Genomic DNA, 113446 nt, shown 5'->3' with positions numbered 1-113446 from the left:
CTTGCGTATGAATCTTGTGACATAAATACTTCGCAAAACAATAACAATGGCTACGTCAGACGACGATTTTGACATGACAGAACAGGATCTTTTGGGCCCGTTGATACCAAATTTCCACTTGGAAACAAATGTTTTGGATGGGTTAGAATCAGCCGATCTAACTGTACCCGAAGAAACAACAGGGGATTTACAAGAAGCCGATCAACATGAACCTACGACAGTGACAGCAGACGACGTAGACGCAAGTGGTGTTTTGGGTGATAACCCTACTGATGGAGTTGCTTGTAGGTTTCAAATTAACAATTTCTAAGCAGATTTTAATCTGCACAGCTTATACCTTGACCCTTTTATACTTTTCTATCATCATTTCTTCCTAGACTAGAGCATGTCAAACATTTTAACACCCTACATGTACATCCCGTAACAATAAACGGGAACAGGTCAGGCTTTCTTTAATTTTGCACTTCATAATTCACTTTCCTTTTAAAATCCATGTTCTAATAATGATCACTGTTAGTTGTTTCAAACTTTTTATTCCTTTCTCTGTGTTTGGTTTTGGGAAAAAGAGGGTTTTCTGTCAAATCAAATTCAGGGGGAAAATGCTGGAGGTGCTAAAGGGGTCATTGAGGATACACGTATAACGCAAAGTTTCTAAAAGATTACTGTATTGTATTTGAAGCTTTGTAGACGTCCATCGGTAGTTTTACTGTTGCAAATTGTGTTTACCTGGCGACGCAGGTAAATCTAATGCAAATCAAACTCAATATAAATTTTTCAATCATGATTTCAGTGTAATATTATCATTAAAAAATTCTGCAAAAAGATGCTACTTTCTTTGATCCCAAATTATAAACTACAGTGGTAGATCGAGAAATTTAAAGGGGACCCACTGACTGTATTAGAGGGGTCCCGCTGTGGTTATGCTTCAGTGATTCTCTATATATATTGTAAGCAACCAAATTTTTCAAGGAAAAAGGGGGGGGCTCTAAACACAGTGAACGAGGCAATTATGGCTTCTTCAATAAAAAAAAATGTTAGACTTTTTAAAAAATTGACACATCAAGTGACAAAAGCAGAATGTACTATAAATACAATGTACATTAATTATTGTGATAACAGTGACAGCCCTGGTCATAATCACTAAAAAAATAAAACTTGCTTTTTTTTTTTATATGAATCAAATTAAACAGGATTTTTCTTAATATTGCAAAAATTTAAAACGCCTCATGTATAAAATTACAAGATCGCACTAATTAATAATTTCTGAATTTACAGTAAAAAGCCAGTTCATAATTTGACCTGTCATATTTATTACAGTGGAACTGGTGAATGATCCGGAAAAAAACCTGAGCAAATCTACTAAGAAGCAAACTAAATATGGAGTAAAGATATTTAGGCGTATGTGTTAAAATTAAAATAAATTGATGTATATAATAAAGATTTGCATGTATTCGGAATTCCTTTTCCTTTTAAAAAAAAACAACATAAAAAATGTAATTGTAATCATTAACAAAATCAATCTACATGTAGCTTATATTAGTTTCCGCAATCACTGCTAACTGTCCATTTTGGCCATGGTATACTGTCCATAAAACTAAACGTTATACATTGCAAACGCTAAATTCGTGCAAATGCAACTGTTCATTGTACAATTTTACATTATGTTTTCGTCTTATATTTCTGCATGCATAAGATTGGAATTTCTGGTTCAATTTAATATTATTTCCTATTAATGGTATTACACAAGATACCTTGAAATCCAAAATCAATTCAACAAGCAATTATAAAACTTCCTCAAATTCTTCATGGCAATTAGCATTCATATACATCATGCATATGTTTCATAACACTATATATTGATCAACTGGTCCTTTCTATTTATAGATTTTAATGTTTTCTTCCATCACATCTTCCAAGATTGCCTTTTATATGAATTTTTCATATCCAATTTGATTATGTGTTGCACTTCTATGTACATCATTCGCATGCTGCTTAGTTTCACACAGTTTACGAGACTTCCATTTTTATCTACATGTAGCACCTGCAAAATATATATTCTAGTCATTGTTTTAATGCTAAATTAAAAAAAAAGAAAGGTAAATTAGACTACACAATGTTTAATTGTTCAACAATTTACACGCTATATCATACAATGTCAAATAAATGTCATAAAAAAATTTCCCTTGTTTATGACTACATGTCATGCTTGTACATAAGCTAAGTGTTTTCTTGCTTTAAGAACGCATGAAAAACACTGACAAAACGAACATTTTTCGTAAAAAGTGCAAGTTTTTAGATGAGTATTGAAAAAATAAATTGATGAGATACATATGTTAGTGTATTTGAAGCTTTTGGACATCCATCGGTAGTTTTACTGTTGATTTTTTGCCACATGCATACATTGCATAAATAAAGTATAATAATTTCAATACATGTATCATAATTCTAAATTTCAGAGTGGTTGACGGATAGAGAGAAAGATGCAACCTTTGAAAATTATACAATTGAACAATTGAATGATGCCTTGACAGAATTATATGCTGAGGTTCGAAATACAGACGGAGAATACTATGCCAAGAGTACTTTAGTTGGGATCCGGGCATCTATAAATAGACACCTTAGGGCACCGCCTTTTAGTAAAACGTATTCCATCATGTCTGATGATTCAGCTTTCCTTAAATCAAATAAAATGTTTTTGGCCATGATAAAGAAGGTTCAGAGGGAAGGAATGGACAGGACCAAACATCATTCATCCATTTCAGAAGGTGATTTACATAAACTGAGGTCATCGGATGCCTTATCAACTCAAAACCCTAAGACTCTTCAAAGAAAAATTTGGTTTTACCTAGTTTTGAGTTTTGGAAGGAGGGGCCGGGAAAACCAAAGGTTTTTCACTGACAAAACATTTGTTGTTAAATCAGATGATTGTGGTCGTCGTTATGTAGATATGGCAGTGAGTGAGACGACAAAGAATCATAAAGGGGGACTATATGACAATCAAAACATTATAAAACCTAGGATGTACGAAACAAAAACGCCAGACTGTCCTGTTGCTGCCTTGACGAAATATCTTTCTAAAAGGAAGCCTACATCCAATATATATTCTTTCAACAACACAGAGCCAAAGTAAATTATGAGGATGAGATGTGGTACACATCAAGGCCTATAGGGGAAAGACTGTTGAACAACATGATGGTCGACATATCTAAAAGTGCTGGACTTAGTCAGATATACACAAACCATTGTGTGAGGGCTACAACTGTAACTGTTTTGGCACAATCAGGTGTGCCAAAAACAGACATAATGAAGACAACAGGACACAAATCAGAGGCCAGTTTGGAATCCTACTATTCTGCTATTCTGCTTGGCAATACTGAAAATGGAAGTGATAAATCGGGTTCAACCGCATCAGTGCCAATTTGTACACAGCCAAATGCAATGCCGTTGCCGCCAAATCCATCTACTTCCTTCAACACTCACTGTTTGAATTTGACAAACACACAAATTAACAATCAAATTTCATTACCTGTTTTGTATAACAAACAGTTTGAAGTCCATAATTCAACTGTCCAACTCTTTAACTACAATATAACAGGGAACGCTGCACAGCGGTAGATTTTGTTGTTTATCTTCATCGCACAACTCGTGATCGGCCATGACTGTTGACAATGTTGATAAAACTGGCCGAGAGGACTTGGAATTTACGTTATTATTTCTTGTTTAATAAATTGTGAATTTTCTTAAAAGTATAGTTTTTCACCTCTTATTACTATGACATAAAAATTTATTCACACAAGCTTAATTTTGACTTCAGATAAAGGAACTATTTCTTGGCGGATGGATAACGTAAATAGCCATGAAACGTACATCGTAAACATTCAAATTGGATCAATAAAACTAGGTTAAGCTAGGTTAGGAGAACTTGAATTAGAATAGAGATAACTGTATTGTATTTGAAGCTTTGCGGACGTCCATCGGTAGTTTTAATGTCGCAAATATCCGTTTACCTGTCTCCGCTCCGCGTTTATGTTTGCGATTTTTTTTTTAAATGAAAAAAAAATGCGATATTGACTATTTATGTTATTGCGATTTCTGTAAAACCTGCATACAGATATATCTTTCAAATATCTGAATGCAGGTTCTTATTATTGCAATTATTACCTAGTCGCATTATTGCGATTTTTTTAAGTGAACAAAAATGCAGGATTAATTATTGCAATTTCTGGAAAAGCTGCATACAGATATTTATGTCACAGAATGCGGGTTCTGATGACTGCAATTCTAAGCCAGTTGCATTATTCGCGTTAATAAAAACCTTGCAATTATTTCTTAATTACAGATGAGATAAGTATACAAGAAACCGGACGAAATCTAACATTAGATGGATCATTGTATAGCATAGTATGTCTTTAAAATTAACACACGACCCAAAAAGTCACATAAAAGTGAGGTAGACGTATTCAAGAGAGAACCGTGTATTTATCCCGGAGAGTCACATACTTCAAACACATGTATGAAAGTGTTTGATCTTGAAATTTATAAGCAAAAGAAAGCTTGTTTTAATTGTCTTTGCAACCCCCTCCCCCCAACTTTCTGAATGTATGGCCATGGGTCATGTAAACAGTGTGGACGTAAACACCATTCCACTTTCATTTCATGAAATAAACAGACTTCGGTTTCTGGTACTTTTAACTATGATCCTAATAATATAAAACCTACCTCATTAAATTATCACCATCAATGCATCGCCCAAAATAAACAAAAGCAGCTATAACGACCGCGATATCTACGGTGCATTCAAACGCACAAATGAGTATTGATACAAAGAAACACTTCGATGAAGGGATTGAGCTCTCGTCTTTTACAGAAGATTCAGCAGAGAAAGAGAAACTGGAATTGAAAACACAATAATCAGAAGTCATATCCATTTCTTGACTTAGAGGAGGCAATAAGTCAAATCGCAATTTGTAAAACGCTAAAATATTTGTACACATGGATGTCGACAACTGCATATAGCTGAATGTGTTTTTCTGAAATAGCTTCATCAATACAGATATATACCACCGAGACGAGTACTATATATAACTTACCGTATTTGCGCTGATTTAAATTGGTGCACCCATCTTCTGGATATCATGATTACTCTGTGAATTCGTTGATAAGAGCTGATCATTATTGGGATTTCTTTGAGGATAAGACAAAACGAGGCAACGATCCATCTGTAAGAAAATGTTATTTGCTTTAAGGGTCCAATATCAAATTAGCCGAACAAGAAATTACGTCCTTGATGAACATGCTTATTTTAAACAAAGAAGAAAATTCTGACTGAGACCAATTCTGGGGAATTGAGTCCTTGGTACTTACACTTCATACATGTCATAAAAGGGAGAAAAGTAAAGACAGGTTATACGCATTTCATCCCTCAACATTCAGTTAAGAAACATTCAGAGATTACACCCAATCGTATTGTTTATGCTTTTTGTTTAAGTGACAATATCTCAGTCATATATTCGAATGAAGTGACAAAATTTATAGTAGAGACATTATTTTCAATGAAAAATTCCTTTCTTTTATCCATTTCAGGGAAAATCATATACAGTTTATTCGTTATATTAAGCCACTTTCTCCATCCTCGGAAAATGGTAAAAAACACATGAACTTCAACGTGACGTTGTGTGGACGTTGATGGAGATAATTAGGGGACTTATATTTAAACGTCATTCTTTGTGCTGTTGTACCGCAATGCGACTATCATGTCTCCAATTTCAACTATCATGTCTCCTTCAGATGTATCTTGAAAACTAAAATATTCGATAGGCATTAGAAAGAAAAAAATCAACAAACGTTTCAGCATACATATAGAAAAAATTACCTTTATAGTCAGTTTTATTATTTTTTGTGTTTGGGCAAAAAAAGATATGAAAAGAAACTATAAGCAGAAAAAATAGAAAAATACCAATAACACATGTTTAACAAAAAATGATTTTCGTCATGAATATTCTTCTAGTCTCTTATATTGGAGACTGTCTATTGATGAAAATGAACATACATCTTCTGATCAGTATAAGTTATTCAAGGGATCTAGTTATCGTTTTGAAGTTGATGGACACAAACGAAGTTTAAAACATCTTCAAACAAATGACACTTATTCCATTTACTCACTTTTGGATGAATATGAAAAGTCTGATAGCATTGCTAAAAGGCTGTAGATTAATACACTTTTACACTTAGAAACATCACTATAAATAAATGTCTGGTTATACAGATGTTCCCTTCGATAGATAAAGGGTTGACAGAATACAATACATTTTAAATGCTTCATCTACAAGAAGATATTTAACCGAGAGTTCCAAGTGGTGAAGTTGAAATCATTTCGTCGAAAAACAAATTAACGGACGCTATTAAAAGTTGGTTGGTCGTTAAGGATACCTGTTTTTATATTACGACAGATATAATCCAATATAATCCAATCATCGTAACTACAATCCCATCCACCTGTGCCCGATCGTGACCTTACTTTTTAAACAAACGCTAGGTTTTACTAATATGAGCAACACGAGGGATGTCACAAGTGAAGCACGTGAGATAACTTCCAGTTTTGGTTGGGTTCGTGTTGCTCAGTCATTGGTGTTCTATGAAGAGTTTGTATACTGTTGTTTTTCTTTTGGGTACTTTTTTTCTCTCTTTTTTTGCCATTGCATTGTCAGTTTATTTTAGACTTATTAATTTGACAGCCCTGTGGTATCTTCCGCCTCTCTTTTGCAGGATTAAATGTTTGAAAACGCCTGGCATTCTAATGAATGACAGGTTCAAACAATGATATAATCATGCCATGCACGCTTTGAATGCAATAAATAAAAAATTAACATAAATGGCATAATACGATATGACAATATCGAGCTCAACAATTCATTATTCGAAATGAACAAAACAGAAGCATAAGTAAGAAAATATGAATATATCTTATATTCCTCGAGAAAAGCAATAAAGCTGTTTTCTGTGCAATAATTCCTTACAATATATTCGAATTTTCTTGTCACGGTCATACGATTTTACTTGACAATAAACTCATCAGAGATACCAGGATTATACTTTTGTACATAACCCAAAGGAGTAAAAATGTTAAGGACGAATCCAACCTTATGCCACCAGATTAAATCGATGACAGTACTATTTTACCAATAAAGGCAAGTCCTCCTATCAGAGCAATATATTATATAAGACTGGGTAGTTTTTTCAGATTGAGAAGTAGTTAGCATCATGTATCTGTTATTAATGAAGTATTCAAGTACCAAATCGATACTGTGTATATGATGTCCGACATCATGCTTTTGTTGACGTCAGCATTTAACTGTTTGTTCAACAGCTGGCACCTTTATTTATTTCTATTTCTTCAGAATTAAATGGACATGTAGACGAATCCAGATCGTCAAATTTAGAGGCTTGGGACTATCACAGATATTGTATAAGGCGCCCATTTTCACACAATACTTGTATTTCTAATGCAATCTTTATGTAACACGCTTTCTCATTGGCTCTTGTCAAGCGTACAATTACAATGTACCCGTCGGAGCCGCTTCACAAAATTCCTTGCGTATGAATCTTGTGACATAAATACTTCGCAAAACAATAACAATGGCTACGTCAGACGACGATTTTGACATGACAGAACAGGATCTTTTGGGCCCGTTGATACCAAATTTCCACTTGGAAACAAATGTTTTGGATGGGTTAGAATCAGCCGATCTAACTGTACCCGAAGAAACAACAGGGGATTTACAAGAAGCCGATCAACATGAACCTACGACAGTGACAGCAGACGACGTAGACGCAAGTGGTGTTTTGGGTGATAACCCTACTGATGGAGTTGCTTGTAGGTTTCAAATTAACAATTTCTAAGCAGATTTTAATCTGCACAGCTTATACCTTGACCCTTTTATACTTTTCTATCATCATTTCTTCCTAGACTAGAGCATGTCAAACATTTTAACACCCTACATGTACATCCCGTAACAATAAACGGGAACAGGTCAGGCTTTCTTTAATTTTGCACTTCATAATTCACTTTCCTTTTAAAATCCATGTTCTAATAATGATCACTGTTAGTTGTTTCAAACTTTTTATTCCTTTCTCTGTGTTTGGTTTTGGGAAAAAGAGGGTTTTCTGTCAAATCAAATTCAGGGGGAAAATGCTGGAGGTGCTAAAGGGGTCATTGAGGATACACGTATAACGCAAAGTTTCTAAAAGATTACTGTATTGTATTTGAAGCTTTGTAGACGTCCATCGGTAGTTTTACTGTTGCAAATTGTGTTTACCTGGCGACGCAGGTAAATCTAATGCAAATCAAACTCAATATAAATTTTTCAATCATGATTTCAGTGTAATATTATCATTAAAAAATTCTGCAAAAAGATGCTACTTTCTTTGATCCCAAATTATAAACTACAGTGGTAGATCGAGAAATTTAAAGGGGACCCACTGACTGTATTAGAGGGGTCCCGCTGTGGTTATGCTTCAGTGATTCTCTATATATATTGTAAGCAACCAAATTTTTCAAGGAAAAAGGGGGGGGCTCTAAACACAGTGAACGAGGCAATTATGGCTTCTTCAATAAAAAAAAATGTTAGACTTTTTAAAAAATTGACACATCAAGTGACAAAAGCAGAATGTACTATAAATACAATGTACATTATTTATTGTGATAATAGTGACAGCCCTGGTCATAATCACTAAAAAAATAAAACTTGCTTTTTTTTTTTTATATGAATCAAATTAAACAGGATTTTTCTTAATATTGCAAAAATTTAAAACGCCTCATGTATAAAATTACAAGATCGCACTAATTAATAATTTCTGAATTTACAGTAAAAAGCCAGTTCATAATTTGACCTGTCATATTTATTACAGTGGAACTGGTGAATGATCCGGAAAAAAACCTGAGCAAATCTACTAAGAAGCAAACTAAATATGGAGTAAAGATATTTAGGCGTATGTGTTAAAATTAAAATAAATTGATGTATATAATAAAGATTTGCATGTATTCGGAATTCCTTTTCCTTTTAAAAAAAAACAACATAAAAAATGTAATTGTAATCATTAACAAAATCAATCTACATGTAGCTTATATTAGTTTCCGCAATCACTGCTAACTGTCCATTTTGGCCATGGTATACTGTCCATAAAACTAAACGTTATACATTGCAAACGCTAAATTCGTGCAAATGCAACTGTTCATTGTACAATTTTACATTATGTTTTCGTCTTATATTTCTGCATGCATAAGATTGGAATTTCTGGTTCAATTTAATATTATTTCCTATTAATGGTATTACACAAGATACCTTGAAATCCAAAATCAATTCAACAAGCAATTATAAAACTTCCTCAATTTCTTCATGGCAATTAGCATTCATATACATCATGCATATGTTTCATAACACTATATATTGATCAACTGGTCCTTTCTATTTATAGATTTTAATGTTTTCTTCCATCACATCTTCCAAGATTGCCTTTTATATGAATTTTTCATATCCAATTTGATTATGTGTTGCACTTCTATGTACATCATTCGCATGCTGCTTAGTTTCACACAGTTTACGAGACTTCCATTTTTATCTACATGTAGCACCTGCAAAATATATATTCTAGTCATTGTTTTAATGCTAAATTAAAAAAAAAAAAAGGTAAATTAGACTACACAATGTTTAATTGTTCAACAATTTACACGCTATATCATACAATGTCAAATAAATGTCATAAAAAAATTTCCCTTGTTTATGACTACATGTCATGCTTGTACATAAGCTAAGTGTTTTCTTGCTTTCAGAACGCATGAAAAACACTGACAAAACGAACATTTTTCGTAAAAAGTGCAAGTTTTTAGATGAGTATTGAAAAAATAAATTGATGAGATACATATGTTAGTGTATTTGAAGCTTTTGGACATCCATCGGTAGTTTTACTGTTGATTTTTTGCCACATGCATACATTGCATAAATAAAGTATAATAATTTCAATACATGTATCATAATTCTAAATTTCAGAGTGGTTGACGGATAGAGAGAAAGATGCAACCTTTGAAAATTATACAATTGAACAATTGAATGATGCCTTGACAGAATTATATGCTGAGGTTCGAAATACAGACGGAGAATACTATGCCAAGAGTACTTTAGTTGGGATCCGGGCATCTATAAATAGACACCTTAGGGCACCGCCTTTTAGTAAAACGTATTCCATCATGTCTGATGATTCAGCTTTCCTTAAATCAAATAACATGTTTTTGGCCATGATAAAGAAGGTTCAGAGGGAAGGAATGGACAGGACCAAACATCATTCATCCATTTCAGAAGGTGATTTACATAAACTGAGGTCATCGGATGCCTTATCAACTCAAAACCCTAAGACTCTTCAAAGAAAAATTTGGTTTTACCTAGTTTTGAGTTTTGGAAGGAGGGGCCGGGAAAACCAAAGGTTTTTCACTGACAAAACATTTGTTGTTAAATCAGATGATTGTGGTCGTCGTTATGTAGATATGGCAGTGAGTGAGACGACAAAGAATCATAAAGGGGGACTATATGACAATCAAAACATTATAAAACCTAGGATGTACGAAACAAAAACGCCAGACTGTCCTGTTGCTGCCTTGACGAAATATCTTTCTAAAAGGAAGCCTACATCCAATATATATTCTTTCAACAACACAGAGCCAAAGTAAATTATGAGGATGAGATGTGGTACACATCAAGGCCTATAGGGGAAAGACTGTTGAACAACATGATGGTCGACATATCTAAAAGTGCTGGACTTAGTCAGATATACACAAACCATTGTGTGAGGGCTACAACTGTAACTGTTTTGGCACAATCAGGTGTGCCAAAAACAGACATAATGAAGACAACAGGACACAAATCAGAGGCCAGTTTGGAATCCTACTATTCTGCTATTCTGCTTGGCAATACTGAAAATGGAAGTGATAAATCGGGTTCAACCGCATCAGTGCCAATTTGTACACAGCCAAATGCAATGCCGTTGCCGCCAAATCCATCTACTTCCTTCAACACTCACTGTTTGAATTTGACAAACACACAAATTAACAATCAAATTTCATTACCTGTTTTGTATAACAAACAGTTTGAAGTCCATAATTCAACTGTCCAACTCTTTAACTACAATATAACAGGGAACGCTGCACAGCCGTAGATTTTGTTGTTTATCTTCATCGCACAACTCGTGATCGGCCATGACTGTTGACAATGTTGATAAAACTGGCCGAGAGGACTTGGAATTTACGTTATTATTTCTTGTTTAATAAATTGTGAATTTTCTTAAAAGTATAGTTTTTCACCTCTTATTACTATGACATAAAAATTTATTCACACAAGCTTAATTTTGACTTCAGATAAAGGAACTATTTCTTGGCGGATGGATAACGTAAATAGCCATGAAACGTACATCGTAAACATTCAAATTGGATCAATAAAACTAGGTTAAGCTAGGTTAGGAGAACTTGAATTAGAATAGAGATAACTGTATTGTATTTGAAGCTTTGCGGACGTCCATCGGTAGTTTTAATGTCGCAAATATCCGTTTACCTGTCTCCGCTCCGCGTCGCCAGGTAAACTCAATTTGCGACATTAAAACTACCGATGGACGTCCGCAAAGCTTCAAATACAATACAGTTATCTCTTAAATAGTTGATATCAATTCCACAATACATAATACCTCTTAATTTTTGACATTTTTACATATTATGTCGGTTTGTTTTTCTCACACTTTGTTGTCAATATAATGACAATATATATAATTGTCAAACAGGTGAGAGAATAAGTTAGTTATGAACGAGGTTTAATCCACCATTTTCTACGAAAAGATACTGGTGCCATGTTAGGAATCTGACAGTTATTTTCCATTCGTTTGATGTGTTAGAGTTTTGATATTGTCATTTGTTAAAGGACTTTTCTTTTGAATTTTTCGTTGAGTTCGGTATGTTTGTTATTGGACTTTTTTTTTTAAGTCATCGGTGATAACGATTCAAAAACCATTATAATCCAAAAGCCTGTAAATATGTTTTTAAACAAATGTATGCATTAGATTACAATATAGCTTGCATAACTGTTCATCATCATCATCATTTTTACATTTACCCTGTTAAAAGCGTGTTTCTATTTATGGTGGTTTCTACGGACATGTTACACCATGAAAAAAGGACGACACAAATCCTTACCTTTTTCTAAACACAGGCACGTGCTGCCAACACAGGTAAGTGCCGTAGACACAGATAAGAGAGGCGATAGAACCCAGATGTATATTAAAACACATAAGTCAAAAAATAAACTGCCAACGCCATGGCTAATAAAGAAAAAGAACAACCGACTAACAATAGTACACGAAACACAACATAGAAAACTTAAGACTAAGCAACACTTACCCCACCAAAACTGGAGTGATCCCAGGTGCTCTGAAAGGGTCAGATCCTGCTTCACATGTGGCACCCGTTGTGTTGATCATGTTATGACAAACCCAGTAACAAGTCTTATTCAAGTACACATTGTTATATGCTGGTATGCATGCTTTTGAAAAAACACGAAATCAATCATCCACGTAAAGTCAATGTTTTAAAATTGAAAAACACGACAACAAATAAGTCAACAGTAATCAAAATATAAAAACTTTTGTTGATCATTTTTTAAAATTTATTTAATAAGTCAGCTTGGATATGACATATCATAGCAACCAGCCATTATAATTCCATATACAATGATATATCTGTCTGCCAGTCAAAATATTGCCATGTAAATACAATAAAGCATCAACATCATTATCTGCAAGCCGTAAGACTGCTGTATACTTATTTGTAGGGTGAAACCATAACATATAATGTATTATATAACTGCTATACCTTTATATAATGTCTAAAATATGGTGATTGTTTTTGGAATACGTTTGTAAAATTAATTAAAAAAAGACAAACAACTATCAAAAAGGTTGAATAAAAATGATTGAAGTATGAAGAGACAAAATCAGATTAGTATAATAAATGGAATTGAAACCTATAAATTACAGTGTAATAATTTGATAAAATTAACATCAAATAACCTTCAAATGGAACATGAAGTTATCATCGACAGAACAGAATTACGCTACCATTAAAATCGTGAAATAGAACAAATGAAGTATAAAGTAGTCGTTACTGTTACAGTTGAGTCAACAGTCAAAATATAAAAGTCTCGTCATGTAGCTGGCCTCTATAGTTTGGCATTTAAACAGGTATAGTTTGAAATAAAGGTAATGATAAAGAAGAAAAAGTTTATAAATTGGTCACTCTTTTATTTTTTTAAGACATATAAACGTTTTATTCCTAAATATTTCCTGTATACAATTACCTTAGTCGTCCAGTAACAGGCTAAGGGTCCCTGTTTACAAAATGAACCATCTATCCAGGGGAAATAGAAGGCAATAAAAATCTAGTCCACCTTTTACCTTGGATTTACAAATAGTGAAAAAATATAACCATATAATGTTAGAAGCATGTAACAGTTCTATAATTATTTTAAAGTAGTAAGTACATGAAACTAATAAGATAACCACACAAAAGATGTGCATTTACTACAATTAACATGATAGTTTAAATTTTTTATCATTTTTTTTTATATTTGTATAAATTGTTAACATCGATATTCTCATACGATAAACCATAAAAAAAAAATATGCACTTTGACTCAAGCTTATACTATAATTACTGTCTAAATTCTCATTATTGCCGACTCCAATTTTGTCTTATCAATTGATGTCAACGCCTTTAAAAAAAAGAAGAACACATTTTAGATTATTTTTCAAGTTTTGTTTCCAGATATTATTAATATCTTGCGGCGCTTAAGGCGTTTTGTTAAATTTTATTGAATTTCTAATTTTCCATAGTGTCCATTTAAAATATATGATAATTATGTTTTAAAAAATTATCATATTTTAGTTCTCCAGTGTTTTTACCTTACATAATGTCCTTTTCAACAAAAGAATAATTAATTCCTATGTTTGATTTGATAAGAGATTTTTTAAAATTAACTGAGATGTACTACAACTAAAAAAATAATTGTTGCAGGGTTTCTATATTACTTTTATTTTGACAAATGTGTCATTTTCCATTTGAAATCTTCATTTTCTTAATCTTTCGTTAGTATATAAAATATTGTGCATGGATCTTCATTCAAATTCTTTTACTTTATTTTCAATTTTCAAAAGTTTTAATCCCGACCACCTATGTTCCAAATATTTCCTCCCACTTAATTTGACATTTTGGAGAAACATCTTTATCTAAAACCGTACGAATATTTTTGAGTTTTAACATTGATGGTTTGGTTGTTTAAGTTAATGATCTCAAGGTCATGAAGGTCATTTGATATCTTTAATTTACTTTCATAATGTAAATTCTGGTTTTCGCAAGATTTCAATATTTGCACGAAATCTTTAGGAATTGCCTGTTAATTTTTGAAAATTTGGAAATAAAATTCTCCGATCAATTAGCTTCCTATAAATTTCTGTACAGCTAATAAAATCTGTAGTTTCTGAATTCCAAATGTCTTGGATAGTTGTGATATCGCTTTTCAAAAAAGAAGAGTAGAACAATGGTTTATTTTTGAAACGAATAGAAGAGTTTCCAAATATTATCGTATTAAAAAATAGCACTTTTTTTTAAAGGTGCATCAACATTTTGATTGAATACTGACCACGTATTTATTATTTTCTGATAAACTTGTGGCAGTTGGTTCATATCTAAACCATTTAAACTTGAACACTTACATACAAAAAAGGCATCATTATATTTTTCATCAAATTTCCGTCATATTATCATCATATTATCATTAAAAATTTCTTGTAATAAACTAAAGAAATCGTTTTGTATTATGTCCCAGTGTAAAACATAAAATTCTGATATTATACCATCTTCACCAGGTGATTTGTTCTGTTTAAGTAATTTTAGTACCTTTTCTATTTCACATATATTTATATCTCTATCTAACATTTCTTTATCTTCCTTACTTACCTTAAATTTGTCACTCTTGTATCATCATGCTTGATCAGACATGAATATAACATAAATTAAGTTGGTTTTTGGTTTGGTTTTATAATAGCTGCATACAACCTATCAAGACTTAGATTTGAACCGGATATCAAGGATATTATCTGCTTTGTTAAGAAAACAACTATACCCATTAAATGGTTTATCTAAAATGTTTAAAAAAATAATTAAAACACAACTATTTGTTTTTGTGTTTTTGTGTTTCTCAACCATGCTGCTTTCTTTAGTGTCTCACCCAATCAAGAATAACAAAATATGAAAAGAAATATATAAATTACAAAACAAAACAACAAAAAGATTAAAGTTCAAAGATTCTGTCGTTGATTTTCAAAAGGATGACGTATGTACAAAGATGATAAATTTACAAGAAGTTCTTCAATCTTGTGGTTTCCTTAATTTCTCACCCATCTCCATGCTAGGATGAATATGATACCAGAGAACATCCCTCCGAATCCACCCACAATGCATAACCAAAACGAGTAGTGAAAATTGGAAGCATCCAGCATGTGTCCACCTCTTGAAATTGTAGAGAAGACAATAACCCCGATCAAGGCAATTACTCCTGTAATAAAACAGTATAAATGTTAAACCTATTCATCAATCGATTTGATCAAAAGCATGATTGCTTATGAGAAGCGAGTTTGTCTCGTCGACAAACCAAAGGTTTTTCTGTTTTAAAATCAACGATGTAAGTACATTGTATATCATGAAAAACGTGTCTTCCACATGACTGTGAAGAATTTGTTGAGAAAAAGAAGGCGCTAGCTATGGTGTTCTAATACTATTTTTTTGCCAATTTTCCAAATTATTGTCATTTCAAAAGGCAAAGTTTCCTGCAAAAAACATTTAGCCGATATAAACCATTTAAAGCGAAACCATTATACGTCAATGACAAAATTATATGATTATATTTTTTTATTTGATCGATGCTGAAATAAGACTATATATTATAAATCAGTTTTAAAAAAAATTGTTTTCATTATGACTAAATACCAGAATATTATTTGTGTGAACTAATTAAAAGATCAAAGCCATTGTTACATTATAGTTCGTTTCTCTGTGTGTTACGTTTCGGTATTGTGTCGTAGTTCTCTTATATTTGATACGTTTCCCTCAGTTTTAGTTTGTAATCCGGATTTGTTTTTTTCTCTATCGATTTATGAATTTTGAACAGCGGTATACTACTGTTGCCTTTATTTTTCGCAGATTACCTGAAAATATGAAAGAGTTAAGTTTGCAATGAGACTAGTTTTCCAAAAGTTTCAAAGATTGAAAAATAAGTTTAAAAAATAGTTCATGGTGGCTTGATGTGATGTTACTATGTGTTGGCCCTGTATTTCAAATTTTTATCGGTATTAAGGTACAACAAGAGGTAAAATAAGTATATATCAAGATATTGCTAGTCTGATTGGGCAGATACGGTAACTATTTTGAAATGAAGCATTCCAGTCAAGGTAAATAGGGATAAGTCGGAATCAATGCAAAGTATTTCTACTATCACATTTACGACAGAAAATTATGTGTGTAAGTGTTTGTTAACAACTAACTACGATGTGTGTGTGTGTGTGTTAATTCGAACAATCAAAACTAATTCAACGCTGTTGGTCAGATTATTACTTATCATTTATTTTTGTTTACATCGGGTATTGACCCGAAGTATTTGAACAGTGTTATATAGGACCATTATAACGGATTTCATTTCAATACGAAAATCACTTCTGTATGTGTGTACCTGCTATCAAGTTGAGTAAGCCTGTAACCACAAACAGTATCCCTCTTTCCTTCAATACAAACATCTTGAGAAAAGCACATATTACCGCTGCTACAAAGGCTACTAGTGCAAGACATTCCAGAGCTTCAGTGGCTTTGAATTGGGCGAATTGTCCACCTGTAAATATGCATACATATACATGTAGTTGTTCCGGACCATATGAGTATTTGGACCATACGCGTATGGTCATGACCATATGCATATACTCATTTGGTCCGACCATACGCGTATGGTCCGACCATATGAGTATTATACTCGTTTGGTTAGTAACGGACCTGACCATATGAGTATTTGGACCATATAGGTAAAAAAAAATTTAAATTAAATTATACAAATTTCAATAATACAACAATTTTATATAAAAAACAATGATGGTTACATGACAATGTGATATTTCTATAATTCAAATACTACGTAAAATTTAAATGTTGATGCTATAGCTAGTTTTCATCGCTAATTCTTGCATGTAGGCTTGGGGTGACATTAACTTCCAGACGGTGTCATAGCTTTTTTGTATCTGCAAGTTTTGGTTGTGCACGATACTTTTCATTTACACCTTTTGTTTGCAAGTGAAAAGCTAGCCTTTTTGTTGCTGCGTACAGTGATACCGAGGTCTTGGGCCATTCCGATATGTCTACGGTGTTTTTAAGAAGCTCTAGATCTTAAATATCGTAACATGACTGCAATACACCATATTCACCAGACACCTTAAATAAACTTTGTTTCTTTCCAGTGACTTCTTGTGTCACAGTTCATTAAGAAATTTTTAAATTTCACTTTTATAAGTCGACATATTGCCAATCACTCGTTAAAACAAATCAGTAATGACCATCGGTAATGACCATCGGTATAACATGTGTTTCTTATAGTATTGACAAGTAAGTAAAATTAACCATGTGAAACTTCTAATTTTTATTTAGCTAACCTTTTTTATTATAATATCTATAATACTAAAATTACGAGGTCCAATTTGTCAGCCGTCATCACGTAAAAACGACGAATCACAGAATTCAACTTTATATATAACTAATATAGTACAAAGGTGTAGATTAAAAATTACACCACTCCAGGCCCTTTTGTTTTCCACGTAATTAATATTGCCAATAATTAAGAAGTTCCGGGTCGAGTCCGCTACCGATACCAATAGTATATTCACCTGTTACCTATTACCTTATCTGTACGTTCCGCATCTGACAGGCGCACCACCAAACGTTGTATTCAGGACTAATATGCTATATACACGGGTCATAACCACAGGGTTGACACTACTAAATTGTCAAATTGTTACCTATTGTAGTATTTTAATCAGTAAGACTTTCTAAGATAACAATACGAATACTAAAAATCTGGACTAAAAATAAGGCGTATACGGGTACAGTTTTCAATTTGTTAGTGGGCATGACGTAAAACAGCAAAGCAAAGAATTCAACTTTATTTATAACTTATATAGGACAATGCTGTTGATTAAAAAATACTCTATTCCAGGACCTTTTGTTTTTCCAAATAAGTTCCAGTTCATCGGGTTCAAACAGAAAGACTTGAAAGCAGAGAAAAACTGTGTATCTTATAATCGACATGACTTTATCAGATGACAATACTAATACTAAAATAAGGCTTGCGCAAAGTTGTATACTTTAATTCAGTCACGGACCCGTGATATCACGGGTGTGTTCTAGTAATAATAAAAATCACCTATATGATAGCGTCTTTTTAATGAACGATCATACAATGAAGAGTCTAGAAGTTTTAAAGTAAACTGTAACAGAGTGTTAATTACCCCGACCATACGCGTACGGTCGGACCATACGCGTATGGTTGGACCATATGAGTATATGCCCATATGGTCATGACCATACGCGTATGGTCCAAATATTCATATGGTCCGGAACATAGTCAATGGTAACTGATCGTTCATTTTTAATACCCTTAGTCATTCAAATACTCAAATATACAGACAGAAAATTAAATAATAGCGTTGAATCTATCATTTAATCTATATCGGGAAGGCTTTTGATTGTCATCATTATGACGTCAATGATGCCTTGTTAATTATATTCTTAAGAGAAATTTGAAGAAACAAAATTAACTGTTTTTTTTCTTCAAGAAAGAGTTAATACATTGTATTAAATAGAGTTGGCACAATGCATTTCGAAGGTGTTTTAATTGTAAACATTGACACAAGAGACAATGCAATGTATTCAAGCGAGTTGTTGCAAATTACTTCGGAGACATGTTTCATTTTAAGTTAATGACTTAATGCAACGATTGGCACATGTGACAAGATTTTACCTGCATGAGATATCTGACTTAGTGTCGTTGCTACACTAGGAAGTGGTAGTACATTCACATAGCCCGCACGTCTCAAAGGACGTTCATCTTTAGCGTGATTCAATTAACATTTTGGCTAAATTAGACGCTAACTGCCTGTGACAGTTTTAAAAAAGACGCCTAGTTAACGACTTAAATGCACCCTTCTAACATACGGCTATATTATATATAAGGGCAAAAGTAGTATACCGCTATTCAAAATTCATAAATCGGTTGAGAAAAAAAAACCAAATCCGGGTTACAAACTAAAACTGAGGGAAACACATCAAGTATTAGAAGAGTGCTTAATTATAATACTGGTCCCTTTGACCTTTTTATTTAATGTACTTTCGGTTTTGCCCGGTCGTAAGTAATTCGTACGGTGCAATTGTTGTTAAATCAAGGTCTGAGGTCAAAACAGAATATTCCTAAATTTTGCTAGAATAAAACAAAATGCCCTTTTCTGGTCCTTTAAAATATTTGTTTTCTAAAACTTATCTGAACCTTATAAAACAAAATAACATAAATCCAAAATCAAATGAGAACTTAAATGTTGATTGCGCAAAATTAACAGATAATTGAAAAAACTTCCAAAAATGATAAGATAACAATAAAAGCTGAATGTTTCCTTAGGTTAGAATAAATTATGTAAAAATCGAATTTATTTATCGTGTTTAGGCCTAGATTATTTTTTTAATATTTTAAACTGCAATTACTATGGTGAAGTTCATGATGCAGCCTTCTAATGACGCTTTTGTGGTTGCCCTAAAAAAACATCTGCAAAAAGGGATCGTTTTGCATTTTTTGGCTAGATTATATTGTCAATATCGGCAGAAAATGATTAACTATATTTGAAAAAGGGTAAAGAACAAAATATTTCGCATCTCCCATGACATTTAATATCAGTCGGAACAGAAAGTTGTATTTCAACTAACATCATTTGATATTGCATGCTATGAAACTTTTGCCTAAGCACACCTGGTTGACTTACTAGGAAAGCGATTGCGTGATGTTGACATATTCAACTATCTCAGTCACAATTACGTTCTATAATTCTGCATGTTACTTGTTTATTTAGGATTTTGTAAATATACTAGCTACCATGTGGTGAATGATTTAGAAAATTGAAAAATGTGGACATGTGATCTCAGTTAACCTCTATTCTTTTATTACTTTAGAATAATTTCATTCAGAATCTAGCAAAACTAATGTACATAGGTCATGTCACAATTTACACTGTGATTATATGCTATGTTTGTTTCCTTTGATCACGTCTGTGTTCTGACTTAATCAAGCAACGTACTAGGGTATTTTTAGAATGACATATGTGACAAGTTTAATTGCAATATAAACATTGAAATAAAATTGAATTATTTGCATGAACAAAATTAATGTCGAACATCGCCTACGTTTTGAATCAATTTGGTCGGCATTTTTTTTATCGGAACTTCGAATTTGATCAAATCAAACAAAATGTATCCACTCCCAAAAACATTTTATTCTATGCTACTACAAAATAATACAATGACTGAAAACGTATGCATTCAACAGTTATTTGATAACCATCATAAAAATCGTACAAAACATCTTTTCACAAGTCGAGCTAAGGCGTATAAATATTTATCGTGTGTGCGAGAGACAGTTTCTAAACTAATACAATTCTTAAAAACGCGAGGTTAGGCGGTAAAATACACAATGTAACAAAAATGTCATGATCGTTTAATCTATGTAGCCCGTTCATTTTCAGTAATAAACGTTTAGCCATTATTGCTATATATACTAAACTGTAAAAGTCACGTGATGCCCGCGATAGTTGGATATGGTTTGTAAGGTCACCAGGAGTCGTCAAAATATCCGCAGGGTGCCACTTTTACAAGACCTCTGGCAATAATTTATTTAGTCATGTCAATTATCAAATTATGGATGAACCCAGAATGAATAAAAGTTGTTTTTCCAAATATACATACATATGGCAATATGTATCGAGATGCTGTAAGAATTTGTCATGTCGATAATCGATAGTCGAATTTTAACATTTATTTTTATTACTTTTATATTTTACGTTAATATTTATGAATGTATGCATATTTCTTTGGAGTAAACATAATATATATTTTTATTCTTTTGCAAGTCAATTTTTTTGTGTCAAGTCTTGAGGTTTAAGAATGTATGTTGGTGATGGGAATCTTTGCATTTGTGGAAAGTTTACCCAAATGTTTGTTAATTAAAGTATCCCTTTAACATGTTTAAGAACAAACGAATGAATGTAAACGTGAGTGAACCTCAAATTCGTCGACAGTTTAAGTATTTTATTCTATCCATCTATGCATCTATGCAAAAACACATTTAGTATTAATCAGGAATTGAACAAAATCGAGCACACTCCTAACAGTAGAGAGTTCATATAGTGTGAAATATGCATGTGCAAAACATTCATTTGGGATAGATGTAAACGTAATACTATGGAACTGAGGGTAGTGAAATAGAAAGATGATAATTGGAAAGTTGAAAACCTCCCGAGTGTCATTGGTTATAGTTTGAAGTCGTCCGCCTGTTTCAATAGTACGGATAAAATCAAGTTATGATGGAGAAAATATAGCTACATTTATCTAATTGACTAGGATATATGTAATGCAAGCACACAATAAATTTACATTATCGAGTAACAAAACATCATCAATATCTCAAAGTGAAATAATGAAAATCGAGTCGATAATCTGTTTTCAAAGTCAAAGTGTGAAATACGTGTAGCTACGGTTCAGGAAAAGAGGAATTTTGTTAAAAAAAATAAAGGAAATACCTGTGATGTCAAAACATAGTTCCCTTCCATATGCTGGACCACATTCTTGCCATAGTCCAACATGACCAATTTTGACACCTACTACATTCTTTATTATGTACCAATATGTTGTTGAAAATCCTATAATATGAAAAATCAAGGATACAACACTTATTATACTCCCTCCAATTACCATAGGTGGAACTTCGGCTAAAGATACCGACATTTTGTCACGTTTTAATTTCCTGTAACGTTTCAAACGGAGTCTAAAATATAATGTGTATCAAATGATGTTTACAAAACTAAATAGTTACCTCAAGTAGAGGTCTTCATGCAGGAAGATTTAAATTCAACAGTCAATCGAAATTCAATTGTTTTATCATGTTTATATTATGTGAAGAATTTATCAAATCTTAATCACTAATGTTTTAAAATTTTGTTTAGGCAGAAAATGTTGATTTAGTTTATCTCAAACAAGGAAAATATTTTAGTGTTGATGGTTTTATATCGGCACTTTTTCAATTTGAAAAAAAACCTGTTTATTTGTTAAGTGTGGTGAAAATGAAATAATAATTCAACATATTTAATGATAGAATACCTTTTCGATGTTTCAAGTTTTTTATTTTAATCATAAAATAAAATTTGTTTTTCCTTTTGCAATCATCAATAATGTTATTTTATAATACATATGATTACTCGACGGATGCTGCATGTGGACCAGGATCGTTTATCCTTCCGGAGCAGATGAGATCATCCCCATTTTTGGAGGGGTTCGTGTTGCCTAGTCTTTAGTTTTCTATGTTGTGCTTTTTGTACTATTGTTTGTCCGTATGTCTTTTTCTGTTTCATGGCGTTTCCAGTATTATTTCGATTTATGAGTTGGAATGTTCCTCTGGTATCTTTCGATATAAGGTTCATATAGTGGAAGATATTAGCAAGCAAAATCGAGGGAATTGTGCAAATGATGATACAAGCATGAAAGTTACCACAAAGCATCATTATTATATACTTTTTAAGAAATAACTGCTGGCCATTAAAAAAATTAATTTTTTCAAGATGGCTACGGCCTTTTTCTAAAATGGCTGTTTTCTCCAGTTTAAATATACTGATTTTTCTGGAAAACTTTTCTTTGAACTTCTTTTAGTAAAAACCAATTTTCAGGTTTGGCGGCTACCTTCCTTAGATCACATTTTTATCAAAAATGAATATTTGACATATCCAGTATTTGTGCATGCGCGAAAATGTTACAAAATTCTTTCAAAAACATTTGAACTATTTACTATATTTTTAGTGTTTTTGGATTGCTAATGATATTATGAATTGGTTTAATAACATTTTTCAAGGTTATGACACTTTTGCGCATGTGCTAACTATTTATAGACATCAAGAGCGATATGTATGCACTACCAGGCAATTCACAGGTATTCGATGGATAAGGCTAAAATGTGGTGAATCCCATAGAAACATCAATTGTAACTGCAGATCAGCCACTTTTGGAAGTGCCTAGTGAACAAATTCACTGGTAATTGCCTGTGAGATTTTGTACTTTACAACAGTCCATATAAGCATGATAGCGTATTGTTTTAGGTCTTGATCGTGTAAATTATACTCGAGCGTTACCGACCCATCTCCAAGATATGACTTCCCTTCCCGAACATCATCCACAGGTGGCAATGGAATTTGAAAATGATAATTTCACTGTACGTAAGACCAGCAAATTTCTTTCTTATAGCACAATTGATCAGACACAAAAACAGAATAATGCAATTGTGAAGGGCGATGTTGGTGCCATAGGATTAACCGAAGATCCAATTTAGACAAATGGATGGTAACTGGACCAGGAGTCAGTATACCAGAAGATGAATTTGAAAGATCTCGTGGTTTGGGTCATTCTATAACAGATGAACGACCTAATGAAGACTCTACGAAAACACAAAAAGATGTCTTTAAACAGCTTTTAAGACTTTGTAAAGTGATGAACGAGTTAGGAAATAAATTTCTAGAAGAGTCGTCAGATTTGTAATAAAAATACTCCATTTAGGAAATTGTTGAACAAGTAAGATATGTAAATAAACTCCAAGATATTGGTCCAAACAATACGAAGATCGTTTGAAGCAAATGCAAAACGAAGGAGAACCTGCTTTTTATAACCAAATAAAAAATAACAACTTCTTTTTTTGGCCGTAAAATGAAACTGGAAACGTCTTTGTCAAAAACAAAGCTAGAAACCTTAAAAGTGATTGTGATATCTTTTCTAGACTTTTCATTTCTTGTCACAGTAGACAGTTTTACATGAAATATTTCTTTATCCATAAAAAACAAAACTTCTCCTCCGTCTTTGTCTCAAGATGTTTCTTGAAATAGTGGTATTAAATCGCTGTAAATGTGTTTACTTGAAACATTCTGCGATTTTCTGATCATAATTCGGACGCAGTTATCGTTGGTGGGGCAGCAATGGTTAATTCCAGGTCACAAAATTGGGCAAACATATTTGATGATTATGCAAATGATGTCATACTGCCTTGCATAAAATTTTGCATCGATTCAAGAGTAGACATTGTATTTGATGTTTACTAAATGAATAATTTAAAGGCTGTGACAAGACAAAGGCAACATTTTTGTGTCAGATGGACAGGTGTCGGTTCTGGTAGAACACCAAGGGTTTGGAGTAGTTTTCTCTTTGAAGATGACAACGAAATGAAATTGTTCAAGTTTCTAGCTGACAAAATTGCTTCTTAAGAGACTTATAAAAATGTGAATGTTACTCATGGTGAAAATATTCTTTGCAATAAGGATACTTCCTATCAACCCTTTGTTATCATGGGGAAGTTCATACACGAATGATTGTCCATGTTCGGCATGATTATGAAAAGTGTTGTAAAATGTAATTTTGTGTAGTACTGACACAGATGTAAAAAATGTAATAGTGAATTACAGCAATCGCAAAACTATATAGAATACATTGTGGATAGGTTATGGAAGGAATAAAGACTTTTGATGGCTTCCTGTACGTGAAATATCAAATGCGTTTGGTCCTTGTGTAGCTGCTCTTCCTTTCGTCCATGCATTCAGTGGATGTGAAACTTTGTCGTATTGTCGTAGGAAATGGAAGAGGTCAGATAGGCTAACAATGGAAGGTTTTTCAGATGTAAAGGACGTTTTTAGTTGGCTTAAGTAGGAAGCGAGGCACGATGTAAATTGTTTGCCAGGAAGCAGCGGCATTATGATGCAATTCCGCAAACAAGAGGTTCTTTTCCAGAACACATCAAAAGGAAAGTTGATCAAGGAGGAGTTGTTTAGGCTTAGTCTGATTCATGTATTCGACAGGTACATGTACCAAGACATGAACACTGGGGTTGGATGAAAGAAAGAATCAATGACAGTTGGAAACCGAAATGGACTTCTGTGACTGCCGTTGCATCCTCGTGTCAGGAACTTTTGAAATGCGGAGGCAAAACTCCAGCTGTGTTGGTAACTGTAAATGCTACCGTTCTGGCCTTCCATGTACGGGTTGTTGTATAGGCAACTGTCAGATAATTATAAGATAAGCAACCTGTCTTTCTAACCAAACTAGGCATTTAAACTTAACAAAGAGTGTTATCACTTGTTAAGTTGATGGAAATTATACAAATATTTTCTCCGTATCTCAGTGCCTCCATTTTGGAACCGGAAATCACTATGTTTCTTCATTTATGTGTTGTTTTGTCGTACTTAAGAATTGTTTTTAACGTTTTATTATAACTTACATTGGATTATACCTATAACATAGCTTGCAAGGATTTATATCCCATGTGAAGTTGCTAGAAAGTATAAAAAGTAAAGTTTTTGACTTTTTTGCCGGCATTTTGAAACCGGAAGTCACCTTTAGTTTCATTAATGTATTGTCTAGTCGTTATCAAATCTAACATTGAATTTTACATATAACACACCTTTCAACATGTTCAAAGGATTAACGAAGTATTGCCAATTTGTAATGACGCCATTTCCAAAATGTGTAGTGGCCATTTTGAAAAATTGAGTTTTTTTTCTGGCCAGCAGCGGATTCTTTATAAGTACCATTTAGTTAACCTTTATACCAAATTTCATGCTTGTATCACGATTTGTACAATTATGTCCATAATATCTCCCACTAATAGAAATTATGTGAAGGTTCCTAGACTAAATATAAAAAAGAAGATGTGGTATGATTGCCAATGAGACAACTATCCACAAAAGACCAGAATGACACAGACAATAACAACTATAGGTAACCGTACGTCCTTCAACAATGACCAAAGCCCATACCGCATAGTCAGCTATAAAAAGTCCCGATAAGACAATGTAAAACAATTCAAACGAGAAAACTAACGGCCTTATTTATGTAAAAAATGAACAAAAAACAAATGTGTAATACATGAACAAACGACAACCACTGAATTACAGGCTCCTGACTTGGGACAGGCACATACATAAATAATGTGGCGGGGTTAAACATACTAAATATAAACAAGAAGATGTGGTATGATTGCAAATGAGACAACTATCCACAAAATAAGATTGAGACAGTCATTTAAAGGGACTCAAGCTTATTCTGTATGACAGTAAATCCCAGTTCTAGATATATGATACATGATATATCTTTACTCCCCATAAGAATTAAAATAAAAGTAATGGACAGAAAAGTTTAGTGTTATGTAAAGAAAAACCTTTATTAACGAATGATTAATTGCTGACATCTTGATTTAAAAAATTGTCCGTTTATACATTTTGAAATTATAAAGAAACAAAGATTTTAACGCCGACAAGCAAAATTGACCTAAAATGGAATCGAATATTATCTTATATCCTTCTAGTCATATAACTCCTCAACTATAACGGTCCGTGTACATCCATGGCTTTCAAATATTTGGCTTTGAACGTTCCTGATGAAGGTAAATCCAGAAAAGCGCGTTGAATGAATGATATATGTGACATGTTGTTTTCATTTTTACAGCTCTGGGTCGATACCACTGGTAGTGGCCTATAATTTCTTGAGGGTAGTATCAGCTAAGTAGTTCGTACTTCGATCTTAACATAAAATATAACAAACCTTTCTAACATGTTTCCGTTTCTTAATTTCTTAATGATAAAGAATCTAAGGTTTCATATATAAGTCTTTGAGCGTTATTGACGGAGGTCAATCTATTAAAGCGTCTCAGATGCTTAAAATTCTAAACGTGTTGTTAACAAGTTTAAGCTAGTTTAACACAAGAAAAATGTGTTATTCAAATTAAAAACAAGAACAAAATATATTAAATCACCATCTATTTATTTTGACTTAACTTGCTCATCAGAACTCCGGTCAATTCAAAAAATTCAAATCGGAAGGAAATTACATAAAAAATGAGGGTTTTGTCGAGCTGATATTACATATAAGGTATTTGTTGTTTAAATAACTGTATTGTAATATGTGCATTAAACATGTAAAAATTGGTCATATTAATGCCCTAACGAAATTTGTTCATATTGACGTTTACTAAGAATATCGTCATGCAAGTTTGATATAGTACAATATCCAATATGTCTATATCATTTTAACAATGGAATAGATACATCCTAGATTTTTGGTTGGCATTTGGGATTAATGGCGGTATCTTCGATCAAAATGTTCATTGGATATGACTAAGTTCATGACTTATGTCATTAACATTGTTAGATCTTTTTCATTTAATTTACATTTGTTTTATGAATCACTGAAAAAATGTGTGCAGAACGAGTAAATTATTTGCGGACCCAGGACCTTTGGCAATGGGGCGGATATCTCGATTCAGAATAGTGGCCTTCATACACAAATTGTATACCAAAGAGGAACATACCCTTGACCCCTCCTCATTGTCGTTAAGCCTTAGACAATATATTTAAACAGAAAGTATCATATATAATGATAAAAAAAACATTAAAAGCTTCGGACATTATCTCTATGTTATACGCGATTGATTTCACCCAGGTTTTTAAATGTGTCACTAAGATCTTTCCTTATATGAATTTCAAGCGTATTTTTTTTTATTTTTTTTTTTACAAAATGAACTTTCAGCGGAAGATCTAGGTGTAATCTATATGCGTTAGAAGAAGGAATTAAATGTTCAGTGTTACAAAACAAACTCTCCAATCATGGATTTTGTATGTTCAATGTACAATGTCAATTTAGACTTTGCGTTAAAAGTTAAATATAAATGCTCTACCATTAAAAATAGTCGGGCAGTCAACATTTTTAGGACTATGATATGTTTATCTATCCATCATGGTCCAAATGAAGTAGATTAAGATAAAGCAACTACAGGATACTATTCTACCTTCAACAATGAGCAATACCCATACCTTATAATCAGCTAAAGACAGCTAAAGACAGGATAAAGACAGGATGGAAATGGATATTGTAAAAAACATGAAAAAGGCTACATCATATTTAACATGTGTGTCAATTTGTAAGATGATGTGACAAAAAACAACATGGAAAACAACCTTATATAAAAACTTCAACCTGGCAGCAGACGTACGAACGGACACATATACCGGAAAAAATAAGGCACTACTCAGGGATCTCCATGGATGAATTTTTTTTAATGAATTCATATAGCAAATTGATGCTATGCAACAAGCATCTTTTTCGAATCTGAATATAAACTGGAAACGTGGTTGTATCAATTTGATTGTAAACTACGAAATAAATTAGGAATATTTACGATACGGTATTTTTTCACAGTAGATACTTTAGTTTTTACTTTTTAACTTTTAAGTAATTCTATATTATCGTTACAGCAGTACTCGAGTTACTTGCGATGAAATTATATTAATATTTTATGTCTTATTTTGTACTTTTTAAAAAAGGGGGGATGCTGATTGCGTCAAAATAAAAGCACGTGTTCGACTTTTTAAACGATTTTCTTGTAACTGGATTATTAATTAATTTATTTATTCTGAATTATCATAATCATTTGCTTAAACTTAGTTGCATAATTCGATAAATGAATCGTCTATCTTCAAATAGTATTCTTTTGTCTGGTTTGTTGATCTACCTGTACAAGCTCAGGTACAAGTGATTAGCGATCTTAATCCGGATATCCCTCAGGCGTTAGAACTGTATTGGATTATAATATAAAAAAGCCTAAGGGTTATGCAATTACATGCATTTGATTAAAATTTCTAAAAAAATGGCGTCGGGCTATAAAAAACGATTACAGTTTTGAACGATGGCGGAAGATAATTTAAAGATGGCGTGGGTCATTTGACGATGGCGCAAGATACTTGATACTTGAGCGATGGCGGGGCGCCATTATTAAATAGGCCATGAAGATCCTTGCTACTATAATAAGCGGAGTACAACAATCATCAATCCAAAAATGTACCTTTTATCGATAAAAATCTAGAAAAAATCTTACCCTTTGTTGTGTGGATAAATCAACGTTCGGAATAACTGGGCGTAGGCAACTAGGCAATGTTTCACCTTGTGATTTTCATTTATTAATACTAAAAGTGCATATAATCAGTGAAAAATCCTGAGATACAAAGAAAATTTCCAATAAATGCATCTAACAAATGTGTTTCACAGTACACAATACTTTATATTATAAAATCAAAAAGTCAAAGGCATGTAAGAAATGTACGACGTATACTGAATGATGCGAAATTTTAACACGTAACAAATGTTGATATTCCAATATCAAGACTGGGTTGCAATTCTAGGACTTTTTTATACTTTGCAGACAATGATAGGACTTTTTCATTGCCTTTCATACAATGATATGACATTATCTCGCCTTGCATACAATGCTATGACAATACCTCGCTTTACATAAAATGATATGGCATTATCGCTCCTTTTATACAATGGTATGGCACTATCTCGCCTTCCATACAATGATATGGCATTACCTCGCATTTCATACAATGATATGACATTATCTCGCCTTGCATACAATGCTATGACAATACCTCGCTTTACATAAAATGATATGGCATTATCGCTCCTTTTATACAATGATATGGCACTATCTCGCCTTCCATACAATGATATGGCATTACCTCGCATTTCATACAATGATATGACATTATCTCGCCTTGCATACAATGCTATGACAATACCTCGCTTTACATAAAATGATATGGCATTATCGCTCCTTTTATACAATGATATGGCACTATCTCGCCTTCCATACAATGATATGGCATTACCTCGCATTTCATACAATGATATGACATGATCTCGCCTTGCATACAATGATATGACATGATTTCGCCTTTCATACAATGATATGGCATTATCTCCCCTTTCATACAATACTATGGCATTATTTTGCATTTCATACAATGATATGGCATTGTCTCGCCTTGCATACAATACAATTTTACCTATCTTACCACATTTTAAGATAGTCGGTAAGAAAAATTCGTTACACGGTGTGCTATTAACCTTATATGATATATATATATATATATGGGGTCAGTAAATTCGATAGGGGGATTCGAGCGTCGCTCTCACCTATATTGAATTTACATACAAATCCCATTATATATCGAATTTAGTCACTAGCACACTATGTTACTAATAATATGGCAGTATCATGCCTAGCATATCACGATATTACCTTACCAAGCTTTACAGTTTTAGGTTTTCTATTAATTATCTTTAAAGAATAACTGAAAAGTTTCATAACAACAAATGAGGCTGTAGGCAGATAAATATAACGTTTAAACCAAACGAAAAAAAAGTAATCACGCTGTTTTACTTACATAACCTTAAATTGTATACTTGTCATTGTTTATACGGTTTAAATTACAAAACATAGCATATCATGACATTGTTTAAATCCTTCGAATACATTTATATTGCTAAAGAAAAGCAAAATGTAGTCTCTTTCATAGAAATAACGTTCATACACATAGCTCTTCGATCCAGCCGTTTACATTAGCTTCTCACCCAACGCCATGCCAGCATGAATACAATTCCCGTAAAAATTCCTCCGATTCCACCTACAATACAAAGCCCAAATGAGTAGTGAAAGTTGGAAGAATCCAACGTAATACCACCAGAAGAAATTGTTGCGAAGACTACTGTTCCGATCAAGGCAAGTCCTCCTGAAAGAAAAGAAAGTATTTATCAAACTGACTAGTGTACTGATTTCCAAGTAAATTTTACCATGTATCTTTTATGACTGACAATGCAAGTATTAAGTAGTAAATGTTAATATAATGGGCAATCTCCCGTTGTTCTCAACGTCAATAGATAGCCTATTTCTCAATAATTGTCAGTCATATAAATTTTGATTTAATTTTAAATAAACTCATATGAAGCACAACCCAGACGCTTAGGAGTGTTTTGAACTTGCAAGTATACTAAACGAAAAAGACATCTTCGTCATAACAATCGCAACTTGCAGGTAACCACGATCCTTTTGTTTAGTCTTTCACAACAAACATTGTAAATAACATGCGATATCCTAAGCTTTTATTGGGTCACGGCATGCCAGTCTCCATATTTTTCTAGTTATAATTCTTAAAGCGTTAATTTCTCAACCATCATAAAGATTTTCAAAGATTTACACTCAAGATGAATAAACAAACTCTTAATTCAAAACACGAATCGAATCATCAATGTGTACCATTCTGTCATTAATCTGGACGTATCGAAATTGAAGTTCAATTGTAATTGGCTATATTTGGCACGTCGCTTCAAGTATGTAAAAAAAGGATATAATATGTACGCAACAAATTGTATACCAAAGTTAAAACAAAGTGGATGTAAACAATTATAGACAACCGTACGGTCTTCAACAATGAAAAAAATCCATACCGTATAGTCGGCTATAAAACGCCCCAAGATGAAAAATAGGAAACTTAAAATTGAGAAAACCAACTGCCTAATTTATAAGAAAATAAGCTAAGAAAAACAAATATGACAGACAACAACCAAGACAACCACTGAACCAGAGGCCCCCGACTTGGGACATGTACACACAACCAACGAAAACCACTGAACCAGAGGCCCCCGACTTGGGACAGGCACAGACAACCAACGACAACCACTGAACCAGAGGCCTCCGACTTGGGACAGGCACACACAGAACGAGGAAGGGTTAAACATGTCTGTTTGGTTTGCTCTCACATTATGTCAATATTATAAAATAATATGCAATTGGCATACAAGTTATAGGTTTAGCTAGCTATAAAACCAGGTTTAGTCTACCATTTTTTACATAGGAAAATGTCTTTAGCAAGTCAGGAATATGACAGTTGTTTTCCATTCGTTTGATGTGTTTGAGGTTTCAATTTTGCCATTTGAACAGGGACTGTCCGTTTTGATTTTCCTTTGATTTCGATATTTTTGTTATTGAACTTCTTTCATAATGAATTTCCCATTGATACAATTGTCAATTAAGTTATTAATATTTACCTGCAATAAAGTTAAGTAAGCCAGTAACAACAAACATAATTCCTTTTTCCTTGAGTACAAACATCTTAAGGAAAGCACATACCAAAGCTGCAACGAAGGCTACCAGTGCTAAGCTTTCCATAACGCCTGCAGCTGCGAGTTGGGCGTCCCGTTCTGGTGCATCTGCAATAATATATTATAAAAATCAGGCAAAACAATATGTGTGTTAGGATATCCTCCGATAAAACAAGGGAATGTAGGCAGACAGTTTTTCTTATTATGCTTCGTTTGTACCTTTAATATATGTCGATAATTTGCAATTTTGTCAATTTTCTACACGAAAAGGGCCAAATAAAACTAAAGAATACGCATATTGAGGCATTCAAAAGTTGGACGGTAAATAAACCCTTTACATAAACATTTCTTGTATCTATGTCTAAAATCCAATTGTCTGATAGTCTTATTCCCTTTTATCTTCAACAACCTCAAATATACAAGGATCTGTCGAAATAAATACAAACAATTTTATGTCATCCCTGAACCTAGTAAGGCTATTACGTATTGGCTCTTAACACGCTTAATGTTATTGTAGTGATAACATCATCCAAACTACATTAAATTACAATAATAAGCATGATCGTATGCTGTAATGCATTTTATTTTGTATTATTAGATTGATCAAATATCGGTCACTGGAAGGACGACATTTATTAAAGCATTTGTAGCTGTGTTGATATTCAAAAACATCTACTTCACTGACAATTTCAAAGCTTGTCATTTTTATGTTATTAAATAACACGTGTCATTTTGGGCCTATCAACTCGTTTAGCCTTTTATTTCATGAAAAGAGATAGATGACACTCTGTTGATATATACACGACGAATTATTCAAACTAAATTAGAATAAATTTATTGAAGCACATGAATTCAATTGGCCGTTTCGGAATCTAAAGCATCATGGGTAATTTCATTGTTCGTACCCAAAAGTGAAAATAACGTTACGTCATTGGTTGAATTTCCATTGTTTATAACGTTTTAAACCAATCAAAACGCTTTGGTGTACGCTTTTGAAAATATTACCCAGGATGCATTAGATTCTGAAACGGTGAATTTCAATTCTGTAAATCATACAAAACAATGAAATACCAGTTCAAGATCCAACATCCCACATTCTCCACATAATAAAGATCCAACATCCCACCTTCTCCACATAATAAAGATCCAACATCCCACCTTCTCCACATAATAAAGATCCAACATCTTCTCCACATAATACAGATCCAACATCCCACCCTCTGCACATAATACAGATCCAACATCCCACCTTCTCCACATAATACAGATCCAACATCTCACCTTCTCCACATAATACAGATCCTACATCCCACCTTCTCCACATAATAAAGATCCAACATCCCACCTTCTCCACCTAATAAAGATCCAACATCCCACCTTCTCCACATTATACAGATTCAACATCCCACCTTCTCCACCTAATAAAGATCCAACATCCCACCTTCTCCACATAATACAGATCCAACATCCCACCTTCTCTACATAATAAAGCGTACGTAAATGTGGAAAGTACATTTTATCAGTAAATACTGAAATCAGTCAGAATAAAGATAATTGGTATGTTGCCATGGGGCCAACTATCTACCAGAGACTACAGGACATTGTAAACAACTATAGGGCACTGTACGGTTTTCTGCTGCTACATTATACTTTAATAATTTAATGTTGGATGTAACATGCCTTCTGTTGTTTTTTGTTGTATTTCAGCTCATAGACATAATGTTGTCATGTGACTGTGTCGTCAGTAACGTTTTTATTTTCATTATCTACTCCTTAAAAATGGAATTTAGAATTAATTATAAGGAATGACTGAAATATGTTTTTCTGTCTTTTCGAAATAACCTCAAAAATGCGGTGCGCTCTTTTAAATAACGCACTATGTAGGTTCTCCAGTGTGTACCACATTTTTAATGTTATTTCTTCATTCAATATAAAATGTCATTCCTTAAATGAATAAAATGAAGACATTGGTACAAATGAAAACAATATTTAAATATCCTACTACCTCGTTCAATGTATAACCTTCAGAACAAAATTCCCCGAACAAACAATGAGTTCACATGGATCCTGTTTAAATCTACTGAATTTTTAAACAATATCATTGAAAAAACCGGATATGATATTTTCTGTGTTGGTAGAATTATACGGGAACAGGCAAACTTTCGAATAAACAATTTGCATCTATGAAATAATCAATAATTCGGTAAAAATATACCACTAATATGCCTGGAATAATCCTCACCTGGTTTGCTTGCAATTTTTATGAAGATAACACTAGGTTATAAATCATTAAGATAAGCAAAATGAGAACAATTAATTCGATACATTACTTGAGAGTGCCCTTTGTCATCAAACGTATGATTAATGATTTAAATTAATGACAATATTATTGTGCAATAAGATGCATATAATACATGATAAATTTACTTTTGATATCACGCATAACCGCACATTACATTTTTTGAAAACAACAGCATACTTTACGGTTTATTGAACCCTGCTTTTTAGGTTCATAAGTGCATATGTGTATTGGTTAAGTCTATTTAAAAAAATATTTGACTACAATATAAAAATTAAATATTAAATGATAACGTTCATCATACTGTCACTTTTACTTGCTTTTTCTCAGCAAAGAATGCAAAATTGAAATTTAGAAGTTCCTGTATCTGTGATGAAGGGAACGATGAATTCTGTAAGTAAAAACAAAGAAATACCTGCAAAATTTTTACACACTTCTACTCCATTTAATTGAATACAAGATTTCCATAATCCCATATGAACAACATCTCCAATTTTATACCAATATGTTGTTGAAAATCCTATTATATGCAGAATGAATGATACAGTGGTAATAATACTTCCCCCAATAACCATCGGTGGTATAGTAGCTAAGGTATCCGCCATCATAAAATACTAGTCGTCTGTAGTGTTTAATGTCACTTATGTTTAAAGTTAACACGTAGTATGTGGTTTTATAAAATTATGATTGCAGTTATATAAATGAATTTTATAATTTTCAATCCACTGTTTTATAGTAAGTATTTGAAGGATGACATGTAATGGACAACGCACACGGATACAAGTGAAACCTTCCTTAAAAGGCACTGAGTGCTTTGTAAAATTATAAATTACGTCAGATTTTGTTTTTGTGTTTTTATGATTTTTAGTTAAAACTTAAGTTTTTTTTTTAACATTCAATAGTATTTACTGTGGGTTGAAAACCTATTTTCGTAAATTTCATAGGTAAAGGTGAACTCCGAATTGAGAAATGTTCAACGAAGTCTAAATTTTCTAGATCTTTGTTTGCTAACCTTAGAAAACCACGAACTGCGTATTGATAGTTAACTTGTTTTATATTTTATAAAAAGTAAACAGCATACAATTTATACACTATAGTATTTTACTGATCTTCGCATCAGGTTATAAATATATACTTTGCCCTATTTATAGATCGTAGTTTCCCATAGCGCGATCGGCAATTCAAATACATTAACGTTGGTTGTTCATTTGTCATTATTTATTCGCGTATTCCTGTGTGAATAAACTGTGTTGTTATTTATTGTATATTGATAATAAAGTATTGTATTTTTACATGTTGTTTGAATAAAAAACGTAACTGCCGTATAAAGTTGGGGTAATTGTTTAATGAGACAAATACTTGTTATGAACCCCATGTAAGATTTATCCCGCTCGGACCCGTGTGTTCTATTATAAGTTTACTTTATTTTAAATTGTTATTTGGATGGAGAGTTGTCTCATTGGCACTCACACCACATCTTCCTATATCTAAGTTCACAACCAGAGTTATGGCTTTTAATACAGAATAAGCTTACGCACATATTAGAAGACACATTTTATTATAACACGCTTTCCGAATCGCAGATACTTAGAATGATGACCCTATAAAATGGTGAGAGGCAGGATATTAAGAACTGACAACTAATAACATTGAAAAACAACAATATACTTTACGGTTTATTGAACCCTGCTTTTTATGTTCATAAGTGCATATTTGTATAGGTTAAGTCTATTAAAAAGAATATTTGACTACAATATAAAAATTAAATATTAAATAATAATGTTAATCTCACTCTCACTTTGACTAGCTTTTTCTCAGCAAAGAATGCAAATTGGAATTTAGAAGTTCCTGTATCTGTGATGAAGGGAAAGATGAATTTTGTCAGGAAAATAAAGAAATACCTGTAAAATAGTTACACACTTCTACTCCATTTAATTGAATACAAGTCGTCTTCGAAGATAAATTATGAAAAGACTGAAGGGTATATTTAGGTCGTTGTAAAATTGCAACTCCAAATATAGAAAAAAAAGGTGATCAAGTGAACCAATCAAAACATTGAAACTAATGCATAGCTACAGTATAAAATCAATATAGGAGCTACATGGTTAGACAAACAAGAAATTTAAACCACGTCTTGCGGTTTTAAAGTCTCGTGACCTAAGAGTCAAGGACATGTGATTATAGCAAAACCATTGATTATATGTAAATTAGTGTTAGAAAATGAAATGCAAGAAGTGCATGAAAATTTTAACAAGAAATAAACAACATTATGTGTAATTAAAATGGGATGGAAAAGTAAATTTGATTAACCATGTTGAAAGGGACGTGTGTTGCTTATCAGCAGAGGAAGGAAAATGGGTATGATCAACATAGACTCGTTCATAAAAATTTGAACAAATTAAAAACATGCAACAGATATCAAGATCAAAAAACGACAACAAGAATATGATAGCCAACTGCTGGTTACAGAAATATGATATCAAATATAATTCTGAAAAATTATTTAGCAAAATGTTCTGTTCTAAAGTATACAAAGTCCAATGAAAAGAAACGATATCATAAACCAATAGTTATTTGGAAACATAAAAAAATCAATGTAACAGAAAACCGATGTTCTGTTCCAAATTTGGAAAAATTGAAATTCATACAATACAACTTGAAGATATTTGGGACGAAAAAACGAAAATTATATTACGTTGGAAAAAGATATGGACAAATTTAAATAGAAATACATGTATATCCTGTAGGGGTGCAAATCAAATTAGCTGGAAAGTTGAACATTACATTATTAACACGGAGCAAAAGCTGATTTTAGAATGGGCAAATCGCAAAATTGTAAATGCAATTATGTGAAACATAAAGAGATACCCTCAAAGATCTTTTTTCACAGCAGTAACATTATAACGGTTTTTTTAAAACATATTATTGACATTTTAATTTTAAAATGTGTAAAGGGCTAAAAAGAACAGCATATATCCCAATAAGGGAAACGTTTATACTAAGAATGTACAGTAACAATAAAAAATATAATATTATAACAATACCATTTAAAAATACAGTAAGAAATTGTAAAAATATGATTAAATATCAGTCGAAATGTGTAACTTCAAGCCAATTGATATCATATACAAAACTGAAACTCGATATTTTAATAGAATCTATGGAAATATAATTATTTTCACAAAAAGAAATATATGCAATTGAAATAAAGCTTATTGAAGGTCTTAAATTTATGTATCCTTTTTACCTACATGGTTTTCAAGTTTAGAACATTATACATCCACCAAAAGAAATATAGTATCAATTGATAAACAACGTCGAGCCTAATAAAAATCCTGACCGACATATAACAATGTAATCCAGGTGTTGAAAGCACAAGTAAAGGTAAAGTGAACAAGATTGAAGTGAGTTTTAATGTATGTTATCTAATGAAGACTGATATCCCATTTGATCGAGTTTTTTGTCTGTGTAATTAAAAAGAATGTAACGTGAAAGCTTTCCATAGAAACTAGATTTTTTAATATACTAGTGTCCATCGTGTATCCCTGGACGATAGGGCATTGTAAACAAAGGACCCTTTATGCATACATCCCTGGGTTTATCAAGGTAAGTTATATTCAGCTGTTTTGCAATTAAAGCTTTCCATGTGTTAAAAAAAGAAATACATGAATCCTCAGTATAAGTCTGATTTTTTTAACCCATCGATCATCGTATTTTTGATTCGAATCTTCGTATTTTGGTTCAGAATCAAAATTATAAGTCATGTGAAACACAATAAGAGCTTACATGGAACACGACACAAATTAAGAGCTTACATAGATCATGACTTATAGTGAGAGCTAACATAGAGGATGACATATAGTGAGAGCTAATCGCAAATATAGAAGTTTAAACGCACAGTTCTTTCATCCGGTGGTTGTCACTAGTTTCTCATCCACTGCTAAGCCATGATTGGTTCGATTCCAGAGAAATCGATTTAAATTTCATCAACAATACAAAGCAAAAATAATTTGTAAGTTTTAGAAGACTGTACTTCGAGGTCTATGACTCTTATCAAAGCAACTCCTCCTTACAAAATGTTCAACTGATGAAATTACATGAATTATGTCCATCAAAATCAAGATCACTAATGAAAACCAAATGCCATTCTTGGATATATAAGTTTTTTTTATATTATTAAAATTAACCAAATTAAGCATATTTACATAAAAATAATTCAAACCACATTGACATTTAAAATAGTTCTTGATATTGCCTATGTTGATGCTATGACTAATGTAGGCACGATATCACTTTTCATTGTTGAGTATACAAAATATTGAGATTTCAAAGTGAGACTCTAGCAAATCTTCCACATGATATTAACCCATCAAATGAGTGGATTAGTAGCGTTATTTTTTTTCTCTCCACTGGATATGACGCCACATATGACGTCTTCAAATTCACAACCGATAGGCTCAACATATATAGATATATTCCTATATATGTTGACAAAATATAAAAATAAGTTTTTTTTTATCATCAAGAAAACTTTTTCTTCCACAGATTTCTGTAAATTTTTTGTATAGTTTACCTTGATTTGTGATATGGTAGACTCACAATCATTAGGGATCTTCCTTTGGATAAATATGACCATATATCCAAATAAGGTTGCAATCTGAAATAAATTATTCAATTTAAACCCCCAAAGCAACTACGAACGTGTATATGAACAAAATCTCTTTCGTTTCTATTTACCTGAACAAGTTCAGAATTCCTGTAACAATATTTTTTTCAAACATCCATCAAAAGTAATCCACTCAAAGTTGTGACTGTGACGTACTTGTAATCTTCTCACTGGTCTGCAAGGATGTATTATAATGATATAGTCTGGTCGTTAGATTGTTCTTCACCTTTTATCTGCAAAATGCTCAAAACCCAAAAGGTATTCAAAATAGATATTTCGAACACTTAAACAAAACCAATGTATCTTGATAGAAAGGGAATTAAAATTAATGGTAAAAAGTCCTTAATTGAGTTTTGCATAGGTTCCTTAAAAAAATGAAAACAACATTGTATTCCTCCGAAACGCTTTTCTGGATTTGTCTTCATAAGGAATGCTCAAAGCCAAATATTTGAAAGTCAAGGATGTATATGAACCGAAAACATTAAAGAGCTATATCACAACATAGGGTCTGCGGAGAGCGTACGCATGATTCTTCCTTAACACGAATTGATGGACTTAATGTTCTCGTTATGACACAAAAAGTTGTTGTTTATTTTTACATCTTAATAAAACAATTTATGATTTATGTTCATATGATGAAATCATAATCTTACAGTCAGTTTAACTGAAGTCTGGAGCTGGCATGTCAGTTAACTGCTAGTAGTCTGTTGTTATTTATGTATTATTTTCATTTTGTTTATTTTCTTTGGTTACATCTTCTAACACCAGACTCGGACTTCTCTTGAACTGAGTTTTAATGTGCGTATTGTTATGCGTTTACTTTTCTACATTGACTAGAGGTATAGGGGGAGGGTTGAGATCTCACAAACATGTTTAACCCCGCCGCATTTTTGCGCCTGTCCCAAGTCAGGAGCCTCTGGTCTTTGTTACTCTTGTATTATTTTAATTTTAGTTTCTTGTGTACAATTTGGAAATCAGTATGGCGTTCATTATCACTGAACTATTATATATTTGTTTAGGGGCCAGCTGAGGACGCCTCCGGGTGCGGGAATTTCTCGCTACATTGAAGACCTGTTGGTGACCTTCTGCTGTTGTTTTTTTCTGTGGACGGGTTGTTGTCTCTTTGGCACATTCCCCATTTCCATTTTCAATTTTATAAGTATAAAAAAACGCAACAACGTCTTAAGCATGTATTTGTCTGCCAGATGAAAGAGGTAATTCAACCATTATGGTATCAATAAAGATGACACTGTTGAGAATATGTCGCATTTGGCAAAATATGAATATATGAATTACAATGGAAAATTCAATCGCATAAGTCCTCAACTCATAACTTTTTTCAATTCTAAAAAGACATGCGCAAAATAGATATTTGAGAGGTTCATGCGTTTATGAGTTTATGTAGATATTGTAACGCCCTTGGTCGAGCATTACGAAGCTAATATTTTTGTGTGTGTATATTTGATTATTAACACAAGATAAAAGAGTAACCTTGGTAGCAAACTTATCGAACTTTCCCTGGTAGTTGTGAAACTGCCATGATAACTTGCAAATAACTTGGTAGCTTAACTTTGCAGTCGAGACATTGGTTTCAAGTTCTTAATAAGATGAAATATAACAAAAACAGTTATTAGTTTCAACAATGACTATTTAATCAGTCATAAATATCAATATATATCATAAACAAATGCCACAGAGCGAGAAAACAGTACAGGGACCCTTTTGGACATTATTCATCGTATGTAAACATGGAGAAAGTGGTAGTATTCGTAGTAAATGATATAGGTCACTTAGTCAGGTCATAAATGTATATATTTTGGGGTTATTATTAACCTGGGTTCCGTGAGCGCTGAACTCCCACAATCGCCTGCAACAGCCGTATTTATAATTCGGAAGTCCGCAGACACATAAAGTGTGTCCGATACTACAGGGATAAGTGTGTCCGGAAAATTAACGTAGTGATTGGTTGTAAAATCACATTTACATGATACTGGGTTCTTAAAACTAGGCCATTTCTGTCAATTTTGATTGGTCTTCATAACCGGCAGTTCCCAAGGCAATAATATGGAAAATTGCACACATACAAATAGAAATGTACAACTTTCGAGGAAAAAAGGGAGATATGGGCTAATCAAGATAACCCTTAGTGTACATAACCTGGTTACAATAAACACCCTTAACCTTAATCGAACAAGCAGGTGAGAAAACGGGACAAGCGATATACATGTCAAACTAAAGCTGGGAACATGTCAAGGTACCCCCTGATCAAACAGTGAGAACGAACCCTGTCCTAACTATATTTCCCATAAACAATAATCATATAATATATACAACACAATATAATACGGCCGCGATACCTGAAATAGTTAGTGTTTATATCCACAGTACTGTCTACATAATATATAAGCAACAGTGCATATCAGAGTAGCGGAACGCGAAATTAAAAGTGAAAGTAGAAATGAACTCTCTGAGCAACACACGAAAAGAATGAAACATGATACATATAAACCTACCAAACTTAACTCATACCCTTAGGAATAACAATATTTTAATGTGATTTCTGAACTGAACTATCCAGAGAGTATCATTTTCACTATTTAACAAAATAACACATAGTTACAATGATTGTAGAATGTTGCAATGTATGCAATTGGAAGGTTTAATAGTCAATATAATGAGAAAACAATACCCAACAATTGCTTATTATATGTATTAACTTTTTACTTTAATGTATAGAGATATGAGAAACAAAAACATTACTCTTTTCATAAGCCACTTTATTTATTTTATTTTAGTTACGATTATGAGCTGGAATTTAATTAGACAGGGTCCGTTTTTTTTTTTTATTGTGTTTCAATGTATGTATTTCACAAAAAGAGCTAATTGAAAAAAAATTGAAACCTTGTGAATTTAATATATACTAGCAGTTATTTTTTTGTAACAACACCATATCATATTTGTAAGCATTAAATGTAAACAAATCAAGGAAATTTGCATAGGTTAAGGACAATACTATCATGAATATCTATTATGTTATGCAACTCGTTTGTGTTTAAATATGTTCTACGTTTATACGCAAAATAACATTTATTTTGTTTAACAAGTATTAATCAACCTGAAATTTACGCACTCCTACTTGGTTTGAAGACATTTCTTACTTTAATTAGGTCTACCGTCTTGAATCCAATTCGATATGTGTTACTGTGGACTGACATTTCGTTTAAATGCATGTTTTGCATTATTGATGTCTTCAAAACGTCGATTCGATATTTATATAGTTTAACTTGGGTAAGCCAAAAGTGCTATCCTGTTAATTGAGATACTCACCAGCTAGTGTACATCAGACCACTTTCCATTTCCAACAATTATGTCTTGTTAAATCTGTCATCACCAATGACAGAGCATGTGACCAGTGTCAACAAGTCACCACGGCCAATTGCGACTTATACACCTGTGCAATCTGATACATACCTTTTATGAGACAACCACAACTACTGCAAGGACATATTATCGACAGTTCAGTACCCAGATTGTACGTATAAGCCTTTGTATATATGAAAGCCCATCGTCTTCGTATTGAAAATCCTCCAACATCCCATTGCAGTATTGGTGCATGGACTGGTTAGGAGTCACTATCTCCGGATTTGCAGCAGCAAAATGTTGGCAAAATATTCATTCTAAATCAAGAAATTTTAAATAATTTTTTTTTTATTCAACAACAGTACTAGTATTGCACATACTCCACTGACACAGCTATCTCAGTAAAGATCTTTGTTTCATTAGTACCAGAAGCTAGGGGAATCTACAGATAGATAAACTGCATGCTGTTAGTCGTTTACAGGGATATTATTATAACATCAATGAATAGATAATGTCATTAGTTTAATGTATTCATAGCATATAGCGTTAAAAAGCAAAAGAGTATCTGCATAGCATAGCTCATCCGAGATTAGGTTCGTTGTCTATAAACTATTATTAATTTACATGTTTCCAGTTAACGGTTGTATTAATCAATTTTGAATGAATTGTATATTATTCAGGTAGGTCAGGTATAGTCTGAAAGATTGATGATAACACCATAACCGAAAATATATGTTTTGTTTTCTTGTACAGTACATACATAGTGCTATATTATCAATATTGCAATTTACATATAAGTTAAATAAATACACAAAATGATATAATGATAAAAAAAATGACCAACAGATAAACAACAGTACACAAAACACAACATAGAAAACTAAAGACTGATCAAGACGAACCCTACTGGGGGTGATCTCAGGTGCTCCGGAAGGGTAAGCAGACCCTGCTCCACATGTGGCACCAGTCGTATTGCTCATATTAGTACACACTTGTCGATGATAAGTCTAATTCGTTAGATAACATTTTGGTAAAAGGGGAAAGGAAAACTACGACAATTGAAACATATCCGTTGTCATCTGTGAAACAGATATTCCATAACGGTCAACAAACTCATGATAACGTCCATAAATGTACGAATGGATGATTTCACCCTCATCACTTGGAACTCTTGGTTTAATATCTCCCGTATGAGCAGCAACCCTCTATCAAGGAAATAATGATAGGAAGTACAAGCCCTGTAATATAGTATCAACTGGGAGATATATTCATCGTATGCATGCGCTGCTGGAATGTTGCTCTATAGAAATGGAAACTTCACACTTGGGAAGCTGGAATCATCTCTTTTGTCGTAAAGTTTTGTTTTCAACCGACCCTCTTTGTAAGTTTCTAGTTGTAAGTCCAGATATGAGGCAAACTGTTTTATCCCTTATCTTAAGTTCGATGGGATAGATGCATTCAACATAGTCACCAAATGTTGAATTATTTATAGAGAGAACATCATTTATATAGCGGTAAGTGAGGTTATAGAATACTGCTAACTTCATTTCTTCGTTCTTATGAAGTTCCTGTATGAAGCAGCCTCGTATGAATAAAGGAACAAGGCAACAAGAAGAGGAGCACAGTTGGTTCCCATGGGAATGTAGATTGTTTGTTGAAAAACACATCCTCCAAACGGAACAAATATGTCAATCAAGATATCAAGCATCTTGATGATGTCAGTTTCAGAGAATTTTTTGTTAGAATCAGACTGATTGTTTACGTATGACTGTCATTCAAGTGAAATGTTTAGCTAGCTATAAAATTAGGTTAAATCCACAATTGTCCACATACAAAATTGCCTCTACCAAGTTAAGAATATGACAGCTGTTTTCCATTCGTTTTATCTGTTTCAGTTTTTGATTTTGCCATTTGTTAAGGAACTTTCCGTTTTGAATTTTCCTTGGAGTTCGGTATTTTTGTTATTTTACTTTTTTTTCTAAATATTTTGATGAAAACAAATCCAGAAAAGTGCTTCGGACGAATGTCATTTATAACGTGTTTTTTTTTTTTATGCTAATAATTACACGTACCTGTCTGACATTACAATTACATGCATTGAATAAACAAAAAAAAACATGTAAACATTATTTAAGTATGTGCCTGTCCCAAGTCAGGAGCCTGTAATTCAATGGTTGTCGTTTGCTTATGTGTTACTTATTTGTTTTTCGTTCATTTTTTTTTTATATAAATAAGGCCGTAAGTTTTCTCGTTTGAATTGTTTTACATTGTCTTATCGAGGCCTTTTATAGCTGACTATGCGGTATGGGCTTTGCTTATTGTTGAAGGCCGTACGGTGACCTATAGTTGTTAATGTCTGTGTCATTTTGGTCTCTTGTGGACAGTTGTCTCATTGGCAATCATACCACATCTTCTTTTTTATATATGTAAACTATTGTATAATAAACAGTTTACTATATGAAATAATACATTCTATAAATGCACCATATTTCTTGTGCAAATATGTAAATAAAGGTAACAGTAGTATACCGGTGTTCAAAAGTCATAAATCGATTGAAAGAAAACAAATCTGGGTTACAAACTAAAACCGAGGAAAACACATCAACTATAAGAGGATAACAGGAACACTAAAGTAATATAATAAATTCTGTAAGCGATATAGGGCAAAAGAAAATTGTTTGCTTATATGTCATTTGGTATGATATTCTCATTAAATAATTTAGTATCATGATAAACTCATCATAGATACCAGGACTAAATTTAGTATACACGCAAGACGCGCGTTTCGTCTACAAAAGACTCATCAGTGACGCTCGAATCCAAAAAAGTTAAAAAGGCCAAATAAAGTACGAAGTTGAAGAGCATTGAGGACCAAAATTCCTAAAAGTTTTGCCAAATACAGCAAAGGTAATCTATGCCTGAGGTAGAAAAGCCTTAGTTTTTCAAAAAATTCAAAAATTTGTAAACAGTAAATTTATAAATATAACCATATCAATGAAAATTCATGTCAGCACCAAAAGTGCTGACTACTGGGCTGGTGATACCCTGGGGGAAATAAATCTCCACCAGCAGTTGCATCGACCCAGTGGTTGTAAATAAACTTATCATAGATACCAGGACTTAATTTAGTATATACGCCAGACGCGCGTTTCGTCTACAAAAGACTCATCAGTGACGCTGGAATCCAAAAAAAGTTAAAAAGGCCAAATAAAGTACGAAGTTGAAGAGCATTGAGGACCAAAATTCCTAAAAGTTTTGCCAAATACAGCTAACGTAATCCATGCCTGAGGTAGAAAAGCCTTAGTTTTTCAAAAAAATTCAAAAATTTGTAAACAGTAAATTTATAAATATAACCATATCAATGACAATTCATGTCAGCACAAAAAGTGCTGACTACTGGGCTTGTGATACCCTCGGGGAAATAAATCTCCACCAACAGTGGCATCGACCCAGTGGTTGTAAATAAACTCATCATAGATACCAGGACTAAATATGCTTTACTAATCAACTTAAAAAAAAATGTGTTGTTTTCCTATTTTTAACTGACCAACTACCTTGACACTGATTCAGCCGTAGCCTGAATTAAAAAAAAGAATTCCGTAGAACCAAAGTTTTGTGACAAAGTCTATAAACCATTACAAAAGTGAATTTAATTTGATTGAAACCGGATGTTTTATTTGCATAGTAAAAGATAATATCACCTGGAATATACTTATTTTGCAATCTTAAAGATTGTTCTATTTTTAGATTTTGAATGTACTTTAATCATGTTAATAGATCAATCGTCAATGGAAATTCCTTTTATGCAGTTGATAAGTAAAACACAGTTGTTGACGAATGAACATAGATGATTACAAAATACATTGGCATATGCGTAATCACGCATTTCAAAATGTAATGTGTTATAAATAGTTGTTTGAAATTATAATTTCCTGTCTGGTATGGTGAACAATATATAATAGATACGGATATAATGTTTTAGACATGCAGTGTTTGTATTTAAATATGTGAATTTTAATTTTTTCATCAAACAAATAATGTTTTCAACTTATCGTGAAAATGTATACACAACTCATATGAAGATGATTCAAGCATAATGTAGGTCGTAACGTCCCCCTGTACCCACTAAATCCACAAAACATTGGTATCGAACGAATATTAATAAATCATCAGATTAATCTAGAGAGCTATAACTTTAAACAAATGTAGGAGGAAAGGGAAGGTCAGATTGTACTCAAGTCCAACCAAAACATTAAAGATTAAACCAGCAAACTAAACTAATGTATGATTATGCTACCATGTATGATCAGACAAAATTGTATTCAAGTGACGATTTGAAAACATTCTTAGCATTGTCTCTTAATTGTACTGGTTTTATTGCCCGTACAAGCTAGCTACAAGAATAAACTTTAAGATTCTTCTCATATTGGTGGGTCGAACTTGGTTTTATGGCTATCCAAAATCCCGCCTATACCGTTAAAATGACAACAATATGTGATAGGAATACAGCACAAATACACGCAATAACACGCACAACACAGAACTACATGTATATGTAATATAAAAGTACATTACAACATGTGAACCATAGAATAATAAAAAAAAAATCACCTGCCATCAATTTGCAATTTGGGTTACGGACAAGTAGAACGTGGAATCTGACCTTTCAAAAAAATTGTCAACATCCAATGAAAATAATCGTTACAATCGAATTGCATTTGATTTAACACTTCCATTTAATCAGTTTAAAGATACTAAAACAAACAAAGGACTATGGTTATTGTAAACACTTTATAAAAAAAACATAATTTTAAATTTAATAAGGCATGACGAGATTAACACTGAAATGTCTCAATTCATTTCTACTTTATAATAAAAAAATATATGAGGTTGTCTTCTTGGAACAGTATATGTGTCGGTTGATTGATTTTTTTTTGTAGCTTAACGCAAGTGGAACTATTCATTCATGAACACAACGATTATATTTTACGACGTCCCATTTATCAATTATAATCGGTAAAGACAAATCTCTCTATAAATCTGACGAAATTAACGAGATTGTTGATAGTTATACAACATCTTATATATCCGGACACTGTACAACTTTCGTTAGAATATTTTTGGAAAACAGAATCGTAAATCCCATACAAACAAGGTAAATTGCTGTGAAATATCCATAGATATAGTAAGATGTGGTATGAGTGCCAATGAGACAACTTTCCATCCAAATAACAATTTATAAAAGTAAACCATTATAGGTCAATGTAGGGCCTTCGACATAGATCCTTGGCTCACACCGAACAACAAGCTATAAAGGGCCCATAAATTATCAGAGTAAAACCATTCAAACGGGAAAACCAACAATCATATCTTTATAAAAAGACGAGAAACACTTATAAATTACATAAACAAACGACAACTACTGCATGTAAGTCATAAAGTAAAATTAAGAAGAGACAGTACAAAATGGGAAATGAAGCAACGTCGACAATTATGTTGATATCCCATGGTATAAGAATATTGTTCCGATACGTTGGATAACATTCCTATCCACCTTCTAGTTAAAAAAAACCAACAACTTTCAATTCTAGTATGATAGCTCTATGTGATTATATAGCCATTGAATAATGTATATAAGAAAATATGAAATGGAAAAAAAATATTTTGTATTTTGCTAATATGTATATTAGTTTAACGAGTAAAGTAATTTGCTATATAGTACGGGGCGCCGAATGGGACTCTTGTGGTTTTGTACAAAATTCAATTTTGTCATTAACAAAATCATTTTTGTCTTACAAAACTATGTGATACAGACTTGTTTCATTTTTGTCATCACAAAATCCATTTTTGTAGACAAAATTCATTTTTGTAGACAAAATTCATTTTTGTTATGACAAAAGTGAATTTTGTCAAAAAGGTATGCAAATATAAACTCATTTGCATACAAAATTGACTTTTGTTACCTGATATGGAAATTAAAACACAAAATCAATTGTGTAAGACAAAATTGACTTTTGTTAATTTTGTGAGACAAAATTCACTTTTGTCTCACAAATATCTCACAAAATTGAATTTTGTCTCACAAAAGTCACTTTTGTCTCACAGAAGTCACTTTTGTCTCACAAAAGTCACTTTTGTCTCACAAAAGTCACTTTTGTCTCACAAAAGTCACTTTTGTCTCACAAAAGTCACTTTTGTCTCACAAAAGTCACTTTTGTCTCACAAAAGTCAATTTTGTCTCACAAAAGTGAATTTTGTTGAGACAAAAGTCACTTTTGTCTCACAAAAGTCAATTTTGTCTCACAAAAGTGAATTTTGTTGAGACAAAAGTCACTTTTGTCTCACAAAAGTCACTTTTGTCTCACAAAAGTCACTTTTGTCTCACAAAAGTCAATTTTGTCTCACAAAAGTGAATTTTGTTGAGACAAAAGTCACTTTTGTCTCACAAAAGTCAATTTTGTCTCACAAAAGTGAATTTTGTTGAGACAAAAGTCACTTTTGTCTCACAAAAGTCACTTTTGTCTCACAAAAGTGAATTTTGTCTCACAAAAGTCACTTTTGTCTCACAAAAGTCACTTTTGTCTCACAAAAGTGAATTTTGTCTCACAAAAGTCACTTTTGTCTCACAAAAGTGAATTTTGTCTCACAAAAGTCAATTTTGTCTCACAAAAGTCAATTTTGTCTCACAAAAGTCAATTTTGTATGCAAATTTGGATCTGCACTTGAATTATCTCGTCACGATTTTGCAAGAAGGCCTCTCATTGGATATAGAGAATGCGGGTTTCGCAGGTTCAAGGTCATATATGGATGATGCACTATTCCGCAAAAGTAAGTAATACCTAATGAAGTTTATATATGATATTCTGTGCAGGACGTCATATTATTCTAGTATGACGTCCTTCTTTTGCTTTAATGTCAACAAATCCATGTTACTTAGGGATGCACGTAAATGACGTCAAAATTGAACTTTCGATGTCACTGGTTTTTCAAAAGACGATCGAAAAAAAAAAAAATGCTGGTGCTTTTTGAAAATAGAATTAAAAAAAAATAAAGTAAATAAACATGACCTCTCCTTCATAAAGAAGCCTCTGGACCCCCTTCTCCAATTTCAGATTTTTCTGACCCCTCTACCTTTTCCATATCGGATAAATAATCGTACATACATGTTGTATTTCATTGTTTTTAGAAGAAGATATAATGTCTAAATAAACAAAAAAACTCATGTTTTAGGTTTACTTTTCCCCGACTGAAATAGAGATTACTTAGTTTTATTATATTTTAATATGCTTTGGTGTAATTTCCATTTGTAGGTTAAACCATATTTTAATTTTCAAACTGATAACGATGGCCTCAACAAGTAGCCTGCCTGACGAAAACATAAATATAGACAGGCTACAAAAGTTTTTAGATGAAGATATGCCAATCACGCAGATTGCACAAGACTTCAATGTGTGTACAAAAACAATCTACAGACGAATGAAGAGTTTTGGAATAACGAGAATACCATTCTCTGATATCAATGATGACGATCTGGTAGATATTGTGATAGAGATCAAACAAAATCACCCAAACGATGGCGAGGCTCTGTTGGATGGTCACCTCAAGGCCCGTACCCCTCCTATCAAGATCCAGCGCTGGAGACTAAGAGCTGCTATTCATTTTGTTGATAGTGCCGGGGTTCAGGCTCGGCGGACGGTTACAATTAAACGTCGCCAGTACTCTGTGCCATGTCCACATTATCTGTGGCACATTGATGGAAATCATAAGCTGATAAAGTGGAAAATGGTAATCCATGGAGGTAAGATGAATGTTAATATCAAGAGAGTACCTATGTACGTATAATAGTCGGGACTTATGTTACCTTTGTTCGTTCGTCAGTCGGTCACACTTTGGTTAAGTTCCTGGTTTAGGTCCATATCTTGGGTACTACATGTAGTAGAGCAATGATAGTTTAACACCGTATGAGTCTTGGGTAGTACAACACTACCCATTATGAATTAGGTCATTGTGACATACATTTTACGCAACAACGACTTTGGTTAAATTTTGGTTAAGGTCCATCACTCAGGCACTACAAGTAGCAGAGTAATGTTATTTGACCGGTATATGTGTCTTTGGTGGTACAACACCACCCACTATGAATTAGGTCATTTGATAAAAAATGACGTCGGTTAAGTTGTTGGTTCGAGTGCATATCTCAGGCACCTCAAGTAGTTGAGCAATTATATTTGATCAGTAGATATATGTCTTGGGTTGTACAAAACTACCCACTATAAACTAGGTCATTGTGACCTACATTTTACAAATGACATTTGACAAGTAGATGGGTCTTGGGTAGTGCAACACCACCCACTATGAATTAGGTCTTTGCAACCTACATTTTATTCATAAACGACTTTAGTTAAGTTCTTAGTTTAGGTAAATATCTCGGGCATCACACATAAAAGAGCTGTCATGATATCTGACCAGCATACGTGTTTTGGGTTGCAGGACACCACCTACATTGCGTATATATATCACTTTTTTAATTTCTTGGTTAAGGACCATATCTCCGGTTCTCAATCATTCTCGTTTAAATAATCTGATGTACAGTAGTTGTCGTTTGTTTATGTGATATATACGTGTTTCTCGTTTCTAGTTTCTCTTTTTTTTTATATAGATTAGACCGTTGGTTTTCCCGTTTGAATGGGTTTACACTATTAATTTTGGGGCCCTTAATAGCGTGATGTTCGGTGTGAGCCTAGGCCCCGTGTTGAAGGCCGTACACCAACCTATTTATATATATAATGGTTAACTTTTTTTTTTAATTGTTATTTGGATAGAGAGTTGTCTCATTGGCACTTACATCACATCTTCCTATATCTATTTGGGGGTCCAAAAATCGGGAAAAATAAATGTAGTAAAATCTAAGGAATTTTGAATGCATTTGAAATCATTAATGTGGAGATTGCTAGGCGAAAAAAGTCAAAGTATTGGTAACATGAAATTAACATTTTTTTTTATTCCTGAAACTTTGAAGATCTTTGAAGAATTACTTGTAACGTACAAATTTATCACACTACATAGAAACTACTAAATACCAAGACTCGATTACAGAATATTTATAACTATTATTCAATTTTAAAGTATCAGTAACGTAGGAATCATTAAAAATCTTGACAAAATAATATGGTGGCCGGATGCGGCCATTTCGTCTTTTCATGTTTTCGCGTTTTCTCCTTTCACTTTCACGCGAAATCGAGAAATCGAGAAAGCGAAAACGCGAAATCGAATAATCAAGAAAGCAAAAACGCGAAAACGCGAAATCGGGAAATCGAGAAAGCGAAATCTAGAAAACGCGAAATGAAATAGATTTCTCTATTTCGCGTTTTCGCGTTTTCGCGTTTTTGCTTTCTCGATTTCGCGTTTTCGCTTTCTCGATTTCTGGCCATGATTTCCCGATTTCCCGATTTCGGGTGAAATTGAAAGGAGAAAACGCGAAAACACGAAAAGACGAAATGGCCGCATCCGGCCACCATAACATATTTAAATTTCACAATTCGTTATTCAACCGAGTACAATTTATTATATTATTGTTTCTTTGTTTATGATATCAAAGGTGAGATTTAATCATCAGCAAACCTTTGTAAATGATTGTTTATGCTCAATTATTGTCAATCTTGACATGCAGAATAAAGGGATAACAATGTACTTCACAAACCCTAACTTTTCAGTGAGTCGTGATATTGAGCTGTATGATGGCTCATTAAAATTCTATAATTTTAAGAATTATTTAAAACATTTATTTATGTACTTTTATTTAAAATATTTGAATGCTGAGAGTATAATTTTGTCAATAGTGGATGCATGGTATAACTTGATGAGATTGACCGCTCTACAATTAGGAGTGCAATAATAAATAAATAGTTGATGTGGGGTTAGGTAAGGAGAACGATCCCGATACTGGTCACTGTCACAATACTGGGTCAGAGGCGGATCCAGAAATGTGGGGACCCGCTCCTGTGATTCCCTATATCAGCAACCATTTTTTCCCCCAAAAAGGATGGGGCCCGGGCCCCCTGTCCCCTAAATTCGCCTCTGTGGGTCATTTATTATACCAGTTTTGGCACTACTGGATTCCCAGTAATTGTATCTTCCAGTATTGTCAATTATTTATATATTCAGTTAATTTTCAGGTATTGATGGGTTTACCAGACTAGTGGTGTTCATGAATATATCCAATAATAACAAAGCCACAACTGTTCACAGAGGGTTTATTGCTGCTACCGAGCAGTTCAACTGGCCAATTCGATTAAGGACAGACTTTGGAGGAGAAAACGAGCTAATTTGGCAGGCTATTCTTGATAAGCGTGGACCTCGTTCAGCATTAGTAGGTAGTTCTGTCCACAACCAGCCGATTGAACAATTATGGGGCATTATAAATGACAGGGTGACATTGCCATTCAAGGTACTCTTTGATTCAATGGCTAGAGATGGTTTACTGAATACAGACAATGATACGGACATTATGTGCCTTCACTGGGTATTTCTACCCTTAATACAGGCCAACCTTACAAGGGAAGTGTTGGCACTTAACAAGCGGAAGATTTCAACAGAACATCAGCGATCACCTTGCCAGCTCGAAATTCAGTTTATGCACCTCAAAGCAGCTTATGAAAACAAGCCCATCGAGCAACATGAAGGTGTGGTCTGCTCATACCAAGATCCTGATGACTTGGCTCGCCCATTACAACATGTTAGGTGTGACGAGTTTGAACGATTCCCAGCAGAACTCCGTGAGGAACTCTGTGCACTAGGCACAGCTTTAGAAATAAGAGATGGACGTCGGTTGTATTTAGAAGTCGTGTCAACTATTGAAAAGTATTTGCTTCGTACATAAGAACAATTTCATGAAAAGATAAACAAGAACAGAAGTCTGAATATTTGAAAAGTGTGTATTTTACAACTACTGGTATGTAATCGGTGTCATGTAATCTTGTAAATTGTGCAGATTAAAGTTTTTTGAAGTAGATAAAACTAAGCAAGATATAAAAAATAATTTTACCAAAAGAGATTTCTTGTCACAAAGAATATGTATGTGAAATAAAAAAAAAAAACACTATCGTAAGAACAAGGTTCTAGTTTTTCTGCACACAGACTGATTGTATAACATTTGTCCCGGCAACCTATAAGTTACAGGTACTGGCTATGATTACTTCGGAAAAGTAACAATAAGAAAATATTCAGATTACTTCGCTCACTAAATGCTGGTATGTAACGTCGGTACAATTTGGGGGATTATTTTATTAACAAGAGTGCACACACTGAAATGTCTCGCCTTCTTTACTAATCATTGATATTTTGTTGATAGTCCTAAGTATAAAGCTTTATTACAACTGTCACTTAAACTTAACATTAACCAAGATGGCTTAAACAAAGACCAATAAACCATGAAAATTAGGTCAATGTCAGATGAACCATGCCAGGCAGACATATACAGCTAACAATGCTTCCATACAACAAATATAGTTGACCAATTACTTAAAGTTTAAGAAAAATAGACCAACACACACAAACTTAACACTGTGCAATGAACTGTGAAATTGAGGTCATGGTCAAATAAAACCTGCGGGACTGATATTTAGATCATAATATATTTCAGTACACCAAATATAGTTGACCTTTGGCATATAATATTAGATAAAAAGACCAAAACTTAAAAAAATAACTTTGACCACTGAACCATGAAAATGAGGTCAAGGTCAGATGACATCTGCCAGGTAGACAAGGCTCCGTGTTGAAGGCCGTACTTTAACCTATAATGGTTTAATTTTTAAATTGTTATTTGGATGGAGAGTTGTCTCATTGGCACTCACACCACATCTTCCTATATCTATGTACACCTTTCAGTCATTCCATACAACAAATATAGTAGACCTATTGCATAAAATATGAGAAAAACATACCAAAACACAAAACCTTTACTATAACCACTCAACCATGAAAATGAGGTCAAGGTCAGGTGACATCTGCCAGTTGGACATGTACACCTTACAGTCCTTCCATACACCAAATATACTAGCCCTATTGCTTATAGTATCTGAGATATGGACTTGACCACCAAAACTTAACCTTGTTCACTGATCCATGAAATAAGGTCGAGGTCAAGTGAAAACTGTCTGACGGGCATGAGGACCTTGCAAAGTACGCACATACCAAATATAGTTATCCTATTACTTATAATAATAGAGAATTCAACATTACAAAATTTCTGAACTTTTTTTCAAGTGGTCACTGAACCATGAAAATGAGGTCAAGGACATTGGACATTTGACTGACGGAAACTTCGTAACATAAGGCATCAATATACAAAGTATGAAGCATCCAGGTCTTTCACCTTCTAAAATATTAACCTTTTAAGAAGTGAGCTAACACCGCCGCCGGATCACTATCCCTTTGTCGAGCTTTCTGCAACAAAAGTTGCAGGCTCGACAAAAATCACAGAAAAAAGAAAGATTTATAGAAAAATATAATTTATTACTGGTAGGAAATACAAAACGACAAAGATAAAGATGTAAAATATTGCAATTCATTTATTAAGGATAACATTACCGACATATCCAAAATGTGCAAAAACATTCTCTTTAATTTGTGTTTACTTGTGAGTGAAAATGTACTTTTATAGACAATGTATTTACCCTTTACCCTCTTCCGAAGTCGAAGGTTTTCGGATTCATTTGGTTATTCAGAGTAGCGGATCGACAGCGCTAGACTTGGGAAGATGACCCTTTATCTGCAATGACTAACTATATATTTCAACACAGTGAGCCAACAGTATTTTATGTCTCAGTTTGTCGTACATGGGAATAACAACAAGAGGAAGTAACTGTACATAACCTATGTTTTTGTTACACCCAGAAATATTCGATTCCTTTCCCTACAATGCATACCCATGCCGGTATGCATTTAGTCTGCTAATCAATCCTAATATTTTTTTTATTTTTACTACTCAAGAGTAATCGTAGCCTGGCAGTGCCCAAGTTATTTTTTTTGTTCGCCTCAAGGTGCAAGCGTCTATGTCTCCATTCAAGTTAACGTCCGAGTTCATATCTCAGCAACTATACATGGAAGGATCATGTAACCTTGCGTGCACATGTATGCGCTAGGGATGAAACATCAGCATCCAGTCAAAATTAAGTCGTTGTGACCTACATTTTCCGCTTGAATGAATGACTTACTTAATTTACATTAAAGTTTACATCGAAGTTCATATCTCAGCAATTCACATTATAGGATCATGCTTTGACCTTGCATGTGCATGCATTGGGATGATACATCTGCATCCAGACAAAGTTATGTCACTGTGACCTACATTTCCCGTACATTTACATCTGAGTTCATATCTCAGCAACTATGCATGATCGGATCATGTATGCTTTAGGGGTGGTACATGAGCAGAATTTGCTTTTTGTCTACAATTGGGTGGACCGTGGGTATGAACTATATTTTACAATTGAATGATTTACTTTCAACTGATGTTCCATAAAGAGGTAAACTTTGTAATTGTTGATTACCAATCTTTTCACTTTGCCAGCCATACTCTCAAATTGAAGCCAAGGAAATGTTATGCCTTGAAGGATTTAATGTATATAAATCAATTCAACAACATAGAAATTACCGTACAGTTTATTATTATAAATCAATGCATATTCAAAAAAACATCAGATAACAACTTCAAACATAAATGATAATCAAAACAACATTTATACATTCAAAAGTTTTAAGTTTAATGTAACTCATAATATTGTGATATGATTGATATTTCGAGTAATGCATTCTAATATGATTTGCTGTAATTGCTTTATGGCTAAACTCTGTTTAAATGCTCAATAAACCACTTTTCGTAGCTGCGCATTTTAATACTTTTGTTTGTGGTGGATTACAATAAGATGTGTTGTTTATATAGATATTGTTTCCTGAAAAAGTTAATTTGTTGTCATTTTAAGATGACCTGGTCCTTTATATTCATTATTTAACCACTAACTACCGCTCAGGGTTAAGGTAGTTTTTTTTTTTTTGGGGGGGGGGGGGGGGGGTCTTGATCATTGCCATATAATGTGAACAAGATTTTGTATAATAAAACTTTGTTCAATGAGCAATCAAAATTTGCAAAGAAACTTTGGGGTCAGGGATATACTTTAAAAGATACAGAGCTTTAAAAATGGACCATGTTTGGGACTTTTACCTTTTACATATGCATTAATAATCAACAATCAAGGTCCTAGTAGCGAAAAGAAGGAGCAAGGGTACTGGTTGTGGAATTATAAACCCACTTGTCATGTTTTGTTTTTAGGTGTAATATTTGTTTTGAACAAAATTAAGTTCTGACAACCTATGTCACAGTTAACATAAATGAAATCATCCTTTAAAATTCTTGATTTTACCCTGGATATGGAAATACCGAAATTTTACAACTAAGGTGATATAACTCTCAAACAGGACAAAGAATATTCCTCAAACTTTTAAGTATATGTTGATTTAATAGATAGCTTCAAATTAGAGTCATAAAAATTGATATGTCAAAAGTTACAGCATAAAATATATAGTAATTTGTGTTTGGCAGGAAAGGGGAGATAATACTTTCAAAGTAATTTTCTGCAAAAATATAAATATTTTGTTACCTATATAGTCAAAGAACTTTCTAGAATAGTAGCCTTACATAATATGCTTATAAAATATTACTAATTAATACATTGGTCCATTGCTTATATTTTGTGGAAAGTGAAGTAAAACAAAGGCACTCCTGCACAATATATGCGAATTATTTCCCTTTTTTGTAAAATCCAAAAAATGTACAATTTTACAAATTAAGCATTAATTCAATATGATTCGTGTATTTTTCAAATCAAATATATTATTTTTGATATTTTGTACCAATAATCATAACAAAAGTATATTGGTTATGAATAATTCCAAATTGCGCAGATTGGATGCGCAAGGCTATCATCCTTAATTAACTACCTTAAATGGGAATATCAAGGCCATGTTAAAATTTCCAACAAATAAAATTATTTCTTAAATAACAGATAGTTCTTAAAATTTGAATCAAAACATAAATGAATGTAAAGCAATGTAAACATAACTGAAGCATGAAAGATGCCCGTCATGTGCTAGCACTACTAGGTATATCCCCCCTCAAAGTTGGACAGCAGTTAGAGAACCTTTGTGAGCATGCTCACATACCCCACGCCCCCATATTCTCACTGGACACACAAAATCTTCACAGATTCCTAAGGTCAAAGACTCATAACTCTACAAAAGTCAACTGATAAAATATTTCTTGTGGATATGCACATTTACATATTATGTCCTCATTAACTACAAAGTTTCATGAAATTCTGATGTGTGGTTTCAGAGGAGTTGTGATGACAAACTGTTGCAGTATTAAATTTCAGCGAAAATTCAAAGTTAAAGGGGCATAACTCCCAGAAAAAAAATTTAATCATGGTTTCCTGTCAATATGCACATCTACAAAGTTTCACGTAATTCTGTTGTGTGGTTTCAGGGGAAATGCGATGACAAACTGTTGCAGAAGTATATTTAGGCAAAAATTACAAGTTAAAGAGCATTACTCCTAGAAAAAAAATAGAATCGAAATTTCCTGTAGATATGCACATCTACATCCTTATTATCTTCAAAGTTTCATGAAATTCTGTTGTGTGGTTTCAGAGGAGTTGTGATGACGAGAACAGAACTGAAGGACGGACAGAGAGAGTGATGAAAGACAGATGGACAGGTCAAAAACATTATACCCTCCGCAACTTTGTTACTTATGGTAAAATTAAAATGGCTTACTTCATGTAACTGATGAATGTGAAGCTATGTATCAAATTTTGATATCATTCCATTTTATTTTTTTGTTTGTGATGAAAGTTATCCATAAAACATCTCATTCACTGAAAAAAAACTCAATTCCAGCAAAGACAGGAAGTTGATGGTGGAGTGCATCAAAAATAGATTACAATGTACAATTGATCAATATGAAGATGTTTACCAATGGACAATGTACCATACTAGTCCAGTCAAATTAAGCTTTAACCTCGAACTAATTGCATCAGAAAATGTTTTAGTTCTAATCTATAGCATTAAGCCACAAATATAAACAGAAAAAAGTCCCATAAAATTTAACTTGAGGAAAGCTCAAAATCAGCATTTTTAATTTCCTATGGAAATTAACATTGGAAAGGGGAGATAACTAAAAACAAGTCTTTTTTTGTTGTCAATTTTTTGTTGATTTTCTTAAAATTCACATAAAGTATGAAACTTTGACGGGGTTATAAGTTCCTATTTGACTATATTATATAATCTTCTGCTCATGAAATGCACAAAACCAAAGTGTTATGGGTATTTTTTTTGCACATTTTTCATTAAAGAAATAGCAAATGTGTTGCTTTATGACCATTTTGAAATAATAATGTGAAAATTTGGTATGGTTTATTTCTGTAAATTATATTTGTTCGGCAACTTCTTTGTTTAAAGAAACTTTAAAGCCCAAAAAGAAGAATATATGCTTAATTATTTTTATGAAGTTTGATATTCTTTACCATGACAAGTTGAAAAAATTAATAAATGGTCAACTAATGAATTTTGAAATCTTGGTTGTAGCTTGATTAAAGATATGAAAACACTTTTAGAGCTGTTTGTTATTCTCTATATAGACGGCTAAAATATCAAGAATCAATACATTCTGATGAATAGAAACGGTAAAGTTATAATTTTGTTCCAATTTGTATTGATATTCCTTTTTTTTTGCAGACTTATCTCTCATTTTCAATGCAAATCTCCATAGGAATATTAAAATCGTGATTTTTTAGTCTTCCACAAATTAGATCTTGTTTGACTTTTTCTGTGTATATTTGGGGTATAATATGCTAAAGATTAAAACTAAAAAATCTTCTGTTGCAATAACTTTAAGGTTAAGGTCAAATTTATGCTCAATTGACTGGACTATAAAAGGCCTGGACAAAAATAAACTTCAAATTACGCCTTCATTTTCAGCAGTAAATCAGAAATACTTACGAGAAAACCATAATATATAAACACCATACATAAATTAACACAAACAAAAACTGTTCAACTGAAATTCAAACGAATTAATGCCACCTTTAATTGTGGAGTCTGTAACCGACTTCTAAAATACATTTACTTGCTTATGGCAACAAATAGTCAGAAGTAGTGCTCTGATGAGACTCAATGAGTACTGTAATACAATATGTATACATCAAAGGATGTTACACTGATTATTGATTGACTTATCTTTTTCTCCACACCAAAAAGCATCTATCAAAAAACCGAAACACATTTTTTGTGTTAATCTGTAACAAAAAATAATATAAAGTTTCTTTAATCAAATGGCAATTATTTTGCTGTAAAGGTTAAGATCTCACTATTCAGTCACTAAGACCGAACCCATCTCCCATTACCATCCACTTGCAGTAACGTTCCCCAGCTTTTCGAGTTTGTGCTTTTAAATCTAAGGGGAATGTTGCATTCAGTGCACAGGTGCTTATTTTTGGACTTTTGAAGTTGGGATCAAAGTGGATGAGTATTGGCTTATAAAATCCTCCTGGAGGTTCCATGGTGCTGCCGGTGAAGAAGCGCAAAACTTCCTCAGCTGAGATTTGCAAATCCTCCTTGGCAGGCTCATAGTCGCTACGTGGTGATTCTGATTTGCACAAAGCAAGCCCTGCGAACGCATCTTTCAGGAAGGACTTGAAATAGACATATGCCTTGTCCTCTTGTCTTGCCAGCTGAGAACCACATGCACCATACTTATTTAGCTTGAAGAGTTCTAAGAACTCGTTCTGGTTTTTTTTGGGAATGAGGTCAAGGCTCAAAAAATGCAATGCAGCTTCCTCTGCCTCTGGCGTTGATTTCCAGACTGAGAGGAATGGTTGCAGACCTGGAAAGAAAAAATAAATAAAATATTAGTCATACCACCTGCTTTCTTTTTTTTTCCTGCGGTAATGCGGAACAGGGACATAGCAATGCTAGCCTCCATGTGTCTGTCTGTCTATCACACTTTTGTAAGAGCTCTCATGCTGACATTACTCAACTGAATTTTATAAAATTTATACCACATGTTACTACCACTAATACCTTGGACAAGTTCCAACATCATCACTGTTCAATTATTTTGACAGGAGTTATGGGAGTTTATCAACTTTGTTTAGTAGGCTAATCATATTCCACCTAGTAGTTTCAGAGGAGTTAACGTTTGAAAAAGTTTAAGACAAAGGAAGAAAGAGGCAGAGTGATGGCAAAAGTTTACATAGGCTATTGGCCAGGTGTGCTAAAAACAACACTGAAATTTAGAAATAATCTGCAAATGCCAACTGGATGTCTGAGTGAGAACACTTCTGGACCCATTTTTCTCGATGGAAAGGAGGTCTAGATCCTCAAATTTTTCCTTTTTATTATCTATAACTTTATACTTTTGCTATGATTTATTACAACACTGCTTTAAAAAAAATATTTTGGGGCTCCTTTTTTCTCAGCAGAAAGGGTCAGGATCCTTGAAAATTTAATTTTTGTAATCTACAAGTTAATATATTACAACCCCACTTTTTAACAATTTTTGATTTTCACCCTTTTGACATCTTTCTGCACAGCAGAAAAGGTTGGGATCCTCAAAAATAGAATTTTAGTAAAGTATTACCTTTCCAATGATATATTACAACCCTACTTTTAAACAGCATTTGATTTTCCACCCTTTTGGGCCCCTTTTTTGTGTTCACATTGTCACGAGGAGCATTGTGTTGAAATTTGAAAAAGACTCAAGTCAATGGACAACAACAAACACAGACCTCATAACATAACTTTTTGTGGTCTTATAAAACTGAAATCAGAAGATAAGTTTATGAGTTGTTGCATAGACATTTGCAAAATGAACAACCTATAGGCTTTAATAGTGGAGTTCATGTTTTGCCATGGGAAACCCCTAAGTTCACAGTCATCAAACATGTCAAAATATAAAATAGTAGGAGACAGACTCTCAGAGAGTTTCAGTGAATTCTTTTGTGCAGCTAGGTAGATCACAAGTATATATTATTTGAGACATTTTTTTTTTATAATTTGCCAAAATGAAGATTTTACTATGCTCTTTTCAAAAATTTAATAAAAAGTAGGGGTCACTGTGCTATTTTTCAAGCTTTGAGTCTTTGAAAATTGCCAAAATTTGGTTAGTTTGTTCATGAAAAAATAGTGTGCATAAAAAGAATTTTGAAATAAATTGTAAGAAGAAAGGTTTCATAATATGTTTTAAGAAAATAAAAAGAAAACATGGTGTCACCGAACTTGATTTCTTGCTACAAGTAAAAATAAAAAAATTCCCATTAGCCCAGTATAAATTTTGTACTAAAAGAGTTATCTCCCCTTAAATGGCTCATTTTGAAAAAAAAAATGATTTTAAAACCACAAAAAATGATATTTGTTAAAGTATTTTGTACAATACAATTAATTTACAAATTTCCTTTAAATAGAAAAAAACATTCTAACCCATTGAATTGCAAATCTGTCTCCATATTTGCAGATTTAGGCAAATAACTAGACCGATTTTGTACTGTGATTGTACAATCCAAGATGGCAGTATACCATGAATCTACCTCAGGAGACTAAAGTAGATACAACATGTACACAATATATATATCATTAAATAAAATAGTAAAATAAGTTAATAGTTAACAGTTCCATTCAACTTAACTTTTTAACTTATTTCACTATTTTATTTAATGAATATATACATCTGCACATGTGAAAATTATTTTTTACGCCTATATAATATATATATACAAGTTAAGACTTCTCCACCCTATATATATATCTGAAAATATACAACTCGTTTAAACATCAACCTAACAATGTTAGATCTGTAAATTTGCTTTCACAATTTTTTTGTTCTTCCTTCGATGGGATTCGAACCCATGATACCGAGATATGGTGACACCAAATCGCCTGCACTGCAGCCGTCCCGCTAGACCTCATGAACATCTAGGCTTCATAAAAATGAAGCTTTCAGTGGCCAGGTGTTAACTTTCCACATCAGTTATATATATACACATATGTATATCCATGCATCTCCTCTCCATGCCTTATATATCATGTACTGTAGTACGCAGCTAGATTAAAACTGATGAGGAAAGGTAACACATGGCCATCGAAAGCTTTATTATTGTGAAGCCCAGGTGGTTGTGTGGTCTAGCAGGACGGCTGCAATTCAGGCGTTGTGGTGTCATGGTATCTCAGTAGCATGGGTTCGAATCCCGGCGAGGGAAGAACAAAAAAATTTGCGAAAGCAAACTCACAGATCTAACATTGTTGGGTTGATGTTTAGACGAGTTGTATACACATATATATATATACAACTCGTCTAAACATCAACCTAACAATGTTAGATCTGTTAATTTGCTTTTGCAAATTTTTGGTTCTTCCCTCGCCGGGATTCGAACCCATGCTACTGTGATATCGTGACACCAAATCGCCTGCACTGCAGCCGTCATGCTAGACCATATATATAAATCTCACTAACAAACTTGCCTCTCTGAAAATCCATGAGGGCAGGCAACTGCATGGACAGCACATCTCTCCTGTAGAGGCCTCGGAGCCAGCATTTTCTGTCAGCCTCACACAGGGCTGAGGAAGGCTTCGAACAACCAATTGAAAGCCTATCCACAATGTCATCTATCTCATCTAATTTGCAATTCAGAACCTGTAAAAAGACCATGGTAACATTAGAATGTAAATACTAATACCTCCAATTATAAATTAACAGCCTTCCAAGAATGGTTGTAGCCAGTTGGTGTAAAGAATGACACTTTCCAAAAAAAAAAGTATTTTATATGAAAATCTGGAAAGAATGTGGATATTTATATCAGAGCTGTTCAAAATCTACCAGAATGTGGGAACCAAAGAGATATTACTTTGTGACCTCTGAAAAAACTTTTTCTCTCACAAGAACAAGTAACCACTGTGAAACATTTTAAAGAAGAAATATTTACCCTTATAATTACCACGTCAGAACTTCTTACCTATACAGAAAGTAATTACAATAGAATCTAAAAAAATTCTTTATATACCCCCTCTTTACCTTTTCTGCTAACTGTTGCTGCTCCTTTGTTTCAAAGTGTTGCTTTGTCACTTCTCCTAGACTGCCTTTAATAATAAACTTAGCTAAAGGCTCTGTAAATACAGGCAAGCCAACTGTGCCCTAAAATTAGTAGTATAGAATGTTAGCCTTGTAGTGCAGTGCTAAACACATGAAGTACAAACATGTACTAACCCCTAGGATAGTGTTATAATTGGTTTCTGACTATCCTGCCCAAATTCTTATTCTATACAATAATTTTTGTATACCTCCTACAAGTTCCTAGTATTATTGTTCAAAATGATGAAATACAAAACTCTGCAGATTATTAATAAATCTCTTACCAGTTTCCTCAAAATTCTGTTCTCTGAGTGCCACATTTATTTAGTCATGATGTCTCTGAATTTCTTATTAACTGATATTAATGAAATTGTCAAGTATGATAACAGCACATTACTGTTAAAAAAATAATTCATCTTCATACTGCTTGTAAAATGAATGCATGACCCTGAGTATGATGCTGCTCGACTTTCAGCATCAGGGTTATCTAAGTCACATATCAGAGGCATTGACAGTCAGAAGTTAGGTTGCTGAATGACAACAAAGTTACATCAATTCTAAAGCTTGCTGAAATGATAATTGGAAAAATGTTTACTGTGGAATCTTTATTGTTCGTTGGATACCAATTTTCGTGGGTTTCGTGAACCACAAATTCGAAATTCAAATGTCCAGTGACTATCATATTTTCAATAGGCTTTGTAAACAAGAGATTGGCAAAACCATGAAATCTAAGATCCACGAATATGCATATTTTCAGCGATCCACAAAAATTAATACACACAAAAATAAATGAATCCACAGTATTACCCAAAACTAAGACATGTTGGAGAGCCAAGTTGAATTTTTTATTCATGTTTATTTATAGCAATTCAAAGGACTATCCAATTCTTCTTACAAAGAACTATACTTCATTGGGCATAAATAATGAAATGTTATTCAACTCATGTCCTATAAATCAAGAAGTACCAACATATCAAAGTCGTATTGAAAAGAACTATACCTGGGCAACTGTACTACCAACATAGCGTCCAAGGGTCTGAAAGTCCTGGTTGTCTAAGGCAGAAGCATTTATGGAGAAACCGCTACCAGAAGCTAATGTCCAAAAAAAAATCATGGCATCATTTATATGCTTTAAGGACAAATTATTGAAGCTACTTGCTTAACTCTATAAATAAGCAGACTCTTTGCTTAATTTCAGAAAGAATATTAGATGTTTTTCTGAGTAAGCAGGTACTGATTTCATAGGTTCATGTAGTCATCTATGCTTAAACAAGACCAATCGATTTCTGCACCTGCGTTGCATTGCAGCTGTGATTTACAGATGCTGAGGAAAATGGGAGGAAACATTATGGAGTATATGTCTATTTGACTTGCTTAACTCTACTAAAAACCATAATTTTGATGATAAAATGTCGGGTTGTTGTCTCTTTGATACATTCCCCATTTCCATTCTCAATTTTATAATGCAGTTAAAAAGGTCTATATAATATGCTACAATGCAGTTAAAAAGGTCTATATAATATGCTATAATGCAGTTAAAAAGGTCTATATAATATGCTATGATGCAGTTAAAAAGGTCTATATAATATGCTATGATGCAGTTAAAAAGGTCTATATAATATGCTATGATGCAGTTAAAAAGGTCTATATAATATGCTATAATGCAGTTAAAAAGGCCTATTAATATGCTATGATGCAGTTAAAAAGGTCTATTAATATGCTATGATGCAGTTAAAAAGGCCTATATAATATGCTATGATGCAGTTAAAAAGGTCTATATAATATGCTATAATGCAGTTAAAAAGGCCTATTAATATGCTATGATGCAGTTAAAAAGGTCTATTAATATGCTATAATGCAGTTAAAAAGGTCTATATAATATGCTATGATGCAGTTAAAAAGGTCTATATAATATGCTATAATGCAGTTAAAAAGGCCTATTAATATGCTATGATGCAGTTAAAAAGGTCTATTAATATGCTATGATGCAGTTAAAAAGGCCTATATAATATGCTATAATACAGTTAAAAAGGTCTATTTATATGCTATAATGCAGTTAAAAAGGTCTATATAATATGCTATAATGCAGTTAAAAAGGCCTATATAATATGCTATGATGCAGTTAAAAAGGTCTATATAATATGCTATAATGCAGTTAAAAAGGCCTATTAATATGCTATGATGCAGTTAAAAAGGTCTATTAATATGCTATAATGCAGTTAAAAAGGCCTATTAATATGCTATGATGCAGTTAAAAAGGTCTATTAATATGCTATGATGCAGTTAAAAAGGCCTATATAATATGCTATAATACAGTTAAAAAGGTCTATTTATATGCTATAATGCAGTTAAAAAGGTCTATATAATATGCTATAATGCAGTTAAAAAGGCCTATATAATATGCTATGATGCAGTTAAAAAGGTCTATTAATATGCTATAATACAGTTAAAAAGGTCTATTAATATGCTATGATGCAGTTAAAAAGGTCTATTAATATGCTATAATACAGTTAAAAAGGTCTATTAATATGCTATAATACAGTTAAAAAGGTCTATTAATATGCTATAATGCAGTTAAAAAGGTCTATATAATATGCTATAATGCAGTTAAAAAGGTCTATATAATATGCTATAATACAGTTAAAAAGGTCTATTAATATGCTATAATACAGTTAAAAAGGTCTATTAATATGCTATAATACAGTTAAAAAGGTCTATTAATATGCTATAATACAGTTAAAAAGGTCTATTAATATGCTATAATACAGTTAAAAAGGCCTATATAATATGCTATAATGCAGTTAAAAAGGTCTATTAATATGCTATAATGCAGTTAAAAAAGGTCTTTTAATATGCTATAATGCAGTTAAAAAGGTCTATTAATATGCTATAATACAGTTAAAAAGGTCAAAAGAAGAATATCAACCTGAAGTTGAGGATTTTGGAACCAGTTCTGCTCTTACCATTGCTGAGAGAAGATTTCTCCCACTGTTTCAAGACAAGGCTGTTAAGCTCTCTCAATAACCCTCCACCATCACAGCCATCCTCCGCCTCAAACTCAATATGTAACCTTGATCCAGGCTTAAAACGGGCAACTTCCACAAGAAGGGTGTCAATAGCATCTTCACGCAGGATTGAGATAATTGATATGTTCGGATCAAGCTTCAAACTGCATGCTTCAATGAGATCATCTATTTTTCTAGGCTCCTGAAAAGTAGTTGCTTATGTGCTATGTTCTAAATATTATGTGAGAAAATTAAATGATATGGAGTAAATAAGTGAATACAGAATCAATCACAAAAAAAAAAAAAACACTTTCATCCAGGGGTCACCCCATGGTCTTCAATCCACACCATGTACCAAGCCCTAAAGTGCCCCAACAAAAGTAAATTAATAAATTTTTATTACATTTATCTGTCATAATGACTTAATATATGACTTAATATTAGATTTGAATTTGCAACAATGTCAAACATAACTAGAATTGCAAGCTATAGTTGATGTTGCCACTGGTCATTTTTGATGGCTGCATGTTGTTCACAATCATAAAATTAGCCAAAACATCAATTTTTGTTGAAAAAAGACAATGTTGAGTTTGTAGCCATCTGTAGCCCATCTTTCGAAATGGTTGCCAAAATATCAACAATTCTTACTATTTTTTTCCCATCAATTCCACCTTCATAGCCTATTGAACAATTATACATAGTTTCATCATATTCTGCTTAACAGTTTTGGAGATAAATGACCATTTTTTTAAAAACATTTTAACGCGTTTTGACAGCTTTCACGACAATGACAGCTTTTTTGACCAAAATAAGTTTCAATCTTAACTGTTCAGGCAGAACTCTGCCTGTGAGAAAAAATTGTGGCCTGAAAAGAAGAATAACAATATTTATCGCAATTTTGTGGATTCTTCCTTTGATCTTTTTTTGTGATAACATACCTGCCAACTTTTGAAAATGCCTATGGGGGTTTTAGCGCGCGACAACAATTTCAAAGGTTGCAATTCTTTGCGATGACTATTTTGCACGTGCTGTTTTGTGGTCTATCAGGTTGGGAACAACACCTAGGGATACCCCCTCAATGTTAGGGTATTAAAAACCACTTTTTAAGTACAAATGAGCACACATTCATATTACTTGAAGACACTTTTCCCAAAGAACTATACATCTTATGATCTACATGTACTCATTTGTACTGAAAAAAAAGTGGTTTTTAATGTCCTAACATTGAGGGGGTATCCCTAGGTGTTGTTCCCAACCTGATAAAGCTGGTCCGTCTTTGTGTATAATTTTAAATTGGAAAAGTCAACAACTATTTAGTATTCTTACACATGAAAATAATTCCTGGTCTTACAGCTACATGTTCATATTTTCTACTGATATAATAACTAGAATCATGCAAATAAACTTAAGAAAAAGGCATGTACGCTCATCTTACAAATATGACACTTTTTCTAGACCACAAAACAGCACGCGCAAAATAGTCATCGCAAAGAATTGCAACCTTTGAAATTGTTGTCGCGCACTAAAACCCCCATGGGCATTTTCAAAAGTTGGCAGGTATGTGAAGTCTAGAAAGAAGCCCATTTCACTGAACCAGTTTACATAAAGGTTTCAGGGCCGGCTACGTCCTACCTCTTGGTGTGATGGTTTCTCACTATTCATTGAAGACCGATGTGTCTTCCTGTGATTTATTCTTACTCGCTGGATGGGTTGTTGTCCCTTTGAGTTTGACAAATTCCCATTTCGATTAATTTTTCTATTATTTAAGTTATCAAATCTTGAATTGTGAAGAAATAAGAATTTATTCAGATTGCTGCAATCTATTGTAAATATCTCGACATCTACTAGGTTTAAGTACCTTCATAGTCTCAATAGTAGAAGCACTACCAATAGTTGGAGTATCAGCAAATGTCTGCTCACCATTATCAGCTGTCTAAAAAAAAAATAGTGCAACAATATAAAATAAAGGGCTGCGCTTTAGCGCATGATACGCCCGTAGCTCTTTTAACTTGTCTTTTATGCTTTAAATGAATTTATATGATCAACTAGAAATAGTGTGAGCCCTGTCAAATACCCCCCCCCCAAAAAAAAAATAATAAATAAAAATGCACAAAAAATTTGGCACTATTAAGGTGGTACCTAACACTACAGGGAGATAACTCAGCAGAACGTTTAAATGACGTTGTGTTCTTAAGGGAATATTAAGCTTCTCAATGATCAAAATGAGTGTTTGTCAAACTGCTATATAATCTGTAATCAGTGTAATTTTTCTGATTAAACGGTTGGTTCAATTTTTTTGATTTTTTTATATTTTTGTCAAAGGGTCAAAGTAAATACTTTGTCAAAATTTTAAGAAAATTAAACGAGCCAAATTAATTTTAGTTCAGGTGTTAGGTACCACCTTAAGGCTCCCCATAGAAAAAGTTGACAAAATTCCAGTGGAATTCCACTGGAAAGCCACTGGCAAAATCAGTGGATTAACCACTGGATTCCAGTGGAATTCCAGTGGAATCCAGCGGTAAAAAATGTCTGGCATTCCACTGATCTACTGGAATTCCACTGATTTACCAGTGGTAACTCCAGTGGAATGCAACAAGTTCCAGTGGAATTCCAGTGGTATTTTCTCTGGCATTCCACTGATCTACTTGAATCTTCACTGGTAAATCAGTGGAATTTCAGTAGATTCCACTGGAACTATCACTGGTAAATCAGTGGAATTCCAGTAGATTCCACTGGAATTATCACTGGTCAATCAGTGGAATTCCAGTAGATCAGTGGAATGCCAGACAATTTCTCTCCAGTGGAATTCCAATAAAAAATTGTTGTATTGAATAATTTGCGGTCACAGTACTTGTTTTGGAAATTAGGGTTTCAGTAAATCATGCATCATGCTAACTCACAGTTTAACAAAAACAACCATAAATCTTTGTGGTATGATCATTCTTTAATCTTCACTATAAAAAATTAATTTCTACTGAAAGTACAAATATAATGAAGCAATTATAATATCCACACTATAAAAATTAAACTGCTTGAAAATTCCAATTTAAATAAAAAACTAAAAAGTTATGAGACATAGGATCAGCGTTTTCTTCAGAAAATTTGTGCAGATGGGGATATAATCACAAGCCCGCCTTGTTCTTAAATTGTATTAAAGAATACACCATTTTTGAAGGGGCATTAATTGAGAGGGATCTCCGTCATCCCTTGCTCTGAAGAAAACCCCTGAGGATGCCCCTATTGTTTTCTACACCTCTGAAACCGCTTGGCCAATTGGAACCAAACTTGGTCACAAAAGTCTTTGAGCGGTCCCATTTCAAAATTGTATCCGTCATGTCCACACATGATCCAAGATGGATGCCATTTTGGGAAAATGTATTCAAAGATCTCCTCTTCTGAATCTACTGTACCAGTTGGAACCAAACTTGGTGACAATGGTCCTTAGGTGGTTTTCTTTAAAAATTGTATCCGACATGTCCACACCTGATCCATTATGGCCACCAGCAGGGAACATAGTTTAACATTGGACCCTAGGGGAAAAGATTGCTCATTTTGTTCCAATTTGTCAAAAAACATGGACGGTTGCTGCTGTTGGGTATTCAACAGGTTACCAGGTGTGCGGCTCCAGGCTCCAGGGAGCCTCTGGTTTTAGGCCTTATATATATTGTTTGTTCAATTATTACACGTTAATTTTGTATTTTTGTATTTTGTAATTAGAAATGTACATATGTCATTTGGGATCTATGCATTGTATCAGTATTTATGTTTATAATTCATATAGATTTACTTAAATTATATAAATTTAAAAAGGGCATGTTGTTTGTTATATATTATATTGTTTGTTCAATTATAACTTAATTATATGTACATTTAAAATAAGATATATTTTTTTCCTTTTGATAGTCCCCCTGCGAAATGATTATGAATAATTCATGAATGTTCATGGATGATTCATGAATGATTCATGAACACAATTCATGAATTTTTCATAAAAGATTCATGAACAGTTAATGAACTAGACATGAACTACAAATGGACATGCATGTTCATGAACTCTTTGGTTCATTAAAGTTCATGAACAAAAATAGTTCTTGAACTTTTATTATTCATGAATTGTGCATGATTTTATAGTTCATGAACACGCTTGTCCATTTGTAGTTCATGTCCTGTTCATGTATAGTTCATGAATTTTTTATGAATGATTCATGAATTTGTTCATGAAATATACCAGTCCATGAATCATTCATGAACACATGAACTACTGTGTTCATGAACTGTTCATCAGTAATTTAATTCATGAACATTGTTTGTCCACTTGTAGTTCATGAACTGTTCATCTAAAGTTCATGAAATTATTAAAAAGGATTTTCTTGAATATTCATTTTTGTGTTATTATCATAAGTAAACTTCTCTTCCTGTCTGTAATTGAAATTGCTGGACTTCCAACTAGAAATGCTACATAACATCTTGGTGAAGTTGTTCTGCTTGAAATTCTTCCCAGTTGAACAGATCTTTTAATCAATAAATGCATCTAAGTTTCCCCCTGCAAAATCAAAAATCACTCCACAAAGAATCAAAAGTCCTTGATATTTGTTTTAAATAAACACTCAAGATTAAACAGTTTCTAACAGGTATAATACAATGTAATAATTTAATTTAATAATTGTTGTTTTTATTAAAATATCAATAGAGTAAGATTAATAACATGAATACTACTTGCCTTTTCATGACATTTCAAATAATGTACCCCCCCCCCCCCCCCCCCTTTTCCCCTTTTAATTTGCCCACACACAATCATAAGAATGGCTGAAGCATGAATTATGTTTACCTTGAAATAAAATATATTGTACAAATCTATCAGTTATTCCTGAATGGAAAACATTAAACTGTAAAATGTAAAGGTTACTTTCACTTTCTGGTGTTTTATATTTATTATAATTAATCAATAATTATTATAATGCTTCAACAAATAGTTATTCAGCAAAAAAAAATAATCAAAAATATATATAATTTACTTATCTGATAACAAATCTGCTTTATTTTGACAGCTATATTACTTCATCTTCATTTGTATTGTAAGCGTCAAAACCACCATTTTGCTGACGTAATTATGACGTTTTTCTATTCCCAGTCACTTGTAATCATTTGTCTGCATTGCAATCTTTTGTCAAAGTCATTGAAGCGTTTTACAATAGGTAAACGTAATTCATTAAATATGATAATTATTGACACCGGTCTGCAATGTTTGGGAAAGAATGAATTGTCATTAATCTGGGCTTTGTTTCCAAGTTCCTCTATGTGCCGTATGATGGTTAAGAAAGGCACATGTTTGAACTTGGAGAGACAATCAGAAATTACATCTTTAGAAGAAAGAAATTAAGTTTACCATTGTCATGATTGTAAAAACGAAACATGAGAAACATCTCCAGCTCAAAGTAAGTTACAAAACTTCAAAGTTAGTCCCAAATTTTGTATGACTCTCAAAATGTAACACTCTTCTGGTGTAGTATGAAAAAAAAAAGAAAAAGGTGCTGAGCTAATTTCTGTTGTTCAATGAAAAGGAAATATTTTTTTATGGACATACTTTTGCTTATAATTACTTAAGCTTACACTACATTTGTAAACACATCATGTATCACATGTATTGAAGTAATATGAGGCTCTACCTGCATGCTGTGAAAGGGAACTAATCAAATCTGTATGATTTTTTTTTAATTTTGCCTCTGCCATAGCGGAGGCCGGGCAATACGTTTTACCCTTGTCCCTCTGTATAGATGTACATGTACGTCCCAAAGTTGGTTTCAATTCTTTAAACTTTTGGGGAGTCGCAGAACAGCAAAAGTGAGTATATCAGTGGTTGTCGTTTGTTATGTGTTATTTGTTTTTCGTTCATTTTTTCACATAAATAAGGCCGTTAGTTTTCTCGTTTGAATTGTTTTACATTGTCGTATCGGGGCCTTTTACAGCTGACTATGCGGTATGGGCTCAATGCTCATTGTTGAAGGCCGTACAGTGACCTATAGTTGTTGATGTTTGTGTCATTTTGGTCTTTTGTGGATAGTTGTCTCATTGGCAATCATACCACATCTTCTTTTTTATATATTTATATTTTTAATGCTTTTTGATAAACAAACATGTACATGTATTTACACTTTTGCTATTCAACTGAATTTTGTCTCAAAATGATCTCAAGATCTGTAAATGAATAACCTGGAGGTCATGCTAAAAGCACTTTAATTGTGATGTCATAATACAATGTATAGATGTTTATGAGAACTTGTATGACAGTCAAATTTATGAATTTATTTATGAACTTAATGAATTCATTTATTCATTAAAAGTTCATAAAATGTTCATGAACATGTGTTATGAACAATTTATGAACATTATGAACAGTCATGCATTGTTCATGAACATTCATGAACAGTTCATGAATTTCATCTCGCAGGGGTCCAGTGGTATTCCACTGATTTTTTTTCCCACTGGTATTCGACTGATTTTTTTTTCCACTGGTATAATTTATTCAAAATTCCAGTGGAATGCATCTTTCCACTGGAATTTCAATGGTAACTCCACTGGAATACCACTGGAATGACTTATTCCAGTGTTGTCCAGTGGTATACCACTGGATTCCAATGGTATACCACTGGTTTCCACTGGAATACCAGTGATATTTTCTATGGGGCTATTCACCAAAGTTGCATAAAATACCCTTTTTATAAGTATAAAAATTCATTTCTTAAGAAAACGTAAAATCTAAAATTTATAAAAATGGAAAGGGAGCTTATGTCAATAGATATAAACAATTTAACAAAGTTGCATAAAATTTTGTGAAAGTGTTAGTTATTGTCCAAAATTGGAAAATCCCCCCCTTTTTAAGCATAAAAATTCATAACACGGAAATGTAAAATCTGAAATTTATAAAAATTGAAAGGGAGCTTAAATCAACAGATATAAACAACTCATCAAAGTTTCATGGACATTGGTGAAAGCCTTTTTGAGTTATTGTTCAAAGTGTTAAAAATCCCCCTTTTTTTATGAATAAAGCCCCATTAATCCAAAACTAAAAGTCATAAGAAACCTCAAATAAAAAAATAATAATGCATATGTTTTTTATAACTCAATGGATAGTTCTCATTATAAAACTTATGTACATATACTTTTTTCTGAAGAAAATTCTTTAATTTATTCATATTTAGAAAAAGTTTACTTATTGGAATTGCTTCCTTCCAGCAAGCAATTCCCCCGACATATTATCCGTATGCAAGGTGACCTCAGTGTGACCCATCTCGTAAAAATCCGGTGACCACAATACGCATGGATGTCCTTAAAATAAACTATTATCTGAATATACATGTTAAACACGTGCTCAATTTCCATGCTTTTTTGTTTATTTTTCGTCAATTGTTGACAAACATGTGACAATCGTTAAACTTCGGCTTCAAAACACGAACTTTAATTACCTGCCATATTTTCACAACAACACTGACCGATTGAAAAAAAAATTGACGATTATACGAAATTTACACGAAAAAAGTGATAAATTCGAGCACAGAAGACTAAGTTTATGATGTTTGTATGCATTGGTTCAAGAATTGGAAGAACATTATTTTTCATCGGTCACTCGTTTCTTATGACTTTAAAATCTGAAATAAAAAAAAAACGAAAGGGAGCTGACGTCAACAGAAATAAATAATTCACTTAAGTTTCATGGAAATTGGTGAAAGTGTTTTTCAGTTATTGTCCGAAGTGCGGACGACGGATGACGGACAATGGTATACCATAATACGTCCCTTCTAAAAGACGAGCGTATACACACACTGTTAAATATACTTTCATTTAAAAGCTACTAATATCATCAGTAAACTGAAGAAATGATTAAAACTTGCTTTGTGGAAAGCGACTAGAAAAACTTTTATAGTTGTAGTGAGGCAGTGATAAAGCATTGCCAACTAGAAAATGTGTGTGTAAAACCAGATGTTTTGGGGTGCCGAAAAGGACTCTTGTGGTTTTGTACTCAAAATTCAATTTTTATGGACAAAAGTGAGTTTTGTTCAACAAAAATGAGTTCTGTTTAATAAAAATTGTAGTATACTACAAATTTAAATTTTGTCATACAAAATTATCTTTCAGTGGACAAAAGTTTCTTTTGTCATGAAAAAAATCAATTTTGTATCACAGACTTGACTATTGTTAGGCAGACAAAAAAATCTAAGTTTCCAGTAACCCAACTGACCCTGTTTTTAAGCCCTGACCCTAATTATTTTATTAGATTAATCAAAACAAAAAAGGTATCAACCGACCCTGTTTTTGACACAGGCTTCTGTTAATCAACATAATAATTTATTTACCTTGCCTCTATTGTCACAGAAAGCCAGTAAACCATTTTATTAATGTTAAAAAGGTATTCCAAATAGGTTAAATCCAAGAAATTTGCACACCAGGTGCTTCAAAAACATTGCAAATGGCTGCACTTTGGGTATTTGAAACTAATTACAGACCCATCCTTGGAGAAAAACCATGATAATTTTCCAGATTTCATTAACAATGTAAAAAAAAAAAATATCAGAAATAAAAATTTAGAGACCTACTGACCTATTTTTCAAGATGATGTTACCGGTAACACAGATCTTTTTTTTTTTAGGCCTTACCGTATTTGATAAATGGGCTACAAAAGTCATTTTTGAACGAAAATTAGTTAAGTTTGGATTCTGTGAACTAATTTGCATACAAAATCAACTTTTGTGAGACAAAATTGAAACAAAAATGAATTTTGTCTCAACAAAAATGAATTTTGTCTCACAAAAGTCAATTTTGTTGAGACAAAAGTCAATTTTGTTAATTTTGTTGAGACAAAAGTCAATTTTGTCTCACAAAAGTCAATTTTGTCTCACAAAAATCAATTTTGTCTCACAAAAATCAATTTTGTCTCAACAAAAGTCAATTTTGTCTCACAAAAATGAATTTTGTCTCACAAAAGTCAATTTTGTCTCAACAAAAATGAATTTTGTCTCACAAAAATGAATTTTGTTTCACAAAACTCAATTTTGTTGAGACAAAAGTCACTTTTGTTTCACAAAAATGAATTTTGTCTTACAAAAATCAATTTTGTCTCAACAAAAGTCAATTTTGTCTCACAAAAGTCAATTTTGTCTCACAAAAATGAATTTTGTCTCACAAAAGTCAATTTTGTCTCAACAAAAATGAATTTTGCATCACAAAAATGAATTTTGTTTCACAAAACTCAATTTTGTTGAGACAAAAGTCAATTTTGTCTCACAAAAATGAATTTTGTCTCACAAAAGTCAATTTTGTCTCACAAAAATCAATTTTGTCTCAACAAAAATGAATTTTGTCTCACAAAAATGAATTTTGTCTCACAAAAATGAATTTTGTTTCAAAAAACTCAATTTTGTTGAGACAAAAGTCACTTTTGTTTCACAAAAATGAATTTTGTCTTACAAAAATCAATTTTGTCTCACAAAAATCAATTTTGTCTCACAAAAATCAATTTTGTCTCAACAAAAGTTAATTTTGTCTCACAAAAGTCAATTTTGTCTCACAAAAGTCAATTTTGTCAACAAAAATGAATTTTGTCTCACAAAAATCAATTTTGTCTCACAAAAATCAATTTTGTCTCACAAAAATCAATTGTGTCTCAACAAAAGTCAATTTTGTCTCACAAAAATGAATTTTGTCTCACAAAAGTCAATTTTGTCTCACAAAAGTCAATTTTGTCTCAACAAAAATGAATTTTGTCTCACAAAAATCAATTTTGTCTCAACAAAAGTCAATTTTGTCTCACAAAAATGGATTTTGTCTCACAAAAGTCAATTTTGTCTCAACAAAAATTAATTTTGTCTCACAAAAATGAATTTTGTTTCACAAAGACGAGACGAAAATGGTTTTGTAATGACAGATTTGAATTTTGTAAACACAAAATTGATTTTGATTACAAAAAGTGCAAGTCCCATTCAGCACCCTGTAGATGTCCCTCCCATAGATTGTACTTTCCCAGATATAAACTCAACTCAAAAGAACTGAACCAGAGTCAATGAAGCATAAAATGTAGGTCAAAGTGACCTGAGAGTTTCTGAACCATGGCACACTACCCATGACACTTCCACAGGTGAAGTACCATAACTATACCATGTCTACTTTCTGAGATATGGACCTTAACCAAAGTGTTATGTACGGACTGACTTATGGACAAGGGTAACACTATATGTCACATCCTGTACATGGTTGGGACATAATAAAGCAGTACACTAAAATGAAAAGGGTACAAATATATAACTTCAGTTTTCTTACCTCGCTTTCTGTCATCCAGACAGAATTTAGCACCGTTGGGCCAGTTATCCCAAAGTGTGACAATGGCTTGCCTGACAAAGACGACTCTAGTGCCATCTCCATTGTTGCACCCCTAACAGTAAAAAACTCAGTTGCACTTGACTGTGAGCCAATGAAGTCCATCAGCACCTAACGAAGAAAATAAAATATCATGAACTTCTATTCAAAAAATCTTTTGATAGTCACTGCAATATATTTGGTGATTTAATTCCTAGAGCTCATGATTCTTGTTGAAACAATGAAATATACTAACCAACAAAAGAAACGCCCCACTTATATTAATTTCGTTGGAATTTAAATTCAGATGCCAATATCTTTAAAGTTAATTATAGAAATGAACTGATATTTTGACAGAATGCTTCTGGAATCCGTTATGTATCAAATTCTGTGAAAATGAAGATTTTCCTAATTTTCATTTTTGATTTCTCCAAAAATGAAAAGTGACGTCATTTTGTGACATTATTGAATGTTTTATTCAAGCTCAAAATTGCCAGAATTGACAATATGGTCACATTTTTAACCATTTATAATATTCATCATGTTCATTGTAATGACAACTTGGAAGGGAGGACTCTAAAAATAAATGTTGATTCACACAATAAATTGTCTGTGGAATTTGTAAGAAATTGCCTAACACGCATGGAGCAGCTCCTGCATGATTTGTATAAAATATGTAGAGAATACAACAGAAAATCTACAGACCCTGCACAACCAACTTTGTTCAAAAGGGGTTCAAGTTGCATTGTTTCTGTTCATATTTTACTGAAATTTACCTGAATGTCCTGACATTCCAAGAATTTTCTGGACAGGACTCCCTCTTGCGTTCGTATCTTTATTTCAAATCCATGATCTGAATCTGTTTGCTCAGCGAGCAATCTTGTTTGCCTCCTCAATCTTATCTGTTATAGGAAGCAAGTAAAGTTAAAATTTGAGAATGAGAATATCAACACTTGTGTGAACATGATTAGATACTACTGTTCAAATGAAACATCAAATTCTAGAACACTAACAAGAAAAATTTTGCAATTTTCAATCACGTAAAAGGCATTTACCAAATATAAAAAATGGATGAAAATGATGAAATTAAGACTGTTCAAGCTATAATGCATACAGCTTTTAAAAGTGTGTCAAAATTTTAACTTAATCTGTTGTGAAATAAAAATTCTTTTTTTTCACGGCAGTGGATAATAAAAGGCTGCACTTTAGCGCATGATACGCCTGTTGCTCTTTTAACTTGTCTTTTAATGAATTTATATGATCAACTAGAAATAGTGTGAGCCCTGTCAAATAATAAATAAAAATGCACAAAAAAATTGGCACTATTAAGGCTACCTCAAATTTAACTGAGTTTGTTGTCTTAATTTTTCATCCATACATTCTATCTTGTTCACAACACACTTTCTGAGTACCAAGTACCTTTTATATTTATATTAAAGAACCTTAGTGTCAGAGCACGCTCACATACCCCACGTCCCCAAATTGTCATCGGAGAAATTAAATAAGTTTAAGAAAAAAAAATTGTATAAGAAAAATTAATTTCCTGCCAATATGCACATCTAAATAGTATGTCTTTATTATCTACAAAATTTCATGAAATTCTGTTATGTGGTTTCAGAGGAGTTGCGATGACAAACTGTTGCAGTAGTACATTAAAGTAAATAAGTTCAAAGGGGCGTAACTCCTAGAAAAAAATTGAATTGCAATTTCCCGTCGATATGCACAACTACATAGTATGTCCTTATTATCTGAAAAGGTTTCATGAAATTCTGTTGTGTGGTTTGAGAGGAGTTGCGATGACAAACTGTTGCAGTAGTACATTAAAGTAAATAAGTTCAAAGGGGCGTAACTCCTAGAAAAAAAATTGAATCGCAAATTTCTGTCAATATGCACAACTACATAGTATGTCCTTATTATCTGAAAAAGGTTTCGTGGAATTCTGTTATGTGGTTTGAGAGGAGTTGCGATGACAAGAAACAGGACTGACGGACGGACTGACGGATCAAAAACATTATACCCTCCGCAACTCGTTGCGTGGGGTATAAAAATGGAAAGGGAGCTTATATGAGTTATTGTCTGAAGTGTGGACAACGGTATACCATAATACGTCCCGTCTGAAAGACGACGGGCATAGAAAAATGACAAAAAAGACTACAATGACAATGAGGAGCAGCAAGAAGAAACAGTGAAAGTGAAGATGGTGAAAGTGACTCTACTGAAAGTTATGATCTAAATGAGGAAATAGGTGATGAAAGTATGTTATCATAAAATGATATATGCCTCAGGGAACAGTTAGAATCTCAGGGACTGCTAATGTGCTTTCATCCTTGCAACTACTCAATAATAAGTACTAACGTATGACATTCATGGAACCTATTTTTTACAAGAAATTTAATGTTTTAAATTCAACTAAAGATTTTACAAATTTTATGTTTTCATCAGATTTTATTAAGTGCTACTTGTTACATCAATAGATATAAACAATTCACCAAAGTTTCATGGACATTGGTGAAAGCCTTTTTGAGTTGTTGTCCAAAGTGTTGAAAATCCCCCCTTTTTTTATGAATAAAGCCCCATAAATCCAAAACTAAAAATCTGAAATTAAAAAAAGACAAAAGGGAGCTTACCTCAGTAGATATAACAATTCACTTAAGTTTCAGGGAAATTGGTGAAAGTGTTTTTGAGTTATTGCCCGGGCGTATAAAAATGTAAGTATAAAGTTGTGGGAATAATTCTTTCTCACACACATCACTGCATATACATTACTTACTAATTCAACTGCCTCAGCAGCTTCAGTAGCTTGCCTCCTTTCTGCTTCCTCTCTTCTTCTTATTTCACGGTCAATAGCCAAAACCTGTGCATACTCTCTGTCTTGCTCACAGCAAAGACAGTTACTACCAAGACCTTCCAGAGTGTGACCAGCTGGGCATGTCTGAAAATAAAACAAACACTTGTCTGTATATTGGAAAACAAATAACTATACAACAAACTTAATTATCTAGAGCAACTGGAAATTGATCAGCTCCATATAACAAGAACGCCAAGGGTACTCCAATAGTCAACCTAAACTTTGTTAACGTGAACTATAAAATCCTAATATACATATCTTCAACACATGAACAAACATAAGACAAATCAAAATCTTTCTTGCATTAAACTGTTGTTTTTTTTCTAAATCCATAGGCTGTAATTTTGCCAAATACCAGCTGACCCAAACAAACAGCAAACTTGATCTGTAACTCATCATAGTAGACTCATATTTCAAATTTCAGCTCAATATCTCAAGCTTTGTAGAAAAAAAACCACCCGTTAAGTTAAAACCTGACAGACAGAGGGACTGACCGACGGAGTGAGTACTAGACCTGCTTTCACCACAGGTGATGCAGGTAAAAACATTCTAGCATAAAACTGCGGGAATAGTTATCCCCTAAATAGGACAGACTGACAGATAAGGGTTAAAAAATATGCAACTAAACTTCAAGTTGTGGGGCACAAATAGATTAAAATAAGCCATAAAACCTACTCTATGGACACTAGTGCTTCTGTCAGCTTCATGACACTCCATTTCACCTGCTTTGTGGTTCTCAATGCCATCCAAGTTGTTTTCCTTGTCATCCTCATCGCTCTCCTTTAAATTCAAATGAAATAGAAATTTCATTAATCTTTTAAAGAGAAACTAGTGAATATGCACAATTATAGGCTTAACATCCACCACTGATTTTAGGCAGTGCAGTACACCAAAAACTTTTAACTAATAGTACGAAAACAGTAGGTTCTTCACTGGACCAAAGACCTTTTTAACGGACATAATTTGATATTTTTTTAGATAAACTTACTGGACATCTAGTCAAGTTCATCAACAACTTTTACTGGACCAAACTTAATTTTACTGGACTTTTGCCAATTTCAATAGATCTTCAGGATGACTGCAAAAAACAGTTTTAAAGCTTTTGTCTATTTGTTTATATGAAGTGTTGGCTAATTTTTACTGGTCAAAATCAATTTTTGTAAGGAGGGGTCGCATAGCATGGCGTAGCCACCTCTTCCATTAGCACACATCCAGAAAATGAACATCATTATGAAATTATTTAGGCAGTACATTTGCAGTGCTGTGCTCAGTGAAAAGTCCCAATATTCAAAACTGCCAAAGTTTGAATTAATGTTTTTCCAAAATATAATACTGATTCAAATAGAAAGAACTGAATGTTTTACTGAGAACAAACAAAATATTGGACATTTAGTACCCGGTCAACACTGTTGTATACAGTATTTATCTCCAGTTTTATGATTATCTGATGATGCATTTATATGTGGTTTTATAGCTATTTTGCTTAACTTTCCTTTAAATTGTGAGTGATAATATGTCTAGTATCATAGATGCCAACCCTGTTTTAACACAATCAGTAACAAATTATCAAATTTTACGTATTTTTGAAAAGCTTTCAGTTATCATTCATAAACTTACATTTACCAATAAAAATTACTGACAAGTGGTTGTTAAGTGATGTGCACTAAAATTTGTCATTTAACATGTTGTCTGTAGCATTAAATAATTGTTCAGATGTTCTCGACTGGTACATTTTCGTTTTGTCAAGGAGAAGTAGAGAAAGGGGGAAGGCTACTTCATAAAATGCAAGTTTGCCTCTTCGGAAGTCAGTTAGTTACTCAACAATTGGTTGATAACTCTCGAGAATTCGAAAGCATTACATTGGCATTTTCTAAATACCAGACCAGGACGGAAAAGTAATGATAAAAATCTGTGTATTACAAATTTAAAATTGAACGACGATGATTGGTAATCTGTAACTATTCCACTTTGAATGTAATAGCGTAGTTTTTATCGCAAAATCGGAAAACTACGCCAAAATCATAATGGTTGGCATCTATGCAGTATCACTGTACAGAGCTCATACGAACATATAATCTCTAAGGCTGTCTTCAAGGGACGAGTGCAATGATAACCCATATATATTGGAAACGCTGGCAGAGATCAAAATAAGCTGTGAACTTTCATGATTTACCAAATGCAATTTTGAGTAAAACTCTGGTGCTGTCAAATTTCAGGTCTGTATTTCGTAAGGATTTCAAAGCTTTTGTGTTAACAACAAATTGTTAACAGGTGACAGAAGGATAAAGTGAAAACTATAGGGTGCCTGCAATGCAGGATGTATTATAAGCATTCTTATCAGAACTTACTATACTTGATGCACTGGGGACAGGTTCTAGTGCCAAAATGTACATTCGTCCCTGTGGGCTCATGGTTATCAAGGTAGTTGCATCAAACCTGACACTCTTGGAAACAAATGGTTTCTTGAGACTTTTATTTCCTGGCATAACCTAGATGAATAATATGGTTGATTTAAAAACTTAAGAATTAATAAAACATCACATATTCTTCTTATAGTGATTCTGGCTTCTGTCTTAAATTTGTATTACCAGTTATCTTATCTGGACCTTTGAGTCAATTATTAGTCCATGTGGACTAGTGCAAGCGAAATGCATACGTGTATTGAGTTTCATCATGATGGCATACTTCCTTCTTGAAAATTCAACTTCAACCTGTAGGTTTACCTGGTATATTAGCCCCCTTTTTATAAGTTCATTACACTGTGTTTAAAAGGCTATTATTTTTTATAAATTTAATCAATTAAATTAATTAAGTATTTCATCGTTACAAAAGTAATCAGAAGTCATACTTCATTTAAAAGTGAGCTAATGCATTTCCCTTTATCATACATAGTTGTTCACACCTGGAACGGTGAACCGTGATGGCTAGAATTCACTGATTGAAGATTAAAAGATCAGAATGGAATATATGCTCATCTTTTACTGTCATTATCCCATCACCTTTGAGGTATTTAAATACCTATTGCCTGACCAGAATAAATTTAAATTGTACAATAGGTATTGTGAGAGCTCATCAACAGGTGGTCATTTAACTACCCAGTAAAAAAATCTTCACTATTCCTAAAAGGTAAAATTTAAATGACTGATAGCTAGCTTGCTTTCCTCATGCATCATGACCAATGTCCAGAATAGACTATTCTATTTAGAGATGGGACATTTTAAGCCATTTCTTTTTGTGTCTCAAAATAGTCAAGATGGAAATTTCAATCAGTGAATTTAGTTTATAAAAAAGGCGATATATGTTTGCTTCATGGTGTTTTTAATGTGGGATGTATTTTAAGTTTTTGATCCTAAATGGAATTAAAGTGTTTGTGAAATGGATTTTTTTGGATAGCCCAATTATTTGTGAATAATTCTACAAGATGAATTATGTGTGGCGTAGTGTTTTCTAATGGGATATATTTTCATGTTATATTAAGATTCCTGAAATGGAATAGTAGTGATGCTAAGTTTCATTTGATATTAAGGATCTACTTCAATTGGAATTACTGTTTAAAAATTTATTTTCAATATATATCAAAAAAAAGTACAAATGGCTTAGTGAATAGAAATTTCAATGCTTTATTCTTCATTATGAAAGTGGGATTTACCAGCAATGATTTATTTGTGATTGTAAGCAAAATGAATAAATATACAATACATATCTTTATTAGAAAGAACAAATAGTGTATTTAATGTAAAATATCCCATACCTAAATAGAATAGTTCATTCAGGACATTAAACATGAGGAAAGCAAGCTAGCTACATGTATCATTCATTTAAATTCATTTAAATTAGCTCTGTCAAAAACAAACCAGGTAAATCTACAGGTAGTTAAATGACCACCTGTTGATAATAGCTCTCACAATACCTGTTGTACAATTTAAATGGACAAATTGTATTGACAATTTTTAAACTGGTCAGGCAATAGGTAGTTTACTACCACAAAGCTTATTGGATAGGCACAGTAATTATCTCGAGTTTAACCACGCATTCAACATTCACAAAGTGTCACATAATAAGGGCTATTCCATTTAAACATAGATCAACCCCAAGGAAGGCATTTTGAAACCACTTCTAGTGGTGGGTGCCCTTTTCAAAGTTTTGATGAGGACAATCCTTCAAAATTTGTAAAAATGCTTCTCTGGGTGGCTGCCCTATTGTCATAGTGCCTTCCTGGGGGTTGATGTATGTTTAAATGGAATAGCCCTAATACCCATTGTCAGAATCAAGCATGTATTTTTAATACACTATTGATCATGTCAGTTTCATTTGTTTGTTTAAAATATTTGTAGTAAAAACATCATAAAAATGTTCTATTGTATGATTAACTTTTATTACTAAATTTCATATAAAAAATCCGCATATAAATCCTACAATCTCATTTTAAAAGTTGTATGGCTATCACTTGTTTTTAGTTGGTTGATAGCTACACTAAAAGTCGTTGATGCACTTTAAATGCCCTTATCATATATATGGCTAACGAACAAGACTCAAATGAGATTTATTTCACTCCCAGCATGCAAAAAGACTTCAACTACGTCAAATTAGTCAGGAAGTTTGAAGGAATAAAATTAATAATTCCCCATTTTCTTCTTTATTAGTTTTAATTCAAAATAAAACTTGGTGAATATGTTTTTTTTATGGAATTATGAACATAAGATGATAAGTGAAAAAACGTGAAGTTTCCCTTTAATGCCACCCAACTGAAGTCAATTTTATCAGCCAAAACAACATAAAATGTTTGTTTTCTTTTTTTTGTGTCTTACAATGCCTGGTCTAACTAATTAACAATCAAACCAAGCAGCACCTAAGATCAATCAATACCTGCAGATATGCGAAACTGAAATCCCCAAAAAGTGAATTTATTTCACTCCTTACAGCATCTTCTTTGTCAACAGAAGAAAATGTAATTTTTCCCACCATGTTCCTCTTTGCCAACTCTGTTATCATGTTTGACGTAGGCATAGTGTAGGTGTCAAGATGTGATGATGTTGTGTGAGGCAGTATTACAACGTCTTTTGTGATAACTCGTCCCCTCCTCTTTCCCTTGACTTCAACCGCCACTGCCCTTGTGCGCTTGGGACGTCTAAGAACAGGCTGTTTAAAAATATTTCAAATGAAAATTTGTATTATCATGCCAACTTATTTATGACATCAATAAAAATGTATACAAATTTACAGTATAGCTGTCCTCTTTTGCAAAACACTGCCTGCCATGAGATTTTTTTTTATAGTATATATGGTAATAACTAGATCATGTAAAGGCCAGGTGAACAGAGACTGTAACCATTATTAATACTTAAGACATGTCTCCTGCCACAATTTTGTTGTTTTTTTACACATGATTTCCCTTGAAATAATATAATAATTAATGTAACTTACAAATAAATACTCAACTTACCATTACCATACTCACCATACTTGATTGCTGCACAAAGTCATCTTCAGACTCTGCCCTCAAAAGGGACAATGTAGCACTAGAATTCTGAAAACAAACATTCATCAAGCATTCTTAATATATTGCAAACAATACATGGAACCCTACTGGCTTCAATGGGTGCAGCTTGTTGATAAGACCACACAGGTTGAACCCTGAACAGTAAAGACAAGTATGGACTCGGACTAACACATGACTCGTCAAAAATCTGTATATCAAATCAATATTTTTAAGCTACATGAAAAAGAAGTTCTGAAAACAGATAGTTTGGGCTTTTTTCTAAGTCCAAGGACCTACAAATCATAAGACTAGAACCCAATTGAAACATTATCTGTAATTATTCATAAAAAGACAAAGTGAAATTACAGACTGTTTATCATTTGTAAGTTTGTTAAAATATTAAAACATCAATTGACATGACTAATTGGCTCAATAAACACTAAAACAGTAAATGTTATGTAATCATGACACACCCCAATCCGTTAATCTGCAGTGGTTTCTTGTCACGTATCAAATAGTCTACTGATTGAGGTGGCACCCAACACTTTCACTACAATAAATTTGGCTCATTTAATTTTCATAAAATTTTGTCAAAGTATTTTCTGTGACACTTTAACTAAAATATGAAAATATAAAAAAATTGAACCAACCGTTTTGTCAGAAAAATTACACTGGTTATATAGCAATTTGACAAACACCAATTTTGATCAATCGGAAAAGCTTAATATTCCTTTTACAACACAACATAATTAAAATGTTTAGCCGATTTTACAGAGTTATCTCCCTGTAGTGTTAGGTACCACCTTAACAACAAAACACAACACCTACAGCATTAGATGCTCTTTTGATCAAGTCATTTCTTTCATATAATTGTGTAACTGTTTTAACAAGCCTGCACGTGAATTGGCTCAATGACACTAATTGCATATCTAAAAACTATACTCATAAAGTTAACATGCTAACATTCCTAAGGTTCATGTATAATGAAAGCCGTAAAAGGGGACGGGCGTCAATTATAGAACTAGCATATGCAAATATTATAAATCATTGATGTAATAGAACTTAAAATGTACTAAGAAAGTTCAAGGTAGATATTAATTGTCAGGAAAATATGACACAACATGCTTTTGTATTTAACTTTTTTCACTTTATAATTGTAAAATGGTAATTTTAAAACAGTCGATGTGGATTTAGTTGGTAATTAAATCGCAAGAAAAAGACAGCAAGAAAATAACCTGGTTTACAGTATTTGTGTAATTAATAAATTCTCTAAGTCCAAAGACCATAACTTCACCAAAAATCATCAGACCAGGACATAATTCAAAACTGATCTGTAACTAGTCATAATAAAACTATAAACCTGACGCTGAAAAGTATAGAAAACTGATAATTTTTGTGGAAGTCCTTATTAGTAGGACCACAACAACAAAAAATCATCCTACATAAACCAAATTTGAACTTGATCTGTAACTGGTCATGTTTATTAAACTATATACCAAATATCAAATCAATATCTTCAAGCACGATTTAAAAAAGTGTGGAAAACTGATTTGCGGTGACTGATGGACAGACAGACGTGAAAACATACTAGCTCTTGATGAAGTTTAAGAATTAAGATAAAATTTAAAAAAACAAATTTTTTTGATTTGTCCAAAGAACATGAATGTCAACGCCTAAAAAAAGTTTGGTGAACAGGATATTGACATTCCACCTTAATGAAAGTTGCAAAAACACACATTACAAACCCTCATGCTGACGCTGTATGCACGTTTTTTAATCATTCCCATGGACAGTTCTTACGTTTTAGTTCACAAAAATGTAACACTGAAATTCAATGAAATTATATAAACTAGAGGCGCCTAGGAACCTGAATCCCTCAACTAATTACCTTAACCTACATGTTTCAGGGGCCATAACTCCAACATCTGTCAACCGATCTTTCTGAAAATCTTAACAATCATTTTGTGCAGAATACTCTAAGAAACAATCATGCAAACTATTGGATGCAAGGTGATTGCAAAAGCTCACCCTACCTTTGAGGAAGGCGAGCTAAAAATGTCTGGAAAATAGAGTACAACTCATGCTAAACATCAAATTTCAAACCATTCTCATGGACATGGAAAATTCCAAAGTATTAGCTGAGGAAAATATGCAGGACATACATTAGCACCTACAGACAGAACAGAAGGTAAAACTTACATCAACCCATCAAGACGGGGCAATAAAAGGCGGCATAAAATAAGCAATTATCTTACCATCCTTGCCGATGGTATACGTAAACGGCTTGGGGAAAAGATCTGCCTTGGATGTGACTGCTTTGAGCTCTCAGTCTGTGATGCAATCTGTGACTGTCTCTCTGGTTGAGTTACTTCAGACTGTATTGACAAAGCATCTGATGCTGATGAAGATTGAGTGGCAAGCAATGGTTGAATAGTCTGCAGGAACTGGCAGAAAAAGGATAGATAGAACATTAAATATTTAATTAGTAAAATTTAAACTAATAAATTAATAGGGAATATGCCGGAAGGACAGACAGATGGACATACAGATGGACAAGGGTAAATCTTAATGCCCCTGTCATCTTACGGGGGGTGGGGGTGCATACGAAACTCTATAAATATAGATCTTTGCCTCTTTGCTAAGCTTCTGCACCATTCACTTAAAATGATTCAATTTATGTCCCAAACCATTTCCTGTTCATTTATAGGATATTCAAACTACAACTCGGGGAAAATAAATAAATGAAGAATGTGTATTAAAGGACTTGGATGTCCATGCGGGCAAAATGGATTGAATCATGCATAATCGGGACAAGAACAAAATGGAAAAGGAGAATTACTCAGGAACAGTGAAAGTGACGCCACCCAAATAGGAACAAGATCTGTGTTTTATGGTACTTAGCATTTCATATACTATCTTTTCTCAGGTAAAAAGGGGCACAACTCAAGAACGGCAAAAGTGACAGTACCTAAATTTGAACCTGATCTGTATTGTGTACATTGTAGTACGTAATAAACATTTGTGTATAAGTTTTAAATCATTTGCCTTGGTTGAGGCAAACATTAGTTATAGAACAGGACCCAACTATTTTTCATATATACATGTACATAAAGACAAGGGTAAAGCTTAATGCCCCCGTCAATGTACAGGGGGGGGATAAGAACAGTATGGTCCCATACATGTAACTCCAACAAAATTGGTTGATATTAAAATGGAGGTGCAGTATGATGTAGTACTTATGGAAACTAGCGATCCTGAAAAATTTAAAGAAATCGGATTAGTGGTCGATGAGGAATTGCATCCACAAAATGTTCCCTTAGTGTACAATAATAAGAAATAGTCAATTAGTCACATAACTCCGACAAAAGGGGTCAGTTCAACAACAACAAAATATGCGATACATAGTAATGGTGGCCTCTAAGTAAGATTCCAAGGATAACAGCAATTATGTAAAGGCATTGTTTGATAAACCATGCACCCTTAGAATCGGTACTGCGTCTATCTGGCCCACAGTAAATGTTTCAGTGCGTTCTTTATCATTTTACTGTGTCAATGAAGCCAAGTGGCAGCCTAAAGTGATCCCTGAAAGTTTGGACAGAATTTCAGTTATCAAAATTGTTGGTTTAGGCAGACTTTAATGTACAAACAAATTACTCTGTCTCATGGTGTTCAGTTTCATTCATATATTAAATTCTTACCTGTCCAAATTGTTGCAACAACACACTGTTGTTAGCAGGTGGTGGAGGATCATTATTCTCATTCATCACAACTCAATTGTTCGGCAAAGCTTTCTTTGAAAATAAAAAAAAAATTTTTTTATGCATTCAATAGGAAAATCTACTAAAAATTATCAATTACAATTTCAGAATCTATACAACTGATTATCCATGACGATTACTTGCTCAAGAGCCTTTTAATTTTTATAATTTGTTTGCCAACACAAAAATATAATTGATTCTAAATTTTGAGGGAAAAAAATATTCAAAGGAAGAAGAAAAAATATTCTGAGGGAGGATGCATACCATAAAAATAATGTTAAGAGGGTGGTGAAGGGTTATATTCGTGCAAGGTTTCCAACTGTTTTAATTTACTGTGTTTTCGTGTTTAGACATTTTATTTCTCCTTTTCTTGTGTTAGGGTCAGTGTGTGTGCTTCGTGTTTCCCCTTAAATATTTCCCATTTTTCGTGTCAGTTAGCTTCAATTTCTCGTGCTTAAAATATCACACATTTGATTGAAAAGTAGGCCAGAAATGATTTATAAGTCAGCCCAGCACTAAAATGTGACTCAAAGTATCCATGATCATTGATAATGACTGCATGATCTCCAATAATGGCTGAATAATAACTTCTATCACTTATTGCTTTAATATTTATGATCTTATTTCTCGTTTCACAATTTTATTTCACATGTTTCGTGTTCAGTTCCCCCCTGTTAAGTTTGAAAAAATAATTTGTTGTGACGTGTCTTAAAAATAAATATTTGGCCAGAAAAAAAAACATGACCCCCCCCTTTTAAAGTTAAATGATCAGTCCCTTCTGTAGGAAGAGTTCATGTGTTTTCGTTATTTTTTGTTTATTTTTTACAACAATCACCATTATTTTTTTTCCGCCTCGCTCTACTCGGCAGCAATACACTCCATTATTTAAAGAAGGCCATCGTCATTTGCCGGCTCAACGAAATGTCCTTTGTAATCTCTATCAGTGTTATCAGTTCTCGACAATGTAACAAACTTTTTTCCAGTTGGGCCAGTTCTTCAAATAAATGTGGTCAAAGTTGATTGTGTTAATTTAGTAGATACTTGTATCCCCTTATCCTCACGATGTTCTCTTGCGTAAATAAAAAAAAATCATAACATCCGTTGTTGTGCTCAATTTTGACATTGTGTGCAAAAGGTCATCAGTTCTTGATAGTTGTCAAAAGTATAGTATGGTATGCATGTTTGATATTAATAGAAGATTTAAAATTACTCAAATTGAAGAAAAATATCAATTAGTATCATTTGTCTCTAGAAATGAATAATAATTTTTTTTTAGCCTTATTGGTCAATTTAGACATCTTTAACAGATATCCTAGGAATTATCTCTCAAGGACAAAAATAAAATATATGCATTGAATATTTATAATTATCTTTAATACATATTTTAGATGGTTTTAAATTAATAAACCAATTCTTATGTGTTATAAGATGTTGTCACAGCTGTTATTAATTTTTACTGTCATAGTAACAATATTTAAGGGCATTACTTTTCCGATAATTGAATTGGATTAAATTTAAAAGTTCATAAGATATGATATTTAAAAACTTGCTAGGCCAAAATTAAAAATATGTTTGTTTCCCTTTCCCCCCCCCCCCCCCCCCCCTTTCCTGAAAATAATTTGTTTCAATTTTTGGAAAGTGCTTGAAAGCTGAAGGATTGATAATCTAAATAAAATTAAATACAATAAAATTGAGCACAAACAATGGACCACTTTCGAGTTCATCCGTCACCGGCAAAAACTCGTCAATTATGCACTCCTTTATGACGTCACTTACCAGATAGAGGAGCTCGCCTGTATCCCTGCACTATTTACGTTCATCAAGCGTCTTAGTGATCGTCTTTGTGCAGGATAAACTAGAAATAATGGTTGCTCTGTAGGTACTTACTGACAATTCCCTAATGACAGCAGTGTTGATTGTCAATTTTGAGAATTCAATTTGCCGAATAATTCGTACAATATAGAATTATAGTTTTCCAACCACTCTCTCAACATTGGGAGGAAGTGACGACGCCCCTAAACGCAAAAATGACGGTGATAAAGGCGCGTATAATTGACGAGTTTTTTCCAGTGACGGATGAACTTGAAAGTGGTCTATTCATGTGACCATGCTATGACAATCACTACCAGTTCAAAAAAAAAAAAAAAAAAGAACCTGCCTTCCTGGTCTGTTTACAAAGGGTAGACCCGGGGGAGGGGAAACAGACATTCTTTTAAATGTGGTTTTATTTAGGGACTGTTCAATATTTATCTGCGAGATTGGCATGTGCAAACTTGGGCAGGGCAAAATCATTTTTTACTAAGAATAGTGACAGGGGCAGACCCTAGCTTTTTTGTTGGGAAAAATCAAACTGTTAATGGGGGACTCAACCTTATTTCTATTAATTTATATATAAAATATTCAATTAACATTTTAATATATATAAAACATTAAATATTTCATTAACTTTATCAACAACTAAACTCCAAGAGGTGAACCAACGCCTGTGTGAATCATTTCGATAGAGTCCCTGAAGTGGATACCTTGATATGCCGGGTTGTCAAATTATGCAAATGAATGCAACATTTAAATAATACTCCAAATTGACAACAACACTTCAAATGGTCTGCAATTTTATTTGCTGTGGTCTACATGTATCGCCTGCAAGGCAGGCTTCATCAGGACAATTTTTATACAGAAATTCATCCCTGAAGTACTCAAAGTGGTGCATTAAATTTGACGTCATGGTGAGAGAAACAATGAAAAGTGAAATTAGCAATAGAGTTCTAAATAGATAAGATAAATATAGAAAATTAAAGTTTCTTTACAATGTAAATTGAGTTCGTTTTACTATTATATGATACATGAAATTGTTCTAAAGCCTAGCTTGGTATCTAATTTGAAGTGTTGTTGTCAATTTGGAGTATTATTTATCAACAATTGTTTCCTATCAAATAGTTTAATTCCATTTGCATTTAACTTCAAATTTTCAAATCTTGTGTTAAGTAATCACAAAATGTAATATTTAGGACTAATTTGCATGGAGTATGCTTGTAAAGGTCTGTAACAATCTTATGACTTGAAAAAAATAACAGTTGCTATCACTGACAGTCATGATTTACTGAAAACAATTGTAGAATTTGCCTATTCAACATGTAGTATATATCTCTAAATGAGTTAAGATTTTACATGTATTGTAAGAACAGTATAAACATGACATAATGGCCTTATTCTATGAAAATCTCAGGTCATTTTATGAAGTTACAGAAATTCTCAAAGTTGACTATTAGTATCTGAATTTAGTCCTAACTGAAAATTCTCATTTTCTCTTTTGATTTAAAAGGATAAAATTTGACACCAATAAATATAAATGAAAAACAAATTTTCCAATATGTACATGATGTAAGAACAGTATAAAAATATTGAAAAAGGAGACAAGTTGTATGAAAATCTCACATAATTTTTTAGAGGGGACAATAAATGAGCATTTCTGACTGTCAACAGTTTGGTGGTGCATTCTATAATGAATTTTCTTTTTTTTCTTTTTTTATATTATAATTTTCTTTATTGAAAAGCACTTTACGCCCATATGGACCAATGGCTTAAAACATTATACATAATATACAGTTAACATAAAACAATGAAAATAAACAACGGAGACACTTTGAACTATAATTTGTCTTTTTTTTAAATCAATATATATATAAGAGATTCAAATTATATCAAGGACTCCCTGCCCTCAGTGTTAGTGATTTTTTTAAAAAGGAGCCTAATTTGCAAGTGTCCTGTTTTGTTTCAGGATTGAGGATATGTTTTAATTTATCTATATCATTTAAGTTATTATATTTATTTTCATTTAAAAATTCTTTTCTTAAATGTTCCTTTATTTTACATTTAAAAAAGAAATGAAACTCATCATCTAGTACATCACAATGTGTACATAGTCTTAAATCTCTGGGAATTTTCCTGTATAGATCTTCCAGTTTCTATTAATCAGCAGTGGTCACTTATTTGAAATTTAGAAATTAGTTGTCTATATTCAAAGTTTTGAGAAAGTAGGTATGGTTCAAAGTTATAGCTTTTCTTTATTTTTTTAAAAAGTTGGAGTTTGCTATTCTTTTGTAAATTTAATATTTTATCATTATATAAATTTTCATAGGAGTTTTCTAGATTTTGTTTGTATATTAGCCTATTATTTTTATCCTTATTTTGGTTAACAATTTCTAAATCATTTTGACTTCTGACATGATTTACATAGGAGTACCAAGAATAAATACCTGCATTATGTAAAGTTTTTGCCAAATTTAGTGTCTCTTTTAGTAAGGGACTAGTTTCTTCCCTTAATAGTCTATCATGAAAAAGAAGAGTTTGTCTTTTTATAAAGCAATCAATAGGGTAGCTGCCTAATTCAGATCGAGCAGCTATATTTCAAGAGCATTTTTTTGCTCCTAAAGTTAACTTATTAAATTTATTTAGTACTTTATCAGGTGGACTTTTGTCAATGAAATTAAGAGTATCTACTTTTTTGTTATTTTTATCTCCTTTAATTGAAGCTTAATAAAAGGATGAGTATGCATCCATATACCATATTTCACTGTTATAAGTTAATATAGGTCTGACGAGTGAGTTAAATAAATGGTTTGACAAATTTACAGGAGTCTGATGAATCGAATTACAATATGTTTTTATAGAATACATTACTTTCATAGATTTTTTGGCTAATTCTTGTGCTGAATGAATAAGATTTCCATTCTGACTAATAATATTACCATGAAATTTAAATCCAGTGCAAACACAAATACCACTCTATAGAGGGATAATTTTATCCCTCTAAAGAAGGTTTATCCCTCTATACAGGTATAATCACCATCCAGGGGGGTTTGTTCCCAACCTGTTAAAATCATAGTTTTAGTTTTTTTTCAATTTACAGTTACCTGCCATTTATCACAGTATTGAGACAAATGGTTTAAACTTGACTGAAGACCCTCTTTAGTTTCAGACATTATCAAAATATCATCAGCAAATAGGAGACTTCGAATATTTGTCTTCTATTTTCAAGGGATCACAGTCATCCTGTTTAAAAATTTGAGGTAGATCATTTATGAAAATGTTGAATAGGGTGGGACTTAAATGAGAGTCCATAGAAAAAAAAGTATACCGAAAATATATTTTTAAATGATTTTGATAACTATATAACATACATAAATTGGTGGTATACATGTACTCCACCTCCAGCTTATTTGGTGATTCTCAGGTACATATGATTTCAAAAAAGAGAAACAAGCTTAGAATTATAGATTTTTTTTTGTAATAAATGGCAACTAATTTTTTTACAGAAATGTTTAGATGGGCGGTGAAAACATGTGCGATTTCGCGAAATTCGTATAAAACAACTGACGTCGGATGTATCCTATTTATATATACATTACACAGTGTTAGCCAAAGAAGGACGTCATATTAGAATAAACAATATTGTACAAAATGTCCTATATTTGCTATATACATACTTAATAAGGTATCTATACTTACTTTTCAGTCTTTTGCAGAATAGCGCATAATCCATATGATGTATCCTTGAACCTGCGAGACCCGCGGTTACTATATCCAATGAGAGGCCTTCTTACTTCTTCGTGATGAGAGAATTCATTTGCATACAAAATTGAGTTTTGTGATACAAAATTGAGTTTTGTGATACAAAATTGAGTTTTGTAACACAAAATAGACTTCTTTGTTAAATTTTCACTTCTGTTTAACAAAACTCAAAAATAAACACAAAATTAAATTTTGTCACAACAAAAATGACTTTTGTCATTACAAAAATGACTTTTGTCATGACAAAAATGACTTTTGTCATGACAAAAATGAATTTTGTCGACAAAAATGAATTTTGTCATTACAAAATTCACTTCTGTGTCACAAAAGTCAATTTTGTCCACACAAAAATAAACACAAAATTGAATTTTGTGTGACAGAAGTCAATTTTGTCATGACAAAAATGAATTTTGTGACAGAAGTCAATTTTGTCATGACAAAAATGAATTTTGTGACACAAAAATGAATTTTGTCATGACAAAAATGACTTTTGTCATGACAAAAATGAATTTTGTCGACAAAAATGAATTTTGTCATTACAAAAGTCATTTTTGTCATGACAAAATTCATTTTTGTCATGACAAAATTGACTTCTGTCACACAAAATACAATTTTGTGAATTCTGTGAAGACAAAATTGACTTTTGTGACACAAAATTGACTCTTGTGGCACAAAATTGACTTTTGTGTTAAATTTTCATTTCTAACGATTTAACAAAACTCAATTTTGTCTACACAAAAATAAACACAAAATTGAATGTTGTGACAAAATCTCAGTTTTGTATGCAAATTAGTTCACAGAATCCAAACCAAACCTGTTTTGCATACAAAATTGACTTTTGTCGCCCAATATTCAAATTAGGTAACAAAAGTAAAGTCTGTGTTACAAAAATGAATTTTGTCATGACAAAACTAACTTTTGTCCACCGAAAGATAATTTTGTATGACAAAATTGAAATTTGTAGTATGCTACAAATTTTGTTAAACTGAACTCGTTTTTGTTGAACAAAACTCACTTTTGTCCGTACAAAATTGAATTTTGTCGACAAAACCACAAGAGTCCCATTCGGCGCCCCGTATTACATGCAATATTAACTGAAATGAAGCTTAAACCAAGTTGTATCAATGTTACATATGAAAATTAATGAAAAATGCTTGATTTTATTCATAATCAGGCTCTGATTTGTAGTGATTTAGCTGATTTTTTAAAGATTTTACCACGCCTTACAACCCAGAAATAGAGTGTCCGTTACCATGGCAACCACTCATATTTTCCTACTCAAATTATGTTTTTGAGCAGTATGTGGTTACTGCTTCTTCTGGGCCATTTATAGATAAAATCTTATTTCTAAAGTCTGAAGACTTCTTTTTAGAAAATGTGAATATCTGTTCAATTTGGACAATTAAAAAAGATAAAAACTTCACTACATTCTCGCCTCATGTACATATTTATATATGAAACTAGAAATATATTAAAAGTACACAACAACTCATATCTGCCAGCTTTATTGCAAATCAAAACATAAAATAACCTTTTTATAGCGGACTATACAGTATTGTGGGTTTTTTTTCTTCATCATCATCGGTTGCCTATAATTGCTTACACCCACTTCATATAAACTTGGAGGATAGTTGTCTCATTGGTAATCATACCACATCTTCTTACTTTTATTTGAAAAATTTCTTATACAGTTCACTTTAAGCATTACCAAAAGAACCACATGCGTTTAATTTTTAAATATAAACCAAGGTTTACATATTTTTTAAAAACATTAAAGATTTATATTGCAAAAGGTGAATGTTTGTTTAACGTTCTGGTTTTTTTACTTGGGACCTTTGTATACCGGTCCTTTGATTGAATGCCAATAAATAAATATGTTTGCCTTAATTGTCTGTCCACTTTGTTGAAATTCAGAAACTTTGCTTTGAATGCTTGTGATAAATACATGTGTTTTTTTTGTTGTCCTGTATACATTAATGAAAATTAGAACCGTACCTTTGAATTCTAATAATAACGTACGTTTGCCTTACCAGTCTGCTTTATTGAAAATCAGAAACGTTGCTTTAATTTGTCATATTTACCTACGTGTTTTCTCATCTGAATACAGTGTTGAAAACAAGGACCTTTAATTCCTTTGGATTCTAATAAATCCCCATGTTTTCTTACCTATTTATTTTGTCAAAAATCAAAACCTTTCCTTTCATTACTAGTGATATATTTTTATTTCTTTCCTTTATACATTGTTGAAACTGATTGGAACATTCCGGACCCTTGATTTCCAATAAATTGATATATTTGTTTTTATCTGTATATGAATATTGTCGAAAAGCAGGACCTTTGCTTTGAATTCTAATAAATACATTTGTCTTCTTACCTGTATATATTATTGAAAATCATAACCGTACCTTTGAATTCTAATAAATCCGCATTTTGTTTGGGAACGACCATTTAACTTCCCGGGTGTGGGGGGTGTTTTTGTTAAAAAAAAATATTCTGATCCCCAATGATGCAAAACAATATTCTGGTCAAGCAGATGACAAATCAAAAACATTATGAATGCTATTTCCCTCATACCTCATAATGTCGAAGTTAAAAAAAAAATAATCTGATTGATTGCGTCGAAAAACTAAATACATTTGTTTGTGCTTCGTGCGAATTTTTTTTTAGCTTGAAGTAAAATGGTTGCTACCGTAGTAGCTTACCTATTTACATAGTCGAAAATCAGGACATTTGCTTTGAATTCTAATAAATACACATGTTCCTTACCTGTAGACACGGATAAGTAATATCTGATTCCATCATCCACTCTTGACTGTTTGATCCGCAACTGTTTTCTTATTAAGTATATTTACTTTTATATGGTTACGTATTATTGCATTCTCATTGGATATCAACTGAGCTAACATCATAGCAATTTTAATGCATATTTAAAAAAACAAATTTGTTTAATATGACTGCGATTACCGAGTAATTGCAGAAAATTAAGGTTGATTTGCAGTTTTTAATCTCGCTAATTGGAATATTTTCACCTACTTACCAACCACCTGTTTTTGCCTCTTCCCATTTTTTAATTTCTATTTCGTGATTTCTACGCAATATTGTAAAAACATATCTAATTTTGGAAACTAAATAATTACCAGTTTTCTAGATAAATACACACACACTTATCACCTATATTTTTGCGTATTATTGAATGACGGGATAGGTTTTTAAATATTTATTATATCTTATTTGTCTACTTTTTTCTCTCTTGTAAAATCAGTTTTAACCCACTATTTTCGCCGGAAAATGCCACACAGAGGAAGGACTAGGAAAGTTGTGTTTCCCTAGGTCGGTTGATTGATAGCGTTTCCCTATGTCGGTTGATTGATAGGAAAGTTGCGTTTTCCCTAGGTCGGTTGATTGATAGGAAAGTTGTGTTTCCCTAGGTCGGTTGATTGATAGCGTTTCCCTAGGTCGGTTGATTGATAGCGTTTCCCTATGTCGGTTGATTGATAGGAAAGTTGCGTTTCCCTGTGTCGGTTGATTGATAGGAAAGTTGTGTTTCCCTAGGTCGGTTGATTGAAAGCGTTTCCCTAGGTCGGTTGATTGATAGCGTTTCCCTATGTCGGTTGATTGATAGGAAAGTTGCGTTTCTGTAGGTCGGTTGATTGATAGGAAAGTTGCGTTTCCCTAGGTCGGTTGATTGATAGCGTTTCCCTAGGTCGGTTGATTGTTAGCGTTTCCCTGTGTCGGTTGATTGATAGGAAAGTTGCGTTTCCTTAGGTCGGTTGATTGATAGCGTTTCCCTAGGTCGGTTGATTGATAGCGTTTCCCTATGTCGGTTGATTGATAGGAAAGTTGCGTTTCCCTAGGTCGGTTGATTGATAGGAAAGTTGCGTTTCCCTAGGTCGGTTGATTGATAGGAAAGTTGCGTTTCCCTAGGTCGGTTGATTGATAGCGTTTCCCTAGGTCGGTTGATTGATAGCGTTTCCCTAGGTCGGTTGATTGATAGCGTAGGATCGTGTCCGTTATTATGGACTTTCCACTTTTAAATCATGTTAATTTGCCTTGAACTTTGAACACTTTGAAATCTGGGTTTTAAATTTCTTTTTCTTTTCAATCAATTCATGTTTCAAACTGAAGTAATACAAAGTATAAAAAGAAAGAGATTTTGAAGAAATTTTCAAAAGTGAAAGTTGTTGTTCTCTTTACCAAAACATATTTAAAAAAAAACATAATAAAACCTCACAAACAAAGTATAAAAGTCTGTACGAACAATGTGTATTTTTGATCTCTATAAAGGAAATTTGGTATGATTGACAATAAGACCAGAATCCACCATAGAACATGCAAGAAACGTGGACGAAAGGAAATATTCGTCACCGTACGTCCTTCAACGCCTGGTGTAGTATACTGTCTTAGGTTAGGTTTACAGTGTGTAAATAATTATAAAAAAATAAGGAGACCCAAATTACGTGAATATTCAGTATTTTCCTTTGTATATGTACTTTAAAGAACAATTTCATTCTCACCATACGATTCTTAAATTGTATTCTACCCTCGGGGGACTGCGTCAATACTCAATCTTCAACTTTATATTTGTTTGGCTTTTTAACTATTTTGATCTGAGCGTCACTGATGAGTCTTATGTAGACGAAACGCGCGTCTGGCGTATAAAATTATAATCCTGGTACTTTTGATAACTATTGATATGGGGTGCCATTTCATTTAATTTAGATTTTAAAAATGTAGACTTCGTAGTAAAAAATATTCGATTTCTCATATTGTTTTGGTTCCATATGGTGTGTAATGTAAAAGTGCAATTCCAGAGTGCAAGAAAACGAAAGAAACTGGTTGATAAAAACACATCCGGGAAAACCAAGAAAGATGACAGACGACGAACTGAAGTTATGGGAAAAGGTTATTTATTCCAGCGGTTCGTCCTACTAACTTGCATGAAGAAAGTGCCCTCCCCACCCTAGATTCTTCGAAGGTGACTGGGGAATATAATTATGGTCACTTATGTCAACTTTTGAGCGACATCCGTTTGGTTAAGCGGGATGCACATGTACATAGCCACGTCCGGTCAGAGTGGAGACGCCAAATCCAATGCCTCGTCTATAGAAAGAGTGTCGCGCACTCTGCACGTTAAGAATTATTGCAAAAACACTTTGAGTGGTCCGTAGCTGGGCTATTGCAAGGCAAATTTCAGTCATTATCCAACTTATCTTTATTTTGGAGTGGCAGTCCAAATTTACCGACCATCATCCCGGAAGGTCTATTTTATAGGACCTTCATATTAATGGTTAATTTAGTTTCTTTCAGGTGAATTAAACTCTTAATCCTGTAGAAATCATTCAGTTTCATTTTATGCTTTAGTAGCTTTGGTAAGAAGACTTGATCTACTTTAGTCTTAGATGCATGATTTTTTTTATAAGTTGTTCGCTGTTTTTTAACTAGCTGTCAGTAACTGCGAGTACTCTCAGATCAGTACCTCGTGTAATTTTGTTGTTGTGATATACAAGTTCCCGGCTACGTCCACTCTATGTTTTTGTTAGATGTATTTCTATTTGTATCCATCTGAAGAGTTAAGACTTTTGACACTGATTTTTATAGTTTGTTCTTTTGTTGTACTGTTACACCACTGTCCCAGGTTAGGGGAGGGTTGGGATCCCGCTAACATGTTTAACCCCGTCACATTCTGTATGTATGTGACTGTCCCAAGTCAAGAGCCTGTAATTAAAGGGTTGTCGTTTGTTGATGTGTTATATATTTGTTTTTCGTTCATTTTTCATACATAAATAAGTTCGTTAGTTTTCTCGTTTGGATGGTTTTACATTTGTCATATCGGGGCCTATTGTAGCTGACAATGCTGTATGGGCTTTTCTCATTGTTGAAGGCCGTACGGTGACATATAGTTGTAAATTTCTGTGTCATTTGGTCTTGTGGAGATAAGTCTCGTTGGCAATCATACTGCATCTTCTTTTATATATTGACATATCTTAAAACTGCATTTCTAAAAAAGAAAGAACAAAAAACATAAATGAAAATGGGGATTTATGTAAATGAGTAAAATTTTACACAGGAGCAGGAACGTATAAATAATTTTGCACAGGAGCAGGAACGTATAAATAATTTTGCACAGGAGCAGGAAAGTATAACCAATTTTGCACAGGAGCAGGAACGTATAAATAATTTTGCACAGGAGCAGGAACGTATAAACAATTTTACACAGGAGCAGGAACGTATAAACAATTTTACACAGGAGCAGGAACATATAATTTTTTTTACACAGGAGCAGGAACGTATAAACAATTTTACACAGGAGCAGGGACTTATTTACACAGGAGCAGGAACGTATAAACAATTTTTAGGGCATGAAAAATAACATATAAACATATACTAATTAGATATTTTCAAAATTTATTCAGAAGAACAGATGAATTATTTGTCACATTAGCATAAACTGTTTAGCGTCGTTTTGGTGTTCAAGGAAACCAGATTGTTTTTAGCATATGTAACCAAAAGTATAAAAAAAAACCAAAACAAACTTGCCTGTGTATACAGCGAAAACGACGATGACCAGGAAAATCTTGCTGTTGTGTCTCTGCTGCCAGACGATATATTTCTCTCTAGATGTCTTGTAATGATTTTATAGGGATAGTGTATGCAATATATTACCTATAATATCACAATCCTAGGCTTGAGTCAATGGTTATCTTTTAGGCCGCTCATCAATTGGGGACGTCCGATCAGGATAACAACTATTATATGACTGTCAAATATATGATGGGGAAACCCGGAATTCCATGATATGACGCAGTAGTCTTCCGAATGTACATATGTAATAGTGAACCCAAGTATGTGTAGTTCCGAGTAAACTGGTGTTATCCATATTCATTACAGTCTTAACAATTGCACCAATAGCGAATGGAAATTTTAACCATTTCCCCCGAAAATACATTTTTCCATTGACTGATGTGCATTTAGTACGTGATCCTTTTCTCTCAACAAACTGGAACATATACATTAATCTCATTGTGAACGGTTGAAGACGTAGACAACTTAAGTCTGATTCGTTGAAGTCGATGTAGGCAGTGGTGGATTCAAGGGGGGGGGGGGGGGGGGGGTTACGGGGGCGATAAATGCATATGAAATAATACACTATACATGTAGTTGGAACATCCCCTTGATCCCGGGTTGGGAACCCCTTTTAAGCATGGCTGGATCCACCCCTGGTAGGTATCGATGTCGCTATATATATATTTATCTTACCGCCTATACATTTCTAGGAATATGATTGGTTAAAAAGCGTCCTCGTAGAAACCGTGTATATTCAATATTAGGTTAGTTGGGAGGCGGGGCTTATTCCATACACGGTTAGTAGTGGAGTTACGTCCCTTTATATTTCATATAAGGTAATAAGGAGGCGGGACTTATTTCATACACGGTTAGTAGTGGTGTTACGTCCCTTTAGAAAAACAAAACAGTACTGAGAAAAAAGGTTTCAACAGACGAAGAAAGTGATGGTAAAGTGAAACAAATTCAAAAAACACATTTAAATCTAACAAGTTGTCATTGTTGGCATCATGTTAATGCTAACTGTATAGAAGACTTGCTCATTTTGATAGGTCACTAGTCTAAATTTACACGTTAAGATAGTCGGTAAAATAAATTCGTTACATATTGTGCTTCGCTCTCACCCCATATGAAATTTACTGACCCCATATTTACCGTATTAGGTCACTTGCACACTATGTAAGTAATAATATGTGTCTACGGAGTGGGGCGACATTTCGAAAATATCTATTGTCTTTTGTTTTATTTGTATGCTATTCAATATATATTCAATATATTTTCTTATACCTTTATACCTTAAAAACAATAAATAGAAAGCTACAAATTTAAAAGCAAAAAAAAAAAACAATAAAAAAAAAAACTGCTGGTAAATACTGAATGAACAATCTGATCCGTGGACTTATTGCACGTTTCTGAATCTCTGCTTTTGGACTTGTTTTGTTTCCTTCATTCTGGCTTTCCCAGTATTTTCAATATCTATTTTGCTTTCAAATGGTTTCTCTAAGTGATCACATTACAATTTCAGGAAGTCGGAGTTTTGAGATAATAATGAATCCCTGGTTTTGTAAAATGTACAAAGGACATTCTGTTCCGATTATGACGTCATTAGTGTTAATTGACGTAGTCTGTTTGAAGTAACGATGCGACATAACATATTTTCTTAATACAAGACAAAAAACCAAATTGTTTACTTATAATGATTATAATTTACGCCAAACTGATTCTGTTTCAATCTCGCTCATCTTTTTCTATAAATTTGTGTATTTATTTGTTACCGAGAACTTTATATTTAGATCTGTAGTGTTCTTCATTCTTTTAAGAATATTATATAGGATTAAACACATTTTTTCTAGAGGTTATTGATGTGTAAACCGGGGCGATTAACTCACAAACACATTTTTTCTAGAGGTTATTGATGTGTAAACCGGGGCGATTAACTCACAAACTGAATTAAGTCCGAAGGACTTTTATGTTGAGTTTGTGAGTAAGAGCCCCGGTTTACACATCAATAACCTCTAGAAAAAATTTGTTTAATCCTTATAATTCTTCAGCCAAACATTCTTTTTGTTGATGGCTACTATAGGTCTATATATTTACCATCAAAAGCACAATGATAAGACGTAACTAAGGAGTACGCCGCCATCTTGACTTTCTAAAAACCATAAATGTCCGATAAATACAACGGAATCTTAAATGAAATAGCACCTACCTCAAAAACTTCATTTTAATTAAATTTTATCCGAATTTGAAGCGTACACGTAACGAAATAATCTTTCCCTTGAAAATTTTTAGACAAGATGGATACATTATTATAAACAGCGCCTTTACAAGTAAGACAAGATGGATACATAAACAGCGTCTTTACAAGTAAGACAAGATGGATACATAAACAGCGTCTTTACAAGTAAGACAAGATGGATACATAAACAGCGCCTTTACAAGTAAGACAAGATGGATACATAAACAGCGTCTTTATAAGTAAGACAAGACGGATATATAAACAGCGTCTTTACAAGTAAGACAAGATGGATACATAAACAGCGTCTTTACAAGTAAGACAAGATAGATACATATACAGCGTCTTTACTAATCAGACAAGATGGATACATAAACAGCGTCTTTACAAGTAAGACAAGATGGATACATAAACAGCGCCTTTACAAGTAAGACAAGATGGATACATAGTCAGCGTCTTTACAAATTCTATACTCTATCACAAGATGGAACTCTAGACAAGATGGAAACAAAAACAGCGTCTTTATTCTATAAACAAGATGCAATAAATCAGTCTGCAACAACAACAAGAGATATTGAACTTGCAAAATCAAAAGTTATCACATAATTTATTCATCTTCGGATCAATATTAGCATTTATTTTAGTAATTTTTCTTCATCTTTCTTATTTCCACATTAAAAAAAATATATACATCTATAATATTATAAAATACCGGATAAAATAAAGACATTTTATCATTTTAAATCGTCATAGATGCATAGCACTTTAGACAAAGCAATTTACGTATTTATACAATCATGACGATACATAAGTTATTTTTATTCACATAAAAAGCCTCCGACGCCAATGTTTGCCTACAAATTTTACGTCTCTGGGCCGGATAAACTGGAATCCGCTTGTATTCGCTTCACTTATGAACAAAGTGTTAGTAAGCCGAGAACCAGCTTATGGGCCGGACGCAAACAATCAGGAAAATATTCTTAAACTTCGAAACGGAAAGCAGAATCAAAAACGGAATGGATAAGACATAGATTTAATCAAACGCAGTGGAAAAAAGATTATTTTATCAATTTTATCAATGTATTTCGCTTATAAAAGCACGTTACTTTGACATACGATTCAATATTTACTTTAAAAATGATAATAAAGAATACGCAAAAAGCTTACATACAATCAGTGTGTAGCAGACAAAAATAGAATTTCATTTGAATGCTAAAATAAAAGGTTCGGTAGAAAACGTTTTGAAGACTTTCAACAAACAGCGAAAACTAATATCAAATACGTCTATACCGCACCTAGAAAATAATATGCAAACAGTGCAGGATAATTCCCCCTCCCCCTTTAAAAAAGGATAGAGAGACAAACAGGTATATACACTGATTTTTATAGTTCGTTCTTATGTTTTACTGTTACACCACTGTACCAGGTTAGGGAGAGGGTTGAGATCCCTTTCACATGTTTAGAATGTATTTGTCTGTCCCAAGTCAGGAGCCTGTACTTCAGTAGTTGTTTTTTGTTGATTTGTAACCTATATTTGTTTCTCGTTAACATTTTGTACATAAATTAGACCGTTAGTTTTCTCGTTTGAATTCTTTTACCCCTGTCATTTCGGGTCCTTTTATAGCTTACTATATATGCGATATGGGCTTTGGTCATGATTGAAGGCCGTAGGTGACCTATAGTTGTTAACTTCTGTGTCATTTTGGTCTCCTGTGGAGAGTTGTGTCATTGGCAGTCATACCACATCTTAAAAAAAAAATATAGACTAATGGAACCATAACGGAAAATGAAGATTATTTAAAAGGATTAAAGAATAGAGAATATTATAATCAATGAACTTAATATCCTCTTTTATGTATGCTTTATTCCATGACCAGGGGGATATATGTATGCTTTATTCCACGACCAGGGGGATATATGTATGCTTTATTCCATGACCAGGGGGATATATGTATGCTTTATTCCATGACCAGGGGGATATATGTATGCTTTATTCCATGACCAGGGGGATATATGTATGCTTTATTCCATGACCAGGGGGATATATGTATGCTTTATTCCATGACCAGGGGGATATATGTATGATTTATTCCATGACCAGGGGGATATATGTATGCTTTATTCCATGACCAGGGGGATATACGTATGCTTTATTCCATGACCAGGGGGGATATATGTATGCTTTATTCCATGACCAGGGGGATATATGTATGCTTTATTCCATGACCAGGGGGATATACGTATGCTTTATTCCATGACCAGGGGGATATATGTATGCTTTATTCCATGACCAGGGGGATATATGTATGCTTTATTCCATGACCAGGGGGGTATATGTATGCTTTATTCCATGACCAGGGGGATATATGTATGCTTTATTCCATGACCAGGGGGATATATGTATGTTTTATTCCATGACCAGGGGGATATATGTATGCTTTATTCCATGACCAGGGGGATATATGTATGCTTTATTCCATGACCAGGGGGATATATGTATGCTTTATTCCATGACCAGGGGGATATATGTATGTTGCCTGCTTTCAAAACTAATAAAAGATGTATCTTTAGAAGGGATACAGATTGGAAAAAAATAGACATTTTTTTAAATCCAATTGTAAACGGGTAAACATTCCTTTTCCAAACGCAAGAAAAAAAACCAATCAATTTATGTGTTATGTTCAGGGACAATTGAATATTTTAAACATGCTTATTTCACGACGAAAAGTAAATTAAAAGACTGAACATATGGCTTATAGTTTTAACACATTTATTTTGAAAAGACAAAACCCGTTTTCATAAAAAAAAAAAAAAAAAAAAAGGGAGCGAAAGCGGTTCTCCCTTAAAACCATTTGGTTTTGTTGCTTCGCCAGGGAGAGAAGAACATCTTATCCCTTGAACTTTAATTTAAGATACGAGCGTCCTTATCTGTATTTGTAGAAATTTCAAAGTTGTTATGAAAGAAATTTACCAATTTCGCCTTCTTGTGGTATTCTAATATACGAAAAGGCTATGATATCGCATCGCATGTCTCGGCTGCACTCAGTCTCTCCTATGTATGAGAAAATATCTGAAAAAGTCTAATTTCCATGTCCCGCACTTCACCAGCAGTTATTTTTTTATCCAACCAACTTTTTTGAAACTTTTAAGTTTCAGTATAAACTAAATTATATAATGCACCAACTCCTGCCAATTAAACACTCATTCTTATATTTCTCCCAATAAAATATTGTAATTTAAATGTTCAACCCCTCTAAAATCATGTTGTCCCCTGTCTTTTTTGAAAACTAAATCATTCAAATGATATCCAAATTAATTAAACAGGCGTCCGATTCTAACATATATGATATATTATATAATAAACTTGCCCCTAATTTGTCTTTTTATATTATAACTATAGCACGTAATAAAATTTTGCAAATTTTAAGAGAAAAAAAGTTGTCCCCAGGGGTGATTTCCTTCCTGTTACCACTGGTGTTTTTTTTACCTGTGGAAACGTAGTTATTTTCCCATTATGTATTGTGAAGAGCATCATTTCCTGAATGCATTAGTACAAAGAAATAGTTGGAAAGGCAGCTAGGTTTGAAAATTCAAGCCCATCCAAGGTAGGAATTTATAGAAAAATACTTATTGGTGTTCTATCCTGTTACAGCCTTTTCTTACACTTTCTGAGAATATTTTTAAGTTTGCACCACAACTTTAAGTATGTTTTTATATCATCTTTTTAAAATTTATATGTCACAGGAAATACACTTACATTTAATGTGATAAAAAGGACAAAAACCGCGTAATTCCCTTCTGTTACGTTAGAAGTAAAACTGTCATGTTACTTGATGTAATAGCATAACCATCATCAGTAACAGGAAGGATGTTCAAGACAATTGTACTGAAGAATCGAAAAGTTAATCTACTATATCACTTGCGTCAACGTGCAGTTACGATCATCCCAATATGGTGAACACAAATATAGGGAAATTTTATAAGGCTGATTTCTCCACTTTAACAGGTTATTTTCAGATATGTAATATTTCAAGAAAATCTTTATAAGCATTGCCAATGAAATATTTTTTCGGACTGGATGGAAAAGCAACAAGAAGAATGAAAATCGAGATACAAAAGATCACAATGATGATCGTAACTTTTATTTATTTTTATAAACGATGATCGTAACTTGTACCTAAGATGATCGTAATTGTCTGTTCCAACCATTTCATGCATTTAATATAAGTTATCACCACCATATCAAATAAATTTCAAAATAATATACAGTATTTTGAATGAAAAAATAGGTTTATTTGCTTTTGATAACAGCAGAGAACATTGTGTAATTCTAGTATTGTAGATAGTAACTGAAAGGAATTTATTTGAGAATTTTTCATTACCTCGGCAGATTTTTCATCTTGCAAATACAGTTTCAAAGGATAAATGACATTGTTTGCTGTTATCTTCCAATTGTGACCAATCTAAAATGATGTATTTTTCTTCAACTTTAAAATAAAGCAGAAAAATCCTTTCTGTTACCAACTCTGTCCTGTTATCGTTGTCCTGTTTCTCAAGATTCTTACATGTTACCGATGTATCTGACTATATTTATGTATATTTCTAAACCTTTTGTATTGCAAATGCTAAAATCAATAATTTGCATTTGATAAACTATTGCAGGATATACTAGTAAACCACAAATAGTGTCTTAAACTTATTCCTTAGCTTTCAGGTCGATCCGGCCCCACGTCGATCCGGCCCAAGTCGATCCGTTCCACGTCGATCCGGCCCATATGTAAAGTCGATCCGGCCCCAATAAAAAAAATTGTTTCTAAGGAATAAAAATAAATATATATTAATTGTAATTCATAAATGTTTATTATTTTTATTATAATGTTAAAGGTGTACGGTAAAAAAAAGTAAAAAAATGCCTTTGAAAAATATTTTCTTTAGATGAGTATAAAACAACTAGGTTGATTATGTCTTTATTACAAGTTTTCAAGATTATTGGGTATAATTATATTAAAACGTATATAAAAGAATTCAGACATCAACATTAATCAGCAGTAATTAGCATTTTCTTTCAATTGACTGTGATGCTAACAAGTCTTTCGTCTTGTGTAACATATAATAACAAATAGTTATACAAAAAAGGTGTTATAGAATAGAATATTTTATATGTTATAGAAGCCTATGATGTAACCTGAAAAAAAATACAAATAATTATTATAATATACACCAACCAGAAGATCAAACTATAAAGACCTTGTTGAAAAACAGATTACGTAACTTTAATTAATCAGCATTGGATTGAATTAAGTGATTACGAGTGGCATTACCTTAGTTCACAATCATCAGACAATTATTGAATAAACAAACCAATTATCAACAAATGATTTAATTAAATAAGTCATTATGGTTCATTCTCATTTATCCAACTTTTTAAAATTATAGGTAGTACAGGTAAAAACATAAGTTGGATAGATGATATCAAAGGTAATCAAGAACAAAGGGTTTTTCAATTAGAGTTTGGGTTGAATTACAGGTGAAAAATAAGACTGAAAATTAAACCCGGATTAAATTTTTCTGCAGTATTATTTAACATAGCAAGTTAAAATAAGCAACTGACATTTTATAATAGTTAATTTAATGTAAATCATTTTAATGTATTTTTAAGTTTTTATACCTTAATAATGTTAATTGGATAGAAAAAATTCAGTTGCACTTTTATTCATCAAGAGATTTGTCAATCAGATTGAGATTTTTTTTGTGTTATAGATCCTCTTCGGTTTTTTTTCTGTTCTTCTGACCAAATGATCCAAATAGTTTAAGCAAGTGGTATACTGCATCAGTGTAGCTATACACGTTGATCTATCCTTGTTGTAGTCTATCCTTAAGTTGTGTTAGTCTGTTGTCTACGTAGGTTTAGGGGCGTTTCCAGATATTTGAAAAAGAGGGCGGAGAATGAACAAATTTTGGACCTTATTTTTGCCAAAAACATAAAATAAATATGTTTTGCACTAAAGTAACGGTTCCCGACTTGAAGCATGTATATTTTAAAGTTAAAGTGTCAGGGTTTAACAATTTTTTATGCCGAACTCTCCATTTTAAAATTGTCTATGGTGGACTTATCAGTAGAAGACCAATAACGAAAAAAAATCCAAATCATACGATATAAGGCGTTCCTAAACATTTCAACAGTCCTAGGCCAAGATTTACTGATCGAAAGGCGTATTTACGGTTGCCCTGGTAGAGGGTCCATGGGGAAGCTCAGAAGCTCAGAAGCTCCTGGGTTTCAACAATTTAGCATCAAATTATCAAGAAGCCAAACTAATAAATGTCTCTCTATTTTAGATTAGATTCTGGTTTCTTTGAATAACACATGATATAAGAAAAACAAACACTGAAGTATAAAGTTCGTTCGTTTTAAATATTGTAGGCTTTAATGTGGAATACATGATTGAATATGGAAAATTGACTTTTTTGTAAAACAGTGCTAAATTAAAGCAATCATGTCACTGCCTAGTTCTGATAGTTGGTATATGGTACATTAATAAATATGGTGCTTGAACTTGGTGGCAAAATGTAGGTCTGATAATGTGACTTAGTTACTAACTAATGGATATTAAAACAATATAATACTTCCAAAGGCTATCTAGATTGGGTAGTAAAAATGCTATACCAAATATGCATGTATGATACTAAACCCCTAACGGGATGGATTGTGCCTGATGTTCATATGATGAAATCATAATCTTTCAGTCAGTTTAATTGAAGTCTGGAGCTGGCATGTCAGTTAACTGCTAGTAGTCTGTTGTTATGTATGTATTATTATGGCACCCTAAACGGAGTTTGGGTGACATATTGTTATTCTACGTTTCTTTTTGTTTTTTTTTTCTTTATTATTATTCTTCCACACTTTTTTGTCCAGTCTGGAACTCTAATATAAATGGACCAAAGAAGATGGAACTATACCATAATGTTAACCACCATGTGAAGATTTGCTTTTTGGGGTTGGCACTTTCAAGATGTCCGCCGTTACCATGGAAACGGAACAACTGTGAAAAAATTCACTTTTTGGTTTTGGGGAATAATTTAAAGATGCTTCAACTCAGAATCCTTATATTTTAACACAATGTAGGTGCCAGCCATATACAGGTGTTGGATGATTTTGATACTTATTGGAACTACTATGTTGCCATGGAAACAACACCAAAATTTTCAAAAATATCAAAATGCTCCAAACTTTATGAAACTTCACAGTAACGATGAGCAACATTGGCAGATGTGGCTTTTGGAGTTGGAATTTCCAAAATGGCTTTTGTTACCATGGAAACAATGCAAAACATTTCAAAAAAATAAAAATGCTGCAAACTGGATGAAACTTTACAGAAATGGTAACTGGCATTGGCAGAGTTTCATTTTAAAGTTGGAATTTTCAAAATGGCCGCCGTAACCATGGAAAAAGCAAAAATGTCCAAATTATCAAAATGCTCCAAACTTAATGAAACTTTTCAAAAATGATAATTTGCATGTGTAGATAAACTCTTTGACTTTGGAATTTTCTAAATGGCTGCCGCTCGCCTGACAATTGGGGAAGGGTACCATCCGCTATTGCTTGCAATGGCAAATCTAGTTGTCATTTTGTTTATTTTCTTTGGTTACATCTTCTGACATCAGACTCGGACTTCTCTTGAACTGAATTTTAATGTGCGTATTGTTATGCGTTTACTTTTCTACATTGGTTAGAGGTATAGGGGGAGGGTTGCGATCTCACAAACATGTTTAACCCCGCCGCCTTATTTTAAAAAGTTGGATAAATGAGAAGACACCGTCATTATTATGTGTTAAATTTTATAGGTCCATTGGACTGTAAATATTTATTTAGCTTTTCTGTGTGTGAACTGAATAAAATAAAAATCGCCATGAAATTCAAAGTAAAAGTTATCATGGAAAATAACTTCATAATTTAAAAATGTAGAAACTGCGATACAAACAGACACAATAACACTAATGTTCGTATGGATTTAAAAAGTTCGTTAACTGGTACTCCAATACTTCACTGACCTGCTGCCATCCATCATCGATCGGACACTTTTTTCAAATTCCATTTATACTGTTAAAGTTTGTGACAAATTCCTCCAAAATCTAGTTAATTCATATTTTATTATGGGGCCGGATCGACTTGGGGACGGATCGACGTGGGCCGGATCGACTTGGGCCGGATCGACTTTGGGCCGGATTGACATGGGGCCGGATCGGTTTGGGGCCGGAACGACCGGATACCATTCCTTATTCCCATTAGAAACTTTTTCAAATTGATTCACTTTGGTAACAGGAAAGAACTGGAATTGTTTTGTACCATTTTTAAAATTGCCATTGTTTCCTTATTAAACAATTGTTTGAATTACAGACAACAGTTCATAGATCCCCAATGTGTGTTCTTCGAGTTGTGCTGTTAAAATACCGGGTTTAAATAATTTTTTTTTTATTTTTTCTTATTGCCAAAAATTAGACTTTTTCAGATATTTTCTCATATATCACAACAGGATATATAAGTGCCCCCGTGCTGCACGCGGGCACAGCTTGAAGCTTCTCCCGGATATTGATTTGCTTCAAGTTACTGAGGAAATCATGTTTTGTTGAGTTTAGGATTATATTTAGAAGTTTGACCAGAGTATGGGAAAGGTATTGGTTATATAGACAATAATAGTGCATTGACTTGACATATCAACGATATAAGGATGAGGCTTAGAAACGGGGAAATGCGAGGCTGTGTCGAGCATTTTCCCCGTTTCGGGCCGAATCCTTATATCGTTGATATGTCAAGTCAATGCACTATTATTGTCTTTATACTGCAATCTAAAAAAACCCATTTTCAATTGTTGTTTAGTGTGTTAATGTTATTTATTTGATTTAAATATTGGGGGAAATCCCCCTTTAAACAGGCCTCATATAAAACAGGCGGAGAAATATACAACACGATGAAATGTACATCATCTATACTATTAAACGAGAAGACCTCATTTTGGGTGTCGCTTCTCTTCTTTCCACAATAAATTAATCAACACGCCTCTGTGTCCCATGGGTACAGTGCATAGTCGCATTTGTCATCCATTCATATGATTATTCAGATTGAGTTATTTGGGGAGAAAAACGAGAAAAAAGGCATCCGGATATTGTCCCGTCATTGAACGAAATTTTAAGTCAGATTAGACTTCCGGTTTGCGTTTTTCTGTATACTTTGAACATATATACAAAGAATAAAGTGTATTTTCAGAATTCTATCTGCTATCATTTTCAAGTTTACTATCCACGGCGGTCACAGAGTTTATTAAATAGAGAGGGTCTGTACATGCTATATCAATGACCACCATGGATTGATTAGTAAACTTAGAATTGAAAGTAAACATGCCAAGAAATCCTCGCTAAAAATTCCGGTCGACCCCCTACGACAGTCATTAGTAGCTAAAGATTTGATTTCATTCAAGAAATTAATGTATGACCTTCATGTACGTGTCGCTTAGAACACGGCCATATACCAAATGTTCAAAATTAATCATCCATGTAATTTGCTCTAGGGGGTGTTTGCAGAATTTCAACGGAGGCAATTTCTTGGCATGACCGTGAATATATTTATATAGTAATGAATGTTCATAATATACAGATAAGCGCTAAAAATATTCATGTGAACTTTCTGATACCTTTTCTGAAATTCTTCAGTCATTAAATCTTTTACAAAACATTGATTA

The 113446-nt window shown here is 32.9% G+C and overlaps 4 protein-coding genes across 8 annotated transcripts; 1 reads left to right on the top strand and 3 right to left on the bottom strand.

Annotated features, from left to right (window-relative positions):
• Positions 1-12675: 12675 nt before the first annotated feature.
• LOC139499534 (peripheral myelin protein 22-like) lies at positions 12676-22205 on the bottom strand. The gene is made up of 3 exons (XM_071288255.1): positions 21961-22205; positions 16815-16970; positions 12676-15644 (listed from the first exon to the last, which is right to left on the bottom strand). The coding sequence occupies exons 1-3, from the start codon at positions 22163-22165 to the stop codon at positions 15475-15477; spliced, it is 531 nt and encodes a 176-aa protein (XP_071144356.1). The 5' UTR covers positions 22166-22205; the 3' UTR covers positions 12676-15474.
• A 7190-nt stretch (positions 22206-29395) lies between these two features.
• Positions 29396-35473, bottom strand: LOC139499533 (uncharacterized). 2 transcript variants are annotated; one of them, XM_071288254.1, is made up of 4 exons: positions 35116-35473; positions 32348-32509; positions 30040-31032; positions 29396-29739 (listed from the first exon to the last, which is right to left on the bottom strand). In XM_071288254.1, the coding sequence occupies exons 1-3, from the start codon at positions 35306-35308 to the stop codon at positions 30863-30865; spliced, it is 525 nt and encodes a 174-aa protein (XP_071144355.1). In that variant the 5' UTR covers positions 35309-35473; the 3' UTR covers positions 29396-29739; positions 30040-30862. The 2 variants fall into 2 exon arrangements, with proteins under 2 accessions (XP_071144355.1, XP_071144354.1); XM_071288253.1 differs by having other exon boundaries at positions 29396-29829; positions 30130-31032.
• Positions 35474-49413: 13940 nt separating this feature from the next.
• Positions 49414-53808, top strand: LOC139499532 (uncharacterized). Its single transcript, XM_071288252.1, has 3 exons — positions 49414-49554; positions 50037-50524; positions 52902-53808. The coding sequence occupies exons 2-3, from the start codon at positions 50071-50073 to the stop codon at positions 53603-53605; spliced, it is 1158 nt and encodes a 385-aa protein (XP_071144353.1). The 5' UTR covers positions 49414-49554; positions 50037-50070; the 3' UTR covers positions 53606-53808.
• A 2984-nt stretch (positions 53809-56792) lies between these two features.
• LOC139499531 (uncharacterized) lies at positions 56793-95063 on the bottom strand. 4 transcript variants are annotated; one of them, XM_071288247.1, is made up of 16 exons: positions 94853-95063; positions 89285-89377; positions 87842-88030; positions 85551-85634; positions 84974-85246; positions 82456-82596; positions 80783-80887; positions 80030-80191; positions 78036-78161; positions 77224-77391; positions 68771-68845; positions 66871-67114; positions 64908-64999; positions 63851-63970; positions 63301-63472; positions 56793-60667 (listed from the first exon to the last, which is right to left on the bottom strand). In XM_071288247.1, the coding sequence occupies exons 2-16, from the start codon at positions 89348-89350 to the stop codon at positions 60156-60158; spliced, it is 2529 nt and encodes an 842-aa protein (XP_071144348.1). In that variant the 5' UTR covers positions 89351-89377; positions 94853-95063; the 3' UTR covers positions 56793-60155. The 4 variants fall into 4 exon arrangements, with proteins under 4 accessions (XP_071144348.1, XP_071144350.1, XP_071144349.1 ...); XM_071288249.1 differs by having other exon boundaries at positions 85566-85634; positions 94853-95062; XM_071288248.1 differs by lacking the exon at positions 94853-95063 and adding an exon at positions 90180-90698.
• Between the last annotated feature and the right edge of the window lie 18383 nt (positions 95064-113446).

Source organism: Mytilus edulis, chromosome 12, assembly GCF_963676685.1.
Source record: "Mytilus edulis chromosome 12, xbMytEdul2.2, whole genome shotgun sequence".
Lineage (NCBI taxonomy): Eukaryota > Metazoa > Mollusca > Bivalvia > Mytilida > Mytilidae > Mytilus > Mytilus edulis.
The sequence above is the reverse complement of the archived record's forward strand: the minus strand, read 5'-3'. Positions and strand labels throughout refer to the sequence as shown.

What these genes read in the sequence shown, in the direction of transcription:
- LOC139499534 (XM_071288255.1), bottom strand. Translation starts at nt 22,165, where the DNA reads ATGTCGGTATCTTTAGCCGAAGTTCCACCTATGGTAATTGGAGGGAGT. An exon ending in ACTATGTTTTGACATCACAG is followed by an intron (nt 16,971 to 21,960) that starts GTATTTCCTTTA and finishes GCATATTTACAG; the next exon opens with GTGGACAATTCGCCCAATTC. An exon ending in CTTACTCAACTTGATAGCAG is followed by an intron (nt 15,645 to 16,814) that starts GTACACACATAC and finishes GTTTTATTACAG; the next exon opens with GAGTAATTGCCTTGATCGGG.
- LOC139499533 (XM_071288254.1), bottom strand. Translation starts at nt 35,308, where the DNA reads ATGATGGCGGATACCTTAGCTACTATACCACCGATGGTTATTGGGGGA. An exon ending in AGTGTGTAAAAATTTTGCAG is followed by an intron (nt 32,510 to 35,115) that starts GTATTTCTTTGT and finishes ATATTATTGCAG; the next exon opens with ATGCACCAGAACGGGACGCC. An exon ending in CTTACTTAACTTTATTGCAG is followed by an intron (nt 31,033 to 32,347) that starts GTAAATATTAAT and finishes CTTTTCTTTCAG; the next exon opens with GAGGACTTGCCTTGATCGGA.
- LOC139499532 (XM_071288252.1), top strand. Translation starts at nt 50,071, where the DNA reads ATGGCCTCAACAAGTAGCCTGCCTGACGAAAACATAAATATAGACAGG. An exon ending in GAAAATGGTAATCCATGGAG is followed by an intron (nt 50,525 to 52,901) that starts GTAAGATGAATG and finishes GTTAATTTTCAG; the next exon opens with GTATTGATGGGTTTACCAGA.
- LOC139499531 (XM_071288247.1), bottom strand. Translation starts at nt 89,350, where the DNA reads ATGAATGAGAATAATGATCCTCCACCACCTGCTAACAACAGTGTGTTG. An exon ending in TCTGGATGACAGAAAGCGAG is followed by an intron (nt 68,846 to 77,223) that starts GTAAGAAAACTG and finishes TTTTTTTTTTAG; the next exon opens with ACAGCTGATAATGGTGAGCA. An exon ending in GAAATCTTCTCTCAGCAATG is followed by an intron (nt 65,000 to 66,870) that starts GTAAGAGCAGAA and finishes TTTGGACATTAG; the next exon opens with CTTCTGGTAGCGGTTTCTCC.